The 124619-nt window shown below is 49.5% G+C and overlaps 3 protein-coding genes and 6 long non-coding RNA genes across 10 annotated transcripts; 6 read left to right on the top strand and 3 right to left on the bottom strand.

Moving 5' to 3' along the window:
• Positions 1 to 15637: 15637 nt before the first annotated feature.
• LOC125323496 (TOG array regulator of axonemal microtubules protein 2-like) lies at positions 15638 to 23967 on the bottom strand. The gene is made up of 5 exons (XM_048298517.1): positions 23935 to 23967; positions 22876 to 22979; positions 19952 to 20156; positions 18552 to 18768; positions 15638 to 15953 (listed from the first exon to the last, which is right to left on the bottom strand). Exons 1-5 carry the CDS (start codon positions 23944 to 23946, stop codon positions 15718 to 15720), a joined length of 774 nt encoding a protein of 257 aa, XP_048154474.1. The 5' UTR covers positions 23947 to 23967; the 3' UTR covers positions 15638 to 15717.
• Positions 23968 to 24012: 45 nt separating this feature from the next.
• LOC125322559 lies at positions 24013 to 26936 on the bottom strand. Its single transcript, XR_007202077.1, has 3 exons — positions 26895 to 26936; positions 25241 to 25393; positions 24013 to 24052 (listed from the first exon to the last, which is right to left on the bottom strand). It is a non-coding gene; the product is annotated as an uncharacterized LOC125322559 (long non-coding RNA).
• A 153-nt stretch (positions 26937 to 27089) lies between these two features.
• On the bottom strand, positions 27090 to 29828 carry LOC125322576. The gene is made up of 3 exons (XR_007202100.1): positions 29685 to 29828; positions 27891 to 27996; positions 27090 to 27130 (listed from the first exon to the last, which is right to left on the bottom strand). It is a non-coding gene; the product is annotated as an uncharacterized LOC125322576 (long non-coding RNA).
• Positions 29829 to 61785: 31957 nt separating this feature from the next.
• Positions 61786 to 67801, top strand: LOC125324008. The gene is made up of 5 exons (XR_007202752.1): positions 61786 to 61813; positions 62899 to 63060; positions 65067 to 65199; positions 66895 to 67000; positions 67761 to 67801. It is a non-coding gene; the product is annotated as an uncharacterized LOC125324008 (long non-coding RNA).
• A 153-nt stretch (positions 67802 to 67954) lies between these two features.
• LOC125322561 lies at positions 67955 to 70887 on the top strand. The gene is made up of 3 exons (XR_007202079.1): positions 67955 to 67996; positions 69495 to 69647; positions 70848 to 70887. It is a non-coding gene; the product is annotated as an uncharacterized LOC125322561 (long non-coding RNA).
• A 46-nt stretch (positions 70888 to 70933) lies between these two features.
• On the top strand, positions 70934 to 79335 carry LOC125323445 (TOG array regulator of axonemal microtubules protein 2-like). 2 transcript variants are annotated; one of them, XM_048298401.1, is made up of 5 exons: positions 70934 to 70965; positions 71922 to 72025; positions 74746 to 74950; positions 76133 to 76349; positions 78952 to 79335. In XM_048298401.1, the coding sequence occupies exons 1-5, from the start codon at positions 70954 to 70956 to the stop codon at positions 79185 to 79187; spliced, it is 774 nt and encodes a 257-aa protein (XP_048154358.1). In that variant the 5' UTR covers positions 70934 to 70953; the 3' UTR covers positions 79188 to 79335. The 2 variants fall into 2 exon arrangements, with proteins under 2 accessions (XP_048154358.1, XP_048154356.1); XM_048298399.1 differs by lacking the exon at positions 78952 to 79335 and having other exon boundaries at positions 76133 to 76732.
• A 5644-nt stretch (positions 79336 to 84979) lies between these two features.
• Positions 84980 to 87549, top strand: LOC125324172. The gene is made up of 3 exons (XR_007202846.1): positions 84980 to 85010; positions 86402 to 86490; positions 87441 to 87549. It is a non-coding gene; the product is annotated as an uncharacterized LOC125324172 (long non-coding RNA).
• A 6176-nt stretch (positions 87550 to 93725) lies between these two features.
• LOC125322549 lies at positions 93726 to 96640 on the top strand. The gene is made up of 3 exons (XR_007202070.1): positions 93726 to 93767; positions 95268 to 95420; positions 96601 to 96640. It is a non-coding gene; the product is annotated as an uncharacterized LOC125322549 (long non-coding RNA).
• A 3830-nt stretch (positions 96641 to 100470) lies between these two features.
• LOC125322422 (TOG array regulator of axonemal microtubules protein 2-like) lies at positions 100471 to 105085 on the top strand. The gene is made up of 4 exons (XM_048296116.1): positions 100471 to 100703; positions 101887 to 102103; positions 103437 to 103523; positions 104702 to 105085. Exons 1-4 carry the CDS (start codon positions 100632 to 100634, stop codon positions 104935 to 104937), a joined length of 612 nt encoding a protein of 203 aa, XP_048152073.1. The 5' UTR covers positions 100471 to 100631; the 3' UTR covers positions 104938 to 105085.
• The last annotated feature ends 19534 nt before the right edge of the window (positions 105086 to 124619 follow it).

Below are 124619 nucleotides of genomic sequence, written 5' to 3'. Positions count from 1 at the left end.
GGGGCAGTTTCTGCGCTGAACCCTTTGAGATCTGAAGGAGATTCATGGACATTGCCTGGTTTTGCATGGGGAGAAATAGGGAAACCTCCTTAGACAGAAAGGCCTTGTGAATGTTCCAGTTAAGGGGAAGGAGACTTCCAAATGGATGCAGCCTATGCAGGATCAGAGTTTGTCATCCTCTGACAGCACAAGCCTAAAGCCACCTATGGCAGGTTCACGATAGCAAATCTCTTCCCCGACTCTCTCTGCCCGTGTCAGTATTGCAGGCTGAGGCTGGGGGAGGAGATGCCTTCTGCCTTGTCCCCCGTCCCTGCCTTGCCTGATCCCTGACAAGAAGAGTTGTGCCAGACCAAATGAGGTGTCTGGTGCATGTGTGTCAGTCCCTGCTTTCAAGTTCAAAGCCTCAATGCCAGGGTTGTTGTTCCTTTGCCATCTCTGGGCATGGAATGATAGGAGAGATGAGATTTGAAGAAACAATTTTGCTGATGCAGAAAAACGATTTATCATTGATGGAGGCCTGTACAGAATGATTAGTTCTCTGAGTTTCAAAAGCTCCATTGGAGAGCATTTCAGATTAACCTGCACCATGCCGTTTCCATTAAGAAAATTTTGAATTGTCAGGATTAGCGAAGATCAGAAATGTTTTGAGGCAGGTCATGTTTATGTTGGGTTTGGGTGTCTCTGCAGGAAGGAAAGCAGGGAATAAACTCCTGGAGCAACAAAGCAGAGAAAGCTGGGACGTTTGCATGACCAATGTGTTCCCTACAGATATGGGCTGCTTGAATAGTGGGGACATGTAATGGGGATTGCAAATCTTCTTTTGCTTCTAACACGTGGTGCCATTGTTTGTGTCCCAGCACTGCCTTTGTTGTAAAGAGAAATAAAAACCACCAAGAAAACCCAACCAAGAACTGAGGGGGAGTTACAGAAACAAAGGCCTTGAAAACTGGCTTTGGAAAGCAATTACTTCCTAGGTGGAATTGTCAAATTCTAGAGACCCCTGTGGGTTGCCAACTGTTTGGAAGGAAAGGGATCCCCAAGTAGTGGATGAGCCATGAGCAGCACAGAAGCAAAGTAGTGGAATCTCTCTCTCCCTTCCTGCCAGCTCCATACAGTTCAGAGCAATTATAGTGATGCTAGTTTCATGAAAAATAAAAACAAAGTGATCTTCTCAATAATAAATAACCCCTCGAGTGCCTCACCCATTAGTTGTGGTGATTGTAAAGGTGGGAGTTCAACTAACTCACTTCTTCCCTTGTACCTGATCTACAGCTTCTTCTGAGTCTACAACAAAAACCCAGAGGAAGAAGGGAAAGAGTTCATGGTGTGTGATAGGACCTGGGATGCCTCTGTTCCCAAGGGAACTGGCTGAACTTTTTGGCTTGAAGACTGACGTGCGGAAGCCCGGCCTTGGCAGTGCAGGTCTCCGCTCGCAGCCTGCTCAGGGGGCCTTGGCCCAGGAGCCCCGGCAGGGGCAGCTGAGCAGCGCTGCCCCCGGGGTCACTGCCAGGGAGCACAAGGTGAAGGCTGAGCATGGCTCAGCCTCACAAAGAGGTAAGGCGGGAGCTGGGCCGCTCTCTGGCGGGAGGAAGGCTCTTGTGCCAGCCTAGAGAGCCTGGGCACATTGCCAGGGAACAGTTCTGCCCTGCATGTGCCCCCTGCACTGAGCTGTGCTGCTCCCAGTGCCCCGTGGAGCTGTAGGGCTGCTCAGCTGTGGGGCCGGGAGAGGAGCAGGAGGGTGCGTGTGCAGCTGAGCCATTCCTGGAAAGCACAGGCCTCTGGGCTCCCTGCTGTCCCAGGGCAGCCCAGAGGCCAGGCTGTTCCTGTGCTGGCTCTGTGCAAGTGGGTCAGGGTGTCTCCCTGGTCTGCCTCAAGTGGCTGCTAGCAGGAGAGTGTTTCCCTGTGCAGCTCTTTAGAAGTTTCCAGGTGGTCTGTCCCATTAAATACGTAGCTTCCGATGCTTTAGGTTTGCATTGCGGCCTCTGTTATATTTTGTGTCTCCACTTTGCAGGCGTGACTGGCTACAGTCTTATCAAGAAGTTTTCCTTGGACATTTCCTATGTTCCCTAACCGACAAAGCCCTTGCCCCCTGTCCAGAAGAGCTCTCTTTCCTCGAGCTCAGGAAGAAGGTGCTGCCTGTCCGAAGAATGTTTGAAGATTTGGATTTATACGTTAGGCTTTGTAGTTACAGATGTACATATGTTCTGACATGTAGATGTAGTTTGAATAAATGTGTTGTCATTTTATCTTTTAAATTTTGAAACTAGATTTTCAACAGTATATATTTTATTTTGATTGGTTTTGTTTGTTTTAAATAAAATAATTTTTAAAAAAAACAAGCCGAGAATGTGAGACCTGCTAGCCTAGAGGTTGTCAGAGTGCAGCTGACTCAACGTGCCACTGTCTCACGGTATTCTTTCCTCACAGCGCCTCTCCTCTTCCTCTTTTGCCATGTTTTCTTCATGTCATTTGTGCTGCTGTTTGTTATTTAGCATTACAATGGGGCCACCTATTACCATGTTTGGGGGACAATGGACCCAGAAGATCCTGTGTAGTCTCCAGTTTTCTGCCTCGATCTATTCTGTGCTCACAAAAGGCCTGAGCAAAGCAACAAAGAGAATGTGCCCAAATCCCAAAGCTTTGCTCCTTTGCAATGTCAGACGGATCTGGCTCAGAGGTGTCTTCAATCACAATTCCATAGGTAAGAAGAGGACGTGTATTTCACTGGGAAAAGAGGCACTGCTTTGGAAAAGGCATCTGTATGTATATTTACCCAGGACAGCAGTCCAACGGCGTTGTTTGCAACTTGTTTGCAGAAGGATGAGCGGACTGTGAGGTTATTGAACAGGTGACAAGGGTTCCTCAAATCTGTACCCTAGCCTGGGTGCCATTCAGCCCAGAGTTATGGGGTTATGGCGTAGTACATCCCACACATATTCTGCCTCCAAGAAAAGCTTGGCTTGGCTTAATCGAGTGAAATAAATAGAAGAGCAATGAAATGGACATTTAAACTCGTCACTTTAGAGTGATTCTCCTGCTTTCCAATGTCAGCCCTGTACCTCATGCTCCCAAGGCTTGTTACGAACGAGTGTTTGAGATTGCTTAAAAATTCACTGTCAAGGTTATCAGTAAAACCAGATTGAATATGTCCTAGGTTACAGTGTAAGATGCAACCAAGAGTATGTATTCTATTGTCACCTTCACAAGCTGTTAAAACAGATGGGGCTGTGTTTGTTATCTCCTACCATGACTCATCCTGGATAAATCCCTCTGGGGGCTATCTCTGTTTAATGGGCAATCAATGACCCACCCCATGACTCACAGAATTACATCAGCCCATTGGGAGATGCTCCACCCAGGGGGAGGAGCCAAGCATTCCCACCTGGATATAATCAGGTAGGATTGAAGCACAAGCAGCTCTTCTCTACTGGATTCCCAGAGGATAAGAGCTACTACTGGACCCTCTTCTGAAAACCAGAGTCTTCTACAGGATCACTGCTTCAATAGGACCACTTCATCTGGGCTCCTACCACCACCCTGACTAACAGGGTGTCAGGTTGTATCCTGACTCTGTCAGTGTTCTTGTACTATTGCAATTATTTTAATTTTCCTATTAAATTACAGTTCTGTCTTGTGATCTCTCACTGGTTTGTTTTCAAACTAGTACAGAATGTTAAGTAACAGCTCAACAAAATTTGTTGGCAACATTCACACTATTACTTACTAGTCCTTTAAGGCACAACAAGGAAAAAAAGCAACAAACAAAATGCAGTCAATCAAACCAGACATGAACTGAGAACTCTCTCTCTCTCTGTGTGTGTGTTTAGACGGGTTTGACAAAGGGAGAGAAAGGACAAGGATGAAAAGGAATGTGGCCTAAAAGCTTAACAGCACTCAAGCTTAACAGTAGTTAAACTGGAGCCGTGAGGAGTGGGGGTATTGGCCCAGGATCCATTGTTGATCGACGATCCTTGAGCTCGCTGGCTCTGAGAGGCCCCACTGGAGGTTGCCAGTGGCAGCCGCTGTGGTCCAGGAGAGCTTCCAGGGCTTCCTTTTGGACCGCTGTTTATGGGCCACAAGACAGTGGGCTTCAGTCATAAAATGCTTCATCATGGCCGCACTTTGGGTCAGCACCCTGTCTTTGGAAGTGCGAGAAGAAGGATGTTATGGCCTTCAGGCAAGAAAAGTAGTTTCCAAGACTGTTCATAGAAAACCCCAGGAGCTGGTTAGACAGCACAAGTTCCTGGGAGCACTCAGTGTTTTGGGCAAGCTCAAGAGGAGCTGAGTCCAGGGGCTGTTCATCAAGGCTGGGGCCTAACAAGCATTTCTGAGATCACAGTGTGGCCTGACAAGGCCAGGGAAGATTCACCACCACAGTGTGAAGCATGAAGTTTTGATGTGGAGTGAAAAGCCGCTGCATGAAGTTTTGATGTGGAGTAAAAAGCCATGGCCCAGTGGAAGCCCGGGGCAGTTTCCTCAGGCCTGCGGGAGAATCCCACTGCAGATCCTTGTGCCACTGATTCCATCTCTCCCCACCTTTCTCAGTTCTTGGTGGCAAGGTCACTTAGGTTAGACACACAGCTCCCAAGAAGTGCTCCTGTATTTCTCTATACAATGAATTAAAGTGAGATTACACATCCCAAATCTGTGTTTTCTTTCTGGCAATCTGACTGATTGCAGGAATTTCTGGAACAACAAACTTGCTTCCTCAAATATTTCCTGTGCATGGTAATGAGCACAGAGGAAAGATTTAATGTTAAAAGCTTTGCCCAGGCAATGCTCTTTTGACAAGTTCCCTCCTTAGCTCTCCTTGGGAAGATCTGAAAGGTTCAATTGATGCCATGAAGATTTTTGCCTTTTCTTCTATACCCCGTTATACTTTTTTACAGCTTCTGTATTCCTAGTGCTTTTTGCCTACATTCTTGGACTTGTTTGTCAAGCTAAGAGACTAAACATTTTAGAAGCTTCGTAGCTAGGGATCAGTGTGCCCCAGACCCCAAGGTCCTCTCCAGAACACATTCTGTAAACCAAGATAGAACCATCCAGGGGAAGGTTCCTTGGGGAGGGGGGCTCACTTGAGCCTCTCATTGGGGAATCTTTGATAGATATGCTAATTAGTAAAACCTATAATGTTATACCCAATGTTGAGAGGGGAGACACAGAGAGATAGACTCGGCAGGGTGCATCTTGATGCCTATGACCTGGACGTGTACACCTAAGGATCCTTAAAATAAATACCAAGGTAAAATCCCTTTTCCCCTTCTAACCATGCATGACTCTTGATTTTAAGACCAAGAAAAGGCATCACAATGACCCCAGCAAAAGCTCCTGCAATGGCTGCCCGCCAGCAGAGCAGGGCTGTCAGCTGTGAACCAAGTGTTGCCACAGGCAGCAGCTTACCCAGGGCAGCAAATCAGGAGCTAGGAAGGAGCTGATCTGAAGGCCAAACCTCCTTAGCTCCTTCCAAGAGCACTGCAACAATTCCTCATTCCAAGGAGGTGCAGTGCTGGACACCAGAGCTCTGTGTGAGGACTGGACACAAGTTTGCTCCCACTGAGTGCTGTGATGGTTTCTGCAGGAGCTCTGGGCTCCTGTGCCTGCCGGACACCATGAGGAGAGAAGGAGCCGAGTACTCTGACACACCTTTGCCTCGAGCATAGCCTGGCCTTGACCAAACACACTGAAAGGTTTCCCCTTTGGCCCATGTCTCGAAACGTCCGGTCAGCTGTTTGACGACTCCAGTTGGTTTGGTGTAAAAGAACTTCCCTCAGAAATACTAGTGTCTTGGGGTAACTTTATGATGTGTATCCCATATTGCTGCCCTATGCCCAGAAATTAATTTTTGTGCCTTTTTATGCCTTTAAACTGAGCCTGAGAGGGGGAAGGGAAAACTGAGCAAAACTTTTTCAAAGCAGTTTGCAGCTTGTTCAAGGTCACACACAGATAGTGACATTTTCTCCAGCTGCGGCAGGGGAGGGAGGAGGCACCTGGCTTGCGGCTGCCCGGTCAGCTTTTGGCCAGTTGTTCAGTTTCTTTTTCTCCAGAGAGAGACTGAGAGTTGAACTTTTTTTCCTTCCCTGGAATTTCAGATTTTCTCCCTTTTCTACTGCACTGCTTCAATTATCAGAGCATAGTGGGAGGACTTTCCATCAAGCACAGAGGGCCTGGCCCTGGGCCAAGTCCCAGCTCCAAGGAGACCAAAGGGAGGACTCTTAACACTTTGCCAGGTTTTTTCTCCACAGCGAGAGATTTTTATTAGTTAGCATTATTTTCCTTTTCCCGTGTGTTTGTTAAAGAAATCGTTTTTATCTCTTTCACTTTCCTTTGAGGAAAATTTATTTTTTCCCAAACCTGGTGGGGGAGGGGTGGTGATGGTCCTTCTCTCAGGGGATATATTTCTAAATTTGGCCAAACTGGTACAACTAGGTTTGTCTTCCTCCATGCCTTCCTCTCAGCAGCCTTGGGGATGTTCCTATGTGAAGCCATCTGTCTCAGTTTGAGAAAACTTAGGGCAGTCTGGAATTAGTTGTCTCCTCTAAACTGTTCCAACAATCCCTTTCCAGCAATAGGAAATGAATACTAATAGATGAAAGTGGAAAAAACCCAACATTTTATTAACAAACAGAATGCCCACAAGGCAAGGAAAAATAAGTAAGTAACTTGTAGATATCAAACTGTCAGACCTCACCGTCCTCCCACTGGAACAAAGACCCAAAATGCCAGAGGAAAACCCGCCCAGGACACGCGTTACAAGATGGCGCTGGCTTCTCTCTCGGGAAAAACAGGAGCTATCACGGAGTAGTTCTAGCAGCAGATGAAAGCTCGGTGGCTCGCCCAGCGTCGACTTCCACCCCACGGCAGAGCTCCGCAGAACGGTCATGGCAGGTGAGGCGGCTGGGCTGGTGCCCCTCGGGGTCTTTTCTCCCCGGCGTGGCTCAGCTCACAGACTCTTGGGCTGGGAGCGGGGCCACTCCACTTCTGCAGGCACGATGTCCCCGGTCTTGGACAAACAGTTTTCTCCTAGGAGAGCCCTGCATACTGTTCCACACATCTTTCCTAAAGGCCCAAACCAACTCCAGACACTGTACCTACAGCAGGTTTCCACAAAGGGCTGCAGAAATCCAGGACAGCTGCAAGTGAGTGTCGGAAGGATTTTATCCGGGTCCTGACAACAGAAATCTTAATAATCTGAAGGAATTTCATTCAGATGTAGCATAGGATCTGAGTTTTTTCTATTGATATGTTTCATGATGACGAACAAGCCGGTACAAGGCTGACATGTGAAAGCATGAGCATGTCCTCCAAAGTGACCAGATTAATTGTCCATTTTATTATTCTTCTGATTTTTCCCCTCATATAAGCCAAGGCAAGCTTTTCCTGGAGACAGAACATGTGTGGGATGAACTGTGGTCCCTCACAGGGTCACAGGGCTGGCAGTGACAAAGCAGGCAATCTGCTTCATTGGGAACCACTACAGAGCTACACCCCAGTGTGGGTTTCAGTAGCAGGGTATTATTAAGAGCTCCTTTCCTGCATGAGGTACAAAAAGGAGGTCCCTGACGATCATCTTGCAGCCATGCATAAAGAAGTGATCCTGCTCCCCTAATTAAGCTTTGGCTGTGGCAATGACACTCTTCCCACTCATCTTTTTACACAGACACTTCAGGTTTTCCCCACACTCTTGCAATACTGGCAGTCGCTGTTTCCTATTTACTGTTCTTCCCCAGAGAGTGATGGTATAGCTGCAGCTTGGAAACAAAATGCCCTGAGATCTGGGGATCTTGAAGGAGCATGAAATGCTAATTAAATGTTAATCTGGGTAGCTACCCAGATCTGCACTTACCAGTATTCTGAGGCACCAGCAGGAGGATCATGCATCATTCCCGTTTGTTGGTGTTCCTGTTTCTGGTGTGCAAGAGCAATGACTTAGCGGAGAGACAGAAATGCCCCTATTCAAACAGTGGGTGTGCAAGTAGACATGAAGTTTCACTGCCTTTTCTAGGATATTTTAGAAAGATCTAAGAGAATATTGCAGGAGGGAGCAGGTGCCTAATTTTGTCTCCAGAGGAATCCCCAAAGGACACATCCACTCTGCTGGTGATGGCAACCCCATAAGCTCACGGACTAGTTTTCCCTGACACATGCCAGCCTTCCCAGGCTTTACTAGTCCGGGATTTGACCCATAGCTAAGCAAACACACGCAGCCACGTGACACAGAGTTTTTCCTCCAGAAAACCTAAGTAACACATTCACATGCATTTTCTTCTCTAACATCCGAGCCTGGAAACCATGAAGACTTTGGTGTCAAAAGGTTACAGTTTGCGCAGGGCTCAGAAGTGTTTTTCCCTAAGGCAGAGCAAATTGACATGTGAGGTTTAAAAGCTTCAAATGACTATGAAAGGCAACTGAGAAATAAATTCTGGAAAGGCAGCATTGTCAGTGATCATGCAGCCCACCAAGAGCTGGAGCTGAACCCAGAATTGCTTCTTCCAGCTAGGCAGGAATTCAATATGCTGGCAAGCACTGGTCCATGGTACCAAATGATCCCATACCCGTGGGCTGAATGGCACCCAGGCTAGGGTACAGATTTGAGGAACCCTTGTCACCTGTTCAATAACCTCACAGTCCGCTCATCCTTCTGCAAACAAGTTGCAAACAACGCCGTTGGACTGCTGTCCTGGGTAAATATACATACAGATGCCTTTTCCAAAGCAGTGCCTCTTTTCCCAGTGAAATACACGTCCTCTTCTTACCTATGGAATTGTGATTGAAGACACCTCTGAGCCAGATCCGTCTGACATTGCAAAGGAGCAAAGCTTTGGGATTTGGGCACATTCTCTTTGTTGCTTTGCTCAGGCCTTTTGTGAGCACAGAATAGATCGAGGCAGAAAACTGGAGACTACACAGGATCTTCTGGGTCCATTGTCCCCCAAACATGGTAATAGGTGGCCCCATTGTAATGCTAAATAACAAACAGCAGCACAAATGACATGAAGAAAACATGGCAAAAGAGGAAGAGGAGAGGCGCTGTGAGGAAAGAATACCGTGAGACAGTGGCACGTTGAGTCAGCTGCACTCTGACAGCCTCTAGGCTAGCAGGTCTCACATTCTCGGCTTGTTTTTTTTAAAAATTATTTTATTTAAAACAAACAAAACCAATCAAAATAAAATATATACTGTTGAAAATCTAGTTTCAAAATTTAAAAGATAAAATGACAACACATTTATTCAAACTACATCTACATGTCAGAACATATGTACATCTGTAACTACAAAGCCTAACGTATAAATCCAAATCTTCAAACATTCTTCGGACAGGCAGCACCTTCTTCCTGAGCTCGAGGAAAGAGAGCTCTTCTGGACAGGAGGCAAGGGCTTTGTCGGTTAGGGAACATAGGAAATGTCCAAGGAAAACTTCTTGATAAGACTGTAGCCAGTCACGCCTGCAAAGTGGAGACACAAAATATAACAGAGGCCGCAATGCAAACCTAAAGCATCGGAAGCTACGTATTTAATGGGACAGACCACCTGGAAACTTCTAAAGAGCTGCACAGGGAAACATGCTCCTGCCAGCAGCCACTTGAGGCAGGCCAGGGAGACACCCTGACCCACTTGCACAGAGCCAGCACAGGAACAGCCTGGCCTCTGGGCTGCCCTGGGACAGCAGGGAGCCCAGAGGCCTGTGCTTTCCAGGAATGGCTCAGCTGCACACGCACCCTCCTGCTCCTCTCCCGGCCCCACAGCTGAGCAGCCCTACAGCTCCACGGGGCACTGGGAGCAGCACAGCTCAGTGCAGGGGGCACATGCAGGGCAGAACTGTTCCCTGGCAATGTGCCCAGGCTCTCTAGGCTGGCACAAGAGCCTTCCTCCCGCCAGAGAGCGGCCCAGCTCCCGCCTTACCTCTTTGTGAGGCTGAGCCATGCTCAGCCTTCACCTTGTGCTCCCTGGCAGTGACCCCGGGGGCAGCGCTGCTCAGCTGCCCCTGCCGGGGCTCCTGGGCCAAGGCCCCCTGAGCAGGCTGCGAGCGGAGACCTGCACTGCCAAGGCCGGGCTTCCGCACGTCAGTCTTCAAGCCAAAAAGTTCAGCCAGTTCCCTTGGGAACAGAGGCATCCCAGGTCCTATCACACACCATGAACTCTTCTTCCTCTGGGTTTTTGTTGTAGACTCAGAAGAAGCTGTAGATCAGGTACAAGGGAAGAAGTGAGTTAGTTGAACTCCCACCTTTACAATCACCACAACTAATGGGTGAGGCACTCGAGGGGTTATTTATTATTGAGAAGATCACTTTGTTTTTATTTTTCATGAAACTAGCATCACTATAATTGCTCTGAGCTGTATGGAGCTGGCAGGAAGGGAGAGAGAGATTCCACTACTTTGCTTCTGTGCTGCTCATGGCTCATCCACTACTTGGGGATCCCTTTCCTTCCAAACAGTTGGCAACCCACAGGGGTCTCTAGAATTTGACAATTCCACCTAGGAATTAATTGCTTTCCCAAGCCAGTTTTCAAGGCCTTTGTTTCTGTAACTCCCCCTCAGTTCTTGGTTGGGTTTTCTTGGTGGTTTTTATTTCTCTTTACAACAAAGGCAGTGCTGGGACACAAACAATGGCACCATGTGTTAGAAGCAAAAGAAGATTTGCACTCCTCATGAGATGTCCCCACTATTCAAGCAGCCCATATCTGTAGGGAACACATTGTTCATGCAAACGCCCCAGCTTTCTCTGCTTTGTTGCTCCAGGAGTTTATTCCCTGCTTTCCTTCCTGCAGAGACACCCAAACCCAACATAAACATGACCTGCCTCAAAACATTTCTGATCTTCGCTAATCCTGACAATTCAAAATTTTCTTAATGGAAATGGCATGGTGCAGGTTAATCTGAAATGCTCTCCAATGGAGCTTTTGAAACTCAGAGAACTAATCATTCTGTACAGGCCTCCACCAATGATAAATCGTTTTTCTGCATCAGCAAAATTGTTTCTTCAAATCTCATCTCTCCTATCATTCCATGCCCAGAGATGGCAAAGGAACAACAACCCTGGCATTGAGGCTTTGAACTTGAAAGCAGGCGCTGACACACATGCACCAGACACCTCATTTGGTCTGGCACAACTCTTCTTGTCAGGGATCAGGCAAGGCAGGGAGGGGGGACAAGGCAGAAGGCATCTCCTCCCCCAGCCTCAGCCTGCAATACTGACATGGGCAGAGAGAGTTGGGGAAGGGATTTGCCATCGTGAACCTGCCATAGGTGGCTTTAGGCTTGTGCTGTCAGAGGATGACAAACTCTGATCCTGCATAGGCTGCATCCATTTGGAAGTCTCCTTCCCCTTAACTGGAACATTCACAAGGCCTTTCTGTCTAAGGAGGTTTCCCTATTTCTCCCCATGCAAAACCAGGCAATGTCCATGAATCTCCTTCAGATCTCAAAGGGTTCAGCGCAGAAACTGCCCCAAGGGAAGGTGTTCTCCTTCTTCCTTCAAAGGCAGGAGGAAGGAGTGGGAACATTTCTCCTTTCATGCTAAATGTCTTTTTTTCTCTACTAATTATGACCTTAGAAAGGGTGCAGGGAGATGAAAGGCATGTGCAGGATGGAGAGGAATGTTTTCTTTTCCTGTGGCGCATTTCCCGAGCCCCAAGGTACCAGTGCAGCTCCTGGAGTAATTTTCACTGCACCACCGGAGCATACTCCCAGTGACCAAGCTCTGGGAGAATCCACTGAGCCCATCAAGGAATTGAAAGGAATTTGAAGACATTTAAACCAGGATGGTTTTCAACCAAACTGCCACAATGCCACCCCTGGGTCAGCATTCCAATGGTCATTTTAGGACAGACATGCCCTGTACCTACTTGCATGTTCAGAGTTCTTCTCTTTGCTTCGGCTGCTGGATCTTGGCCTTGAGAAAAGGGAGGACAAAAGAACATATGAGCAGGTAGAAAGAGAAGGGCATGGAATGTGTGTAGCATCAAAGGAGGCAAACCTTCTTAGCATGGTCCCCCTGATGAAGGAGGAAATGCAACACATAAACCCAACACGATGCAAAGCTGAGGAATTGTCCTTAAGCTTTCAGGTGCTGGAGTCCCACAGAGCTTGCCAAGCTCCGGCTGAAACACAGCAGTCATTCTTCAACTTGCATCAGACCTGCCCAGTTCTCTCCTTTTGCAGCCAAGTGGCTCCTACAGCCTCTGTGAAGCAGCAAGAGCTGCTGAGCTGAGACACAAGTCTGTATGGAGGGCAGCTACTTTTGTTCTCCTGCCCAAGCTTGACTTTGCCTGCTCATGCCTTACACTGGTGACAGTCTCGGGCTACATGGGGCCATAGCACTGCTCTCTCCTGAGAATGACAGTACACCTCCTTGATCTTTCAAGGACAAAAAGGCCTTTTCCAACTCAGCTGCTAGGTAAGGATATTCCGATTGCACTTTAAAAGCCCTACGGACGCTTTTCAATTGGAATGATACTTCTGGGACTCCTGCTTTATCCTTGTCACTAGGATAAGCTTGACAGCTACATTTTCTCACACATATATCCAAGCCAATATCTTTGCATCAGGTACAGTCCTATAACTCTTCTCTAGCACCTTGCCCTCTTTGATCTTAAGCCCAGATCGAAATACTAAACATCGATCAGATGATACATCTGTACCCCAAGTTTTATCTGGGCTCTGGTTTCACGGTGGAGGCCCAGGCACAGAGAAGTCACACCTGACATTTACAGGAGCAGCACCTGAATTTGCAGACACCTCCTCAGTAGCCAATATTTGCCCTGACATATCCTCATGGCTGCAGAAGTTGACAGGCAAGGATCACAGTATTCAAAGAACCGCAGTATCCACATCCATGCAATACAGTTCCCAAATGACAGCACAAACACCACAGAGGGAATCAGTAGCCAAGTCCAGCAGAGGACCTGTTCTGAGGTGCTCTTAAGCCCTGCCTCCTCTTCCCCACAACCACCTCTGCTCTTAGGGCATATGGTGTTGGCTTTGCCATTGTGCTGGATCACCACAGATGGGCAAAATGGGGAATACACTGAGGTTTGCCTAAATACAAGGGAGAGATGACTGTGGAAAATAACCTCATGAGACGGGAAGCGTGAGGGGAACAGCACACTGGAGCAGCAGACACCTTGGCTTACCTCATCTCCTGGGACTCCTGGAAATCCAGCTGCGGAGAGCTTGGGACAGACGCTGCCGCACTGCTCACAGGGGGACTCACTGCCTTGCGTATTGGGGGGATCAAAGGTGGTCCCAATGATCCCTTCTTCATATCCCCAACACTGGAACACAGCAAGGAAGCCTGCAAAGAGTAGAACACAGTACTCCTCAGATCAAGCATCCAGCCTTGCCCCCATTCATGCCTGAAGACATTTAGCCATGCTCTTAGCTGAGACCTGGCAGAGATGTCAATGGAGCAGCTTGGTCTAGGACAGGGAATGGAAAGGGAAGTGGTGAGGGAGAGGCCATGTCCCACATTTGCCATCACTATCCCTGTGCTCACTTCTCTGGAAATGTGGCTACATTCCCAGATGGCATCCACATGTTTGGCACCAAGATGTTCTGCGGTGCCACTGCCTCCACTGGCCTTTTGGATCGTATGGGAATGGCCTTGGATCCCTAGTCTCTCCCTGTCCCTAAAGCACCTAACAGCCAGTGCGGATCTCCAGCCAAGTCCCCACAAAGCCATCCTGCAGGATGTCTAAACCTGCTTTTCTCAAGCCCCTCATTTCTGCTGCTGCTTCCCTTCCCTCGTACAGTTCCCCAGCAGCCTTTGAGCCCCAATGCTGCTGAGCTCTGGGCATGCTCGGTGCTCTCCAGCTCCCACACATCCATCATCTCAGGCTCACTGGCATTTAGGAAGTTCTGCTGAGCTCCCTGCCCTGCTGCTCTCTGGAAGGCCTCTGCCTGCCCAAGTTGCTCCAGGGCCCCCATGCCATGTCCAGCAAGCGGGGTGGAGGCAGCGGGGGCAGATGCACACCCTTCCTTAGTATCCCATTGTCCCTGGCACAGCTAAAGAGCCAAATCAGGCCCTGTTCAAACTTCAGTGGAAGGATCGGTTCCTCTCAGGGATACGCTGGGCCCTTTCTCAGCAAGGCTGGAATCAAGTACACAAGCTTTGGGTTGGACATTCTGTTTACCAAAGCTGTTGTTCATCTGCCTCCTCCTGCACCCCACGACAAACCCAAAACAACTGCAGGTCCTGGCCCTGCTGCAAAGGCAATCGTGGGGGTGGGCTCTGGGCTGCTCTCCCCATGGCCACCTGCCATCCCTTCCCTCTGGACAAAGCCATGACAGAATGCACAAAGCTGCCCAGAAGCTGATGAAGTCTAGAAATAGCATCAGAGACAACTGGGCACAAGGGCATGGCTGTACAACTCAAAAGCTGACACAACCTGGAACTGACTTTGCAGGACTGCCTGTTCCAGCAAACACCTTTCTCCGTCCAAACCGGACACAGCTGACAGAAAACACCACCAAGACACAGAGATGGTTCACACATACCCGTAGTTTACTAAATGTAGAAGGACTGGTTCACAAGATTGGCCAACTTCAGCTGCTCTGACTGCCTGTTGGTGTTTTCTCAGCCATAAGACAGAGCAGGAGCCACAAGAGAGCCAGAAACCATTCAAAGACCTCCCCTGCTATTGATACCCGCTGAGGACATGAAGCCTTCACTACACACCCACTGCAAAGACAGCCTGAAGTGCAGTGTCCTGCTGAGCTCTCCCTTTGCTCAGCTGCTTCCCTGGCCTCACACCACAGCAAAAGGTCTCCGAGCTCTGCCTACAGCACATAAACTGGAAATCCACCAGACAGGACTTAGGTTGGTGTCCTTACCATATGTCCTTTTCTCTCTGAACTCAGCTCCTGCTTTTTTCTCCTGTCATCATCATTGCCGGTGACATTTTTCCCATTCTCCTGCTCTCTGCTCCTTATTTTGTTTGTGTTAGAAGAAGGAGAGCTCTTCTGGATGGGAGGCAATGGCTTGGAGGGAAGGAGCATAGAGGGAGATTCCACGGTAAACTTCTTCGCAAGAGTGTAGCCAGTCAGTCCTGCAAAATGGAAACACAAAATATAACAGAGGCCACAATGCCAACAGAAAGCATCAGAAGCTACAGTATTTCATGTGAGAGATTCCCTGGAAACTTCTAAAGAGCTGCACAGGGAAACATGCTCCTGCCAGCAGCCACTTGAGGCAGGCCAGGGAGACACCCTGACCCACTTGCACAGAGCCAGCACAGGAACAGCCTGGCCTCTGGGCTGCCCTGGGACAGCAGGGAGCCCAGAGGCCTGTGCTTTCCAGGAATGGCTCAGCTGCACACGCACCCTCCTGCTCCTCTCCCGGCCCCACAGCTGAGCAGCCCTACAGCTCCACGGGGCACTGGGAGCAGCACAGCTCAGTGCAGGGGGCACATGCAGGGCAGCACTGTTCCCTGGCAATGTGCCCAGGCTCTCTAGGCTGGCACAAGAGCCTTCCTCCCGCCAGAGAGCGGCCCAGCTCCCGCCTTACCTCTTTGTGAGGCTGAGCCATGCTCAGCCTTCACCTTGTCCTCAATTGGAAGTTGCTTCAGGCACCCCATGCCACGACTAGGAAGGGGGGTGGAGAGAGCAGGGGCAGGTGCACACCCTTCCTTTGCATTCTGTCCTTTTTGGCACAGCTAAGAAGTCACGTCCGGAGGTGTCCAACTCAGCACTTTGTCATCTTCCTGCAGGTCATCGAGCCTTCACCAGCCCAAAATGTCGGAGAGGTTTTCCCGCACATGCGGAGGCTGGCTGGCAGCATGCTTCCTCAGCTTGGCGCCCATCACCTTGTAGAGGGCGCAGGCAAGCTTGGTGACCACAGTGCGGACATTGGCGCTTCGGACAGGCAGCGCCTTGTTCCCCAGGAAGGACCAGAGCACGGGCAGGGCGTAGCGCTGGACGACTTCGGGGCTCCTGGGATAAACCCATGCCACAAGCGCTGCCGGAAGAGAGACACAAACTTCTTAACCACCAGCCTTAATGCAAACAAGGATCTACCTCTAGTTGTGATTTTGGGAGTCTCTCTGGCTAAGATCAGTGAAATAACAGTGAGAGCCCCATGATCCAGAAATGGGCAAAGCAGCTGAACATCCCCAAAACAGAACCACCAAGCCCTCAGGACTAATTTCTCCAGATCCGAGCCTTGTACCTGTGGCAGACTTCACAGCTTTACTAAATCATTCCACAATCTGTTTCTGGCATGATGAATGACCAAAATGTCAAATTGCTGTTTATTTCCATTTAGAAGTTGTCTAAACCCACTGCTGAAGGTTTGAAAGGCACTTTAGAGAGGAAATTGAGAGATTTCTAATAAAAAGGATGACTCCGTTTTTGTGACCTGGCTTAATTAGCAGTGGATTTAGACCCCGCTAAAGCAAGGCTATAAATAAAGCAAGGCTATACACTGTCTTCTCTAGTATATATTGAGGTTATCATTTTTCCATCCCTTGGCTATTGCTGACATAGCAAGCTCCTCTGAGCAATCAATTATCAGCTGCATTTGGAGCATTTTGGGCAGCGCTGACATAGGAAGACCCTGACTGCACACCCTGAAATGCTCAGTCCAATGGCACTTCCACAGCACAGGCAGGGAGCCTCAGCACTCTGCTTCTGCCCCTCTGCCCCCAAAGGCTGCCTTGCACAAAATCCGTGCCTCTAACACGTGTGCTGAGTTTTGACCTAAGCTGTGACCCCCAGGCACTGCAGGCTTCCGCCTCAAAACTTTCCAAGAGCAAAGCAAGAATTCTGTGAGGACAAAACAAACCGATCCCCTGAAACAGCATTTGCCACCATTTTCCCTAAAGGATCAGAGCTGTCCCTGAGCTTCCAAGAGAGGAGCCAGCTTGGGAATTTTTAGCCCCTCCCTTTCCTGGAGGCAGCTTCTGAGATGCCCCAGTGAGAGCTCAGCCCCGAGGCCGAGTGCCGCCCCCATCTCAGATGCTGCACACCTCTGCAGCAGCCAGGGAAAACCTGCCCAATACACCTTCCATGGGTATTGGGCAGGAGAGACAAGCTCAGCACCTCCTGATTTGGAGGAGCCACTCTAGTGTCTATTCACTGGCATTCCCTGTAAATTCTGCCTCGGAAGACCTCTTGCCTTAGAAGGGGAGGCCATACCTGAGAGATGCTCCGTGACATCCAGCAGAGCTTGGCCCTTCAGTTCACTCCTGCGGTGGCTGAACTCTTTCATCAGGGATACTTTATCTACAAGGGAAACACACATTTCTGCTCTCTCTTCTGAGGTCATAAGAGAAAGGACAGTGGGGAGGGAAAGGGCAGGGGCAACTACATTTTGTAAAAGAAAGGAAATTCCTGCCGATTTTTGAATCCTTTTCTTCTTTCCTTCCAGCCTACTTGGGAAGATTTTAAATTCCAAAAGAAAAGCTCTCCTGTCACTTTTTAAATCCAAAGTTCTCTGCTGTACCAGGAGCTATGTTAAACATTTCACATCAGGGACCTCAAGACTTCAATCACACGTAAGCAGTGAAAAGGTTTTGCATCCCAGAGCTTTGCAGAGGTGATCTTCTCCCTCCCCTATGGAAAAGGGTGAGAAGGCTCCAAAATGCACACCTCCGTTCCCACCTGAAGGATAAGCTGTTTTTAAATTGTCAGGTTACCTGTGTGGATCTAGGGACAAGACTCCAAGTTACTCATACAAGAGCTATTAGTGCTCAGTGCCTCAGTAGCCTGTGGGGTTCTGTAACATCTGTGAAATCAGATCTTGGCAGAGAGACTGGAAAATGAACTGATTTCCCAATACTTGACCGGCGTATGTATTTTGGTTTTCCTTGTGCCTATCTGTCGCGGTTTTGGGGGTCATGTTTGAATTTACTGTTGCCTGCATTGGCCTGCAAGCCTCGAGTCCTACCACTCTAATAAGCCAAGGCAAGCTTTTCCTGGAGACAGAACGTGTGTGGGATGAAGTTTGGTCCCTCACAGGGTCACCAGGGCTGGCAGTGACAAAGCAGGCAATCTGCTTCATTGGGAACCACTACAGAGCTACACCCCAGTGTGGGTTTCAGTAGCAGGGTATTATTAAGAGCTCCTTTCCTGCATGAGATACAAAAAGGAGGTCCCAAATGATCTTCATGCAAGCATGCAGTAAAGAACTGATCCTGCTGTCCTAATGAAGCTAATGCCTATGATGTGGAGCCTTCCAGGAGGCTGCTCTGCAGAGGTTCTGATGCGCCGCTGTCCCTTCATGCCAACAGCAAAGCTATTCGTTTGGGAAGTCAACTGGGGCCCAGGCAAACTCCAAAAATCCCTTTGGCCCTGAATTCCAGCAAAGCTGTAGTCCAGCACTTCCTCTTCAGACAAGCAGCACAGAGCCAAGGGCTCCTGGGACTTTTGGGAAATGCTGATGCACATTCAAGCCTGGTGGGGGACTGGTGCGTAAAGACTGCACCTGCACAGCTTCTGGTGGATGTCAGCTGGAGGTTTCCACAGACAACAACAGCTGTCAAGGCACTCAGCGTTCTCTTGACTCGCAGAGGCAGAGACACACTTGAGGAGAGTCCATGCCAGGGCTCAGCCTTACCTAAGTGAGCCATGGATTCTTCCAGCGCTTTCACAGCTGCGGCATAAACCCCGGGGTCCTTTGAGTTTAGGTTGTTTGTTATTCCTTCAACCAGACAGATGATCACCGGGTTTAAGCCATCTTTCAGGATGCCTACGATTTCAGCCAGCACGTCCAGCGCCTTCTGCTTCACTTTCTTGTGCGTATCACCAAGTCTCGGGACAAAATAATCAAAAATCTGTGAAGAGAACAAACAACATGAAAGCTGGATTAAAATGTCCTTGTTTGAGGAAGGGACGCAGAAGTGAGCACTCAGCAATGTAAAAGATGAAAGTGATCCTTCCTGTCAGGTCAGCACTTGCTTGCACAATTTCCCTGTTTTCCTGTGGGCCGCTCACTGGAATGGTTGCGCAACCTCATGCTGGTTGAAAGATTTTCATATATTTTGAAGAGCTTTGGGTGGGGACAGAATAGTTCCTATGGTGTTTCTCTCCACATTTCAGTCATTAAATTCATCCCATTTATTGATGCAAAACGGTATCTTTGCTTTCGAAGTATGGAACCAGATATTTACAATGCCCCTTTTTCTACGCAGTTGTCTCAAGTTCTGAGGACAGTTACGATTTTGCCAAAACTATGGCTGGAGGAGATCCAGGTTTTGTTCCATCTGTCTCAGAACCTGTGTCTGGAGAAGTGCAGGGCTCTGATCAACTCTTCCAGGATCCAGACCAATTGTCTACCCAGCAGGTAGACTTCTGAAATTTAATGTGCTGGACCACTCTCATTAGAGCAGGTTCAGTCCCTTGACAGCCACATTATCAGGCACCATTTTCTGGACAAAGGGAAAAAGCAGCTACTGGGAGGAGAAGGAAGAGATCTGTCCCTAGCCATTTCCCTCCTTTTCCAAAGAGAAAAAAGACCCCCCCAAGAAGGGTGAGCACCGTCTTTACCAAGAGGACTAGGGATGCCGATGGAAACGAGTAACCAGAGTTGTGCCTGTGCAAGACAAGTCGGAGTTTACAGAAGTATCCTTTTAAAAAAAATTGGTTTAAACCTGCCCAGCCTGATACTTCTCTTCCCCATCCAAACCCATTTTTTTGTCTGGAGAATAATTGCCACGCTTTCAGTGGCTGGATTCCCTTCACTTAACCCAAGTGGGAGTAGGAGACAGCAGAAGTTACACCAGCAGAAAACTCTGTCCTCCTCTGATGAACAGCATCAATAGGCACCTGCCAGACAAATACATCTGGACCGAAAGAACTTGTCCTGAAGCGTGGACCTGAATTAAATATTTCAGGGTAAGAGGCACCAGCCTGTCCCACACAGCCAGGATGTAGTGCCAAGACACACTGAATTAACTTGCCTGCTACAGGCTTGGGAAAGGAGCTAAAGGAAAGGAACAATGAAGACACCCTACATACTTGGACAGTGTTAGTGGAGACGAGCTGGGGGCTGCTTTTGCACAGGTCTAGGAGGAGTGCCACTCCTTCCATCCGTGTCTTAAACTCCTTGGCTTCCAGGAGATTGTACAGCTTCTGGAGCGGCTCCGTTTCTTCCACAGCCGGAGGTAACGTGACCTGGGCTTTTGGGCGGCGTAGGAGGCGTCCATCAGAGGTAGACTTCACCCTGGAGAATAAAACCAAATGCGGACCTGTTGGTGATCATACCTTCAGTTAATTGTGAGCAGAACATCTTGGGGAGGTTTCCTAATGATGTGATTTCAAGCTAGAAAATCCTGATCTGAAAAACAACGGGAGACCTCATGACAATCTGTCATGGGTTAGCAAGCATAGTCCCGGAAGTGATGTTCTTGCAAAGGAGTGCTTACAGCTCCTTCTGTGACCTGACAGAACCTATCAGCTGGCCACTTTGAATATGGACAATTCTTTAAGCCACTTAAAGTTGTGACCACCTCTGTGATCCACACTTAAGAACAGGAAACCCCGAGGCAGACTCTCTCTGTCTTGTTTCCGGTGCTGGGACAGGTGGCTGCGGGCCCCGTGTGGGGGCCAGCGGGCCCGGCCCAGGCCCTGCTCAGGCCAGGCCGGGTCGGGCCACGGCCATCCTGGAGCCGACGGGCCCTGTTCCACCCGCGGAACCCCCCCCACAGCAGGGCTGTGGGCAGCCGGAGCGGCTCGGCTCCCCCTCTCCAGAGCTGCCAAGATTCAGCTAAAGCTGCACGGCTGTCTGGCAGAGGTCATGTGACCAACAGCGATAAGCCACATTCCAGCTGCAAGGCCTAGGTGAGATTAACCCTTTTAGTGCTATGAAGAGCTGAAAACCGGAGGGAAGTGAAAGAGGAGATGCTTAAAGCTGAAATTCTGTTGTGAAGCTATGATAGATCAGAGTACCTGCTGTAATTTCATGAAGGCATGGGGGGTGGAGCATTCAACTTGTACTTGTGAGCAAAAGCACCTGCGCTGAGATAAGCAGATGCTGACGCAGCTGTAATTTCATGAGAAGTTTGAACAGGGAGAGATGGAAGTGATGAGGACTTTTGCTCCAAATGGAAAAGGAGAAAACCTCAGGTCCTAGAGATGCTCCCAGAGATAGTTCTAAAGAGGAAGATGAGGAAGACCCTTTGCTTCCAGGGAAGGAGAAGGGCCTCTATTCTTAGAAATGAAATACTCCCAGAGATGGGTGAAGAGAACTTTTGTTTCTGAACGGCTCAACCTTAAAATTTTACCCCAGCAATTCAAGAGTGGACCCTCGAAAGCAGTTGTGGGAAAAGCTGCAAGACGGGGGAAGGGACTCACATGCAAGCAGAGAACCAACCCGGGTGGCTGGCTCCTTGCGATAATGTTTTCATAGCATGGGCAAGAGACTCCTCTTCCTAAATGGACTGAACAAGGTTATTATGGAAGTGGTAAACAGACTGAACATCTCAAGGGCTGTCTTTTTACATTATCACTGCAAGAAGGGAGAAAGGCAGGGGGGAGGAGAAGTGTTCTGAAGGCGTGGTATGACTTTTTTTTCTTCTTTTAGGTCTGTTAATAAACTTCTTTCTATTCTTTCAAGTTTGGTGACTGCTTTGCGTTTCTCCTAATTCTTATCTCACAGAAGGTAAATAGTAATGAGTATTTTGGACCAAACCACTACACTAAATTGGTGTTTCTGCCTGGTTACAAACCAAACCCGCTACACAATCATTACAAGAGACAATCTGCAAGCAACATTCTCACCAGTGCTTACTCAGGAAAACCAAGGATGAGATGCATCTCACTTATCTCCAGACGGCTTCCCAGGTACACATGTCGCACTGCTTTGTGAAGAAAGAGAGACGCTACTTCCATGTTTAAATGCCTCATCATGAGGGAGGTGTGCGTCTTATAATAAGGAAACTCATCCCTCTGGAGAAGTGTCTCTACAGCAGGCATGACAATCTGGAAAAGTAGCTCAGATGCATCTGAACAGATGGATAGGGGCATATCTGAAGGATCCAGAAAATCCGTAACAGGGATAAAAACAGAAGCCAGACATCCCAGCACTACGCTCACATGATTGCTTCCCTAGAGACTAGATCCACAGCTTAACAAACCCACTGGGAACAACTCTCTTGAGCATGGGAAGATCCTGACTACGCTACTGAGGCATGTGGTCACTCTCCTGCCAGCGCTGAGCATGACAGAGCTAAATAAATCCCCTCTGTTATCAGAGGACAACAGGTACAAGTAGCTCTCCCACTGGCAGGAAGAGACAGCAAGGACCAAATTCCTGTCTCAAATGCTGATTGCAGCACAGGGGGAAATAAACCAAACATGCTGTCCATCAAGCAAACAGTATGAAGGACAGGAATGTCAAGACAAAACGTCCACATTGAGACACCTGTTGACCAAAGTTGCTCAGGAACTGGCTTGCTACTTACTACTCATCTTGGTACTGTCTGAGGGTAAGAAAACCATGACTCAGGAAGGCCAAACCACATGCATGAGAAGTGCTATTTTGGGGAACAGCATCTTGCTTCTAGACTGGGACTTCTCATCAAAACACCCATCTGAAAAAGACTGCTCTCAGAGGAAAAAAACCCTGCTTGAATTTACTTGTCCCAAGTGAGGCAGCGGAGACATGGCCCTCTCACAGCCTCCACAGCACTGTCCTTGCCAGTGCACTGGATCTTCTGAGCTGCAACCAATGGGTGTCTTTTTGTCGCCTATTTTTTGTGGAAACCCTTCCAGAGAAGTTGTGTTCAGCGTAATGCAGAAGGAGACATTTTTTATGATAGAGCATTTGTAGGGAAAGGAAACAATCTCTGGCACAGGTCATCTCCACCAGAAAGATTTTCCTGAGGAAGAGACATGTAAAGCTTGCCACGTGCTTTGTCACATCTAACTAAAGTGCTCAGTACCGTTTACTAGAAGGCAATGTGGCCTGGGGCTTCTTCGAGCCATCGCTCCTCTTCTTCACAGGCTTCTCGACAGATGGGTGTTCACCCTTCTGCGTTTCCATCCCCTACAAAGGCATAAAGAAACCCCATGGATCTTTAGAATGTAAAATAGGAAATTACCTGTTTAAAACACAACTTATAACCAGGATCACTGCTACCAAGGCTTGGGCAAACCTTTCCGAACTTACAGAAGGAAACAGGCCAGAGGTTCAGTGATGCCAACTCTTTGTTTTCAATAGCCCAAGGCAGGTTATGGCTGCTACCATACTGAGCAGCAGTCTAAAATCCCAAATGCATTCCTCTTGAGCATAAATGGGAATAATGCAAACTGGTAGGGAACTAATGCTCTTAAAGGAAGCTGCAGAAAAATTTGGACTCTTTGGAGGTTGGCCCATTGTGTTGGAAGTTGATTTGGTTCCACACTCACTCTCCCTGGTGCTGCACAAAGGCACACTCCCTTCTATAACGTAGGTAAAAAGAATAAAAAAATAACCCAGGCAAACAAATGATTTTCCTCTGGATGCTGCTGAATTCACCAAGCTTCTTCCAGCTGCACAGGGCATGACAGCAGGGCAGTATTCCCAGAAGACAGATAGTAATTGTAGGAATTGGGATTGACTGGGACATCTTTTGAATATTTGGAAATTTTCTTGGCACTACTGCTTCCTGTGTCTTTTGCAAAGACTCTGTTATCTCCAGAAGCACTGTTCTCACTTAATTGCGTCACTGGGGGCAGAGTAGGGATAGTGGGGTGGGGGGTTATGCTTAAATGTAAACACATTTCCTCCTCTTTCCCTTCCCTGTTTGTGGCCAATATACAAAATATCCAATACCCCACTTTCCCCCTAATATTATCAGTTCCTTTGTGCTCTGCAGATGAACAGGCTACGGATCAACAGTTCATTCCCAGGAGCAAAATGATTTGGCAGAAAAGGAATGAGATAAGATTAGGTATGTTTGATCTCATATCAGCAGTGGCAATACTTGCACAAAGGAGACATTCTCCTACCAAGCACTTACTTTCTTCTTCATTCTTGTCAGAATATCTTCCAGGTCACGGGTGGAAAGAGATTGTTCCAAAAGCCTTTTAAATTTTTGGTGATTCAGCATCATTTTCACCATCTCCTGTCCATAATGCCTAAAACAAGAAAGAAAGAAAGAAAGAAAGAAAGAAAGAAGGAAAGAAAGAATAGAAGGTGAACAAACAAAGGAGGAGCAGTAACAGAATAAGCTGATACCTTAAACTCAGCAGCTGCCATACCTGCATGAGAAGGCATTACCTACTCAGCAAAGAGAGAGGTTTACCTCCACTTGTCACTGCACAGTGCTGTCAGCTGAACACAAGAGGCAAGAGGAGAACGTGGGGCAACAGAAAAATACAATCTCACTCTGAAACTGTGGGTGCGCTTCTGTGGCATCGAAGGATCCCAGGGAACAAGCAAAACACCTCTGCTTTGAGTCAGAGCTTATTAGCAGTGTCTTGCTGCCATTGCACAGTAATTTGCCTTTCTTTAACTGGCAGGGAAGCCAGGACCAAATGCCTCATGCTTGCTTTTGATTATTCTATACCATATGTATGCACAGGGACAGCTAGTTGCTCATGCGTTCTTGGCAGCTATTAATGGGAATTGAATCCTCAAAGTGAGGGGATTTGGGTGGTTTGGGTTGATTTTGCCACTAGGAAACCACAGTTTTCTTCAGGAAGCAATTTGGAGGTCATTCAGCCACAGATAAGAGCATTATAGAAATCTGCAGAAGAGGTTTAGAAAGACTGAATACATTGGCTAAAGACCCCTGGAATATTTCTAGGAAAGTCTTAAGTTAATGAGAAATAGATGTATGCGATCCTTCAGTGATGAACATTAGACAACATTTTGGCTTTGTCTTGTGCACCTAAGGCCAAGCAAAACTGTTTGACTGGCTCATCTGATGGCTCTTTTGATCTCAGGAAAGAATCATTCAAGTCCCAGGAAGTTGGCAATGCTCCCTCTTGCGGGACAACCTCAGGTTCCCCAGCACAGTCATTTCCCCAGACAAGCCAGGGCAGTGGTCACAGCACCAAGCCTGACAGAGCTCAAGAAGCCTTTGGACAATGCTCTCGGGCACATGGAGTGACTCTTGGGGGGCCCTGCACACAGGCAGGAGCTGGACTCGATGACCCTGATGGGTCCCTTCCAACTCAGCGTATTCCGTGACTCTGTGAACCTCATCCACACAGTGAGGGAACTTAATATTTCCTTTAGCTTCCACTCTTTTGTGGTTTTGCCCTTTACAGCCAGACACCCAACAGTTTTCCTGTTTTAGGAGGTGAAATGAAGATCATTACCTTGTGTCCTTGTGACAGTCCTGAGCAAGCGTCCCTGCCGCGTGCGCCAGCCTCTCAGCCCTGGGCGTTCCTGCGAGCTTCGTGACTCCAGTTTTCTCCATCAAGGACAGGAGGAGTTGGGCCGCGCACTTCCGCACCTGGACGTGGCGGCTCCTGGGAAGAAGAGAGCGGACACTGGGGCACAGGGAGCAGAGGGACACAGCGCAGGCCTTGGCCAGAGCATGCTCCCTGTCATTGCTGGGGGAAGGAGGCCTGGGTTCTCCCTGACACTTGGGACACCTGTAGAAGGTTCTGTCCGCAGAGAAACACAAAGTTGGCACTCTACAGAAGGACTGCCTGCAAGCAAGAGTGAGGAATTCAGTCTCCCTGCACTATCTGATACTCAACGTCTTTCCCCAAATTCACTCTGAGAAAGAGGGAAATTAAAGACAACCCAGGCTGACCCATCAGGAGCCAGCCACTACACAGACAGCCGCAGCAGGATTGAGGATATTTGCACCCATTTACCCCCAAATCTGCAGACCTTGGGAAAGAAACAAATGCAGGGAAAACACGCTGTGGGACATGAAGTTGCAGAATATTCTGCAATGCAGCCAGTTTCTTCTGTGAGGCTTGGCAAGAGATACATCTGAACGTTTCCCCCTTTTCCAAAGCTGAGGAAAGGGTGGCAGTCAGTTTAGCCAGCTTGTCCTGTTCTAGACAGTGTCTCTTGGGGACTATCAGGCCCAGCACCAACACTTAAGGCAGCACCTGCTTCAGCTGTCCCACGGCAGTCGGCCTGTGAAGGTGCCTGTACAGTGATTCATCATCTCAAGGCTAACATGAGACATCAGTTTGAATAGCAAGTGGGGCTCTAAGGCCAGGACAGTCCTACAAGACTCCTCTTGGCAGGAGCTGCACCTGCTGTGCAGGCTGTGCCACACCCAGCACGTTCTCCCCCATGTGCTCCATGCCCCAGCAAGAACCCTCCTTACTTCTCAAGTGAATGGCATAATGAGGATGCATGGTTTTTCCCAAGGCCTCTGTGGTTAGGGCTGTGAAATATCAAAGAGCGCTCACAGCTGCAGTTGCAATTGTCCCTCTTCCCACAAAACCACAGGGCTCTATCCTTAGCCTTTGCAGGCACTTTCACTTGCCCACCATTCACCACATCTAGGCAACTCGGACAGACTGGGAGAACTCCAGGAAGCAGCAGCAAGCTGAGTCAGGGGAGGTTGAGCTTGGATATCAGGAAAAAGTTTTTCACCCAGAGGGTGGCTGGGCACTGGAACAGGCTCCCCAGGGCACTGGTCACAGCACCAAGCCTGAGAAAGTTCAGGAAGCCTTTGGACAACGCTCTCAGGCACATGGTGTGACCCTTGGCGTGTTTGTTCTGTGCAAGGCCAGGAGCTGGACTCGATGAGCCTGATGGGCCCCTTCCAACTCAGCATATTCTACAGCTCTGTGATTCTGTCAACTAAAGGGCTGCATGAGGGCAGAAATAGGTGACAAGAGGAAAGAAGTGAGGTTGATTGGAGAATCAAGTCACTGAGTTCACAGAAGATGCAGGATACAGGACCCTTCCCTCCCACCGTTCCCATTCTCTCTCTCAGCCCTTCTCCCCCCCCACACACAATAGAAGGTGAAGAATATCACTAAGAGAAGAAGAACCTACTGGACTCCACTGTCCATGAGAGCAGTCATTGCTCGTGCAGGAGTCACATGCTCCACCATGACTCCCAGGGTGTGACTGGCTGCTTTCTGAACAAACTCTGGGGAGTTCCACACCATCTGGAGAAGGACCCGAGCAACCTCATCCACCTCCGAGTCCATGTCCTTCTGCAAGGTCACAAAGAGCTCTCCAAGAGTGACGATTGCAGAGTAAGACACCTTTGAGCGAAGGTTGGTCACCTGGGGAAGTCATGCGGGGAAACATAAGAATCACCTTGAAAAGAAAACCAGTTGCCTTAGACAAAAGTCCCAGGAAATGACAACACTTCCCGCTGTGTCCAGGGGAACACAAAAGCACAGGCAGAGCAGAAGAGCACAAGCACAGAAAGGCACTTAACTCTGGCACCTACTTGTGCTAGGCCTCAGGCCTGCTTCCTGCAGGCCTAAAACATATTATTTCACTTAAAGTGTTCTACTTAATTCTTCTGGAATGTCCACTGCTTTGGTTTTAGGCCCTTTTATTCAAAAAACAAAGAAACAAATTAAAGCAAGGGCTGCTCTCAAGCCATAAAGGCACAAGTCATAAAGACAAAAGAGTCATTTGCTCCTGTTTGAAAAAGTAACAGCAGCAGTTGAAGCCCTCAGCCAGGAAACAGAAAACACAGGCTCAAGTCTACAGACTAATTGGCAGTGTTGAATTACAGCTTGGGCAGAGATTTGGACTGCAGCAAATAACATAATTAGTGTCTCCGCTTCTGCATTTGCACGTTGCATTGTAATGGCAGCTCGCTCCAAGAGGAGAGTGTCAGATGCCCGACCTACCAGTAAATAGAGCTACATGTGCACACAGATCCTATAGAGAGCTGACAGACATGAGAAAGATAAGGTCTAGAAACAGAAATGAAGGCAGTTCCTGAGCACACAGGGAGATGAACAAGCACATATCTACTCTACACACCGTGTAAGAAGCACGGAGGACGATTCAGAACAATGTTCTTACCTCGTTGGTAAGTGCCAAGCAAACCTCACGAAGTCTACAAAGAAGGACTTCTGAGTGGGACTCAGCCAGGTGTTTGATGCTGAAGAGTCCCTTCTCCTTCAGCTCCCTGAAAGGCAAGTACCAAAAAGATTGACTTTCTCTCCACCCAAGAACTAGGCAGCACCCTCTGAATTTACCAGGCTGGCGGCTCAGTCAAACAAAGGGAGGTGCTTTTCAAGCAGTACGTGATGAAATCGTGGAACTCGCTGCCACAGGTTGCTGTGGCTGTCAAAAGCATACACAAATCCAAGAGGCAAATAGAGGGCTTTCAGAGTCTTCATTTGTGGCCGTTTAACAAGACAGCCTTTCTGAAGTCTCTGGCACATGAAGTCCCTATGTCAGTGCTTCCTGGAGGCTGTGAGACCGTGCCATGCTGCTGTTTCTTGTCACCTCCCTGTACCTGTCCCTGAGACACAGTCCCATTGGGCTGTGTCTGGGGCATTTTCCTTCTTTGCTAGCCCCAGCAGGCAGTTCAGCAGTGAGAGTCTGCACTGGCACTCTGTAGCTGAGTTTCCACTCTGCAATCTAGGCCTGTCTGTCACCCACTCCACTCCACCTCACACATTCCCCAAGAAAGCAGCAGGATGCCCCAGAAGATTCCACACCCGGGCAAGAACAGCTGAAAGTCTAGCTTTTCCCAAAAGCCCCTACCTAAAACAGCAGCAACATGTTATTTACAAGGTGCAAACAACTCCCTCTCTCAGCACTTGCTTTGGGCAGGACCTGAGCTACAGGAAGGCGCGTGATGCATCGGGGCTGCAGCGCAGGGCTGGCAGCTGATGCCACGGGCATCCCTGAGTGTCACCCGGACCCCCCCACAGCTGCAGAAGCTCTCTGCACCTCACAGGGCACCAAACAGAAATGGGGAAGAGAAAGCAGAAGAGACAGGGCAGAGCAAAGGCGACTGCACAAGGAGATGCATTGCGGCAGATTTTTCATGCTTATCCCAGGGTGAATGGAGTCCTTATCCCAGGGTGAATGAAGCAGTGAGTAGATGATAACCCAGACATCAAAAAGACAACCAGTATCACCTAACATTTGTGGGGTTATCACCTCTGGGCCTCTACAGGCCTCCTTCTGTCAGTGTCTAAGTTTGGGACACATTGTGAGTATTGACAAAACATCTCAGGCCCATATGAAGCAGTGAGAAGGAAACAGTTGACTTGCAAAAGTGCAAGATTCCTAGAGGATTTTATTTCTTTTTCCTTCTCTTCTGCCATGAGCCCCTCAGGACTAATGACAGGCTGAGTGACTCTATAGCACAACTCAGTGCATTTCTCAGAAAGAAGAACTCCCTGTAGCTGCTCCTGGGACTCACATGCAGAAGGTCACAGGCAGACCCTGACTCCTGCATCTGCTGCCAGCAGTGGGGCCAGAGACAAATCTTACTCAGTCCCACTGGGCCCCGAGGCACCCAAATCTCTACACTCCAAACTGCTGCCATCCTGCTTCTGGCTTCAGCCAGCAAATCATCTTGTCCCACAGCTTTCTCTCTTCCCTCAAGATTTCCTTTGCAGCCCCACAGAGCAGCAGGCAAAGCGAGGAAACAGCACGGACCTGCTGCAGCTGGAGCACTGCTGCAGACCAAGGCCAAGAAAAGGCTGCTCTCAAATCTTTATCCTCTCTCTGCTCTGGAGTGGTTTCACTGGTGCCCCTCGGCCCTCTGGGCTGTTGGGGCTCAGAGGCACTAGCAAGATGCTCTCCTAACCTACCTTAACGCTAAGAGGGAGACAGAGTGAACGGGGCCTTTCTTACCAGTCATCGCTGCTGAGCAAGGAGAGTGCCTCGAGCAAGGACTGCTGTGGCTCCAAAGAGGCTCCGTCCTTCTGCCCCTTCCCACGGAGCGGCTCCTCTCGGCGCTCGGCACCAGTGGCCGTCTGCGGGGTCACTGTAAGGAGAGGGTCAGCCATGAGCGCTGCAGCCCCGGGCAAGGCACCCCGCCATGGAGCGGCCTGCAGCCCCATCTCCCAGCCAGGCTTCCATGAGGTACAAACTGGCACTGGCTCAGAGAATTCCCTGCTCTCTGGCTCCTTGCTTTCTCCCAGCCCCCCCAGCTGGGCACAGCTCCTTGGCTCAACCTGACAATTGCCCACACAGCGCCAGCTCCCAAGTGCCACAGGTACCACAGCCAGCGGCACGTTCCTGAGGCCGCAGAGCTCCCACTCCCTGTGAGACAGTGCCCACCAGCAGGACTTGCTCCCCACGAGGGACCCCTCAGCTGCCTCTCCTGTCTCAGCGCCCTGATTTCCCCGAGCCCTGAGGACAGAGGCACTCTGCAACTCCCTGAGGAAAGACCTGCAGCTGCCTCGTGACAGCACCAAGCCGAGCCTGAACAAGCGAGTCCTGCTGGGCCCGGCTGAATCCCCTCAGAGCAGCTACCAGGGAACAGCGATACCTGACCCTTCACACCTCACAGCGCCTCTGTTCCCATTGGCTTCAAATATTCTAGACAGAGGGCAGCTGAGTGCACTTACATTTCAGCCTGCTCTTGGGAAGGGAGTAGTTCATGGATTTTGTTCTTTCCAAGCATCATGAATCTTTACTATTTCAATAAAGTACACACTGGCTGTATTTGAAAGATGCTGAGGTGAAATTTGTTTGTCCTCAAATGGACTTGTGTGCACACTGTGCAAGCCTAAGCTTTCTCTTGTGGAAAAATGGAATCTCTAGCCCAGATGGTTGATAAAAAAGCCTTCCAAATGCAAATTGATGATAAGAATACGTAAATACAGATGCAAATTGTTGGCAGACACAATCTCTTGATAGTCAGTTTACAAGGTATGAGAAAATTCAGATGATAAATGCATTTCTTAAGAAACCCACTTGTCATCCAAAGGACTCTTGATCATCAATTTCATGTCATGCACTCAACAGGTCGTTTTCTAATGTGTACAAGGAAACATCTGAGCTGTCTCAAATGATGGAGTTTAAATATTGCACAGAATCTAGATGAACTGCTCTAGAATCTGTAGAAGTTTTGTGCTACCCTGCATGTTCTCACACAGTATGGAGGAAGTGTAACATCAAAAATATTCAGATGGGAGCTATCTGGCTGTCACTGGTGTACCCCTGTCACTGCCATCAGTGGTGTCACTGCAGAAGGATGTGGATGTACACATCTATATTCAATAGGAATGGGGAGCCACGTCAGGCTAGTTCTGGTCAATTGTGAGCATGGAAGTAGCATCACTAGAAAAGAGCACTCAAAGTATCATTCCTAGCTCCCTTCTTCTTCTCTCACCCTACTCAGGATCATAGCACAGGCAGGCTGCCCTCACAGGAGAGGCAAGAGCCACTAGGGACTATGTGCTGTGTATTCACTGCGGGCAGCAAACAGCCTGGGAGCACCAGGCAGCCCCTCCTGGCTGTCACCTGCTACACAGGCCGCTGTATTTGGGTGGGGTGACACAGGAGGCGCTGCTTGTTCCCTCTTGGCATTGCAGGCCGTGGGATGGCAGCGGCGAGAAGCCATTGGGCACTTCTGGGAGCAGCAGCACGGCTGCACCAAGTGGCTGACTGCCATGCAGAGACAACCCTTGCTGGGAGAGCAGGAAAGCTGGCTGCAGAGGCGGACAGCAGCACAGGCAGAGGGCCAAGATGGAGAGTGGACAATTGATCGTGGTGGTACTCGTAGGTGCACAGTGAGCACACCCTGCCAGACTGCCCCGAGCTCATCCCTGCAGTTACAGCTGCCTCCTGGCACCAGTGCTGTAGTTTGCTCTATCAGGATGGGCAAAAGCCAGAGCTTAGGTCTTTACCACTACTTTATGCAGCTCAGCTTTCCAATGGATCAATAAGAACCAACTGCTCCAGTTCTGCCGAGCTGGAGTAACTCAAGAGTAGATTTGCTGTTCATTCTCAGCACAGGCTATGAACCCAAGATCCCAGCTGTGGTGGCTGAATCAGGAGGCAGTTTGTGCTCCTTGTGCAAGGAAAACCGGTGCAGGAAAAAGCTGCTGTGGAGCAGGCTTACCTGAGGAGTTGCGTGGGAAGCTGCCGTCTCCATGGATGATGGGCTTCTTGGGCAGTAAGGGCACGTTGTCCTGCTTCCTCAAGACCTTCTTCTTCAAGGCACTACCAGGGTGTTTCCTCTGCACACTGGAAGCTGTGCCATTGACAGGCGGTAGGCTAAAGCCTGCAGGGACCAAAGAGGAGCTTGGAAGTGGAGGGTGACAATGGAAAGGCCCAGAAAACTTGCTGGAGCTGGGTAACATCTCTTTGTTATCCCAAAGAACTTCAAGTATAACAGTGGCACAGAAACCAATGGTTTCTGAAGAATGTCTCCTGTCCTCACCTTGGCAATTACACACAGTGAGGTGGAATGCTTTATTGCCATAACCTCCCACTGCTCCAAGGTACTGTTTCTCAGCCTGTGTCAGGAGGCCCTGCTTGAAGCAAGAAAATCACAGGAGTGCTCCAAGACAGATGAAGAGCCTACGTGATCAGTGAGCAGGCAGTTCCCTTCCTACAGGCCATGGCAGGAGAATAAAAACCATGTGCAATACGCAGCAAGGAGGGGTAAGTAGCTGTTGCTTAACACTCATGGCCAGGAATTGCAGCTGTTTCTCACTTCTGGCTACTGAAGGACTCAGCTGCTCTCGGAGACCGTGAGGCCAAAAAGAGGAGTCACGTGAAAACAAGTTGCAGAAACATTGATGGTAATGCATGGAAAAATTGAGAATGAGAGGGCTGTGAGATACAGCAAGAAAGGTAACCAGGAAAAATCAAACTCTCCCATTTTATTTTGCACCCTTGCTTACACTCAGCATGAGAATCCTTGCTTCTGTGCTTCCCAGGATGCACTTTGCCCACATTCACTGATGTGTAGCTTGCTCTGCCATTCAGAACTTCTCTACAAGGGCCTTTGCACATAAAGAATGCTTCTGGCATGACCTTAGCACCATCTCCAAACCAGTGACCTTGCCACCACTGGAAATAGCCAAGCAATTGCTCTGTAGCTGTCAAATATATTCCCAAGAGAATCCCCACCCCCCAAGAGTGGAAGATTATGATTTTCAGGGACAGTTTGGGCCTAGCACTAAACAGTCACTGGAAAGGAAGTCTGCTCATCCCTGTCCTTATCCCTCACCTTTCCAAAGCCATCCTTCAGGGCTTCGGCACTCGTAAGGCCAGCACTGGTGGGGTGATCCGTCTCCTTGGCCTGGCTCACTGGGAGGCCTGTTAATGGAAGCAAAGGTTCCTGTAAATCTCTGGCACACTTCAAGCCCCCAACAGCGCCTTGCTGGGCAACAGGCAAGACAGCTTCCAGATTGCAGAGCTCTGATAAGACCCAGAGATTGTGTCTGAGAGCAGCAAGCTACATATGCCTAGAACCTCTCCCAATGGATGGGCTACTGCCACAGTGCACTGGCAGCAGACATGGCATTGCTCTGTGGCCAGCAGAATGAAACCTCCTGCATGATGGAGGCCTCAGCCCTGGATGCTGGAGAGCCGCTGCGTTTGATAGAGAAGGGCAGAGACGGAGCTTGCTCTTGACAGAGATTCTTATCTGTCTTAATTCATGCTGATTTTAGTAAACATCTTCTTCCTGGTTCCTAAAAGAACTCCTGGGTTTCAATGCCCGTAAGCATTTGGATCAATATTTTCTTGTCTTTGTGGCAATATGTTAGAGGACATGAAAAGAAAAGCTTAGGATTGCAGGAGTGTTAGCAAAACGTGAATTGTGTTCTTGAAACTGGATAATTTGCTTTCCCCAAGGATTTTCATTCTAAACTGTGTGAGATTGGGCCACTTTCAGGCCAGTCTGACTAAAGGCTGATTTTCCTAATGGAAGTGGAACAATGTAGCTCATTCTGAAACACTCTCCAACAGAGCCCTTAAAACTCAGAGGATGAATCACTCTTTACATGGCTTCACAGAGGATAAAAACACGTGGCAGCAAAGTAGCAGAAAACCAATGTCTTAAATCTGGATTTTTTGCCCTGCAAAATGGTCAGCTTAATAATAAAAAAGAGTTAGATATGGGCTTTGAGGAAGGAGGGCTATTCTGGATTGGGAGGCAAGGCCTTGGAAGGTAAGAGCATCTGAGAAGTTGACAGGGAAACTACTGACTCCAGGGTAACCTCCTTGGGACCAGTGCAGTCAGTCCCAAGTGCAAAGTGGAGACACAAAATATAACAGAGGCCACAATGCCAACATAAAGCATCTGAAGCTACAGTATTTCATGTGAGAGATTCCCTGGAAACTTCTAAAGAGCTGCACAGGGAAACACGCTCCTGCCAGCAGCCACTTGAGGCAGGCTGTGTGAATGAAGAGACACTGGCACATCAGAACCTCTGCAGAGCAGCCTCCTGGAAGGCTCCACATCATAGGCATTAGCTTCATTAGGACAGCAGGATCAGTTCTTTACTGCATGCTTGCATGAAGATCATTTGGGACCTCCTTTTTGTATCTCATGCAGGAAAGGAGCTCTTAATAATACCCTGCTACTGAAACCCACACTGGGGTGTAGCTCTGTAGTGGTTCCCAATGAAGCAGATTGCCTGCTTTGTCACTGCCAGCCCTGGTGACCCTGTGAGGGACCAAACTTCATCCCACACACGTTCTGTCTCCAGGAAAAGCTTGCCTTGGCTTATTAGAGTGGAAAAAAATAGAAGAATAATAAAATGGACAATTATACTTGGATACGATCACGCTGTCGATGTCAGCCTTGTACCTCATTCTCCCAAGGCTTGTAAGACATCCTGAAACATATCAATAGAAAAAACTCAGATCCTATGCTACATCTGAATGAAATTGCCTCAGATCATTAAGAATTCTCCTGTCAGGACCAGGACAAAACCCTTCCCACACTCGCTTGTAGCTGTCCTGGATTTCTGCAGCTCTTTGTGGAAACCTGCTGTAGGCAGAGTGTCTGGAGTTGGTTTGGGCCTTTAGGAAAGATTTGTGGAACAGCAGCAGGGCTCTCCTAGGAGAAAAATGCTGGCCAGCGATCATATTTTAGTAGTCCCCTGTGGGGGATGGCTTCACACAGCAAGAGCCCCAAGGCTGCTGAGAGGAAGGCACAGAGGAAGATAACTCTCCTATTTCTGAGGGAAATTCTCTGACAACAAACCAACCTGAGTTGTCAAACAGCTGTGAGAAATATTCACTCAGCCATAAGGCTGAAAGAGGAGAAAGTCATCTAAGCAAAACTCTTTATGAGTATAAACAAGTCAGCTGAGTTGAGTGCATCTCCCTTAACATAAACAGAGTTGCCCAATCAAAATTAATAAAGAAATGACATTTATTATGCGACCGAAATATCGTTTTCAAACACCACGATCGAGAAAAACAGCACCGAGCCCGGGGTCGGAGCTGGGTGAACACGCATAGATCTGATCTCTATCGCATCAGACCTTCCAAGTTCACGAGTGCTGCTTTGGCTGGTCCCTTCTTATACAGTTTTTGGGCAGAGTCTGAATTAATTCTATTCTTCTCGTATTCATGAAGTTTTCTTGTCCCAGAGTAGTTGGGCCGCACAAAGCCTTTCCTGGGTCTGATGAATTGTCCATCCTGGGTGATGAGTGGGCCATTTCTGCTGATGGATGGGCCATCTCTGGTTCCCGGAACAGTTATTTTTAGTTCCCGGAATGTCCGATTCCTTCTCAGATGCGCTGTAGATATCAGAGTGTGGTGATCAAGTCGTCATGGTGCAAATGTCCCGGTGATAAGATCCAACCCCACCTAGGTGGAATCCTCACTTATTGTGAAAGAAATACTTTTAGTGTTGTGAAATTTTTCTCTCAGCCACGCTGGTGCAGGGATTTAGAAACTCGGTCTCTGTAGGGTCTCATTACATTTCAGTTTTAGATAGAATAGCACGAATTACATATTTTATTTATAACATCCCTGATGAGGCACAGCTCTGCCTCAAATGCACAAACCTTTATGCCTTTTCCTGGCCCATGGGGCTGCCTGTCCCCTTTCCCACGTGCCGGCTGCTCAGGAACTTACATTCTTTCCGACTGCCCACCAGGCTCCAAGCAACAGCTCCTTTCCCCTCCCCTTTCTCTGCCGGTAACAAGCGTGGGTTCCCTCCCCTTTTCCTCCCGCCCACACTCAGCAGGCCTGGCCTCCTGCTCGTTACATCTTTGCTTGTGTGACATGAGCACTCCTTCTCATGGCTACCTGCAATGCCTGAACGAAAACATCATTTTATCCCTCACGCAGCTGGCCTGATGTTTCGAGACATGGGCCAAAGGGGAAACCTTTCAGTGTGTTTGGTCAAGGCCGGGCTATGCTCAAGGCAAAGGTGTGTCAGTGTACTCGGCTCCTTCTCTCCTCATGGTGTCCGGCAGGCACAGGAGCCCAGAGCTCCTGCAGAAACCATCACAGCACTCGGTGGGAGCAAACTTGTGTCCAGTCCTCACACAGAGCTCTGGTGTCCAGCACTGCACCTCCTTGGAATGAGGAATTGTTGCAGTGCTCTTGGAAGGAGCTAAGGAGGTTTGGCCTTCAGATCAGCTCCTTCCTAGCTCCTGATTTGCTGCCCTGGGTAAGCTGCTGCCTGTGGCAACACTTGGTTCACAGCTGACAGCCCTGCTCTGCTGGCGGGCAGCCATTGCAGGAGCTTTTGCTGGGGACATTGAACCTTTCAGATCTTCCCAAGGAGAGCTAAGGAGGGAACTTGTCAAAAGAGCATTGCCTGGGCAAAGCTTTTAATATTAAATCTTTCCTCTGTGCTCATTACCATGCACAGGAAATATTTGAGGAAGCAAGCTTCCTGCTCCAGAAATTCCCCAAATCTATCAGTTTTCCAGAAAGAAAGCACAGATTTGGGATGTGTAATCTCACTTTAATTCATTGTGCAGAAAAATACAGGAGCACTTCTTGGGAGCTGTGTGTCTAACCTAAGTGACCTTGCCACCAAGAACTGAGAAAGGTGGGGAGAGATGGAATCAGTGGCACAAGGATCTGCAGTGGGATTCTCCCGCAGGCCTGAGGAAACTGCCCCGTTCCAATGGGCTTGTTGCACTAGATAAAACTCATGCTTCAGGTACATGATCTCTAAGCTGAAATTTCAGGGCTCAGAAAAGCCTCAAAGAACTGACATCACTCAAATTTAATTTTATCCTCCCATCAAGTCTCTGACTGATGATAAACTGTGTTTGACCTCCACAGCAGCTCCAGTCCTGATGGGCTCTGTAGCGTGCTTGCCATGAGCATGTTTCATATAACATTACTGTATGTTTGCTGCACAACAATGGGAGAACATCATGGACCTATTTCCTTGCTATTACTCCTATGAAATGAAACCTTGGAAGATATACCTGACTCCCTGCCTTATGTACTAGCCCCACTCTCAATGGGTCCCACAGAGAGCTTTGGCTGGAACTCAGGGGAACAGGAGAGTTTATCATCTTTGGAGAAAGGGGCAGGCAACTCAGGAGGACTCTACGGATGTCGTGAGGTTATGCAGGGACAAAATTGGAAGGGACAAAGCCCAAGTTTAATCTGACTCCTGCAGGGAAATCGTAGAATCACAGAATGACTTAGATTGGAAAGGACCTGAAAGATTCTCTACTTCCAAAGCTCTGGCTGTGGGCAGGGATACCTTCCACTATACCGGGTTGCTCAGGGCCCCATCTGACCTGGCCTTGAACGCTTCCAGGCTTGGGGCATCCACAGCTTCTCTGGGTAACTTGTTCCCAGTGCCTCAGCAGCCTCACAGTAAAGAATTTCTTCCTAGAAACTTGCAAAAGAGAGTAGAACTATTGCTGTAAATACAACAGCAACAAAAGGAGGGCTGAGGAGAATCTCTGCCTTTTATGTGGGGGGAAACAGAGAACAAAGCCTGAGGAAAAGCCTGAAGTACTTCATGCACTCTTCCTTCCCTGGGTGAAGACTGTCAGGGAGTGGTGGAATGAAATGGAATTAAATGCAGTTGGTGGCTGGTCACAAGTGGTGTTCCCCAGGGCTCAGCACTGGGGCCAGTCGTGTTTCATATCTTTATCAATGATCTGGAGGAGAGGATCAAGGGCATCTCAGCCAGTTTGCAGACGATGCCAAGCTGGGTGGGAGTGTTGATCTGCTGGAGGGTAGGCAGTCTCTACAGAGAGATCTGGCCAGGCTGGATCATGGGCTGAGGTCAGTTGTATGAGGTTCAACAAGGTGAAGTGTCCCGTCCTGCACTTGGGCCACAACAACCCCACGGAAGGCTACAGGCCGGGGGCAGAGTGGCTGGAAAGCTGCCCAGCAGAGAAGGACCTGAGGGTGCTGCTTGGCAGTGGCTGAACGTGAGCCAGCGTGTGCCCAGGTGGCCAAGAAGGCCAATGGCATCCCGTCCTGGGATATGCTTTAGTGGTGGCCTTGGCAGTGTTAGCGGGCTCAGGTTATTGGGGGAACTCTGTGAGCTTAAAGGTCTTTCCCAATGGAAACAGTTCTGTGCTTCTAAACCTCCATTCCTTGTTTTGAAGGATGCAGTCCCAAACAGACCTGCATTTGTGTTTTTAAGGAATTTAGCATCTACTTTTCCGTGCAAGTAAGAGGAATCAGGCTTGAAATGCTCTCGAAACACTTTTATTCCTTGATCTTAAGCTGTGTGTTTGAATTGAGGAGATTTTGTACAGAAAGGTTGGACCAGAAGATAAATGCAGGCAATTTAGCTGCAATGGCACTTGTTTCATCTGCTTTTCTGCTTCCTTTCCCCATGGGGGGCAGATTTGGGAGTATTTGTCTTGTGCTTTGAGTTCTGGCCCAGACTTGCTCATGGATGTGCTGTAAAATCTTATCTACCCCTTTCTACTGACAAAATCTTGCAGACTGGTGGGAATTGCTAGAGACAAGGCTTATAAAGCAGTCCCCAGTATGATTAGCCCAGTGTCCCTGCTTAAATCCAGGCCTGCTTGTATTAAAAAGGAGCAAACTCTTCTAACCACCCCGCCTTTTATTTGTAGCTCTTGGGGCAAGTCCTGTGTGCCATTCCAACTCTTTGTTATCAAATGTGCAAAGTGATGTTGCTGCTGTAGCAGCAGCCTGAGTTCAGTGGGAACAACTCCAAAGCACTGTCCTGGGTCCCACTGCAGTGGGCAAGGTCAGAGACTTGCCTCTGCTGCCATGGGCATCCTGCCATGGGGAGAGCAGCTGCTGGGGCTTCCTCCATTCTGCTGACAGCGGTCTGCCTCCAACATGTGGACTGTATGGCCATGATTTTGACAGCATGTGGAAAATGCATCATTTGAACATTTTTTATGTTGCTCTAACATGACCTGACTCGAGCAGTTTGGTAGGCAGGACGCCCTGTGGGCAGGGCCATGGCAGGGATGGGTGGCTGTCACTCGCACTGGCAGCGTTATTTTTCCATGCAGGCTCCTGATGCTGCGGGGCAACGCACCAGCAGCTGTATCGGGCCCAGCGACCAGCAGCACATCGAGGAGACCCTCATCTGCACAGAGCCCATCACCCCTTTGCTCCCCCCATGGCGGCACAAGACAATTCCGCCCCAGGTGAAGGGCTGCAGCAGACTGGAGACTCCTTCAGCCAGGACTCGTTGCAATCTCCTTCCTGCAGCTGTGCCCGGAGGATGTTGGCCTGCAGCAGCGGTGCCCATGCCCAGGAATGCTGCTCGGCTCAGGGAGGCGGAGTGTGTACAAAAGCTGCGCTCAAAGCGCTGATCGCGAGACCCCGGAGCCGCTGGCAAGTGCAGCAGCTCTTCTTCATTCTGTGCAAGTGAGAGCCCAGCCTTAGAGCCTGTCCCTGGGGACAGGGAAACGCTCTGTGTATAGTTTTGAATTTTCAGGGACAGCCAAGATGAGAATTGTTTTGAGGCAGGTGATGTTAATGTTGGGTTTGGGTGTGTCTGCAGGAAAGAAAGCAGGAATAAACCCCTGCCACAAGGAAGGAGAACATTTGCATGGCCAATTTACACCCTACAGATACACTGATCGTATCGGCCCACTGAATACTGGGAGCATCTAATGCAGGGGGCAAAGCTTCCTTTAATAGATGGGAAAGATGAGATTTGAACAAATAATTTTGCTGATGCAGACAAAGGGATCAGATCCACTGGTCCCTTGCCTCAGGGTTAGTTCTGCCAAATCCTGGCACGGCCCCTTTGGAATGATTCCTTAATTGCTGATATGCAGCTGGAATGCTGAATGCATCTGGGGAGAAGAATTGCTGAGTATGTAAGGTGGCATTTTTGCTGGATTAATTCTGGACTAGGAGTGAGCTATCTCATTAAAGCTTATCTTTCTCTCTTTTATTATTGACTGTAATGTTCTACAGGGGGCAAAAAATCCTGATTTCAGAAAGTTATTCCTTTTTTTTTACCGCTTGGCTGCCACATGATTTTATCATTGGTGGAGGCCTGTACAGAATGATTAGTTCTCTGAGTTTTAGGAGCTCTCTTGGAGAGCATTTCAGAATGACCTGCCCAGTGGTATTTCCATTAGGAAGATTTTCAATTGTTAGGATTAGCCAAGATCAGAAATATTTTGAGGCAGGTCATGTTTATGTTGCGTTTGGGTGTCTCTGCAGGAAGGAAAGCAGGGAATAAACCCCTGGAAAAATGAAGTAGAGCAAAAGTGGATTGTTTGGATAGGCCAGTTTGTTCCCTACAGATATGGGCTGCTTGAATACTGGGGATATCTAATGGAAAGTGCAAAGCTTCTTCAACTTCTAACATGAGGTGCCATTGTTCATGTGCCAGCCCTTCGTTTGTTGTGAACAGAAAAAATCAAATCCAAAAAGTGCAAAACCCAGCCCAGATGTGAGTGGGAGTTACAAAAATAAATGCCTTGAAAAGTAGCTTTGGAAAGTGCCTTTCCTCCTAGACAGTGTCAAACCCACAGGCCTGGCCTGCTGGGGCTTAGGGCTGGCTGCCCTTGGGAAGGGAAGGGGATGGTGTTGGGATGGGGGTTTTGCGGCCATGGAAACGAGAGAACCACGGGCGAGCGCGTCACAAAGGGGCAGCCCCGCGCTGAGGTTGTGAAGGTGGCGGGTGTCACAGACACGGCGGCAGGAGACGCGTCTGGCTCTGCCTCTCTGGGCCGACTGCTGGCGATTGGAGTCCCCTGACCTTGTTCTAAGGCTGGGTACCAAGCTCCCGTTGCTGTCTACGCCGAGAGCGTTCCCAAATTCAAACCCAGATACTTCTGCGAGGCAGAAGCACGGGTTCCAACATGGACTTCAGTGGAAAAGGAAAGACCGCTGAAGAAAAAGGTGAGGATAGAATGGAGATGAAAGGCCTCAGCCAAATGGAAAAAAATCCCAGCAGATTTCAGGGAAAACTGGTCGATGGTGGTCAGTGCTGGCTCTGTGTCAGAGTAGGTGGCTGACAGGTACAGATGATCCTGTTGGGATGCCCAAGGCATCACAACATTCTGTCCTTAGTTTACTCTGCTTTCTCCTTTTTCTGGGTAGCCAAGTCACTCATACTGCCAGCCAGGACAGGGACTGTGGCCACAGCAGACCACAAGTGGACATGGTCATAAGATGCAAGGCCTGTTTCTACCTTTGCCATCAATGTCAGGTCTCACTAAAAATAAATTTCCTGTTCTTCCTCTGCTTGCTGATCAGCTCGAACCCTGAGGATGTTATAAAGGTGCTATTAAAACACCAGCAAGGCCTGCCTGCTTGCTGAGAGGTCTTGCTGCTTTGCAGGAAAAGTAGTCAGGACTGTGTGGGTCTGTACTTGGTAGGCACAGAAGCCCAGTCTCAAGAAGGAATGGGTTTTTTCCCCACTTATCATTGCAGCCTTCCACCTTGCCCTTCAGGCTTGGCAGGTCCATACTGTTAAGAAGAATTACAGCGATGCAAGTTTCATGAAAGATCAAAACAAAGCAAACTTCTCAATATTTAAAAAACCCCTTGAGTGCCTCACCCATTCGATGAGTAGATATCAAAGGCTGGAGTTCGACTAACTCACTTCTTCCCTTGTACCTGATCCACAGCTTCTTCAGTAGACAAAACCTCAAGGAAGAAGTGGATGGAGACCATGCCTAAGGAGGGCCCTGTGCGGCCTCCCCACCCTGGTGCCCTCCCGCCCCTGGCTGGCTGCAAGGATGCTGTGCAGACCCCCAGGCTTGGCAGTGCAGGTCTCCGCTCGCAGCCTGCTCAGGGGGCCTTGGCCCAGGAGCCCCGGCAGGGGCAGCTGAGCAGCGCTGCCCCCGGGGTCACTGCCAGGGAGCACAAGGTGAAGGCTGAGCATGGCTCAGCCTCACAAAGAGGTAAGGCGGGAGCTGGGCCGCTCTCTGGCGGGAGGAAGGCTCTTGTGCCAGCCTAGAGAGCCTGGGCACATTGCCAGGGAACAGTTCTGCCCTGCATGTGCCCCCTGCACTGAGCTGTGCTGCTCCCAGTGCCCCGTGGAGCTGTAGGGCTGCTCAGCTGTGGGGCCGGGAGAGGAGCAGGAGGGTGCGTGTGCAGCTGAGCCATTCCTGGAAAGCACAGGCCTCTGGGCTCCCTGCTGTCCCAGGGCAGCCCAGAGGCCAGGCTGTTCCTGTGCTGGCTCTGTGCAAGTGGGTCAGGGTGTCTCCCTGGCCTGCCTCAAGTGGTTGCTGGCAGGAGCATGTTTCCCTGTGCAGCTCTTTAGAAGTTTCCAGGGAATCTCTCACATGAAATATTGTAGCTTCAGAGGCTTTATGTTGGCATTGTGGCCTCTGTTATATTTTGTGTTTCCATTTTACAGGACTGACTGGCTACACTCTTGCCAAGAAGTTTACCGTGGCAACTCCCTCTATGCTCCTTCCCTCCAAGCAATTGCCTCCCATCCAGAAGAGCTCTCCTTCTTCAAACGCAAAGAAAATAAGTAGCAGAGAGCAGGAGAATGGGAAAAATGGCACTAGCTACGACGAAGACGGTAGAGCAAACCAGGAGTTGAGTACAGAGGGAAAAGGATGGAAGGTAAGGAAATGAAGCTAGAGTCCTGTGTGAAAGGTTTTCAGTTTATGTGCTGTAGGCAGAGCTCGGAGACCTTTTGCTGTGGTGTGAGGCCAGGGAAGCAGCTGAGCAAAGGGAGAGCTCAGCAGGACACTGCACTTCAGGCTGTCTTTGCAGTGGGTGTGTTGTGCAGGCTTCATGTCCTCAGCGGGTATCAATAGCAGGGGAGGTCTTTGAATGGTTTCTGGCTCTCTTGTGGCTCCTGCTCTGTGTTATGGCTGAGAAAACACCAACAGGCAGTCAGAGCAGCTGAAGTTGGCCAATCTTGTGAACCAATCCTTCTACATTTAGTAAACTACGGGTATGTGTGAACCATCTCTGTGTCTTGGTGTTGTTCTCTGTCAGCTGTGTCCGGTTTGGACGGAGAAAGGTGTTTGCTGGAACAGGCAGTCCTGCAAAGTCAGTTCCAGGTTGTGTCAGCTTTTGAGTTGTACAGCCATGCCCTTGTGCCCAGTTGTCTCTGATGCTATTTCTAGACTTCATCAGCTTCTGGGCAGCTTTGTGCATTCTGGCATGGCTTTGTCCAGAGGGAAGGGATGGCAGGTGGCCATGGGGAGAGCAGCCCAGAGCCCACCCCCACGATTGCCTTTGCAGCAGGGCCAGGACCTGCAGTTGTTTTGGGTTTGCCGTGGGGTGCAGGAGGAGGCAGATGAACAACAGCTTTGGTAAACAGAATGTCCAACCCAAGGCTTGTGTACTTGATTCCAGCCTTGCTGAGAAAGGGCCCAGCGTATCCCTGAGAGGAACCGATCCGTCCGCTGAAGTTTGAACAGGGCCTGATTTGGCTCTTTAGCTGTGCCAGGGACAATGGGATGCTAAGGAAGGGTGTGCATCTGCCCCCGCTGCCTCCACCCCGCTTGCTGGACATGGCATGGGGGCCCTGGAGCAACTTGGGCAGGCAGAGGCCTTCCAGAGAGCAGCAGGGCAGGGAGCTCAGCAGAACTTCCTAAATGCCAGTGAGCCTGAGATGATGGATGTGTGGGAGCTGGAGAGCACCGAGCATGCCCAGAGCTCAGCAGCATTGGGGCTCAAAGGCTGCTGGGGAACTGTACGAGGGAAGGGAAGCAGCAGCAGAAATGAGGGGCTTGAGAAAAGCAGGTTTGGACATCCTGCAGGATGGCTTTGTGGGGACTTGGCTGGAGATCCGCACTGGCTGTTAGGTGCTATAGGGACAGGGAGAGAATAGGGATCCAAGGCCATTCCCATACAATCCAAAAGGCCAGTGGAGGCAGTGGCACCGCAGAACATCTTGGTGCCAAACATGTGGATACCATCTGGGAATGTAGATTTCCAGAGAAGTGAGCACAGGGATAGCGGTGGCAAATGTGGGACATGGCCTCTCCCTCACCACTTCCCTTTCCATTCCCGGTCCTAGACCAAGTTGCTCCATCAGTTTGACATTTCTGCCAGGTCTCAGCTAAGAGCATGGCTAAATGTCTTCAGGCATGAATGGGGGCGAGGCTGGATGCTTGATCTGAGGAGTACTGTGTTCTACTCTTTGCAGGCTTCCTTGCTGTGTTCCAGTGGTGGGGATATGAAGAAGGGATCATTGGGACCACCTTTGATCCCCCCAATACGCAAGGCAGTGAGTCCCCCTGTGAGCAGTGCGGCAGCGTCTGTCCCAAGCTCTCCGCAGCTGGATTTCCAGGAGTCCCAGGAGATGAGGTAAGCCAAGGTTTCTGCTGCTCCAGTGTGCTGTTCGCCTCGCTCTTCCCATCTCGTGAGGTTATTTTCCACAGTCATCTCTCCCTTGTATTTAGGCAAACCTCAGTGTATTCCCCATTTTGCCCATCTGTGGTGATCCAGCACAATGGCAAAGCCAACACCATATGCCCTAAGAGCAGAGGTGGTTGTGGGGAAGAGGAGGCAGGGCTTAAGAGCACCTCAGAACAGGTCCTCTGCTGGACTTGGCTACTGATTCCCTCTGTGGTGTTTGTGCTGTCATTTGGGAACTGTATTGCATGGATGTGGATACTGCGGTTCTTTGAATACTGTGATCCTTGCCTGTCAACTTCTGCAGCCATGAGGATATGTCAGGGCAAATATTGGCTACTGAGGAGGTGTCTGCAAATTCAGGTGCTGCTCCTGTAAATGTCAGGTGTGACTTCTCTGTGCCTGGGCCTCCACCGTGAAACCAGAGCCCAGATAAAACTTGGGGTACAGATGTATCATCTGATCGAAGTTTAGTATTTCGATCTGGGCTTACGATCAAAGAGGGCAAGGTGCTAGAGAAGAGTTATAGGACTGTACCTGATGCAAAGACATTGGCTTGGATATATGTGTGAGAAAATGTAGCTGTCAAGCTTATCCTAGTGACAAGGATAAAGCAGGAGTCCCAGAAGTATCATTCCAATTGAAAAGCGTCCGTAGGGCTTTTAAAGTGCAATCGGAATATCCTTACCTAGCAGCTGAGTTGGAAAAGGCCTTTTTGTCCTTGAAAGAGCAAGGAGGTGTACTGTCATTCTCAGGAGAGAGCAGTGCTATGGCCCCATGTAGCCCGAGACTGTCACCAGTGTAAGGCATGAGCAGGCAAAGTCAAGCTTGGGCAGGAGAACAAAAGTAGCTGCCCTCCATACAGACTTGTGTCTCAGCTCAGCAGCTCTTGCTGCTTCACAGAGGCTGTAGGAGCCACTTGGCTCCAAAAGGAGAGAACTGGGCAGGTCTGATGCAAGTTGAAGAATGACTGCTGTGTTTCAGCCGGAGCTTGGCAAGCTCTGTGGGACTCCAGCACCTGAAAGCTTAAGGACAATTCCTCAGCTTTGCATCGTGTTGGGTTTATGTGTTGCATTTCCTCCTTCATCAGGGGGACCATGCTAAGAAGGTTTGCCTCCTTTGATGCTACACACATTCCATGCCCTTCTCTTTCTACCTCCTCATATATTCTTTTGTCCTCCCTTTTCTCAAGGCCAAGATCCAGCGGAAGAAGCAAAGAGAAGAACTCTGAACATGCAGGTAGGTACAGGGCATGTCTGTCCTAAAATGACCATTGGAATGCTGACCCAGGGGTGGCATTGTGACAGTTTGGTTGAAAACCATCCTGGTTTAAATGTCTTCAAATTCCTTTCAATTCCTTGATGGGCTCTCCCAGAGCCTGGTCACTGGGAGTGTGCTCCGGTGGTGCAGTGAAAATTACTCCAGGAGCTGCACTGGTACCTTGGGGCTTGGGAAATGCACCGCAGGAACCGAAAACATTCCTCTCCATCCTGCACATGCCTTTCATCTCCCTGCACCCTTTCTAAGGTCATAATTAGTAGAGAAAAAAAGACATTTAGCATGAAAGGAGAAATGTTCCCACTCCTTCCTCCTGCCTTTGAAGGAAGAAGGAGAACACCTTCCCTTGGGGCAGTTTCTGCGCTGAACCCTTTGAGATCTGAAGGAGATTCATGGACATTGCCTGGTTTTGCATGGGGAGAAATAGGGAAACCTCCTTAGACAGAAAGTCCTTGTGAATGTTCCAGTTAAGGGGAAGGAGACTTCCAAATGGATGCAGCCTATGCAGGATCAGAGTTTGTCATCCTCTGACAGCACAAGCCTAAAGCCACCTATGGCAGGTTCACGATGGCAAATCTCTTCCCCGACTCTCTCTGCCCGTGTCAGTATTGCAGGCTGAGGCTGGGGGAGGAGATGCCTTCTGCCTTGTCCCCCGTCCCTGCCTTGCCTGATCCCTGACAAGAAGAGTTGTGCCAGACCAAATGAGGTGTCTGGTGCATGTGTGTCAGCCCCTGCTTTCAAGTTCAAAGCCTCAATGCCAGGGTTGTTGTTCCCTTGCCATCTCTGGGCATGGAATGATAGGAGAGATGAGATTTGAAGAAACAATTTTGCTGATGCAGAAAAAGGGATCAGATCCACTGGTCCTTTGCCTCAGGGTTAGTTCTGCCAAATCCTGGGCACGGCCCCTTTGGAATGATTCCTTAATTGCTGATATGCAGCTGGAATGCTGAATGCATCTGGGGAGAAGTATTGCTGACTTAGTAAGGTGGCATTTCTGGATTAATTTTGGAGTAGAAATGAGCTATCTCTTTTAATATTGACCTGGCCTTTCTACAGGGGGAAAAAATTCCAGATTTAAGGCAGGTGTTCGTTTTATGATCTACCCCATGCCACTTCCATTAAGAAAATTTTGAATTGTCAGGAACTGCCATGATCAGAAATGTTTTGAGGCAGGTCATGTTTGTGTTGGGTTTCAGTTTCTTTGCAGAGAAGAAAGCAGGCAATAAATCCCTGGAACCATGAATTAGAGCAAAAGTGGGATATTTGGATGACCCATTTGTTCCCTACAGATACAGGCTACTTGAGTATTGGGGACATCTCATGGGGAGTGCAAAGCTTCTGCAGCTTCTAACATGGGGTGCCATTGTTTGTGTCCCAGCACTGCCTTTGTTGTAAAGAGAAATAAAAACCACCAAGAAAACCCAACCCAGAACTGAGGGGGAGTTACAGAAACAAAGGCCTTGAAAACTTGCTTGGGAAAGCAATTACTTCCTAGGTGGAATTGTCAAATTCTAGAGACCCCTGTGGGTTGCCAACTGTTTGGAAGGAAAGGGATCCCCAAGTAGTGGATGAGCCATGAGCAGCACAGAAGCAAAGTAGTGGAATCTCTCTCTCCTGTCCTGCCAGCTCCATACAGTTCAGAGCAATTATAGTGATGCTAGTTTCATGAAAAATAAAAACAAAGCGATCTTCTCAATACTTAAAAATCCCCTTGAGTGCTTCACCCATGATTGTAAAGGTGGGAGTTCGACTAACTCACTTCTTCCCTTGTACCTGATCTACAGCTTCTTCAGTAGACAAAACCTCAAGGAAGAAGTGGATGGAGACCATGCCTAAGGAGGGCCCTGTGCGGCCTCCCCACCCTGGTGCCCTCCCGCCCCTGGCTGGCTGCAAGGATGCTGTGCAGACCCCCAGGCTTGGCAGTGCAGGTCTCCGCTCGCAGCCTGCTCAGGGGGCCTTGGCCCAGGAGCCCCGGCAGGGGCAGCTGAGCAGCGCTGCCCCCGGGGTCACTGCCAGGGAGCACAAGGTGAAGGCTGAGCATGGCTCAGCCTCACAAAGAGGTAAGGCGGGAGCTGGGCCGCTCTCTGGCGGGAGGAAGGCTCTTGTGCCAGCCTAGAGAGCCTGGGCACATTGCCAGGGAACAGTTCTGCCCTGCATGTGCCCCCTGCACTGAGCTGTGCTGCTCCCAGTGCCCCGTGGAGCTGTAGGGCTGCTCAGCTGTGGGGCCGGGAGAGGAGCAGGAGGGTGCGTGTGCAGCTGAGCCATTCCTGGAAAGCACAGGCCTCTGGGCTCCCTGCTGTCCCAGGGCAGCCCAGAGGCCAGGCTGTTCCTGTGCTGGCTCTGTGCAAGTGGGTCAGGGTGTCTCCCTGGCCTGCCTCAAGTGGTTGCTGGCAGGAGCATGTTTCCCTGTGCAGCTCTTTAGAAGTTTCCAGGGAATCTCTCACATGAAATATTGTAGCTTCAGAGGCTTTATGTTGGCATTGTGGCCTCTGTTATATTTTGTGTTTCCATTTTACAGGACTGACTGGCTACACTCTTGCCAAGAAGTTTACCGTGGCAACTCCCTCTATGCTCCTTCCCTCCAAGCAATTGCCTCCCATCCAGAAGAGCTCTCCTTCTTCAAACGCAAAGAAAATAAGTAGCAGAGAGCAGGAGAATGGGAAAAATGGCACTAGCTACGACGAAGACGGTAGAGCAAACCAGGAGTTGAGTACAGAGGGAAAAGGATGGAAGGTAAGGAAATGAAGCTAGAGTCCTGTGTGGAAGGTTTTCAGTTTATGTGCTGTAGGCAGAGCTCGGAGACCTTTTGCTGTGGTGTGAGGCCAGGGAAGCAGCTGAGCAAAGGGAGAGCTCAGCAGGACACTGCACTTCAGGCTGTCTTTGCAGTGGGTGTGTTGTGCAGGCTTCATGTCCTCAGCGGGTATCAATAGCAGGGGAGGTCTTTGAATGGTTTCTGGCTCTCTTGTGGCTCCTGCTCTGTGTTATGGCTGAGAAAACACCAACAGGCAGTCAGAGCAGCTGAAGTTGGCCAATCTTGTGAACCAATCCTTCTACATTTAGTAAACTACGGGTATGTGTGAACCATCTCTGTGTCTTGGTGCTGTTCTCTGTCAGCTGTGTCCGGTTTGGACGGAGAAAGGTGTTTGCTGGAACAGGCAGTCCTGCAAAGTCAGTTCCAGGTTGTGTCAGCTTTTGAGTTGTACAGCCATGCCCTTGTGCCCAGTTGTCTCTGATGCTATTTCTAGACTTCATCAGCTTCTGGGCAGCTTTGTGCATTCTGGCATGGCTTTGTCCAGAGGGAAGGGATGGCAGGTGGCCATGGGGAGAGCAGCCCAGAGCCCACCCCCACGATTGCCTTTGCAGCAGGGCCAGGACCTGCAGTTGTTTTGGGTTTGCCGTGGGGTGCAGGAGGAGGCAGATGAACAACAGCTTTGGTAAACAGAATGTCCAACCCAAGGCTTGTGTACTTGATTCCAGCCTTGCTGAGAAAGGGCCCAGCGTATCCCTGAGAGGAACCGATCCGTCCGCTGAAGTTTGAACAGGGCCTGATTTGGCTCTTTAGCTGTGCCAGGGACAATGGGATGCTAAGGAAGGGTGTGCATCTGCCCCCGCTGCCTCCACCCCGCTTGCTGGACATGGCATGGGGGCCCTGGAGCAACTTGGGCAGGCAGAGGCCTTCCAGAGAGCAGCAGGGCAGGGAGCTCAGCAGAACTTCCTAAATGCCAGTGAGCCTGAGATGATGGATGTGTGGGAGCTGGAGAGCACCGAGCATGCCCAGAGCTCAGCAGCATTGGGGCTCAAAGGCTGCTGGGGAACTGTACGAGGGAAGGGAAGCAGCAGCAGAAATGAAGGGCTTGAGAAAAGCAGGTTTGGACATCCTGCAGGATGGCTTTGTGGGGACTTGGCTGGAGATCCGCACTGGCTGTTAGGTGCTATAGGGACAGGGAGAGAATAGGGATCCAAGGCCATTCCCATACAATCCAAAAGGCCAGTGGAGGCAGTGGCACCGCAGAACATCTTGGTGCCAAACATGTGGATACCATCTGGGAATGTAGATTTCCAGAGAAGTGAGCACAGGGATAGCGGTGGCAAATGTTGGACATGGCCTCTCCCTCACCACTTCCCTTTCCATTCCCGGTCCTAGACCAAGTTGCTCCATCAGTTTGACATTTCTGCCAGGTCTCAGCTAAGAGCATGGCTAAATGTCTTCAGGCATGAATGGGGGCGAGGCTGGATGCTTGATCTGAGGAGTACTGTGTTCTACTCTTTGCAGGCTTCCTTGCTGTGTTCCAGTGGTGGGGATATGAAGAAGGGATCATTGGGACCACCTTTGATCCCCCCAATACGCAAGGCAGTGAGTCCCCCTGTGAGCAGTGCGGCAGCGTCTGTCCCAAGCTCTCCGCAGCTGGATTTCCAGGAGTCCCAGGAGATGAGGTAAGCCAAGGTGTCTGCTGCTCCGGTGTGCTGTTCGCCTCGCTCTTCCCATCTCGTGAGGTTATTTTCCACAGTCATCTCTCCCTTGTATTTAGGCAAACCTCAGTGTATTCCCCATTTTGCCCATCTGTGGTGATCCAGCACAATGGCAAAGCCAACACCATATGCCCTAAGAGCAGAGGTGGTTGTGGGGAAGAGGAGGCAGGGCTTAAGAGCACCTCAGAACAGGTCCTCTGCTGGACTTGGCTACTGATTCCCTCTGTGGTGTTTGTGCTGTCATTTGGGAACTGTATTGCATGGATGTGGATACTGCGGTTCTTTGAATACTGTGATCCTTGCCTGTCAACTTCTGCAGCCATGAGGATATGTCAGGGCAAATATTGGCTACTGAGGAGGTGTCTGCAAATTCAGGTGCTGCTCCTGTAAATGTCAGGTGTGACTTCTCTGTGCCTGGGCCTCCACCGTGAAACCAGAGCCCAGATAAAACTTGGGGTACAGATGTATCATCTGATCGAAGTTTAGTATTTCGATCTGGGCTTACGATCAAAGAGGGCAAGGTGCTAGAGAAGAGTTATAGGACTGTACCTGATGCAAAGACATTGGCTTGGATATATGTGTGAGAAAATGTAGCTGTCAAGCTTATCCTAGTGACAAGGATAAAGCAGGAGTCCCAGAAGTATCATTCCAATTGAAAAGCGTCCGTAGGGCTTTTAAAGTGCAATCGGAATATCCTTACCTAGCAGCTGAGTTGGAAAAGGCCTTTTTGTCCTTGAAAGAGCAAGGAGGTGTACTGTCATTCTCAGGAGAGAGCAGTGCTATGGCCCCATGTAGCCCGAGACTGTCACCAGTGTAAGGCATGAGCAGGCAAAGTCAAGCTTGGGCAGGAGAACAAAAGTAGCTGCCCTCCATACAGACTTGTGTCTCAGCTCAGCAGCTCTTGCTGCTTCACAGAGGCTGTAGGAGCCACTTGGCTGCAAAAGGAGAGAACTGGGCAGGTCTGATGCAAGTTGAAGAATGACTGCTGTGTTTCAGCCGGAGCTTGGCAAGCTCTGTGGGACTCCAGCACCTGAAAGCTTAAGGACAATTCCTCAGCTTTGCATCGTGTTGGGTTTATGTGTTGCATTTCCTCCTTCATCAGGGGGACCATGCTAAGAAGGTTTGCCTCCTTTGATGCTACACACATTCCATGCCCTTCTCTTTCTACCTCCTCATATATTCTTTTGTCCTCCCTTTTCTCAAGGCCAAGATCCAGCGGAAGAAGCAAAGAGAAGAACTCTGAACATGCAGGTAGGTACAGGGCATGTCTGTCCTAAAATGACCATTGGAATGCTGACCCAGGGGTGGCATTGTGACAGTTTGGTTGAAAACCATCCTGGTTTAAATGTCTTCAAATTCCTTTCAATTCCTTGATGGGCTCTCCCAGAGCCTGGTCACTGGGAGTGTGCTCCGGTGGTGCAGTGAAAATTACTCCAGGAGCTGCACTGGTACCTTGGGGCTTGGGAAATGCACCGCAGGAACCGAAAACATTCCTCTCCATCCTGCACATGCCTTTCATCTCCCTGCACCCTTTCTAAGGTCATAATTAGTAGAGAAAAAAAGACATTTAGCATGAAAGGAGAAATGTTCCCACTCCTTCCTCCTGCCTTTGAAGGAAGAAGGAGAACACCTTCCCTTGGGGCAGTTTCTGCGCTGAACCCTTTGAGATCTGAAGGAGATTCATGGACATTGCCTGGTTTTGCATGGGGAGAAATAGGGAAACCTCCTTAGACAGAAAGTCCTTGTTAATGTTCCAGTTAAGGGGAAGGAGACTTCCAAATGGATGCAGCCTATGCAGGATCAGAGTTTGTCATCCTCTGACAGCACAAGCCTAAAGCCACCTATGGCAGGTTCACGATGGCAAATCTCTTCCCCGACTCTCTCTGCCCGTGTCAGTATTGCAGGCTGAGGCTGGGGGAGGAGATGCCTTCTGCCTTGTCCCCCCTCCCTGCCTTGCCTGATCCCTGACAAGAAGAGTTGTGCCAGACCAAATGAGGTGTCTGGTGCATGTGTGTCAGCCCCTGCTTTCAAGTTCAAAGCCTCAATGCCAGGGTTGTTGTTCCCTTGCCATCTCTGGGCATGGAATGATAGGAGAGATGAGATTTGAAGAAACAATTTTGCTGATGCAGAAAAAGGGATCAGATCCACTGGTCCTTTGCCTCAGGGTTAGTTCTGCCAAATCCTGGGCACGGCCCCTTTGGAATGATTCCTTAATTGCTGATATGCAGCTGGAATGCTGAATGCATCTGGGGAGAAGTATTGCTGACTTAGTAAGGTGGCATTTCTGGATTAATTTTGGAGTAGAAATGAGCTATCTCTTTTAATATTGACCTGGCCTTTCTACAGGGGGAAAAAAATCCAGATTTAAGGCAGGTGTTCGTTTTATGATCTACCCCATGCCACTTCCATTGGGAAAATTTTGAATTGTCAGGATTAGCGAAGATCAGAAATGTTTTGAGGCAGGTCATGTTTGTGTTGGGTTTCAGTTTCTTTGCAGAGAAGAAAGCAGGCAATAAATCCCTGGAACCATGAATTAGAGCAAAAGTGGGATATTTGGATGACCCATTTGTTCCCTACAGATACAGGCTACTTGAGTATTGGGGACATCTCATGGGGAGTGCAAAGCTTCTGCAGCTTCTAACATGGGGTGCCATTGTTTGTGTCCCAGCACTGCCTTTGTTGTAAAGAGAAATAAAAACCACCAAGAAAACCCAACCCAGAACTGAGGGGGAGTTACAGAAACAAAGGCCTTGAAAACTTGCTTGGGAAAGCAATTACTTCCTAGGTGGAATTGTCAAATTCTAGAGACCCCTGTGGGTTGCCAACTGTTTGGAAGGAAAGGGATCCCCAAGTAGTGGATGAGCCATGAGCAGCACAGAAGCAAAGTAGTGGAATCTCTCTCTCCTGTCCTGCCAGCTCCATACAGTTCAGAGCAATTATAGTGATGCTAGTTTCATGAAAAATAAAAACAAAGTGATCTTCTCAATACTTAAAAATCCCCTTGAGTGCTTCACCCATGATTGTAAAGGTGGGAGTTCGACTAACTCACTTCTTCCCTTGTACCTGATCTACAGCTTCTTCAGTAGACAAAACCTCAAGGAAGAAGTGGATGGAGACCATGCCTAAGGAGGGCCCTGTGCGGCCTCCCCACCCTGGTGCCCTCCCGCCCCTGGCTGGCTGCAAGGATGCTGTGCAGACCCCCAGGCTTGGCAGTGCAGGTCTCCGCTCGCAGCCTGCTCAGGGGGCCTTGGCCCAGGAGCCCCGGCAGGGGCAGCTGAGCAGCGCTGCCCCCGGGGTCACTGCCAGGGAGCACAAGGTGAAGGCTGAGCATGGCTCAGCCTCACAAAGAGGTAAGGCGGGAGCTGGGCCGCTCTCTGGCGGGAGGAAGGCTCTTGTGCCAGCCTAGAGAGCCTGGGCACATTGCCAGGGAACAGTTCTGCCCTGCATGTGCCCCCTGCACTGAGCTGTGCTGCTCCCAGTGCCCCGTGGAGCTGTAGGGCTGCTCAGCTGTGGGGCCGGGAGAGGAGCAGGAGGGTGCGTGTGCAGCTGAGCCATTCCTGGAAAGCACAGGCCTCTGGGCTCCCTGCTGTCCCAGGGCAGCCCAGAGGCCAGGCTGTTCCTGTGCTGGCTCTGTGCAAGTGGGTCAGGGTGTCTCCCTGGCCTGCCTCAAGTGGTTGCTGGCAGGAGCATGTTTCCCTGTGCAGCTCTTTAGAAGTTTCCAGGGAATCTCTCACATGAAATATTGTAGCTTCAGAGGCTTTATGTTGGCATTGTGGCCTCTGTTATATTTTGTGTCTCCACTTTGCAGGTGTGACTAGGTTCATTTTTGCCAAGTCTTTCCGGCCATCTCCCTTTATGCCCCTTCCCTCCAAGCCATTGCCTCCCATCCAGAAGAGCTCTCCTTCTTCAAACGCAAAGAAAATATGTAGCAGAGAGCAGGAGAATGGGAAAAATGGCACTAGCTACGACGAAGACAGTAGAGCAAACCAGGAGTTGAGTACAGAGGGAAAAGGATGGAAGGTAAGGAAATGAAGCTAGAGTCCTGTGTGGAAGGTTTTCAGTTTATGTGCTGTAGGCAGAGCTCGGAGACCTTTTGCTGTGGTGTGAGGCCAGGGAAGCAGCTGAGCAAAGGGAGAGCTCAGCAGGACACTGCACTTCAGGCTGTCTTTGTAGTGGGTGTGTAGTGCAGGCTTCATGTCCTCAGCGGGTATCAATAGCAGGGGAGGTCTTTGAATGGTTTCTGGCTCTCTTGTGGCTCCTGCTCTGTCTTATGGCTGAGAAAACACCAACAGGCAGTCAGAGCAGCTGAAGTTGGCCAATCTTGTGAACCAATCCTTCTACATTTAGTAAACTACGGGTATGTGTGAACCATCTCTGTGTCTTGGTGGTGTTTTCTGTCAGCTGTGTCCTGTTTGGACAGAGAAAGGTGTTTGCTGGAACAGGCAGTCCTGCAAAGTCAGTTCCAGGTTGTGTCAGCTTTTGAGTTGTACAGCCATGCCCTTGTGCCCAGTTGTCTCTGATGCTATTTCTAGACTTCATCAGCTTCTGGGCAGCTTTGTGCATTCTGGCACGGCTTTGTCCAGAGGGAAGGGATGGCAGGTGGCCATGGGGAGAGCAGCCCAGAGCCCACCCCCACGATTGCCTTTGCAGCAGGGCCAGGACCTGCAGTTGTTTTGGGTTTGCCGTGGGGTGCAGGAGGAGGCAGATGAACAACAGCTTTGGTAAACAGAATGTCCAACCCAAGGCTTGTGTACTTGATTCCAGCCTTGCTGAGAAAGGGCCCAGCGTATCCCTGAGAGGAACTGATCCTTCCACTGAAGATTGAACAGGGCCTGATTTGGCTCTTTAGCTGTGCCAGGGACAATGGGATGCTAAGGAAGGGTGTGCATCTGCCCCCGCTGCCTCCACCCTGCTTGCTGGACATGGCATGGGGGCCCTGGAGCAACTTGGGCAGGCAGAGGCCTTCCAGAGAGCAGCAGGGCAGGGAGCTCAGCAGAACTTCCTAAATGCCAGTGAGCCTGAGATGATGGATGTGTGGGAGCTGGAGAGCACCGAGCATGCCCAGAGCTCAGCAGCATTGGGGCTCAAAGGCTGCTGGGGAACTGTACGAGGGAAGGGAAGCAGCAGCAGAAATGAGGGGCTTGAGAAAAGCAGGTTTGGACATCCTGCAGGATGGCTTTGTGGGGACTTGGCTGGAGATCCGCACTGGCTGTTAGGTGCTTTAGGGAAAGGGAGAGAATAAGGATCCAAGGCCATTCCCATACAATCCAGAAGGCCAGTGGAGGCAGTGGCACCGCAGAACATCTTGGTGCCAAACATGTGGATGCCATCTGGGAATGTAGCCACATTTCCAGAGAAGTGAGCACAGGGATAGCGGTGGCAAATGTGGGACATGGCCTCTCCCTCACCACTTCCCTTTCCATTCCCTGTCCTAGACCAAGTTGCTCCATCAGTTTGACATCTCTGCCAGGTCTCAGCTAAGAGCATGGCTAAATGTCTTCAGGCATGAATGGGGGCAAGGCTGGATGCTTGATCTGAGGAGTACTGTGTTCTACTCTTTGCAGGCTTCCTTGCTGTGTTCCAGTGGTGGGGATATGAAGAAGGGATCATTGGGACCACCTTTGATCCCCCCAATACGCAAGGCAGTGAGTCCCCCTGTGAGCAGTGCGGCAGCGTCTGTCCCAAGCTCTCCGCAGCTGGATTTCCAGGAGTCCCAGGAGATGAGGTAAGCCAAGGTGTCTGCTGCTCCAGTGTGCTGTTCCCCTCACGCTTCCCATCTCATGAGGTTATTTTCCACAGTCATCTCTCCCTTGTATTTAGGCAAACCTCAGTGTATTCCCCATTTTGCCCATCTGTGGTGATCCAGCACAATGGCAAAGCCAACACCATATGCCCTAAGAGCAGAGGTGGTTGTGGGGAAGAGGAGGCAGGGCTTAAGAGCACCTCAGAACAGGTCCTCTGCTGGACTTGGCTACTGATTCCCTCTGTGGTGTTTGTGCTGTCATTTGGGAACTGGATTGCATGGATGTGGATACTGCGGTTCTTTGAATACTGTGATCCTTGCCTGTCAACTTCTGCAGCCATGAGGATATGTCAGGGCAAATATTGGCTACTGAGGAGGTGTCTGCAAATTCAGGTGCTGCTCCTGTAAATGTCAGGTGTGACTTCTCTGTGCCTGGGCCTCCACCGTGAAACCAGAGCCCAGATAAAACTTGGGGTACAGATGTATCATCTGATCGAAGTTTAGTATTTCGATCTGGGCTTAAGATCAAAGAGGGCAAGGTGCTAGAGAAGAGTTATAGGACTGTACCTGATGCAAAGATATTGGCTTGGATATATGTGTGAGAAAATGTAGCTGTCAAGCTTATCCTAGTGACAAGGATAAAGCAGGAGTCCCAGAAGTATCATTCCAATTGAAAAGTGTCCGTAGGGCTTTTAAAGTGCAATCGGAATATCCTTACCTAGCAGCTGAGTTGGAAAAGGCCTTTTTGTCCTTAAAAGAGCAAGGAGGTGTACTGTCATTCTCAGGAGAGAGCAGTGCTATGGCCCCATGTAGCCCGAGACTGTCACCAGTGTAAGGCATGAGCAGGCAAAGTCAAGCTTGGGCAGGAGAACAAAAGTAGCTGCCCTCCATACAGACTTGTGTCTCAGCTCAGCAGCTCTTGCTGCTTCACAGAGGCTGTAGGAGCCACTTGGCTGCAAAAGGAGAGAACTGGGCAGGTGTGATGCAAGTTGAAGAATGACTGCTGTGTTTCAGCCGGAGCTTGGCAAGCTCTCTGGGACTCCAGCACCTGAAAGCTTAAGGACAATTCCTCAGCTTTGCATCGTGTTGGGTTTATGTGTTGCATTTCCTCCTTCATCAGGGGGACCATGCTAAGAAGGTTTGCCTCCTTTGATGCTACACACATTCCATGCCCTTCCCTTTCTACCTGCTCATATGTTCTTTTGTCCTCCCTTTTCTCAAGGCCAAGATCCAGCGGAAGAAGCAAAGAGATGAACTCTGAACATGCAAGTAGGTACAGGGCATGTCTGTCCTAAAATGACCATTGGAATGCTGACCCAGGGGTGGCATTGTGACAGTTTGGTTGAAAACCATCCTGGTTTAAGTGTCTTCAAATTCCTTTCAATTCCCTGATGGGCTCGGTGCACTCTCCCAGAGCCTGGTCACTGGGAGTGTGCTCCAGTGGTGCAGTGAAAATTACTCCAGGAGCTGCACTGGTACCTTGGGGCTCGGGAAATGCGCCACAGGAAAAGAAAACATTCCTCTCCATCCTGCACATGCCTTTCATCTCCCTGCACCCTTTCTAAGGTCATAATTAGTAGAGAAAAAAAGACATTTAGCATGAAAGGAGAAATGTTCCCACTCCTTCCTCCTGCCTTTGAAGGAAGAAGGAGAACACCTTCCCTTGGGGCAGTTTCTGCGCTGAGCACTTTGAGATCTGAAGGAGATTCATGGACATTGCCTGGTTTTGCATGGGGAGAAATAGGGAAACCTCCTTAGACAGAAAGTCCTTGTGAATGTTCCAGTTAAGGGGAAGGAGACTTCCAAATGGATGCAGCCTATGCAGGATCAGAGTTTGTCATCCTCTGACAGCACAAGCCTAAAGCCACCTATGGCAGGTTCACGATGGCAAATCTCTTCCCCGACTCTCTCTGCCCGTGTCAGTATTGCAGGCTGAGGCTGGGGGAGGAGATGCCTTCTGCCTTGTGCCCCGTCCCTGCCTAGCCTGATCCCTGACAAGAAGAGTTGTGCCAGACCAAATGAGGTGTCTGGTGCATGTGTGTCAGCCCCTGCTTTCAAGTTCAAAGCCTCAATGCCAGGGTTGTTGTTCCTTTGCCATCTCTGGGCATGGAATGATAGGAGAGATGAGATTTGAAGAAACAATTTTGCTGATGCAGAAAAATGATTTATCATTGATGGAGGCCTGTACAGAATGATTAGTTCTCTGAGTTTCAAAAGCTCCGTTGGAGAGCATTTCAGATTAACCTGCACCATGCCGTTTCCATTAAGAAAATTTTGAATTGTCAGGATTAGCGAAGATCAGAAATGTTTTGAGGCAGGTCATGTTTATGTTGGGTTTGGGTGTCTCTGCAGGAAGGAAAGCAGGGAATAAACTCCTGGAGCAACAAAGCAGAGAAAGCTGGGACGTTTGCATGAACAATGTGTTCCCTACAGATATGGGCTGCTTGAATAGTGGGGACATCTCATGGGGATTGCAAATCTTCTTTTGCTTCTAACACGTGGTGCCATTGTTTGTGTCCCAGCACTGCCTTTGTTGTAAAGAGAAATAAAAACCACCAAGAAAACCCAACCCAGAACTGAGGGGGAGTTACAGAAACAAAGGCCTTGAAAACTGGCTTGGGAAAGCAATTACTTCCTAGGTGGAATTGTCAAATTCTAGAGACCCCTGTGGGTTGCCAACTGTTTGGAAGGAAAGGGATCCCCAAGTAGTGGATGAGCCATGAGCAGCACAGAAGCAAAGTAGTGGAATCTCTCTCTCCCTTCCTGCCAGCTCCATACAGTTCAGAGCAATTATAGTGATGCTAGTTTCATGAAAAATAAAAACAAAGTGATCTTCTCAATAATAAATAACCCCTCGAGTGCCTCACCCATTAGTTGTGGTGATTGTAAAGGTGGGAGTTCAACTAACTCACTTCTTCCCTTGTACCTGATCTACAGCTTCTTCTGAGTCTACAACAAAAACCCAGAGGAAGAAGGGAAAGAGTTCATGGTGTGTGATAGGACCTGGGATGCCTCTGTTCCCAAGGGAACTGGCTGAACTTTTCGGCTTGAAGACTGACGTACGGAAGCCCGGCCTTGGCAGTGCAGGTCTCCGCTCGCAGCCTGCTCAGGGGGCCTTGGCCCAGGAGCCCCGGCAGGGGCAGCTGAGCAGCGCTGCCCCCGGGGTCACTGCCAGGGAGCACAAGGTGAAGGCTGAGCATGGCTCAGCCTCACAAAGAGGTAAGGCGGGAGCTGGGCCGCTCTCTGGCGGGAGGAAGGCTCTTGTGCCAGCCTAGAGAGCCTGGGCACATTGCCAGGGAACAGTTCTGCCCTGCATGTGCCCCCTGCACTGAGCTGTGCTGCTCCCAGTGCCCCGTGGAGCTGTAGGGCTGCTCAGCTGTGGGGCCGGGAGAGGAGCAGGAGGGTGCGTGTGCAGCTGAGCCATTCCTGGAAAGCACAGGCCTCTGGGCTCCCTGCTGTCCCAGGGCAGCCCAGAGGCCAGGCTGTTCCTGTGCTGGCTCTGTGCAAGTGGGTCAGGGTGTCTCCCTGGTCTGCCTCAAGTGGCTGCTGGCAGGAGCATGTTTCCCTGTGCAGCTCTTTAGAAGTTTCCAGGGAATCTCTCACATGAAATACTGTAGCTTCTGATGCTTTATGTTGGCATTGTGGCCTCTGTTATATTTTGTGTCTCCACTTTGCACTTGGGACTGACTGCACTGGTCCCAAGGAGGTTACCCTGGAATCAGTAGTTTCCCTGTCAACTTCTCAGATGCTCTTACCTTCCAAGGCCTTGCCCCCAATCCAGAATAGCCCTCCTTCCTCAAAGCCCATATCTAACTCTTTTTTATTATTAAGCTGACCATTTTGCAGGGCAAAAAATCCGGATTTAAGACATTGGTTTTCTGCTACTTTGCTGCCACGTGTTTTAATCCTCTGTGAAGCCATGTAAAGAGTGATTCATCCTCTGAGTTTTAACGGCTCTGTTGAAGAGTATTTCAAAACGAGCTACATTGTTCCACTTCCATTAGGAAAATCAGCCTTTAGTCAGACTGGCCTGAAAGTGGCCCAATCTCACACAGTTTAGAATGAAAATCCTCGGGGAAAGCAAATTATCCAATTTCAAGAACACAATTCACGTTTTGCTAACACTCCTGCAATCCTAAGCTTTTCTTTTCATGTCCTCTAAAATATTGCCACAAAGAGAAGAAAATATTGATCTAAATGCTTACGGGTATTAGAACCCGGGAGTTCTTTTAGGAACCAGGGAGAAGATGTTTACTAAAATCAGCATGAATTAGGACAGATAAGAATCTCTGTCAAGAGCAAGCTCCGTCTCTACCCTTCTCTATCAAATGCAGCAGCTCTCCAGCATCCAGGGCTGAGGCCTCCATCATGCAGGAGGTTTCATTCTGCTGGCCACAGAGCAATGCCATGTCTGCTGCCAGTGCACTGTGGCAGTAGCCCATCCATTGGGAGAGGTTCTAGGCATATGTAGCTTGCTGCTCTCAGACACAATCTCTGGGTCTTATCAGAGCTCTGCAATCTGGAAGCTGTCTTGCCTGTTGCCCAGCAAGGCGCTGTTGGGGGCTTGAAGTGTGCCAGAGATTTACAGGAACCTTTGCTTCCATTAACAGGCCTCCCACTGAGCCAGGCCAAGGAGATGGATCACCCCACCAGTGCTGGCCTTACGAGTGCCGAAGCCCTGAAGGATGGCTTTGGAAAGGTGAGGGATAAGGACAGGGATGAGCAGACTTCCTTTCCAGTGACTGTTTAGTGCTAGGCCCAAACTGTCCCTTAAAACCATAATCTTCCACTCTTGGGGGGTGGGGATTCTCTTGGGAATATATTTGACAGCTACAGAGCAATTGCTTGGCTATTTCCAGTGGTGGCAAGGTCACTGGTTTGGAGATGGTGCTAAGGTCATGCCAGAAGCATTCTTTATGTGCAAAGGCCCTTTTAGAGAAGTTCTGAATGGCAGAGCAAGCTACACATCAGTGAATGTGGGCAAAGTGCATCCTGGGAAGCACAGAAGCAAGGATTCTCATGCTGAGTGTAAGCAAGGGTGCAAAATAAAATGGGAGAGTTTGATTTTTCCTGGTTACCTTTCTTGCTGTATCTCACAGCCCTCTCATTCTCAATTTTTCCATGCATTACCATCAATGTTTCTGCAACTTGTTTTCACGTGACTCCTCTTTTTGGCCTCACGGTCTCCGAGAGCAGCTGAGTCCTTCAGAAGCCAGAAGTGAGAAACAGCTGCAATTCCTGGCCATGAGTGTTAAGCAACAGCTACTGACCCCTCCTTGCTGCGTATTGCACATGGTTTTTATTCTCCTGCCATGGCCTGTAGGAAGGGAACTGCCTGCTCACTGATCACGTAGGCTCTTCATCTGTCTTGGAGCACTCCTGTGATTTTCTTGCTTCAAGCAGGGCCTCCTGACACAGGCTGAGAAACAGTACCTTGGAGCAGTGGGAGGTTATGGCAATAAAGCATTCCACCTCACTGTGTGTAATTGCCAAGGTGAGGACAGGAGACATTCTTCAGAAACCATTGGAATGTACATGGAGCTGCATCAAGGACTGTGGAAATCTATGGACTCTGTGCTCCTGATGAGATGTTGTGTCTGGTTTGTGTGTCTCTGCTTACAGTCTGTGATGCATTCCCATTGCATGTAGGTCCGTGCTGCATTGGGCAAGTTGGCTCAAAGGAACTTAGAGCGGATGCCAATGGAGCTTTTGGAGAAAGAGATCAAGACAGAGAGAGAAAAGGAAACGTCCTTGCAGCTGCCTCCACAGAGAGTTGACCCCGGGGATGCAGCTGCGGCAAGTAAGTGGTTGCTACACCTGTGGTCCTTTCTGATCACTTGCTTGCCCTCTGCACAGTGTTGCCCTCAGACTGGGGGGCTGTTACATTTGCATCTGAGTGGGAGTTTGCATAGGATGTATTTCCGGTCCCCAAAGAAAAATGGAGAGGCATGAAGTGTCTTGCCCATGGCCTCACTGAGTCCGTAACAGAATATCAGCTTCCCACCTTCCCCTCTGAAGTCCTTCAGAGTGTAAAATTCTGTCTTGCAAAGTACACTGGGGCTTCAGACTCTCTCCTGGATAGCAGCCTCCAGGAAAAGCGGGTCCAAAAGAATGCTTTTCAACCAAGGTGCAACCTGGAAGAAACAAAATTCAACTCCTTCTAATGAAAACCCCAGAGACCCTTCTCCCACCACTCCCTGCTGAGGAGCTGGTGCTGTAGAGCTGTGCTGAAGCCCCGAGCCAGTGCTTCTGTTGTAGCCCCAGGAGCAAGCAGCGTTGCCGACTGAATCCGGGCTGAGGGGCTCTGACTGCAGTGCTGTGTGCGCTGCCCCAGGGCAGCAGCAGGGACCTCAGGAGGCAGCACTCAGCCCGAGGGCATCACGCAAGGTTATCTGCGCTTTCTTTTGGTAACTTCCCCAGCCAGCCTCTGAAACAGGAAAACAAAAGCAAAGCAATACTGGGGTTTCCTTGTTTCTTCGGGGAAGCATCACTGCAATTTGGTTCTAAACCAGAAGAGGGTAGATTTTGATTAGATATTAGGAAGAATTTCTTTATAATGAAGGGGATGAAACACTGGAAGAGTTTGCCCTGAGAAGCTGTTGTTGATCGATCCTTGAAGGTGTTCAAGGCCATGTTAGATGGGGCCCTGAGGAAGCTGCTCGTGCTGAAGATGTCCCTGCTCATGGGGGCTGGACTAGATGGTGGTTAAAGGTGCCTTCCCACATAAACTCTTCTAGGATTCTGTGATCACTTTCCCATGGTGCTGTGCCACTGTTATACTTGAAGTTCTTTGGGATAACAAAGAGATGTTACCCAGCTCCAGCAAGTTTTCTGGGCCTTTCCATTGCCACCCTCCACTTCCAAGCTCCTCTTTGGTCCCTGCAGGCTTTAGCCTACCGCCTGTCAATGGCACAGCTTCCAGTGTGCAGAGGAAACACCCTGGTAGTGCCTTGAAGAAGAAGGTCTTGAGGAAGCAGGACAACGTGCCCTTACTGTCCAAGAAGCCCATCATCCATGGAGACGGCAGCTTCCCACGCAACTCCTCAGGTAAGCCTGCTCCACAGCAGCTTTTTCCTGCACCGGTTTTCCTTGCACAAGGAGCACAAACTGCCTCCTGATTCAGCCACCACAGCTGGGATCTTGGGTTCATAGCCTGTGCTGAGAATGAACAGCAAATCTACTCTTGAGTTACTCCAGCTCGGCAGTACTGGAGCAGTTGGTTCTTATTGATCCATTGGAAAGCTGAGCTGCATAAAGTAGTGGTAAAGACCTAAGCTCTGGCTTTTGCCCATCCTGATAGAGCAAACTACAGCACTGGTGCCAGGAGGCAGCTGTAACTGCAGGGATGAGCTCGGGGCAGTCTGGCAGGGTGTGCTCACTGTGCACCTACGAGTACCACCACGATCAATTGTCCACTCTCCATCTTGGCCCTCTGCCTGTGCTGCTGTCTGCCTCTGCAGCCAGCTTTCCTGCTCTCCCAGCAAGGGTTGTCTCTGCATGGCAGTCAGCCACTTGGTGCAGCCGTGCTGCTGCTCCCAGAAGTGCCCAATGGCTTCTCGCCGCTGCCATCCCACGGCCTGCAATGCCAAGAGGGAACAAGCAGCGCCTCCTGTGTCACCCCACCCAAATACAGCGGCCTGTGTAGCAGGTGACAGCCAGGAGGGGCTGCCTGGTGCTCCCAGGCTGTTTGCTGCCTGCAGTGAATACACAGCACATAGTCCCTAGTGGCTCTTGCCTCTCCTGTGAGGGCAGCCTGCCTGTGCTATGATCCTGAGTAGGGTGAGAGAAGAAGAAGGGAGCTAGGAATGATACTTTGAGTGCTCTTTTCTAGTCATGCTACTTCCATGCTCACAATTGACCAGAACTAGCCTGACGTGGCTCCCCATTCCTATTGAATATAGATGTGTACATCCACATCCTTCTGCAGTGACACCACTGATGGCAGTGACAGGGGTACATCAGTGACAGCCAGATAGCTCCCATCTGAATATTCTAGATTCTGTGCAATATTTAAACTCCATCATTTGAGACAGCTCAGATGTTTCCTTGTACACATTAGAAAACGACCTGTTGAGTGCATGACATGAAATTGATGATCAAGAGTCCTTTGGATGACAAGTGGGTTTCTTAAGAAATGCATTTATCATCTGAATTTTCTCATACCTTGTAAACTGACTATCAAGAGATTGTGTCTGCCAACAATTTGCATCTGTATTTACGTATTCTTATCATCAATTTGCATTTGGAAGGCTTTTTTATCAACCATCTGGGCTAGAGATTCCATTTTTCCACAAGAGAAAGCTTAGGCTTGCACAGTGTGCACACAAGTCCATTTGAGGACAAACAAATTTCACCTCAGCATCTTTCAAATACAGCCAGTGTGTACTTTATTGAAATAGTAAAGATTCATGATGCTTGGAAAGAACAAAATCCATGAACTACTCCCTTCCCAAGAGCAGGCTGAAATGTAAGTGCACTCAGCTGCCCTCTGTCTAGAATATTTGAAGCCAATGGGAACAGAGGCGCTGTGAGGTGTGAAGGGTCAGGTATCGCTGTTCCCTGGTAGCTGCTCTGAGGGGATTCAGCCGGGCCCAGCAGGACTCGCTTGTTCAGGCTCGGCTTGGTGCTGTCACGAGGCAGCTGCAGGTCTTTCCTCAGGGAGTTGCAGAGTGCCTCTGTCCTCAGGGCTCGGGGAAATCAGGGCGCTGAGACAGGAGAGGCAGCTGAGGGGTCCCTCGTGGGGAGCAAGTCCTGCTGGTGGGCACTGTCTCACAGGGAGTGGGAGCTCTGCGGCCTCAGGAACGTGCCGCTGGCTGTGGTACCTGTGGCACTTGGGAGCTGGCGCTGTGTGGGCAATTGTCAGGTTGAGCCAAGGAGCTGTGCCCAGCTGGGGGGGCTGGGAGAAAGCAAGGAGCCAGAGAGCAGGGAATTCTCTGAGCCAGTGCCAGTTTGTACCTCATGGAAGCCTGGCTGGGAGATGGGGCTGCAGGCCGCTCCATGGCGGGGTGCCTTGCCCGGGGCTGCAGCGCTCATGGCTGACCCTCTCCTTACAGTGACCCCGCAGACGGCCACTGGTGCCGAGCGCCGAGAGGAGCCGCTCCGTGGGAAGGGGCAGAAGGACGGAGCCTCTTTGGAGCCACAGCAGTCCTTGCTCGAGGCACTCTCCTTGCTCAGCAGCGATGACTGGTAAGAAAGGCCCCGTTCACTCTGTCTCCCTCTTAGCGTTAAGGTAGGTTAGGAGAGCATCTTGCTAGTGCCTCTGAGCCCCAACAGCCCAGAGGGCCGAGGGGCACCAGTGAAACCACTCCAGAGCAGAGAGAGGATAAAGATTTGAGAGCAGCCTTTTCTTGGCCTTGGTCTGCAGCAGTGCTCCAGCTGCAGCAGGTCCGTGCTGTTTCCTCGCTTTGCCTGCTGCTCTGTGGGGCTGCAAAGGAAATCTTGAGGGAAGAGAGAAAGCTGTGGGACAAGATGATTTGCTGGCTGAAGCCAGAAGCAGGATGGCAGCAGTTTGGAGTGTAGAGATTTGGGTGCCTCGGGGCCCAGTGGGACTGAGTAAGATTTGTCTCTGGCCCCACTGCTGGCGGCAGTGGCAGGAGTCAGGGTCTGCCTGTGACCTTCCGCATGTGAGTCCCAGGAGCAGCTACAGGGAGTTCTTCTTTCTGAGAAATGCACTGAGTTGTGCTATAGAGTCACTCAGCCTGTCATTAGTCCTGAGGGGCTCATGGCAGAAGAGAAGGAAAAAGAAATAAAATCCTCTAGGAATCTTGCACTTTTGCAAGTCAACTGTTTCCTTCTCACTGCTTCATATGGGCCTGAGATGTTTTGTCAATACTCACAATGTGTCCCAAACTTAGACACAGACAGAAGGAGGCCTGTAGAGGCCCAGAGGTGATAACCCCACAAATGTTAGGTGATACTGGTTGTCTTTTTGATGTCTGGGTTATCATCTACTCACTGCTGGATGCTTCATTCACCCTGGGATAAGGACTCCATTCACCCTGGGATAAGCATGAAAAATCTGCAGCGATGCATCTCCTTGTGCAGTCGCCTTTGCTCTGCCCTTTCTCTTCGGCTTTCTCTTCCCCATTTCTGTTTGGTGCCCTGTGAGGTGCAGAGAGCTTCTGCAGCTGTGGGGGGGTCCGGGTGACACTCAGGGATGCCCGTGGCATCAGCTGCCAGCCCTGCGCTGCAGCCCTGATGCATCACGCGCCTTCCTGTAGCTCAGGTCCTGCCCAAAGCAAGTGCTGAGAGAGGGAGTTGTTTGCACCTTGTAAATAACATGTTGCTGCTGTTTTAGGTAGGGGCTTTTGGGAAAAGCCAGACTTTCAGCTGTTCTTGCCCGGGTGTGGAATCTTCTGGGGCATCCTGCTGCTTTCTTGGGGAATGTGTGAGGTGGAGTGGAGTGGGTGACAGACAGGCCTAGATTGCAGAGTGGAAACTCAGCTACAGAGTGCCAGTGCAGACTCTCACTGCTGAACTGCCTGCTGGGGCTGGCAAAGAAGGAAAATGCCCCAGACACAGCCCAATGGGACTGTGTCTCAGGGACAGGTACAGGGAGGTGACAAGAAACAGCAGCATAGCACGGTCTCACAGCCTCCAGGAAGCACTGACATAGGGACTTCATGTGCCAGAGACTTCAGAAAGGCTGTCTTGTTAAACGGCCACAAATGAAGACTCTGAAAGCCCTCTATTTGCCTCTTGGATTTGTGTATGCTTTTGACAGCCACAGCAACCTGTGGCAGCAAGTTCCACGATTTCATCACGTACTGCTTGAAAAGCACCTCCCTTTGTTTGACTGAGCCGCCAGCCTGGTAAATTCAGAGGGTGCTGCCTAGTTCTTGGGTGGAGAGAAAGTCAATCTTTTTGGTACTTGCCTTTCAGGGAGCTGAAGGAGAAGGGACTCTTCAGCATCAAACACCTGGCTGAGTCCCACTCAGAAGTCCTTCTTTGTAGACTTCGTGAGGTTTGCTTGGCACTTACCAACGAGGTAAGAACATTGTTCTGAATCGTCCTCCGTGCTTCTTACACGGTGTGTAGAGTAGATATGTGCTTGTTCATCTCCCTGTGTGCTCAGGAACTGCCTTCATTTCTGTTTCTAGACCTTATCTTTCTCATGTCTGTCAGCTCTCTATAGGATCTGTGTGCACATGTAGCTCTATTTACTGGTAGGTCGGGCATCTGACACGCTCCTCTTGGAGCGAGCTGCCATTACAATGCAACGTGCAAATGCAGAAGCGGAGACACTAATTATGTTATTTGCTGCAGTCCAAATCTCTGCCCAAGCTGTAATTCAACACTGCCAATTAGTCTGTAGACTTGAGCCTGTGTTTTCTGTTTCCTGGCTGAGGGCTTCAACTGCTGCTGTTGCTTTTTCAAACAGGAGCAAATGACTCTTTTGTCTTTATGACTTGTGCCTTTATGGCTTGAGAGCAGCCCTTGCTTTAATTTGTTTCTTTGTTTTTTGAATAAAAGGGCCTAAAACCAAAGCAGTGGACATTCCAGAAGAATTAAGTAGAACACTTTAAGTGAAATAATATGTTTTAGGCCTGCAGGAAGCAGGCCTGAGGCCTAGCACAAGTAGGTGCCAGAGTTAAGTGCCTTTCTGTGCTTGTGCTCTTCTGCTCTGCCTGTGCTTTTGTGTTCCCCTGGACACAGCGGGAAGTGTTGTCATTTCCTGGGACTTTTGTCTAAGGCAACTGGTTTTCTTTTCAAGGTGATTCTTATGTTTCCCCGCATGACTTCCCCAGGTGACCAACCTTCGCTCAAAGGTGTCTTACTCTGCAATCGTCACTCTTGGAGAGCTCTTTGTGACCTTGCAGAAGGACATGGACTCGGAGGTGGATGAGGTTGCTCGGGTCCTTCTCCAGATGGTGTGGAACTCCCCAGAGTTTGTTCAGAAAGCAGCCAGTCACACCCTGGGAGTCATGGTGGAGCATGTGACTCCTGCACGAGCAATGACTGCTCTCATGGACAGTGGAGTCCAGTAGGTTCTTCTTCTCTTAGTGATATTCTTCACCTTCTATTGTGTGTGGGGGAGAAGGGCTGAGAGAGAGAATGGGAACGGTGGGAGGGAAGGGTCCTGTATCCTGCATCTTCTGTGAACTCAGTGACTTGATTCTCCAATCAACCTCACTTCTTTCCTCTTGTCACCTATTTCTGCCCCCATGCAGCCCTTTAGTTGACAGAATCACAGAGCTGTAGAATATGCTGAGTTGGAAGGGGCCCATCAGGCTCATCGAGTCCAGCTTCTGGCCTTGCACAGAACAAACACGCCAAGGGTCACACCATGTGCCTGAGAGCATTGTCCAAAGGCTTCCTGAACTCTCTCAGGCTTGGTGCTGTGACCAGTACCCTGGGGAGCCTGTTCCAGTGCCCAGCCACCCTCTGGGTGAAAAACTTTTTCCTGATATCCAAGCTCAACCTCCCCTGACTCAGCTTGCTGCTGCTTCCTGGAGTTCTCCCAGTCTGTCCGAGTTGCCTAGATGTGGTGAATGGTGGGCAAGTGAAAGTGCCTGCAAAGGCTAAGGATAGAGCCCTGTGGTTTTGTGGGAAGAGGGACAATTGCAACTGCAGCTGTGAGCGCTCTTTGATATTTCACAGCCCTAACCACAGAGGCCTTGGGAAAAACCATGCATCCTCATTATGCCATTCACTTGAGAAGTAAGGAGGGTTCTTGCTGGGGCATGGAGCACATGGGGGAGAACGTGCTGGGTGTGGCACAGCCTGCACAGCAGGTGCAGCTCCTGCCAAGAGGAGTCTTGTAGGACTGTCCTGGCCTTAGAGGCCCACTTGCTATTCAAACTGATGTCTCATGTTAGCCTTGAGATGATGAATCACTGTACAGGCACCTTCACAGGCCGACTGCCATGGGACAGCTGAAGCAGGTGCTGCCTTAAGTGTTGGTGCTGGGCCTGATAGTCCCCAAGAGACACTGTCTAGAACAGGACAAGCTGGCTAAACTGACTGCCACCCTTTCCTCAGCTTTGGAAAAGGGGGAAACGTTCAGATGTACCTCTTGCCAAGCCTCACAGAAGAAACTGGCTGCATTGCAGAATATTCTGCAACTTCATGTCCCACAGCGTGTTTTCCCTGCATTTGTTTCTTTCCCAAGGTCTGCAGATTTGGGGGTAAATGGGTGCAAATATCCTCAATCCTGCTGCGGCTGTCTGTGTAGTGGCTGGCTCCTGATGGGTCAGCCTGGGTTGTCTTTAATTTCCCCCTTTCTCAGAGTGAATTTGGGGAAAGACATTGAGTATCAGATAGTGCAGGGAGACTGAATTCCTCACTCTTGCTTGCAGGCAGTCCTTCTGTAGAGTGCTAACTTTGTGTTTCTCTGCGGACAGAACCTTCTACAGGTGTCCTAAGTGTCAGGGAGAACCCAGGCCTCCTTCCCCCAGCAATGACAGGGAGCATGCTCTGGCCAAGGCCTGCGCTGTGTCCCTCTGCTCCCTGTGCCCCAGTGTCCGCTCTCTTCTTCCCAGGAGCCGCCACGTCCAGGTGCGGAAGTGCGCGGCCCAACTCCTCCTGTCCTTGATGGAGAAAACTGGAGTCACGAAGCTCGCAGGAACGCCCAGGGCTGAGAGGCTGGCGCACGCGGCAGGGACGCTTGCTCAGGACTGTCACAAGGACACAAGGTAATGATCTTCATTTCACCTCCTAAAACAGGAAAACTGTTGGGTGTCTGGCTGTAAAGGGCAAAACCACAAAAGAGTGGAAGCTAAAGGAAATATTAAGTTCCCTCACTGTGTGGATGAGGTTCACAGAGTCACGGAATACGCTGAGTTGGAAGGGACCCATCAGTGTCATCGAGTCCAGCTCCTGCCCGTGTGCAGGGCCCCCCAAGAGTCACTCCATGTGCCCGAGAGCATTGTCCAAAGGCTTCTTGAGCTCTGTCAGGCTTGGTGCTGTGACCACTGCCCTGGCTTGTCTGGGGAAATGACTGTGCTGGGGAACCTGAGGTTGTCCCGCAAGAGGGAGCATTGCCAACTTCCTGGGACTTGAATGATTCTTTCCTGAGATCAAAAGAGCCATCAGATGAGCCAGTCAAACAGTTTTGCTTGGCCTTAGGTGCACAAGACAAAGCCAAAATGTTGGCTAATGTTCATCACTGAAGGATCGCATACATCTATTTCTCATTAACTTAAGACTTTCCTAGAAATATTCCAGGGGTCTTTAGCCAATGTATTCAGTCTTTCTAAACCTCTTCTGCAGATTTCTATAATGCTCTTATCTGTGGCTGAATGACCTCCAAATTGCTTCCTGAAGAAAACTGTGGTTTCCTAGTGGCAAAATCAACCCAAACCACCCAAATCCCCTCACTTTGAGGATTCAATTCCCATTAATAGCTGCCAAGAACGCATGAGCAACTAGCTGTCCCTGTGCATACATATGGTATAGAATAATCAAAAGCAAGCATGAGGCATTTGGTCCTGGCTTCCCTGCCAGTTAAAGAAAGGCAAATTACTGTGCAATGGCAGCAAGACACTGCTAATAAGCTCTGACTCAAAGCAGAGGTGTTTTGCTTGTTCCCTGGGATCCTTCGATGCCACAGAAGCGCACCCACAGTTTCAGAGTGAGATTGTATTTTTCTGTTGCCCCACGTTCTCCTCTTGCCTCTTGTGTTCAGCTGACAGCACTGTGCAGTGACAAGTGGAGGTAAACCTCTCTCTTTGCTGAGTAGGTAATGCCTTCTCATGCAGGTATGGCAGCTGCTGAGTTTAAGGTATCAGCTTATTCTGTTACTGCTCCTCCTTTGTTTGTTCACCTTCTATTCTTTCTTTCTTTCTTTCTTTCTTTCTTTCTTTCTTTCTTTCTTTCTTTCTTTCTTGTTTTAGGCATTATGGACAGGAGATGGTGAAAATGATGCTGAATCACCAAAAATTTAAAAGGCTTTTGGAACAATCTCTTTCCACCCGTGACCTGGAAGATATTCTGACAAGAATGAAGAAGAAAGTAAGTGCTTGGTAGGAGAAATGTCTCCTTTGTGCAAGTATTGCCACTGCTGATATGAGATCAAACAGACCTAATCTTATCTCATTCCTTTCCTGCCAAATCATTTTGCTCCTGGGAATGAACTGTTGATCCGTAGCCTGTTCATCTGCACAGCACAAAAGAATTGATAATATTAGGGGAAAAGTGGGGTATTGGATATTTTGAATATTGGCCACAAACAGGGAAGGGAAAGAGGAGGAAATGTGTTTACATTTAAGCATAACCCCCCACCCCACTATCCCTACTCTGCCCCCAGTGACGCAATTAAGTGAGAACAGTGCTTCTGGAGATAACAGAGTCTTTGCAAAAGACACAGGAAGCAGTAGTGCCAAGAAAATTTCCAAATATTCAAAAGATGTCCCAGTCAATCCCAATTCCTACAATTACTATCTGTCTTCTGGGAATACTGCCCTGCTGTCATGCCCTGTGCAGCTGGAAGAAGCTTAGTGAATTCAGCAGCATCCAGAGGAAAATCATTTGTTTGCCTGGGTTATTTTTTTATTCTTTTTACCTACGTTATAGAAGGGAGTGTGGCTTTGTGCAGCACCAGGGAGAGTGAGTGTGGAACCAAATCAACTTCCAACACAATGGGCCAACCTCCAAAGAGTCCAAATTTTTCTGCAGCTTCCTTTAAGAGCATTAGTTCCCTACCAGTTTGCATTATTCCCATTTATGCTCAAGAGGAATGAATTGGGGATTTTAGACTGCTGCTCAGTATGGTAGCAGCCATAACCTGCCTTGGGCTATTGAAAACAAAGAGTTGGCATCACTGAACCTCTGGCCTGTTTCCTTCTGTAAGTTCGGAAAGGTTTGCCCAAGCCTTGGTAGCAGTGATCCTGGTTATAAGTTGTGTTTTAAACAGGTAATTTCCTATTTTACATTCTAAAGATCCATGGGGTTTCTTTATGCCTTTGTAGGGGATGGAAACGCAGAAGGATGAACACCCATCTGTCGAGAAGCCTGTGAAGAAGAGGAGCGATGGCTCGAAGAAGCCCCAGGCCACATTGCCTTCTAGTAAACGGTACTGAGCACTTTAGTTAGATGTGACAAAGCACGTGGCAAGCTTTACATGTCTCTTCCTCAGGAAAATCTTTCTGGTGGAGATGACCTGTGCCAGAGATTGTTTCCTTTCCCTACAAATGCTCTATCATAAAAAATGTCTCCTTCTGCATTACGCTGAACACAACTTCTCTGGAAGGGTTTCCACAAAAAATGGGCGACAAAAAGACACCCATTGGTTGCAGCTCAGAAGATCCAGTGCACTGGCAAGGACAGTGCTGTGGAGGCTGTGAGAGGGCCATGTCTCCGCTGCCTCACTTGGGACAAGTAAATTCAAGCAGGGTTTTTTTCCTCTGAGAGCAGTCTTTTTCAGATGGGTGTTTTGATGAGAAGTCCCAGTCTAGAAGCAAGATGCTGTTCCCCAAAATAGCACTTCCCATGCATGTGGTTTGGCCTTCCTGAGTCATGGTTTTCTTACCCTCAGACAGTACCAAGATGAGCAGTAAGTAGCAAGCCAGTTCCTGAGCAACTTTGGTCAACAGGTGTCTCAATGTGGACGTTTTGTCTTGACATTCCTGTCCTTCATACTGTTTGCTTGATGGACAGCATGTTTGGTTTATTTCCCCCTGTGCTGCAATCAGCATTTGAGACAGGAATTTGGTCCTTGCTGTCTCTTCCTGCCAGTGGGAGAGCTACTTGTACCTGTTGTCCTCTGATAACAGAGGGGATTTATTTAGCTCTGTCATGCTCAGCGCTGGCAGGAGAGTGACCACATGCCTCAGTAGCGTAGTCAGGATCTTCCCATGCTCAAGAGAGTTGTTCCCAGTGGGTTTGTTAAGCTGTGGATCTAGTCTCTAGGGAAGCAATCATGTGAGCGTAGTGCTGGGATGTCTGGCTTCTGTTTTTATCCCTCTTACGGATTTTCTGGATCCTTCAGATATGCCCCTATCCATCTGTTCAGATGCATCTGAGCTACTTTTCCAGATTGTCATGCCTGCTGTAGAGACACTTCTCCAGAGGGATGAGTTTCCTTATTATAAGACGCACACCTCCCTCATGATGAGGCATTTAAACATGGAAGTAGCGTCTCTCTTTCCTCACAAAGCAGTGCGACATGTGTACCTGGGAAGCCGTCTGGAGAGAAGTGAGATGCATCTCATCCTTGGTTTTCCTGAGTAAGCACTGGTGAGAATGTTGCTTGCAGATTGTCTCCTGTAATGATTGTGTAGTGGGTTTGGTTTGTAACCAGGCAGAAACACCAATTTAGTGTAGTGGTTTGGTCCAAAATACTCATTACTATTTACCTTCTGTGAGATAAGAATTAGGAGAAACGCAAAGCAGTCACCAAACTTGAAAGAATAGAAAGAAGTTTATTAACAGACCTAAAAGAAGAAAAAAAAAGTCATACCACGCCTTCAGAACACTTCTCCTCCCCCCTGCCTTTCTCCCTTCTTGCAGTGATAATGTAAAAAGACAGCCCTTGAGATGTTCAGTCTGTTTACCACTTCCATAATAACCTTGTTCAGTCCATTTAGGAAGAGGAGTCTCTTGCCCATGCTATGAAAACATTATCGCAAGGAGCCAGCCACCCGGGTTGGTTCTCTGCTTGCATGTGAGTCCCTTCCCCCGTCTTGCAGCTTTTCCCACAACTGCTTTCGAGGGTCCACTCTTGAATTGCTGGGGTAAAATTTTAAGGTTGAGCCGTTCAGAAACAAAAGTTCTCTTCACCCATCTCTGGGAGTATTTCATTTCTAAGAATAGAGGCCCTTCTCCTTCCCTGGAAGCAAAGGGTCTTCCTCATCTTCCTCTTTAGAACTATCTCTGGGAGCATCTCTAGGACCTGAGGTTTTCTCCTTTTCCATTTGGAGCAAAAGTCCTCATCACTTCCATCTCTCCCTGTTCAAACTTCTCATGAAATTACAGCTGCGTCAGCATCTGCTTATCTCAGCGCAAGTGCTTTTGCTCACAAGTACAAGTTGAATGCTCCACCCCCCATGCCTTCATGAAATTACAGCAGGTACTCTGATCTATCATAGCTTCACAACAGAATTTCAGCTTTAAGCATCTCCTCTTTCACTTCCCTCCGGTTTTCAGCTCTTCATAGCACTAAAAGGGTTAATCTCACCTAGGCCTTGCAGCTGGAATGTGGCTTATCGCTGTTGGTCACATGACCTCTGCCAGACAGCCGTGCAGCTTTAGCTGAATCTTGGCAGCTCTGGAGAGGGGGAGCCGAGCCGCTCCGGCTGCCCACAGCCCTGCTGTGGGGGGGGTTCCGCGGGTGGAACAGGGCCCGTCGGCTCCAGGATGGCCGTGGCCCGACCCGGCCTGGCCTGAGCAGGGCCTGGGCCGGGCCCGCTGGCCCCCACACGGGGCCCGCAGCCACCTGTCCCAGCACCGGAAACAAGACAGAGAGAGTCTGCCTCGGGGTTTCCTGTTCTTAAGTGTGGATCACAGAGGCGGTCACAACTTTAAGTGGCTTAAAGAATTGTCCATATTCAAAGTGGCCAGCTGATAGGTTCTGTCAGGTCACAGAAGGAGCTGTAAGCACTCCTTTGCAAGAACATCACTTCCGGGACTATGCTTGCTAACCCATGACAGATTGTCATGAGGTCTCCCGTTGTTTTTCAGATCAGGATTTTCTAGCTTGAAATCACATCATTAGGAAACCTCCCCAAGATGTTCTGCTCACAATTAACTGAAGGTATGATCACCAACAGGTCCGCATTTGGTTTTATTTTCCAGGGTGAAGTCTACCTCTGATGGACGCCTCCTACGCCGCCCAAAAGCCCAGGTCACGTTACCTCCGGCTGTGGAAGAAACGGAGTCGCTCCAGAAGCTGTACAATCTCCTGGAAGCCAAGGAGTTTAAGACACGGATGGAAGGAGTGGCACTCCTCCTAGACCTGTGCAAAAGCAGCCCCCAGCTCGTCTCCACTAACACTGTCCAAGTATGTAGGGTGTCTTCATTGTTCCTTTCCTTTAGCTCCTTTCCCAAGCCTGCAGCAGGCAAGTTAATTCAGTGTGTCTTGGCACTACATCCTGGCTGTGTGGGACAGGCTGCTGCCTCTTACCCTGAAATATTTAATTCAGGTCCACGCTTCAGGACAAGTTCTTTCGGTCCAGATGTATTTGTCTGGCAGGTGCCTATTGATGCTGTTCATCAGATGAGGACAGAGTTTTCTGCTGGTGTAACTTCTGCTGTCTCCTACTCCCACTTGGGTTAAGTGAAGGGAATCCAGCCACTGAAAGCGTGGCAATTATTCTCTAGACAAAAAAATGGGTTTGGATGGGGAAGAGAAGTATCAGGCTGGACAGGTTTAAACCAAGTTTTTTTAAAAGGATACTTCTGTAAACTCCGACTTGTCTTGCACAGGCACAACTCTGGTTACTCGTTTCCATCGGCATCCCTAGTCCTCTTGGTAAAGACGGTGCTCACCCTTCTTGGGGGGTCTTTTTTCTCTTTGGAAAAGGAGGGAAATGGCTAGGGACAGATCTCTTCCTTCTCCTCCCAGTAGCTGCTTTTTCCCTTTGTCCAGAAAATGGTGCCTGATAATGTGGCTGTCAAGGGACTGAACCTGCTCTAATGAGAGCGGTCCAGCACATTAAATTTCAGAAGTCTACCTGCTGGGTAGACAATTGGTCTGGATCCTGCAAGAGTTGATCAGAGCCCTGCACTTCTCCAGACACAGGTTCTGAGACAGATGGAACAAAACCTGGATCTCCTCCAGCCATAGTTTTGGCAAAATCGTAACTGTCCTCAGAACTTGAGACAACTGCGTAGAAAAAGGGGCATTGTAAATATCTGGTTCCATACTTCGAAAGCAAAGATACTGTTTTGCATCAATAAATGGGATGAATTTAATGACTGAAATGTGGAGAGAAACACCATAGGAACTATTCTGTCCCCACCCAAAGCTCTTCAAAATATATGAAAATCTTTCAACCAGCATGAGGTTGCGCAACCATTCCAGTGAGCGGCCCACAGGAAAACAGGGAAATTGTGCAAGCAAGTGGTGACCTGACAGGAAGGATCACTTTCATCTTTTACATTGCTGAGTGCTCACTTCTGCGTCCCTTCCTCAAACAAGGACATTTTAATCCAGCTTTCATGTTGTTTGTTCTCTTCACAGATTTTTGATTATTTTGTCCCGAGACTTGGTGATACGCACAAGAAAGTGAAGCAGAAGGCGCTGGACGTGCTGGCTGAAATCGTAGGCATCCTGAAAGATGGCTTAAACCCGGTGATCATCTGTCTGGTTGAAGGAATAACAAACAACCTAAACTCAAAGGACCCCGGGGTTTATGCCGCAGCTGTGAAAGCGCTGGAAGAATCCATGGCTCACTTAGGTAAGGCTGAGCCCTGGCATGGACTCTCCTCAAGTGTGTCTCTGCCTCTGCGAGTCAAGAGAACGCTGAGTGCCTTGACAGCTGTTGTTGTCTGTGGAAACCTCCAGCTGACATCCACCAGAAGCTGTGCAGGTGCAGTCCTTACGCACCAGTCCCCCACCAGGCTTGAATGTGCATCAGCATTTCCCAAAAGTCCCAGGAGCCCTTGGCTCTGTGCTGCTTGTCTGAAGAGGAAGTGCTGGACTACAGCTTTGCTGGAATTCAGGGCCAAAGGGATTTTTGGAGTTTGCCTGGGCCCCAGTTGACTTCCCAAATGAATAGCTTTGCTGTTGGCATGAAGGGACAGCGGCGCATCAGAACCTCTGCAGAGCAGCCTCCTGGAAGGCTCCACATCATAGGCATTAGCTTCATTAGGACAGCAGGATCAGTTCTTTACTGCATGCTTGCATGAAGATCATTTGGGACCTCCTTTTTGTATCTCATGCAGGAAAGGAGCTCTTAATAATACCCTGCTACTGAAACCCACACTGGGGTGTAGCTCTGTAGTGGTTCCCAATGAAGCAGATTGCCTGCTTTGTCACTGCCAGCCTGGGTGACCCTGTGAGGGACCAAACTTCATCCCACACACGTTCTGTCTCCAGGAAAAGCTTGCCTTGGCTTATTAGAGTGGCAGGACTCGAGGCTTGCAGGCCAATGCAGGCAACAGTGTTTAAATTCAAACGAGACCCCCAAAACCGCGACAGATAGGCACAAGAAAAACCAAAATACATACGCCGGTCAAGTATTGGGAAATCAGTTCATTTTCCAGTCTCTCTGCCAAGATCTGATTTCACAGATGTTACAGAAACCCACAGGCTACTGAGGCACTGAGCACTAATAGCTCTTGTATGAGTAACTTGGAGTCTTGTCCCTAGATCCACACAGGTAACCTGACAATTTAAAAACAGCTTATCCTTCAGGTGGGAATGGAGGTGTGCATTTTGGAGCCTTCTCACCCTTTTCCATAGGGGAGAGAGAAGATCACTTCTGCAAAGCTCTGGGATGCAAAACCTTTTCGCTGCTTACGTGTGATTGAACTCTTGAGGTCCCTGATGTGAAATGTTTAACATAGCTCCTGGTACAGCAGACAACTTTGGATTTAAAATGTGAAAGGAGAGCTTTTCTTTTGGAATTTAAAATCCTCCCAAGTAGGCTGGAAGGAAAGAAGAAAAGGATTCAAAAATCGGCAGGAATTTCCTTTCTTTTACAAAATGTAGTTGCCCCTGCCCTTTCCCTCCCCACTGTCCTTTCTCTTATGACCTCAGAAGAGAGAGCAGAAATGTGTGTTTCCCTTGTAGATAAAGTATCCCTGATGAAAGAGTTCAGCCACCGCAGGAGTGAACTGAAGGGCCAAGCTCTGCTGGATGTCACGGAGCATCTCTCAGGTATGGCCTCCCCTTCTAAGGCAAGAGGTCTTCCGAGGCAGAATTTACAGGGAATGCCAGTGAATAGACACTAGAGTGGCTCCTCCAAATCAGGAGGTGCTGAGCTTGTCCCTCCTGCCCAATACCCATGGAAGGTGTATTGGGCAGGTTTTCCCTGGCTGCTGCAGAGGTGTGCAGCATCTGAGATGGGGGCGGCACTCGGCCTCGGGGCTGAGCTCTCACTGGGGCATCTCAGAAGCTGCCTCCAGGAAAGGGAGGGGTTAAAAATTCCCAAGCTGGCTCCTCTCTTGGAAGCTCAGGGACAGCTCTGATCCTTTAGGGAAAATGGTGGCAAATGCTGTTTCAGGGGATCAGTTTGTTTTGTCCTCACAGAATTCTTGCTTTGCTCTTGGAAAGTTTTGAGGCGGAAGCCTGCAGTGCCTGGGGGTCACAGCTTAGGTCAAAACTCAGCACACATGTTAGAGGCACGGATTTTGTGCAAGGCAGCCTTTGGGGGCAGAGGGGCAGAAGCAGAGTGCTGAGGCTCCCTGCCTGTGCTGTGGAAGTGCCATTGGACTGAGCATTTCAGGGTGTGCAGTCAGGGTCTTCCTATGTCAGCGCTGCCCAAAATGCTCCAAATGCAGCTGATAATTGATTGCTCAGAGGAGCTTGCTATGTCAGCAATAGCCAAGGGATGGAAAAATGATAACCTCAATATATACTAGAGAAGACAGTGTATAGCCTTGCTTTATTTATAGCCTTGCTTTAGCGGGGTCTAAATCCACTGCTAATTAAACCAGGTCACAAAAACGGAGTCATCCTTTTTATTAGAAATCTCTCAATTTCCTCTCTAAAGTGCCTTTCAAACCTTCAGCAGTGGGTTTAGACAACTTCTAAATGGAAATAAACAGCAATTTGACATTTTGGTCATTCATCATGCCGGAAACAGATTGTGGAATGATTTAGTAAAGGTGTGAAGTCTGCCACAGGTACAAGGCTCGGATCTGGAGAAATTAGTCCTGAGGGCTTGGTGGTTCTGTTTTGGGGATGTTCAGCTGCTTTGCTCATTTCTGGATCATGGGGCTCTCACTGTTATTTCACTGATCTTAGCCAGAGAGACTCCCAAAATCACAACTAGAGGTAGATCCTTGTTTGCATTAAGGCTGGTGGTTAAGAAGTTTGTGTCTCTCTTCCGGCAGCGCTTGTGGCATGGGTTTATCCCAGGAGCCCCGAAGTCGTCCAGCGCTACGCCCTGCCCGTGCTCTGGTCCTTCCTGGGGAACAAGGCGCTGCCTGTCCGAAGCGCCAATGTCCGCACTGTGGTCACCAAGCTTGCCTGCGCCCTCTACAAGGTGATGGGCGCCAAGCTGAGGAAGCATGCTGCCAGCCAGCCTCCGCATGTGCGGGAAAACCTCTCCGACATTTTGGGCTGGTGAAGGCTCGATGACCTGCAGGAAGATGACAAAGTGCTGAGTTGGACACCTCCGGACGTGACTTCTTAGCTGTGCCAAAAAGGACAGAATGCAAAGGAAGGGTGTGCACCTGCCCCCGCTCTCTCCACCCCCCTTCCTAGTCGTGGCATGGGGTGCCTGAAGCAACTTCCAGTTGAGGACAAGGTGAAGGCTGAGCATGGCTCAGCCTCACAAAGAGGTAAGGCGGGAGCTGGGCCGCTCTCTGGCGGGAGGAAGGCTCTTGTGCCAGCCTAGAGAGCCTGGGCACATTGCCAGGGAACAGTTCTGCCCTGCATGTGCCCCCTGCACTGAGCTGTGCTGCTCCCAGTGCCCCGTGGAGCTGTAGGGCTGCTCAGCTGTGGGGCCGGGAGAGGAGCAGGAGGGTGCGTGTGCAGCTGAGCCATTCCTGGAAAGCACAGGCCTCTGGGCTCCCTGCTGTCCCAGGGCAGCCCAGAGGCCAGGCTGTTCCTGTGCTGGCTCTGTGCAAGTGGGTCAGGGTGTCTCCCTGGTCTGCCTCAAGTGGCTGCTGGCAGGAGCATGTTTCCCTGTGCAGCTCTTTAGAAGTTTCCAGGGAATCTCTCACATGAAATACTGTAGCTTCTGATGCTTTATGTTGGCATTGTGGCCTCTGTTATATTTTGTGTTTCCATTTTGCAGGACTGACTGGCTACACTCTTGCGAAGAAGTTTACCGTGGAATCTCCCTCTATGCTCCTTCCCTCCAAGCCATTGCCTCCCATCCAGAAGAGCTCTCCTTCTTCTAACACAAACAAAATAAGTAGCAGAGAGCAGGAGAATGGGAAAAATGTCACCGGCAATGATGATGACAGGAGAAAAAAGCAGGAGCTGAGTTCAGAGAGAAAAGGACATATGGTAAGGACACCAACCTAAGTCCTGTCTGGTGGATTTCCAGTTTATGTGCTGTAGGCAGAGCTCGGAGACCTTTTGCTGTGGTGTGAGGCCAGGGAAGCAGCTGAGCAAAGGGAGAGCTCAGCAGGACACTGCACTTCAGGCTGTCTTTGTAGTGGGTGTGTAGTGCAGGCTTCATGTCCTCAGCGGGTATCAATAGCAGGGGAGGTCTTTGAATGGTTTCTGGCTCTCTTGTGGCTCCTGCTCTGTCTTATGGCTGAGAAAACACCAACAGGCAGTCAGAGCAGCTGAAGTTGGCCAATCTTGTGAACCAATCCTTCTACATTTAGTAAACTACGGGTATGTGTGAACCATCTCTGTGTCTTGGTGGTGTTTTCTGTCAGCTGTGTCCGGTTTGGACGGAGAAAGGTGTTTGCTGGAACAGGCAGTCCTGCAAAGTCAGTTCCAGGTTGTGTCAGCTTTTGAGTTGTACAGCCATGCCCTTGTGCCCAGTTGTCTCTGATGCTATTTCTAGACTTCATCAGCTTCTGGGCAGCTTTGTGCATTCTGGCATGGCTTTGTCCAGAGGGAAGGGATGGCAGGTGGCCATGGGGAGAGCAGCCCAGAGCCCACCCCCACGATTGCCTTTGCAGCAGGGCCAGGACCTGCAGTTGTTTTGGGTTTGCCGTGGGGTGCAGGAGGAGGCAGATGAACAACAGCTTTGGTAAACAGAATGTCCAACCCAAAGCTTGTGTACTTGATTCCAACCTTGCTGAGAAAGGGCCCAGCGTATCCCTGAGAGGAACCGATCCGTCCGCTGAAGTTTGAACAGGGCCTGATTTGGCTCTTTAGCTGTGCCAGGGACAATGGGATACTAAGGAAGGGTGTGCATCTGCCCCTGCTGCCTCCACCCCGCTTGCTGGACATGGCATGGGGGCCCTGGAGCAACTTGGGCAGGCAGAGGCCTTCCAGAGAGCAGCAGGGCAGGGAGCTCAGCAGAACTTCCTAAATGCCAGTGAGCCTGAGATGATGGATGTGTGGGAGCTGGAGAGCACCGAGCATGCCCAGAGCTCAGCAGCATCGGGGCTCAAAGGCTGCTGGGGAACTGTACAAGGGAAGGGAAGCAGCAGCAGAAATGAGGGGCTTGAGAAAAGCAGGTTTAGACATCCTGCAGGATGGCTTTGTGGGGACTTGGCTGGAGATCCGCACTGGCTGTTAGGTGCTTTAGGGACAGGGAGAGAATAGGGATCCAAGGCCATTCCCATACGACCCAAAAGGCCAGTGGAGGCAGTGGCACCACAGAACATCCTGGTGCCAAACATGTGGATGCCATCTGGGAATGTAGCCACATTTCCAGAGAAGTGAGCACAGGGATAGCGGTGGCAAATGTGGGACATGGCCTCTCCCTCACCACTTCCCTTTCCATTCCCTGTCCTAGACCAAGCTGCTCCATTGACATCTCTGCCAGGTCTCAGCTAAGAGCATGGCTAAATGTCTTCAGGCATGAATGGGGGCAAGGCTGGATGCTTGATCTGAGGAGTACTGTGTTCTACTCTTTGCAGGCTTCCTTGCTGTGTTCCAGTGGTGGGGATATGAAGAAGGGATCATTGGGACCACCTTTGATCCCCCCAATACGCAAGGCAGTGAGTCCCCCTGTGAGCAGTGCAGCAGCGTCTGTCCCAAGCTCTCCGCAGCTGGATTTCCAGGAGTCCCAGGAGATGAGGTAAGCCAAGGTGTCTGCTGCTCCAGTGTGCTGTTCCCCTCACGCTTCCCATCTCATGAGGTTATTTTCCACAGTCATCTCTCCCTTGTATTTAGGCAAACCTCAGTGTATTCCCCATTTTGCCTATCTGTGGTGATCCAGCACAATGGCAAAGCCAACACCATATGCCCTAAGAGCAGAGGTGGTTGTGGGGAAGAGGAGGCAGGGCTTAAGAGCACCTCAGAACAGGTCCTCTGCTGGACTTGGCTACTGATTCCCTCTGTGGTGTTTGTGCTGTCATTTGGGAACTGTATTGCATGGATCTGGATACTGTGGTTCTTTGAATACTGTGATCCTTGCCTGTCAACTTCTGCAGCCATGAGGATATGTCAGGGCAAATATTGGCTACTGAGGAGGTGTCTGCAAATTCAGGTGCTGCTCCTGTAAATGTCAGGTGTGACTTCTCTGTGCCTGGGCCTCCACCGTGAAACCAGAGCCCAGATAAAACTTGGGGTACAGATGTATCATCTGATCGATGTTTAGTATTTCGATCTGGGCTTAAGATCAAAGAGGGCAAGGTGCTAGAGAAGAGTTATAGGACTGTACCTGATGCAAAGACATTGGCTTGGATACATGTGTGAGAAAATGTAGCTGTCAAGCTTATCCTAGTGACAAGGATAAAGCAGGAGTCCCAGAAGTATCATTCCAATTGAAAAGCGTCCGTAGGGCTTTTAAAGTGCAATCGGAATATCCTTACCTGGCAGCTGAGTTGGAAAAGGCCTTTTTGTCCTTGAAAGAGCAAGGAGGTGTACTGTCATTCTCAGGAGAGAGCAGTGCTATGGCCCCATGTAGCCCGAGACTGTCACCAGTGTAAGGCATGAGCAGGCAAAGTCAAGCTTGGGCCGGAGAACAAAAGTAGCTGCCCTCCATACAGACTTGTGTCTCAGCTCAGCAGCTCTTGCTGCTTCACAGAGGCTGTAGGAGCCACTTGGCTGCAAAAGGAGAGAACTGGGCAGGTCTGATGCAAGTTGAAGAATGACTGCTGTGTTTCAGCCGGAGCTTGGCAAGCTCTGTGGGACTCCAGCACCTGAAAGCTTAAGGACAATTCCTCAGCTTTGCATCGTGTTGGGTTTATGTGTTGCATTTCCTCCTTCATCAGGGGGACCATGCTAAGAAGGTTTGCCTCCTTTGATGCTACACACATTCCATGCCCTTCTCTTTCTACCTGCTCATATGTTCTTTTGTCCTCCCTTTTCTCAAGGCCAAGATCCAGCAGCCGAAGCAAAGAGAAGAACTCTGAACATGCAGGTAGGTACAGGGCATGTCTGTCCTAAAATGACCATTGGAATGCTGACCCAGGGGTGGCATTGTGGCAGTTTGGTTGAAAACCATCCTGGTTTAAATGTCTTCAAATTCCTTTCAATTCCCTGATGGGCTCAGTGGATTCTCCCAGAGCCTGGTCACTGGGAGTGTGCTCCGGTGGTGCAGTGAAAATTACTCCAGGAGCTGCACTGGTACCTTGGGGCTCAGGAAATGCGCCACAGGAAAAGAAAACATTCCTCTCCATCCTGCACATGCCTTTCATCTCCCTGCACCCTTTCTAAGGTCATAATTAGTAGAGAAAAAAAGACATTTAGCATGAAAGGAGAAATGTTCCCACTCCTTCCTCCTGCCTTTGAAGGAAGAAGGAGAACACCTTCCCTTGGGGCAGTTTCTGCGCTGAACCCTTTGAGATCTGAAGGAGATTCATGGACATTGCCTGGTTTTGCATGGGGAGAAATAGGGAAACCTCCTTAGACAGAAAGTCCTTGTGAATGTTCCAGTTAAGGGGAAGGAGACTTCCAAATGGATGCAGCCTATGCAGGATCAGAGTTTGTCATCCTCTGACAGCACAAGCCTAAAGCCACCTATGGCAGGTTCACGATGTCAAATCTCTTCCCCGACTCTCTCTGCCCGTGTCAGTATTGCAGGCTGAGGCTGGGGGAGGAGATGCCTTCTGCCTTGTCCCCCCTCCCTGCCTTGCCTGATCCCTGACAAGAAGAGTTGTGCCAGACCAAATGAGGTGTCTGGTGCATGTGTGTCAGTCCCTGCTTTCAAGTTCAAAGCCTCAATGCCAGGGTTGTTGTTCCTTTGCCATCTCTGGGCATGGAATGATAGGAGAGATGAGATTTGAAGAAACAATTTTGCTGATGCAGAAAAACGATTTATCATTGGTGGAGGCCTGTACAGAATGATTAGTTCTCTGAGTTTCAAAAGCTCCGTTGGAGAGCATTTCAGATTAACCTGCACCATGCCGTTTCCATTAAGAAAATTTTGAATTGTCAGGATTAGCGAAGATCAGAAATGTTTTGAGGCAGGTCATGTTTATGTTGGGTTTGGGTGTCTCTGCAGGAAGGAAAGCAGGGAATAAACTCCTGGAGCAACAAAGCAGAGAAAGCTGGGACGTTTGCATGAACAATGTGTTCCCTACAGATATGGGCTGCTTGAATAGTGGGGACATGTAATGGGGATTGCAAATCTTCTTTTGCTTCTAACACGTGGTGCCGTTGTTTGTGTCCCAGCACTGCCTTTGTTGTAAAGAGAAATAAAAACCACCAAGAAAACCCAACCAAGAACTGAGGGGGAGTTACAGAAACAAAGGCCTAGAAAACTTGCTTGGGAAAGCAATTACTTCCTAGGTGGAATTGTCAAATTCTAGAGACCCCTGTGGGTTGCTAACTGTTTGGAAGGAAAGGGATCCCCAAGTAGTGGATGAGCCATGAGCAGCACAGAAGCAAAGTAGTGGAATCTCTCTCTCCCTTCCTGCCAGCTCCATACAGTTCAGAGCAATTATAGTGATGCTAGTTTCATGAAAAATAAAAACAAAGTGATCTTCTCAATAATAAATAACCCCTCGAGTGCCTCACCCATTAGTTGTGGTGATTGTAAAGGTGGGAGTTCAACTAACTCACTTCTTCCCTTGTACCTGATCTACAGCTTCTTCTGAGTCTACAACAAAAACCCAGAGGAAGAAGGGAAAGAGTTCATGGTGTGTGATAGGACCTGGGATGCCTCTGTTCCCAAGGGAACTGGCTGAACTTTTCGGCTTGAAGACTGATGTGCGGAAGCCCGGCCTTGGCAGTGCAGGTCTCCGCTCGCAGCCTGCTCAGGGGGCCTTGGCCCAGGAGCCCCGGCAGGGGCAGCTGAGCAGCGCTGCCCCCGGGGTCACTGCCAGGGAGCACAAGGTGAAGGCTGAGCATGGCTCAGCCTCACAAAGAGGTAAGGCGGGAGCTGGGCCGCTCTCTGGCGGGAGGAAGGCTCTTGTGCCAGCCTAGAGAGCCTGGGCACATTGCCAGGGAACAGTTCTGCCCTGCATGTGCCCCCTGCACTGAGCTGTGCTGCTCCCAGTGCCCCGTGGAGCTGTAGGGCTGCTCAGCTGTGGGGCCGGGAGAGGAGCAGGAGGGTGCGTGTGCAGCTGAGCCATTCCTGGAAAGCACAGGCCTCTGGGCTCCCTGCTGTCCCAGGGCAGCCCAGAGGCCAGGCTGTTCCTGTGCTGGCTCTGTGCAAGTGGGTCAGGGTGTCTCCCTGGTCTGCCTCAAGTGGCTGCTGGCAGGAGCATGTTTCCCTGTGCAGCTCTTTAGAAGTTTCCAGGGAATCTCTCACATGAAATACTGTAGCTTCTGATGCTTTATGTTGGCATTGTGGCCTCTGTTATATTTTGTGTCTCCACTTTGCACTTGGGACTGACTGCACTGGTCCCAAGGAGGTTACCCTGGAGTCAGTAGTTTCCCTGTCAACTTCTCAGATGCTCTTACATTCCAAGGCCTTGCCCCCAATCCAGAATAGCCCTCCTTCCTCAAAGCCCATATCTAACTCTTTTTTATTATTAAGCTGACCATTTTGCAGGGCAAAAAATCCGGATTTAAGACATTGGTTTTCTGCTACTTTGCTGCCACGTGTTTTAATCCTCTGTGAAGCCATGTAAAGAGTGATTCATCCTCTGAGTTTTAACGGCTCTGTTGAAGAGTATTTCAAAACGAGCTACATTGTTCCACTTCCATTAGGAAAATCAGCCTTTGGTCAGACTGGCCTGAAAGTGGCCCAATCTCACACAGTTTAGAATGAAAATCCTCGGGGAAAGCAAATTATCCAATTTCAAGAACACAATTCACGTTTTGCTAACACTCCTGCAATCCTAAGCTTTTCTTTTCATGTCCTCTAAAATATTGCCACAAAGAGAAGAAAATATTGATCTAAATGCTTACGGGTATTAGAACCCGGGAGTTCTTTTAGGAACCAGGAAGAAGATGTTTACTAAAATCAGCACGAATTAGGGCAGATAAGAATCTCTGTCAAGAGCAAGCTCCGTCTCTGCCCTTCTCTATCAAACACAGCGGCTCTCCAGCATCCAGGGGTGAGGCCTCCATCCTGCAGGAGGTTTCATTCTGCTGGCCACAGAGCAATGCCATGTCTGCTGCCAGTGCACTGTGGCAGTAGCCCATCCATTGGGAGAGGTTCTAGGCATATGTAGCTTGCTGCTCTCAGACACAATCTCTGGGTCTTATCAGAGCTCTGCAATCTGGAAGCTGTCTTGCCTGTTGCCCAGCAAGGCGCTGTTGGGGGCTTGAAGTGTGCCAGAGATTTACAGGAACCTTTGCTTCCATTAACAGGCCTCCCAGTGAGCCAGGCCAAGGAGACGGATCACCCCACCAGTGCTGGCCTTACGAGTGCCGAAGCCCTGAAGGATGGCTTTGGAAAGGTGAGGGATAAGGACAGGGATGAGCAGACTTCCTTTCCAGTGACTGTTTAGTGCTAGGCCCAAACTGTCCCTGAAAATCATAATCTTCCACTCTTGGGGGGTGGGGATTCTCTTGGGAATATATTTGACAGCTACAGAGCAATTGCTTGGCTATTTCCAGTGGTGGCAAGGTCACTGGTTTGGAGATGGTGCTAAGGTCATGCCAGAAGCATTCTTTATGTGCAAAGGCCCTTTTAGAGAAGTTCTGAATGGCAGAGCAAGCTACACATCAGTGAATGTGGGCAAAGTGCATCCTGGGAAGCACAGAAGCAAGGATTCTAATGCTGAGTGTAAGCAAGGGTGCAAAATAAAATGGGAGAGTTTGATTTTTCCTGGTTACCTTTCTTGCTGTATCTCACAGCCCTCTCATTCTCAATTTTTCCATGCATTAGCATCAATGTTTCTGCAACTTGTTTTCACGTGACTCCTCTTTTTGGCCTCACGGTCTCCGAGAGCAGCTGAGTCCTTCAGAAGCCAGAAGTGAGAAACAGCTGCAATTCCTGGCCATGAGTGTTAAGCAACAGCTACTGACCCCTCCTTGCTGCGTATTGCACATGGTTTTTATTCTCCTGCCATGGCCTGTAGGAAGGGAACTGCCTGCTCACTGATCACGTAGGCTCTTCATCTGTCTTGGAGCACTCCTGTGATTTTCTTGCTTCAAGCAGGGCCTCCTGACATAGGCTGAGAAACAGTACCTTGGAGCAGTGGGAGGTTATGGCAATAAAGCGTTCCACCTCACTGTGTGTAATTGCCAAGGTGAGGACAGGAGACATTCTTCAGAAACCATTGGAATGTACATGGAGCTGCATCAAGGACTGTGGAAATCTATGGACTCTGTGCTCCTGATGAGATGTTGTGTCTGGTTTGTGTGTCTCTGCTTACAGTCTGTGATGCATTCCCATTGCATGTAGGTCCGTGCTGCATTGGGCAAGTTGGCTCAAAGGAACTTAGAGCGGATGCCAATGGAGCTTTTGGAGAAAGAGATCAAGACAGAGAGAGAAAAGGAAACGTCCTTGCAGCTGCCTCCACAGAGAGTTGACCCCGGGGATGCAGCTGCGGCAAGTAAGTGGTTGCTACACCTGTGGTCCTTTCTGATCACTTGCTTGCCCTCTGCACAGTGTTGCCCTCAGACTGGGGGGCTGTTACATTTGCATCTGAGTGGGAGTTTGCATAGGATGTATTTCCGGTCCCCAAAGAAAAATGGAGAGGCATGAAGTGTCTTGCCCATGGCCTCACTGAGTCCGTAACAGAATATCAGCTTCCCACCTTCCCCTCTGAAGTCCTTCAGAGTGTAAAATTCTGTCTTGCAAAGTACACTGGGGCTTCAGACTCTCTCCTGGATAGCAGCCTCCAGGAAAAGCGGGTCCAAAAGAATGCTTTTCAACCAAGGTGCAACCTGGAAGAAACAAAATTCAACTCCTTCTAATGAAAACCCCAGAGACCCTTCTCCCACCACTCCCTGCTGAGGAGCTGGTGCTGTAGAGCTGTGCTGAAGCCCCGAGCCAGTGCTTCTGTTGTAGCCCCAGGAGCAAGCAGCGTTGCCGACTGAATCCGGGCTGAGGGGCTCTGACTGCAGTGCTGTGTGCGCTGCCCCAGGGCAGCAGCAGGGACCTCAGGAGGCAGCACTCAGCCCGAGGGCATCACGCAAGGTTATCTGCGCTTTCTTTTGGTAACTTCCCCAGCCAGCCTCTGAAACAGGAAAACAAAAGCAAAGCAATACTGGGGTTTCCTTGTTTCTTCGGGGAAGCATCACTGCAATTTGGTTCTAAACCAGAAGAGGGTAGATTTTGATTAGATATTAGGAAGAATTTCTTTATAATGAAGGGGATGAAACACTGGAAGAGTTTGCCCTGAGAAGCTGTTGTTGATCGATCCTTGAAGGTGTTCAAGGCCATGTTAGATGGGGCCCTGAGGAAGCTGCTCGTGCTGAAGATGTCCCTGCTCATGGGGGCTGGACTAGATGGTGGTTAAAGGTGCCTTCCCACATAAACTCTTCTAGGATTCTGTGATCACTTTCCCATGGTGCTGTGCCACTGTTATACTTGAAGTTCTTTGGGATAACAAAGAGATGTTACCCAGCTCCAGCAAGTTTTCTGGGCCTTTCCATTGCCACCCTCCACTTCCAAGCTCCTCTTTGGTCCCTGCAGGCTTTAGCCTACCGCCTGTCAATGGCACAGCTTCCAGTGTGCAGAGGAAACACCCTGGTAGTGCCTTGAAGAAGAAGGTCTTGAGGAAGCAGGACAACGTGCCCTTACTGTCCAAGAAGCCCATCATCCATGGAGACGGCAGCTTCCCACGCAACTCCTCAGGTAAGCCTGCTCCACAGCAGCTTTTTCCTGCACCGGTTTTCCTTGCACAAGGAGCACAAACTGCCTCCTGATTCAGCCACCACAGCTGGGATCTTGGGTTCATAGCCTGTGCTGAGAATGAACAGCAAATCTACTCTTGAGTTACTCCAGCTCGGCAGTACTGGAGCAGTTGGTTCTTATTGATCCATTGGAAAGCTGAGCTGCATAAAGTAGTGGTAAAGACCTAAGCTCTGGCTTTTGCCCATCCTGATAGAGCAAACTACAGCACTGGTGCCAGGAGGCAGCTGTAACTGCAGGGATGAGCTCGGGGCAGTCTGGCAGGGTGTGCTCACTGTGCACCTACGAGTACCACCACGATCAATTGTCCACTCTCCATCTTGGCCCTCTGCCTGTGCTGCTGTCTGCCTCTGCAGCCAGCTTTCCTGCTCTCCCAGCAAGGGTTGTCTCTGCATGGCAGTCAGCCACTTGGTGCAGCCGTGCTGCTGCTCCCAGAAGTGCCCAATGGCTTCTCGCCGCTGCCATCCCACGGCCTGCAATGCCAAGAGGGAACAAGCAGCACCTCCTGTGTCACCCCACCCAAATACAGCGGCCTGTGTAGCAGGTGACAGCCAGGAGGGGCTGCCTGGTGCTCCCAGGCTGTTTGCTGCCTGCAGTGAATACACAGCACATAGTCCCTAGTGGCTCTTGCCTCTCCTGTGAGGGCAGCCTGCCTGTGCTATGATCCTGAGTAGGGTAAGAGAAGAAGAAGGGAGCTAGGAATGATACTTTGAGTGCTCTTTTCTAGTGATGCTACTTCCATGGTCACAATTGACCAGAACTAGCCTGACGTGGCTCCCCATTCCTATTGAATATAGATGTGTACATCCACATCCTTCTGCAGTGACACCACTGATGGCAGTGACAGGGGTACATCAGTGACAGCCAGATAGCTCCCATCTGAATATTCTAGATTCTGTGCAATATTTAAACTCCATCATTTGAGACAGCTCAGATGTTTCCTTGTACACATTAGAAAACGACCTGTTGAGTGCATGACATGAAATTGATGATCAAGAGTCCTTTGGATGACAAGTGGGTTTCTTAAGAAATGCATTTATCATCTGAATTTTCTCATACCTTGTAAACTGACTATCAAGAGATTGTGTCTGCCAACAATTTGCATCTGTATTTATGTATTCTTATCATCAATTTGCATTTGGAAGGCTTTTTTATCAACCATCTGGGCTAGAGATTCCATTTTTCCACAAGAGAAAGCTTAGGCTTGCACAGTGTGCACACAAGTCCATTTGAGGACAAACAAATTTCACCTCAGCATCTTTCAAATACAGCCAGTGTGTACTTTATTGAAATAGTAAAGATTCATGATGCTTGGAAAGAACAAAATCCATGAACTACTCCCTTCCCAAGAGCAGGCTGAAATGTAAGTGCACTCAGCTGCCCTCTGTCTAGAATATTTGAAGCCAATGGGAACAGAGGCGCTGTGAGGTGTGAAGGGTCAGGTATCGCTGTTCCCTGGTAGCTGCTCTGAGGGGATTCAGCCGGGCCCAGCAGGACTCGCTTGTTCAGGCTCGGCTTGGTGCTGTCACGAGGCAGCTGCAGGTCTTTCCTCAGGGAGTTGCAGAGTGCCTCTGTCCTCAGGGCTCGGGGAAATCAGGGCGCTGAGACAGGAGAGGCAGCTGAGGGGTCCCTCGTGGGGAGCAAGTCCTGCTGGTGGGCACTGTCTCACAGGGAGTGGGAGCTCTGCGGCCTCAGGAACGTGCCGCTGGCTGTGGTACCTGTGGCACTTGGGAGCTGGCGCTGTGTGGGCAATTGTCAGGTTGAGCCAAGGAGCTGTGCCCAGCTGGGGGGGCTGGGAGAAAGCAAGGAGCCAGAGAGCAGGGAATTCTCTGAGCCAGTGCCAGTTTGTACCTCATGGAAGCCTGGCTGGGAGATGGGGCTGCAGGCCGCTCCATGGCGGGGTGCCTTGCCCGGGGCTGCAGCGCTCATGGCTGACCCTCTCCTTACAGTGACCCCGCAGATGGCCACTGGTGCCGAGCGCCGAGAGGAGCCGCTCCGTGGGAAGGGGCAGAAGGACGGAGCCTCTTTGGAGCCACAGCAGTCCTTGCTCGAGGCACTCTCCTTGCTCAGCAGCGATGACTGGTAAGAAAGGCCCCGTTCACTCTGTCTCCCTCTTAGCGTTAAGGTAGGTTAGGAGAGCATCTTGCTAGTGCCTCTGAGCCCCAACAGCCCAGAGGGCCGAGGGGCACCAGTGAAACCACTCCAGAGCAGAGAGAGGATAAAGATTTGAGAGCAGCCTTTTCTTGGCCTTGGTCTGCAGCAGTGCTCCAGCTGCAGCAGGTCCGTGCTGTTTCCTCGCTTTGCCTGCTGCTCTGTGGAGCTGCAAAGGAAATCTTGAGGGAAGAGAGAAAGCTGTGGGACAAGATGATTTGCTGGCTGAAGCCAGAAGCAGGATGGCAGCAGTTTGGAGTGTAGAGATTTGGGTGCCTCGGGGCCCAGTGGGACTGAGTAAGATTTGTCTCTGGCCCCACTGCTGGCAGCAGTGGCAGGAGTCAGGGTCTGCCTGTGACCTTCCGCATGTGAGTCCCAGGAGCAGCTACAGGGAGTTCTTCTTTCTGAGAAATGCACTGAGTTGTGCTATAGAGTCACTCAGCCTGTCATTAGTCCTGAGGGGCTCATGGCAGAAGAGAAGGAAAAAGAAATAAAATCCTCTAGGAATCTTGCACTTTTGCAAGTCAACTGTTTCCTTCTCACTGCTTCATATGGGCCTGAGATGTTTTGTCAATACTCACAATGTGTCCCAAACTTAGACACTGACAGAAGGAGGCCTGTAGAGGCCCAGAGGTGATAACCCCACAAATGTTAGGTGATACTGGTTGTCTTTTTGATGTCTGGGTTATCATCTACTCACTGCTTCATTCACACTGGGATAAGGACACCATTCACCCTGGGATGAGCATGAAAAATCTGCCGCGATGCATCTCCTTGTGCAGTCGCCTTTGCTCTGCCCTGTCTCTTCTGCTTTCTCTTCCCCATTTCTGTTTGGTGCCCTGTGAGGTGCAGAGAGCTTCTGCAGCTGTGGGGGGGTCCGGGTGACACTCAGGGATGCCCGTGGCATCAGCCGCCAGCCCTGCGCTGCAGCCCTGATGCATCACGCGCCTTCCTGTAGCTCAGGTCCTGCACAAAGCAAGTGCTGAGAGAGGGAGTTGTTTGCACCTTGTAAATAACATGTTGCTGCTGTTTTAGGTAGGGGCTTTTGGGAAAAGCTAGACTTTCAGCTGTTCTTGCCCGGGTGTGGAATCTTCTGGGGCATCCTGCTGCTTTCTTGGGGAATGTGTGAGGTGGAGTGGAGTGGGTGACAGACAGGCCTAGATTGCAGAGTGGAAACTCAGCTACAGAGTGCCAGTGCAGACTCTCACTGCTGAACTGCCTGCTGGGGCTGGCAAAGAAGGAAAATGCCCCAGACACAGCCCAGTGGGACTGTGTCTCAGGGACAGGTACAGGGAGGTGACAAGAAACAGCAGCATGGCACGGTCTCACAGCCTCCAGGAAGCACTGACATAGGGACTTCATGTGCCAGAGACTTCAGAAAGGCTGTCTTGTTAAACGGCCACAAATGAAGACTCTGAAAGCCCTCTATTTGCCTCTTGGATTTGTGTATGCTTTTGACAGCCACAGCAACCTGTGGCAGCAAGTTCCACGATTTCATCACGTACTGCTTGAAAAGCACCTCCCTTTGTTTGACTGAGCCGCCAGCCTGGTAAATTCAGAAGGTGCTGCCTAGTTCTTGGGTGGAGAGAAAGTCAATCTTTTTGGTACTTGCCTTTCAGGGAGCTGAAGGAGAAGGGACTCTTCAGCATCAAACACCTGGCTGAGTCCCACTCAGAAGTCCTTCTTTGTAGACTTCGTGAGGTTTGCTTGGTACTTACCAATGAGGTAAGAACATTGTTCTGAATCGTCCTCCGTGCTTCTTACACGGTGTGTAGAGTAGATATGTGCTTGTTCATCTCCCTGTGTGCTCAGGAACTGCCTTCATTTCTGTTTCTAGACCTTATCTTTCTCATGTCTGTCAGCTCTCTATAGGATCTGTGTGCACATGTAGCTCTATTTACTGGTAGGTCGGGCATCTGACACTCTCCTCTTGGAGCGAGCTGCCATTACAATGCAACGTGCAAATGCAGAAGCGGAGACACTAATTATGTTATTTGCTGCAGTCCAAATCTCTGCCCAAGCTGTAATTCAACACTGCCAATTAGTCTGTAGACTTGAGCTTGTGTTTTCTGTTTCCTGGCTGAGGGCTTCAACTGCTGCTGTTACTTTTTCAAACAGGAGCAAATTACTCTTTTGTCTTTATGACTTGTGCCTTTATGGCTTGAGAGCAGCCCTTGCTTTAATTTGTTTCTTTGTTTTTTGAATAAAAGGGCCTAAAACCAAAGCAGTGGACATTCCAGAAGAATTAAGTAGAACACTTTAAGTGAAATAATATGTTTTAGGCCTGCAGGAAGCAGGCCTGAGGCCTAGCACAAGTAGGTGCCAGAGTTAAGTGCCTTTCTGTGCTTGTGCTCTTCTGCTCTGCCTGTGCTTTTGTGTTCCCCTGGACACAGCGGGAAGTGTTGTCATTTCCTGGGACTTTTGTCTAAGGCAACTGGTTTTCTTTTCAAGGTGATTCTTATGTTTCCCCGCATGACTTCCCCAGGTGACCAACCTTCGCTCAAAGGTGTCTTACTCTGCAATCGTCACTCTTGGAGAGCTCTTTGTGACCTTGCAGAAGGACATGGACTCGGAGGTGGATGAGGTTGCTCGGGTCCTTCTCCAGATGGTGTGGAACTCCCCAGAGTTTGTTCAGAAAGCAGCCAGTCACACCCTGGGAGTCATGGTGGAGCATGTGACTCCTGCACGAGCAATGACTGCTCTCATGGACAGTGGAGTCCAGTAGGTTCTTCTTCTCTTAGTGATATTCTTCACCTTCTATTGTGTGTGGGGGGGAGAAGGGCTGAGAGAGTGAATGGGAACGGTGGGAGGGAAGGGTCCTGTATCCTGCATCTTCTGTGAACTCAGTGACTTGATTCTCCAATCAACCTCACTTCTTTCCTCTTGTCACCTATTTCTGCCCTCGTGCAGCCCTTTAGTTGACAGAATCACAGAGCTGTAGAATATGCTGAGTTGGAAGGGGCCCATCAGGCTCATTGAGTCCAGCTCCTGGCCTTGCACAGAACAAACACGCCAAGGGTCACACCATGTGCCTGAGAGCGTTGTCCAAAGGCTTCCTGAACTCTCTCAGGCTTGGTGCTGTGACCAGTGCCCTGGGGAGCCTGTTCCAGTGCCCAGCCACCCTCTGGGTGAAAAACTTTTTCCTGATATCCAAGCTCAACCTCCCCTGACTCAGCTTGCTGCTGCTTCCTGGAGTTCTCCCAGTCTGTCCGAGTTGCCTAGATGTGGTGAATGGTGGGCAAGTGAAAGTGCCTGCAAAGGCTAAGGATAGAGCCCTGTGGTTTTGTGGGAAGAGGGACAATTGCAACTGCAGCTGTGAGCGCTCTTTGATATTTCACAGCCCTAACCACAGAGGCCTTGGGAAAAACCATGCATCCTCATTATGCCATTCACTTGAGAAGTAAGGAGGGTTCTTGCTGGGGCATGGAGCACATGGGGGAGAACGTGCTGGGTGTGGCACAGCCTGCACAGCAGGTGCAGCTCCTGCCAAGAGGAGTCTTGTAGGACTGTCCTGGCCTTAGAGGCCCACTTGCTATTCAAACTGATGTCTCATGTTAGCCTTGAGATGATGAATCACTGTACAGGCACCTTCACAGGCCGACTGCCATGGGACAGCTGAAGCAGGTGCTGCCTTAAGTGTTGGTGCTGGGCCTGATAGTCCCCAAGAGACACTGTCTAGAACAGGACAAGCTGGCTAAACTGACTGCCACCCTTTCCTCAGCTTTGGAAAAGGGGGAAACGTTCAGATGTATCTCTCGCCAAGCCTCACAGAAGAAACTGGCTGCATTGCAGAATATTCTGCAACTTCATGTCCCACAGCGTGTTTTCCCTGCATTTGTTTCTTTCCCAAGGTCTGCAGATTTGGGGGTAAATGGGTGCAAATATCCTCAATCCTGCTGCGGCTGTCTGTGTAGTGGCTGGCCCCTGATGGGTCAGCCTGGGTTGTCTTTAATTTCCCTCTTTCTCAGAGTGAATTTGGGGAAAGACATTGAGTATCAGATAGTGCAGGGAGACTGAATTCCTCACTCTTGCTTGCAGGCAGTCCTTCTGTAGAGTGCTAACTTTGTGTTTCTCTGCGGACAGAACCTTCTACAGGTGTCCCAAGTGTCAGGGAGAACCCAGGCCTCCTTCCCCCAGCAATGACAGGGAGCATGCTCTGGCCAAGGCCTGCGCTGTGTCCCTCTGCTCCCTGTGCCCCAGTGTCCGCTCTCTTCTTCCCAGGAGCCGCCACGTCCAGGTGCGGAAGTGCGCGGCCCAACTCCTCCTGTCCTTGATGGAGAAAACTGGAGTCACGAAGCTCGCAGGAACGCCCAGGGCTGAGAGGCTGGCGCACGCGGCAGGGACGCTTGCTCAGGACTGTCACAAGGACACAAGGTAATGATCTTCATTTCACCTCCTAAAACAGGAAAACTGTTGGGTGTCTGGCTGTAAAGGGCAAAACCACAAAAGAGTGGAAGCTAAAGGAAATATTAAGTTCCCTCACTGTGTGGATGAGGTTCACAGAGTCACGGAATACGCTGAATTGGAAGGGACCCATCAGTGTCATCGAGTCCAGCTCCTGCCTGTGTGCAGGGCCCCCCAAGAGTCACTCCATGTGCCCGAGAGCATTGTCCAAAGGCTTCTTGAGCTCTGTCAGGCTTGGTGCTGTGACCACTGCCCTGGCTTGTCTGGGGAAATGACTGTGCTGGGGAACCTGAGGTTGTCCCGCAAGAGGGAGCATTGCCAACTTCCTGGGACTTGAATGATTCTTTCCTGAGATCAAAAGAGCCATCAGATGAGCCAGTCAAACAGTTTTGCTTGGCCTTAGGTGCACAAGACAAAGCCAAAATGTTGGCTAATGTTCATCACTGAAGGATCGCATACATCTATTTCTCATTAACTTAAGACTTTCCTAGAAATATTCCAGGGGTCTTTAGCCAATGTATTCAGTCTTTCTAAACCTCTTCTGCAGATTTCTATAATGCTCTTATCTGTGGCTGAATGACCTCCAAATTGCTTCCTGAAGAAAACTGTGGTTTCCTAGTGGCAAAATCAACCCAAACCACCCAAATCCCCTCACTTTGAGGATTCAATTCCCATTAATAGCTGCCAAGAACGCATGAGCAACTAGCTGTCCCTGTGCATACATATGGTATAGAATAATCAAAAGCAAGCATGAGGCATTTGGTCCTGGCTTCCCTGCCAGTTAAAGAAAGGCAAATTACTGTGCAATGGCAGCAAGACACTGCTAATAAGCTCTGACTCAAAGCAGAGGTGTTTTGCTTGTTCCCTGGGATCCTTCGATGCCACAGAAGCGCACCCACAGTTTCAGAGTGAGATTGTATTTTTCTGTTGCCCCACGTTCTCCTCTTGCCTCTTGTGTTCAGCTGACAGCACTGTGCAGTGCCAAGTGGAGGTAAATCTCTCTCTTTGCTGAGTAGGTAATGCCTTCTCATGCAGGTATGGCAGCTGCTGAGTTTAAGGTATCAGCTTATTCTGTTAATGCTCCTCCTTTGTTTGTTCACCTTCTATTCTTTCTTTCTTTCTTTCTTTCTTTCTTTCTTTCTTGTTTTAGGCATTATGGACAGGAGATGGTGAAAATGATGCTGAATCACCAAAAATTTAAAAGGCTTTTGGAACAATCTCTTTCCACCCGTGACCTGGAAGATATTCTGACAAGAATGAAGAAGAAAGTAAGTGCTTGGTAGGAGAAATGTCTCCTTTGTGCAAGTATTGCCACTGCTGATATGAGATCAAACAGACCTAATCTTATCTCATTCCTTTCCTGCCAAATCATTTTGCTCCTGGGAATGAACTGTTGATCTGTAGCCTGTTCATCTGCAGAGCACAAAGGAATTGATAATATTAGGGGAAAAGTGGGGTATTGGATATTTTGAATATTGGCCACAAACAGGGAAGGGAAAGAGGAGAAAATGTGTTTACATTTAAGCATAACCCCCCACCCCACTATCCCTACTCTGCCCCCAGTGACGCAATTAAGTGAGAACAGTGCTTCTGGAGATAACAGAGTCTTTACAAAAGACACAGGAAGCAGTAGTGCCAAGAAAATTTCCAAATATTCAAAAGATGTCCCAGTCAATCCCAATTCCTACAATTACTATCTGTCTTCTGGGAATACTGCCTTGCTGTCATGCCCTGTGCAGCTGGAAGAAGCTTGGTGAATTCAGCAGCATCCAGAGGAAAATCATTTGTTTGCCTGGGGTATTTTTTTATTCTTTTTACCTACGTTATAGAAGGGAGTGTGCCTTTGTGCAGCACCAGGGAGAGTGAGTGTGGAACCAAATCAACTTCCAACACAATGGGCCAACCTCCAAAGAGTCCAAATTTTTCTGCAGCTTCCTTTAAGAGCATTAGTTCCCTACCAGTTTGCATTATTCCCATTTATGCTCAAGAGGAATGCATTTGGGATTTTAGACTGCTGCTCAGTATGGTAGCAGCCATAACCTGCCTTGGGCTATTGAAAACAAAGAGTTGGCATCACTGAACCTCTGGCCTGTTTCCTTCTGTAAGTTCGGAAAGGTTTGCCCAAGCCTTGGTAGCAGTGATCCTGGTTATATGTTGTGTTTTAAACAGGTAATTTCCTATTTTACATTCTAAAGATCCATGGGGTTTCTTTATGCCTTTGTAGGGGATGGAAACGCAGAAGGATGAACACCCATCTGTCGAGAAGCCTGTGAAGAAGAGGAGCGATGGCTCGAAGAAGCCCCAGGCCACATTGCCTTCTAGTAAACGGTACTGAGCACTTTAGTTAGATGTGACAAAGCACGTGGCAAGCTTTACATGTCTCTTCCTCAGGAAAATCTTTCTGGTGGAGATGACCTGTGCCAGAGATTGTTTCCTTTCCCTACAAATGCTCTATCATAAAAAATGTCTCCTTCTGCATTACGCTGAACACAACTTCTCTGGAAGGGTTTCCACAAAAAATGGGCGACAAAAAGACACCCATTGGTTGCAGCTCAGAAGATCCAGTGCAGTGGCAAGGACAGTGCTGTGGAGGCTGTGAGAGGGCCATGTCTCCGCTGCCTCACTTGGGACAAGTAAATTCAAGCAGGGTTTTTTTCCTCTGAGAGCAGTCTTTTTCAGATGGGTGTTTTGATGAGAAGTCCCAGTCTAGAAGCAAGATGCTGTTCCCCAAAATAGCACTTCCCATGCATGTGGTTTGGCCTTCCTGAGTCATGGTTTTCTTACCCTCAGACAGTACCAAGATGAGTAGTAAGTAGCAAGCCAGTTCCTGAGCAACTTTGGTCAACAGGTGTCTCAATGTGGACGTTTTGTCTTGACATTCCTGTCCTTCATACTGTTTGCTTGATGGACAGCATGTTTGGTTTATTTCCCCCTGTGCTGCAATCAGCATTTGAGACAGGAATTTGGTCCTTGCTGTCTCTTCCTGCCAGTGGGAGAGCTACTTGTACCTGTTGTCCTCTGATAACAGAGGGGATTTATTTAGCTCTGTCATGCTCAGCGCTGGCAGGAGAGTGACCACATGCCTCAGTAGCGTAGTCAGGATCTTCCCATGCTCAAGAGAGTTGTTCCCAGTGGGTTTGTTAAGCTGTGGATCTAGTCTCTAGGGAAGCAATCATGTGAGCGTAGTGCTGGGATGTCTGGCTTCTGTTTTTATCCCTCTTACGGATTTTCTGGATCCTTCAGATATGCCCCTATCCATCTGTTCAGATGCATCTGAGCTACTTTTCCAGATTGTCATGCCTGCTGTAGAGACACTTCTCCAGAGGGATGAGTTTCCTTATTATAAGACGCACACCTCCCTCATGATGAGGCATTTAAACATGGAAGTAGCGTCTCTCTTTCCTCACAAAGCAGTGCGACATGTGTACCTGGGAAGCCGTCTGGAGAGAAGTGAGATGCATCTCATCCTTGGTTTTCCTGAGTAAGCACTGGTGAGAATGTTGCTTGCAGATTGTCTCCTGTAATGATTGTGTAGTGGGTTTGGTTTGTAACCAGGCAGAAACACCAATTTAGTGTAGTGGTTTGGTCCAAAATACTCATTACTATTTACCTTCTGTGAGATAAGAATTAGGAGAAATGCAAAGCAGTCACCAAACTTGAAAGAATAGAAAGAAGTTTATTAACAGACCTAAAAGAAGAAAAAAAAAGTCATACCACGCCTTCAGAACACTTCTCCTCCCCCCTGCCTTTCTCCCTTCTTGCAGTGATAATGTAAAAAGACAGCCCTTGAGATGTTCAGTCTGTTTACCACTTCCATAATAACCTTGTTCAGTCCATTTAGGAAGAGGAGTCTCTTGCCCATGCTATGAAAACATTATCGCAAGGAGCCAGCCACCCGGGTTGGTTCTCTGCTTGCATGTGAGTCCCTTCCCCCGTCTTGCAGCTTTTCCCACAACTGCTTTCGAGGGTCCACTCTTGAATTGCTGGGGTAAAATTTTAAGGTTGAGCCGTTCAGAAACAAAAGTTCTCTTCACCCATCTCTGGGAGTATTTCATTTCTAAGAATAGAGGCCCTTCTCCTTCCCTGGAAGCAAAGGGTCTTCCTCATCTTCCTCTTTAGAACTATCTCTGGGAGCATCTCTAGGACCTGAGGTTTTCTCCTTTTCCATTTGGAGCAAAAGTCCTCATCACTTCCATCTCTCCCTGTTCAAACTTCTCATGAAATTACAGCTGCGTCAGCATCTGCTTATCTCAGCGCAGGTGCTTTTGCTCACAAGTACAAGTTGAATGCTCCACCCCCCATGCCTTCATGAAATTACAGCAGGTACTCTGATCGATCATAGCTTCACAACAGAATTTCAGCTTTAAGCATCTCCTCTTTCACTTCCCTCTGGTTTTCAGCTCTTCATAGCGCTAAAAGGGTTAATCTCACCTAGGCCTTGCAGCTGGAATGTGGCTTATCGCTGTTGGTCACATGACCTCTGCCAGACAGCCGTGCAGCTTTAGCTGAATCTTGGCAGCTCTGGAGAGGGGGAGCCGAGCCGCTCCGGCTGCCCACAGCCCTGCTGTGGGGGGGGTTCCGCGGGTGGAACAGGGCCCGTCGGCTCCAGGATGGCCGTGGCCCGACCCGGCCTGGCCTGAGCAGGGCCTGGGCCGGGCCCGCTGGCCCCCACACGGGGCCCGCAGCCACCTGTCCCAGCACCGGAAACAAGACAGAGAGAGTCTGCCTCGGGGTTTCCTGTTCTTAAGTGTGGATCACAGAGGCGGTCACAACTTTAAGTGGCTTAAAGAATTGTCCATATTCAAAGTGGCCAGCTGATAGGTTCTGTCAGGTCACAGAAGGAGCTGTAAGCACTCCTTTGCAAGAACATCACTTCCGGGACTATGCTTGCTAGCCCATGACAGATTGTCATGAGGTCTCCCGTTGTTTTTCAGATAAGGATTTTCTAGCTTGAAATCACATCATTAGGAAACCTCCCCAAGATGTTCTGCTCACAATTAACTGAAGGTATGATCACCAACAGGTCCGCATTTGGTTTTATTTTCCAGGGTGAAGTCTACCTCTGATGGATGCCTCCTACGCCGCCCAAAAGCCCAGGTCACGTTACCTCCGGCTGTGGAAGAAACGGAGTCGCTCCAGAAGCTGTACAATCTCCTGGAAGCCAAGGAGTTTAAGACACGGATGGAAGGAGTGGCACTCCTCCTAGACCTGTGCAAAAGCCGCCCCCAGCTCGTCTCCACTAACACTGTCCAAGTATGTAGGGTGTCTTCATTGTTCCTTTCCTTTAGCTCCTTTCCCAAGCCTGTAGCAGGAAAGTTAATTCAGTGTGTCTTGGCACTACATCCTGGCTGTGTGGGACAGGCTGCTGCCTCTTACCCTGAAATATTTAATTCAGGTCCACGCTTCAGGACAAGTTCTTTCGGTCCAGATGTATTTGGCTGGCAGGTGCCTATTGATGCTGTTCATCAGATGAGGACAGAGTTTTCTGCTGGTGTAACTTCTGCTGTCTCCTACTCCCACTTGGGTTAAGTGAAGGGAATCCAGCCACTGAAAGCGTGGCAATTATTCTCCAGACAAAAAAATGGGTTTGGATGGGGAAGAGAAGTATCAGGCTGGGCAGGTTTAAACCAAGTTTTTTTAAAAGGATACTTCTGTAAACTCCGACTTGTCTTGCACAGGCACAACTCTGGTTACTCGTTTCCATCGGCATCCCTAGTCCTCTTGGTAAAGATGGTGCTCACCCTTCTTGGGGGGGTCTTTTTTCTCTTTGGAAAAGGAGGGAAATGGCTAGGGACAGATCTCTTCCTTCTCCTCCCAGTAGCTGCTTTTTCCCTTTGTCCAGAAAATGGTGCCTGATAATGTGGCTGTCAAGGGACTGAACCTGCTCTAATGAGAGCGGTCCAGCACATTAAATTTCAGAAGTCTACCTGCTGGGTAGACAATTGGTCTGGATCCTGGAAGAGTTGATCAGAGCCCTGCACTTCTCCAGACACAGGTTCTGAGACAGATGGAACAAAACCTGGATCTCCTCCAGCCATAGTTTTGGCAAAATCGTAACTGCCCTCAGAACTTGAGACAACTGCGTAGAAAAAGGGGCATTGTAAATATCTGGTTCCATACTTCGAAAGCAAAGATACCGTTTTGCATCAATAAATGGGATGAATTTAATGACTGAAATGTGGAGAGAAACACCATAGGAACTATTCTGTCCCCACCCAAAGCTCTTCAAAATATATGAAAATCTTTCAACCAGCATGAGATTGCGCAACCATTCCAGTGAGCGGCCCACAGGAAAACAGGGAAATTGTGCAAGCAAGTGCTGACCTGACAGGAAGGATCACTTTCATCTTTTACATTGCTGAGTGCTCACTTCTGCGTCCCTTCCTCAAACAAGGACATTTTAATCCAGCTTTCATGTTGTTTGTTCTCTTCACAGATTTTTGATTATTTTGTCCCGAGACTTGGTGATACGCACAAGAAAGTGAAGCAGAAGGCGCTGGACGTGCTGGCTGAAATCGTAGGCATCCTGAAAGATGGCTTAAACCCGGTGATCATCTGTCTGGTTGAAGGAATAACAAACAACCTAAACTCAAAGGACCCCGGGGTTTATGCCGCAGCTGTGAAAGCGCTGGAAGAATCCATGGCTCACTTAGGTAAGGCTGAGCCCTGGCATGGACTCTCCTCAAGTGTGTCTCTGCCTCTGCGAGTCAAGAGAACGCTGAGTGCCTTGACAGCTGTTGTTGTCTGTGGAAACCTCCAGCTGACATCCACCAGAAGCTGTGCAGGTGCAGTCCTTACGCACCAGTCCCCCACCAGGCTTGAATGTGCATCAGCATTTCCCAAAAGTCCCAGGAGCCCTTGGCTCTGTGCTGCTTGTCTGAAGAGGAAGTGCTGGACTACAGCTTTGCTGGAATTCAGGGCCAAAGGGATTTTTGGAGTTTGCCTGGGCCCCAGTTGACTTCCCAAATGAATAGCTTTGCTGTTGGCATGAAGGGACAGCGGCGCATCAGAACCTCTGCAGAGCAGCCTCCTGGAAGGCTCCACATCATAGGCATTAGCTTCATTAGGACAGCAGGATCAGTTCTTTACTGCATGCTTGCATGAAGATCATTTGGGACCTCCTTTTTGTATCTCATGCAGGAAAGGAGCTCTTAATAATACCCTGCTACTGAAACCCACACTGGGGTGTAGCTCTGTAGTGGTTCCCAATGAAGCAGATTGCCTGCTTTGTCACTGCCAGCCCTGGTGACCCTGTGAGGGACCAAACTTCATCCCACACACGTTCTGTCTCCAGGAAAAGCTTGCCTTGGCTTATTAGAGTGGTAGGACTCGAGGCTTGCAGGCCAATGCAGGCAACAGTAAATTCAAACATGACCCCCAAAACCGCGACAGATAGGCACAAGGAAAACCAAAATACATACGCCGGTCAAGTATTGGGAAATCAGTTCATTTTCCAGTCTCTCTGCCAAGATCTGATTTCACAGATGTTACAGAAACCCACAGGCTACTGAGGCACTGAGCACTAATAGCTCTTGTATGAGTAACTTGGAGTCTTGTCCCTAGATCCACACAGGTAACCTGACAATTTAAAAACAGCTTATCCTTCAGGTGGGAACGGAGGTGTGCATTTTGGAGCCTTCTCACCCTTTTCCATAGGGGAGAGAGAAGATCACCTCTGCAAAGCTCTGGGATGCAAAACCTTTTCACTGCTTACGTGTGATTGAAGTCTTGAGGTCCCTGATGTGAAATGTTTAACATAGCTCCTGGTACAGCAGACAACTTTGGATTTAAAAAGTGACAGGAGAGCTTTTCTTTTGGAATTTAAAATCCTCCCAAGTAGGCTGGAAGGAAAGAAGAAAAGGATTCAAAAATCGGCAGGAATTTCCTTTCTTTTACAAAATGTAGTTGCCCCTGCCCTTTCCCTCCCCACTGTCCTTTCTCTTATGACCTCAGAAGAGAGAGCAGAAATGTGTGTTTCCCTTGTAGATAAAGTATCCCTGATGAAAGAGTTCAGCCACCGCAGGAGTGAACTGAAGGGCCAAGCTCTGCTGGTTGTCACGGAGCATCTCTCAGGTATGGCCTCCCCTTCTAAGGCAAGAGGTCTTCCGAGGCAGAATTTACAGGGAACGCCAGTGAATAGACACTAGAGTGGCTCCTCCAAATCAGGAGGTGCTGAGCTTGTCCCTCCTGCCCAATACCCATGGAAGGTGTATTGGGCAGGTTTTCCCTGGCTGCTGCAGAGGTGTGCAGCATCTGAGATGGGGGCGGCACTCGGCCTCGGGGCTGAGCTCTCACTGGGGCATCTCAGAAGCTGCCTCCAGGAAAGAGAGGGGCTAAAAATTCCCAAGCTGGCTCCTCTCTTGGAAGCTCAGGGACAGCTCTGATCCTTTAGGGAAAATGGTGGCAAATGCTGTTTCAGGGGATCGGTTTGTTTTGTCCTCACAGAATTCTTGCTTTGCTCTTGGAAAGTTTTGAGGCGGAAGCCTGCAGTGCCTGGGGGTCACAGCTTAGGTCAAAACTCAGCACACATGTTAGATGCACGGATTTTGTGCAAGGCAGCCTTTGGGGGCAGAGGGGCAGAAGCAGAGTGCTGAGGCTCCCTGCCTGTGCTGTGGAAGTGCCATTGGACTGAGCATTTCAGGGTGTGCAGTCAGGGTCTTCCTATGTCAGCGCTGCCCAAAATGCTCCAAATGCAGCTGATAATTGATTGCTCAGAGGAGCTTGCTATGTCAGCAATAGCCAAGGGATGGAAAAATGATAACCTCAATATATACTAGAGAAGACAGTGTATAGCCTTGCTTTATTTATAGCCTTGCTTTAGCGGGGTCTAAATCCACTGCTAATTAAGCCAGGTCACAAAAACGGAGTCATCCTTTTTATTAGAAATCTCTCAATTTCCTCTCTAAAGTGCCTTTCAAACCTTCAGCAGTGGGTTTAGACAACTTCTAAATGGAAATAAACAGCAATTTGACATTTTGGTCATTCATCATGCCAGAAACAGATTGTGGAATGATTTAGTAAAGCTGTGAAGTCTGCCACAGGTACAAGGCTCGGATCTGGAGAAATTAGTCCTGAGGGCTTGGTGGTTCTGTTTTGGGGATGTTCAGCTGCTTTGCCCATTTCTGGATCATGGGGCTCTCACTGTTATTTCACTGATCTTAGCCAGAGAGACTCCCAAAATCACAACTAGAGGTAGATCCTTGTTTGCATTAAGGCTGGTGGTTAAGAAGTTTGCGTCTCTCTTCCGGCAGCGCTTGTGGCATGGGTTTATCCCAGGAGCCCCGAAGTCGTCCAGCGCTACGCCCTGCCCGTGCTCTGGTCCTTCCTGGGGAACAAGGCGCTGCCTGTCCGAAGCGCCAATGTCCGCACTGTGGTCACCAAGCTTGCCTGCGCCCTCTACAAGGTGATGGGCGCCAAGCTGAGGAAGCATGCTGCCAGCCAGCCTCCGCATGTGCGGGAAAACCTCTCCGACATTTTGGGCTGGTGAAGGCTCGATGACCTGCAGGAAGATGACAAAGTGCTGAGTTGGACACCTCCGGACGTGACTTCTTAGCTGTGCCAAAAAGGACAGAATGCAAAGGAAGGGTGTGCACCTGCCCCCGCTCTCTCCACCCCCCTTCCTAGTCGTGGCATGGGGTGCCTGAAGCAACTTCCAATTGAGGACAAGGTGAAGGCTGAGCATGGCTCAGCCTCACAAAGAGGTAAGGCGGGAGCTGGGCCGCTCTCTGGCGGGAGGAAGGCTCTTGTGCCAGCCTAGAGAGCCTGGGCACATTGCCAGGGAACAGTTCTGCCCTGCATGTGCCCCCTGCACTGAGCTGTGCTGCTCCCAGTGCCCCGTGGAGCTGTAGGGCTGCTCAGCTGTGGGGCCGGGAGAGGAGCAGGAGGGTGCGTGTGCAGCTGAGCCATTCCTGGAAAGCACAGGCCTCTGGGCTCCCTGCTGTCCCAGGGCAGCCCAGAGGCCAGGCTGTTCCTGTGCTGGCTCTGTGCAAGTGGGTCAGGGTGTCTCCCTGGCCTGCCTCAAGTGGCTGCTGGCAGGAGCATGTTTCCCTGTGCAGCTCTTTAGAAGTTTCCAGGGAATCTCTCACATGAAATACTGTAGCTTCTGATGCTTTATGTTGGCATTGTGGCCTCTGTTATATTTTGTGTTTCCATTTTGCAGGACTGACTGGCTACACTCTTGCGAAGAAGTTTACCGTGGAATCTCCCTCTATGCTCCTTCCCTCCAAGCCATTGCCTCCCATCCAGAAGAGCTCTCCTTCTTCTAACACAAACAAAATAAGGAGCAGAGAGCAGGAGAATGGGAAAAATGTCACCGGCAATGATGATGACAGGAGAAAAAAGCAGGAGCTGAGTTCAGAGAGAAAAGGACATATGGTAAGGACACCAACCTAAGTCCTGTCTGGTGGATTTCCAGTTTATGTGCTGTAGGCAGAGCTCGGAGACCTTTTGCTGTGGTGTGAGGCCAGGGAAGCAGCTGAGCAAAGGGAGAGCTCAGCAGGACACTGCACTTCAGGCTGTCTTTGCAGTGGGTGTGTAGTGCAGGCTTCATGTCCTCAGCGGGTATCAATAGCAGGGGAGGTCTTTGAATGGTTTCTGGCTCTCTTGTGGCTCCTGCTCTGTCTTATGGCTGAGAAAACACCAACAGGCAGTCAGAGCAGCTGAAGTTGGCCAATCTTGTGAACCAATCCTTCTACATTTAGTAAACTACGGGTATGTGTGAACCATCTCTGTGTCTTGGTGCTGTTTTCTGTCAGCTGTGTCCGGTTTGGATGGAGAAAGGTGTTTGCTGGAACAGGCAGTCCTGCAAAGTCAGTTCCAGGTTGTGTCAGCTTTTGAGTTGTACAGCCATGCCCTTGTGCCCAGTTGTCTCTGATGCTATTTCTAGACTTCATCAGCTTCTGGGCAGCTTTATGCATTCTGGCATGGCTTTGTCCAGAGGGAAGGGATAGCAGGTGGCCATGGGGAGAGCAGCCCAGAGCCCACCCCCACGATTGCCTTTGCAGCAGGGCCAGGACCTGCAGTTGTTTTGGGTTTGCCGTGGGGTGCAGGAGGAGGCAGATGAACAACAGCTTTGGTAAACAGAATGTCCAACCCAAAGCTTGTGTACTTGATTCCAGCCTTGCTGAGAAAGGGCCCAGCGTATCCCTGAGAGGAACTGATCCTTCCACTGAAGTTTGAACAGGGCCTGATTTGGCTCTTTAGCTGTGCCAGGGACAATGGGATACTAAGGAAGGGTGTGCATCTGCCCCCGCTGCCTCCACCCCGCTTGCTGGACATGGCATGGGGGCCCTGGAGCAACTTGGGCAGGCAGAGGCCTTCCAGAGAGCAGCAGGGCAGGGAGCTCAGCAGAACTTCCTAAATGCCAGTGAGCCTGAGATGATGGATGTGTGGGAGCTGGAGAGCACCGAGCACGCCCAGAACTCAGCAGCATCGGGGCTCAAAGGCTGCTGGGGAACTGTACGAGGGAAGGGAAGCAGCAGCAGAAATGAGGGGCTTGAGAAAAGCAGGTTTGGACATCCTGCAGGATGGCTTTGTGGGGACTTGGCTGGAGATCCGCACTGGCTGTTAGGTGCTTTAGGGACAGGGAGAGAATAGGGATCCAAGGCCATTCCCATACGATCCAAAAGGCCAGTGGAAGCAGTGGCACCGCAGAACATCTTGGTGCCAAACATGTGGATGCCATCTGGGAATGTAGCCACATTTCCAGAGAAGTGAGCACAGGGATAGCGGTGGCAAATGTGGGACATGATCTCTCCCTCACCACTTCCCTTTCCATTCCCTGTCCTAGACCAAGCTGCTCCATTGACATCTCTGCCAGGTCTCAGCTAAGAGCATGGCTAAATGTCTTCAGGCATGAATGGGGGCAAGGCTGGATGCTTGATCTGAGGAGTACTGTGTTCTACTCTTTGCAGGCTTCCTTGCTGTGTTCCAGTGGTGGGGATATGAAGAAGGGATCATTGGGACCACCTTTGATCCCCCCAATACGCAAGGCAGTGAGTCCCCCTGTGAGCAGTGCGGCAGCGTCTGTCCCAAGCTCTCCGCAGCTGGATTTCCAGGAGTCCCAGGAGATGAGGTAAGCCAAGGTGTCTGCTGCTCCAGTGTGCTGTTCCCCTCGCACTTCCCGTCTCATGAGGTTATTTTCCACAGTCATCTCTCCCTTGTATTTAGGCAAACCTCAGTGTATTCCCCATTTTGCCCATCTGTGGTAATCCAGCACAATGGCAAAGCCAACACCATATGCCCTAAGAGCAGAGGTGGTTGTGGGGAAGAGGAGGCAGGGCTTAAGAGCACCTCAGAACAGGTCCTCTGCTGGACTTGGCTACTGATTCCCTCTGTGGTGTTTGTGCTGTCATTTGGGAACTGGATTGCATGGATGTGGATACTGCGGTTCTTTGAATACTGTGATCCTTGCCTGTCAACTTCTGCAGCCATGAGGATATGTCAGGGCAAATATTGGCTACTGAGGAGGTGTCTGCAAATTCAGGTGCTGCTCCTGTAAATGTCAGGTGTGACTTCTCTGTGCCTGGGCCTCCACCGTGAAACCAGAGCCCAGATAAAACTTGGGGTACAGATGTATAATCTGATCGAAGTTTAGTATTTCGATCTGGGCTTAAGATCAAAGAGGGCAAGGTGCTAGAGAAGAGTTATAGGACTGTACCTGATGCAAAGACATTGGCTTGGATACATGTGTGAGAAAATGTAGCTGTCAAGCTTATCCTAGTGACAAGGATAAAGCAGGCGTCCCAGAAGTATCATTCCAATTGAAAAGCGTCCGTAGGGCTTTTAAAGTGCAATCGGAATATCCTTACCTAGCAGCTGAGTTGGAAAAGGCCTTTTTGTCCTTGAAAGAGCAAGGAGGTGTACTGTCATTCTCAGGAGAGAGCAGTGCTATGGCCCCATGTAGCCCGAGACTGTCACCAGTGTAAGGCATGAGCAGGCAAAGTCAAGCTTGGGCAGGAGAACAAAAGTAGCTGCCCTCCATACAGACTTGTGTCTCAGCTCAGCAGCTCTTGCTGCTTCACAGAGGCTGTAGGAGCCACTTGGCTCCAAAAGGAGAGAACTGGGCAGGTCTGATGCAAGTTGAAGAATGACTGCTGTGTTTCAGCCGGAGCTTGGCAAGCTCTGTGGGACTCCAGCACCTGAAAGCTTAAGGACAATTCCTCAGCTTTGCATCGTGTTGGGTTTATGTATTGCATTTCCTCCTTCATCAGGGGGACCATGCTAAGAAGGTTTGCCTCCTTTGATGCTACACACATTCCATGCCCTTCTCTTTCTACCTCCTCATATATTCTTTTGTCCTCCCTTTTCTCAAGGCCAAGATCCAGCAGCCGAAGCAAAGAGAAGAACTCTGAACATGCAAGTAGGTACAGGGCATGTCTGTCCTAAAATGACCATTGGAATGCTGACCCAGGGGTGGCATTGTGGCAGTTTGGTTGAAAACCATCCTGGTTTAAATGTCTTCAAATTCCTTTCAATTCCCTGATGGGCTCAGTGGATTCTCCCAGAGCTTGGTCACTGGGAGTATGCTCCGGTGGTGCAGTGAAAATTACTCCAGGAGCTGCACTGGTACCTTGGGGCTCGGGAAATGCGCCACAGGAAAAGAAAACATTCCTCTCCATCCTGCACATGCCTTTCATCTCCCTGCACCCTTTCTAAGGTCATAATTAGTAGAGAAAAAAAGACATTTAGCATGAAAGGAGAAATGTTCCCACTCCTTCCTCCTGCCTTTGAAGGAAGAAGGAGAACACCTTCCCTTGGGGCAGTTTCTGCGCTGAACCCTTTGAGATCTGAAGGAGATTCATGGACATTGCCTGGTTTTGCACGGGAAGAAATAGGGAAACCTCCTTAGACAGAAAGGCCTTGTGAATGTTCCCGTTAAGGGGAAGGAGACTTCCAAATGGATGCAGCCTATGCAGGATCAGAGTTTGTCATCCTCTGACAGCACAAGCCTAAAGCCACCTATGGCAGGTTCACGATGTCAAATCTCTTCCCCGACTCTCTCTGCCCGTGTCAGTATTGCAGGCTGAGGCTGGGGGAGGAGATGCCTTCTGCCTTGTCCCCCCTCCCTGCCTTGCCTGATCCCTGACAAGAAGAGTTGTGCCAGGTCAAATGAGGTGTCTGATGCATGTGTGTCAGCCCCTGCTTTCAAGTTCAAAGCCTCAATGCCAGGGTTGTTGTTCCTTTGCCATCTCTGGGCATGGAATGATAGGAGAGATGAGATTTGAAGAAACAATTTTGCTGATGCAGAAAAACGATTTATCATTGATGGAGGCCTGTACAGAATGATTAGTTCTCTGAGTTTCAAAAGCTCCGTTGGAGAGCATTTCAGATTAACCTGCACCATGCCATTTCCATTAAGAAAATTTTGAATTGTCAGGATTAGCGAAGATCAGAAATGTTTTGAGGCAGGTCATGTTTATGTTGGGTTTGGGTGTCTCTGCAGGAAGGAAAGCAGGGAATAAACTCCTGGAGCAACAAAGCAGAGAAAGCTGGGACGTTTGCATGAACAATGTGTTCCCTACAGATATGGGCTGCTTGAATAGTGGGGACATCTATATTTGATTGCAAATCTTCTTTTGCTTCTAACACGTGGTGCCATTGTTTGTGTCCCAGCACTGCCTTTGTTGTAAAGAGAAATAAAAACCACCAAGAAAACCCAACCCAGAACTGAGGGGGAGTTACAGAAACAAAGGCCTTGAAAACTGGCTTGAGAAAGCAATTACTTCCTAGGTGGAATTGTCAAATTCTAGAGACCCCTGTGGGTTGCCAACTGTTTGGAAGGAAAGGGATCCCCAAGTAGTGGATGAGCCATGAGCAGCACAGAAGCAAAGTAGTGGAATCTCTCTCTCCCTTCCTGCCAGCTCCATACAGTTCAGAGCAATTATAGTGATGCTAGTTTCATGAAAAATAAAAACAAAGTGATCTTCTCAATAATAAATAACCCCTCGAGTGCCTCACCCATTAGTTGTGGTGATTGTAAAGGTGGGAGTTCAACTAACTCACTTCTTCCCTTGTACCTGATCTACAGCTTCTTCTGAGTCTACAACAAAAACCCAGAGGAAGAAGGGAAAGAGTTCATGGTGTGTGATAGGACCTGGGATGCCTCTGTTCCCAAGGGAACTGGCTGAACTTTTCGGCTTGAAGACTGACGTGCGGAAGCCCGGCCTTGGCAGTGCAGGTCTCCGCTCGCAGCCTGCTCAGGGGGCCTTGGCCCAGGAGCCCCGGCAGGGGCAGCTGAGCAGCGCTGCCCCCGGGGTCACTGCCAGGGAGCACAAGGTGAAGGCTGAGCATGGCTCAGCCTCACAAAGAGGTAAGGCGGGAGCTGGGCCGCTCTCTGGCGGGAGGAAGGCTCTTGTGCCAGCCTAGAGAGCCTGGGCACATTGCCAGGGAACAGTTCTGCCCTGCATGTGCCCCCTGCACTGAGCTGTGCTGCTCCCAGTGCCCCGTGGAGCTGTAGGGCTGCTCAGCTGTGGGGCCGGGAGAGGAGCAGGAGGGTGCGTGTGCAGCTGAGCCATTCCTGGAAAGCACAGGCCTCTGGGCTCCCTGCTGTCCCAGGGCAGCCCAGAGGCCAGGCTGCTCCTGTGCTGGCTCTGTGCAAGTGGGTCAGGGTGTCTCCCTGGCCTGCCTCAAGTGGCTGCTGGCAGGAGAGTGTTTCCCTGTGCAGCTCTTTAGAAGTTTCCAGGTGGTCTGTCCCATTAAATACGTAGCTTCCGATGCTTTAGGTTTGCATTGCGGCCTCTGTTATATTTTGTGTCTCCACTTTGCAGGCGTGACTGGCTACAGTCTTATCAAGAAGTTTTCCTTGGACATTTCCTATGTTCCCTAACCGACAAAGCCCTTGCCTCCTGTCCAGAAGAGCTCTCTTTCCTCGAGCTCAGGAAGAAGGTGCTGCCTGTCCGAAGAATGTTTGAAGATTTGGATTTATACGTTAGGCTTTGTAGTTACAGATGTACATATGTTCTGACATGTAGATGTAGTTTGAATAAATGTGTTGTCATTTTATCTTTTAAATTTTGAAACTAGATTTTCAACAGTATATATTTTATTTTGATTGGTTTTGTTTGTTTTAAATAAAATAATTTTTAAAAAAAACAAGCCGAGAATGTGAGACCTGCTAGCCTAGAGGTTGTCAGAGTGCAGCTGACTCAACGTGCCACTGTCTCACGGTATTCTTTCCTCACAGCGCCTCTCCTCTTCCTCTTTTGCCATGTTTTCTTCATGTCATTTGTGCTGCTGTTTGTTATTTAGCATTACAATGGGGCCACCTATTACCATGTTTGGGGGACAATGGACCCAGAAGATCCTGTGTAGTCTCCAGTTTTCTGCCTCGATCTATTCTGTGCTCACAAAAGGCCTGAGCAAAGCAACAAAGAGAATGTGCCCAAATCCCAAAGCTTTGCTCCTTTGCAATGTCAGACGGATCTGGCTCAGAGGTGTCTTCAATCACAATTCCATAGGTAAGAAGAGGACGTGTATTTCACTGGGAAAAGAGGCACTGCTTTGGAAAAGGCATCTGTATGTATATTTACCCAGGACAGCAGTCCAACGGCGTTGTTTGCAACTTGTTTGCAGAAGGATGAGCGGACTGTGAGGTTATTGAACAGGTGACAAGGGTTCCTCAAATCTGTACCCTAGCCTGGGTGCCATTCAGCCCAGAGTTATGGGGTAATGGCGTAGTACATCCCACACATATTCTGCCTCCAAGAAAAGCTTGGCTTGGCTTAATCGAGTGAAATAAATAGAAGAGCAATGAAATGGACATTTAAACTCGTCACTTTAGAGTGATTCTCCTGCTTTCCAATGTCAGCCCTGTACCTCATGCTCCCAAGGCTTGTTACGAACGAGTGTTTGAGATTGCTTAAAAATTCACTGTCAAGGTTATCAGTAAAACCAGATTGAATATGTCCTAGGTTACAGTGTAAGATGCAACCAAGAGTATGTATTCTATTGTCACCTTCACAAGCTGTTAAAACAGATGGGGCTGTGTTTGTTATCTCCTACCATGACTCATCCTTGATAAATCCCTCTGGGGGCTATCTCTGTTTAATGGGCAATCAATGACCCACCCCATGACTCACAGAATTACATCAGCCCATTGGGAGATGCTCCACCCAGGGGGAGGAGCCAAGCATTCCCACCTGGATATAATCAGGTAGGATTGAAGCACAAGCAGCTCTTCTCTACTGGATTCCCAGAGGATAAGAGCTACTACTGGACCCTCTTCTGAAAACCAGAGTCTTCTACAGGATCACTGCTTCAATAGGACCACTTCATCTGGGCTCCTACCACCACCCTGACTAACAGGGTGTCAGGTTGTATCCTGACTCTGTCAGTGTTCTTGTACTATTGCAATTATTTTAATTTTCCTATTAAATTGCAGTTCTGTCTTGTGATCTCTCACTGGTTTGTTTTCAAACTAGTACAGAATGTTAAGTAACAGCTCAACAAAATTTGTTGGCAACATTCACACTATTACTTACTAGTCCTTTAAGGCACAACAAGGAAAAAAAGCAACAAACAAAATGCAGTCAATCAAACTAGACATGAACTGAGAACTCTCTCTCTCTGTGTGTGTGTTTAGACGGGTTTGACAAAGGGAGAGAAAGGACAAGGATGAAAAGGAATGTGGCCTAAAAGCTTAACAGCACTCAAGCTTAACAGTAGTTAAACTGGAGCCGTGAGGAGTGGGGGTATTGGCCCAGGATCCATTGTTGATCGACGATCCTTGAGCTCGCTGGCTCTGAGAGGCCCCACTGGAGGTTGCCAGTGGCAGCCGCTGTGGTCCAGGAGAGCTTCCAGGGCTTCCTTTTGGACCGCTGTTTATGGGCCACAAGACAGTGGGCTTCAGTCATAAAATGCTTCATCATGGCCGCACTTTGGGTCAGCACCCTGTCTTTGGAAGTGCGAGAAGAAGGATGTTATGGCCTTCAGGCAAGAAAAGTAGTTTCCAAGACTGTTCATAGAAAACCCCAGGAGCTAGTTAGACAGCACAAGTTCCTGGGAGCACTCAGTGTTTTGGGCAAGCTCAAGAGGAGCTGAGTCCAGGGGCTGTTCATCAAGGCTGGGGCCTAACAAGCATTTCTGAGATCACAGTGTGGCCTGACAAGGCCAGGGAAGATTCACCACCACAGTGTGAAGCATGAAGTTTTGATGTGGAGTGAAAAGCCGCTGCATGAAGTTTTGATGTGGAGTAAAAAGCCATGGCCCAGTGGAAGCCCGGGGCAGTTTCCTCAGGCCTGCGGGAGAATCCCACTGCAGATCCTTGTGCCACTGATTCCATCTCTCCCCACCTTTCTCAGTTCTTGGTGGCAAGGTCACTTAGGTTAGACACACAGCTCCCAAGAAGTGCTCCTGTATTTCTCTATACAATGAATTAAAGTGAGATTACACATCCCAAATCTGTGTTTTCTTTCTGGCAATCTGACTGATTGCAGGAATTTCTGGAACATCAAACTTGCTTCCTCAAATATTTCCTGTGCATGGTAATGAGCACAGAGGAAAGATTTAATGTTAAAAGCTTTGCCCAGGCAATGCTCTTTTGACAAGTTCCCTCCTTAGCTCTCCTTGGGAAGATCTGAAAGGTTCAATTGATGCCATGAAGATTTTTGCCTTTTCTTTTATACCCCGTTATACTTTTTTACAGCTTCTGTATTCCTAGTGCTTTTTGCCTACATTCTTGGACTTGTTTGTCAAGCTAAGAGACTAAACATTTTAGAAGCTTCGTAGCTAGGGATCAGTGTGCCCCAGACCCCAAGGTCCTCTCCAGAACACATTCTGTAAACCAAGATAGAACCATCCAGGGGAAGGTTCCTTGGGGAGGGGGGCTCACTTGAGCCTCTCATTGGGGAATCTTTGATAGATATGCTAATTAGTAAAACCTATAATGTTATACCCAATGTTGAGAGGGGAGACACAGAGAGATAGACTCGGCAGGGTGCATCTTGATGCCTATGACCTGGACGTGTACACCTAAGGATCCTTAAAATAAATACCAAGGTAAAATCCCTTTTCCCCTTCTAACCGTGCATGACTCTTGATTTTAAGACCAAGAAAAGGCATCACAATGACCCCAGCAAAAGCTCCTGCAATGGCTGCCCGCCAGCAGAGCAGGGCTGTCAGCTGTGAACCAAGTGTTGCCACAGGCAGCAGCTTACCCAGGGCAGCAAATCAGGAGCTAGGAAGGAGCTGATCTGAAGGCCAAACCTCCTTAGCTCCTTCCAAGAGCACTGCAACAATTCCTCATTCCAAGGAGGTGCAGTGCTGGACACCAGAGCTCTGTGTGAGGACTGGACACAAGTTTGCTCCCACCGAGTGCTGTGATGGTTTCTGCAGGAGCTCTGGGCTCCTGTGCCTGCCGGACACCATGAGGAGAGAAGGAGCCGAGTACACTGACACACCTTTGCCTCGAGCATAGCCTGGCCTTGACCAAACACACTGAAAGGTTTCCCCTTTGGCCCATGTCTCGAAACGTCCGGTCAGCTGTTTGACGACTCCAGTTGGTTTGGTGTAAAAGAACTTCCCTCAGAAATACTAGTGTCTTGGGGTAACTTTATGATGTGTATCCCATATTGCTGCCCTATGCCCAGAAATTAATTTTTGTGCCTTTTTATGCCTTTAAACTGAGCCTGAGAGGGGGAAGGGAAAACTGAGCAAAACTTTTTCAAAGCAGTTTGCAGCTTGTTCAAGGTCACACACAGATAGTGACATTTTCTCCAGCTGCGGCAGGGGAGGGAGGAGGCACCTGGCTTGCGGCTGCCCGGTCAGCTTTTGGCCAGTTGTTCAGTTTCTTTTTCTCCAGAGAGAGACTGAGAGTTGAACTTTTTTTCCTTCCCAGGAATTTCAGATTTTCTCCCTTTTCTACTGCACTGCTTCAATTATCAGAGCATAGTGGGAGGACTTTCCATCAAGCACAGAGGGCCTGGCCCTGGGCCAAGTCCCAGCTCCAAGGAGACCAAAGGGAGGACTCTTAACACTTTGCCAGGTTTTTTCTCCACAGCGAGAGATTTTTATTAGTTAGCATTATTTTCCTTTTCCCGTGTGTTTGTTAAAGAAATCGTTTTTATCTCTTTCACTTTCCTTTGAGGAAAATTTATTTTTTCCCAAACCTGGTGGGGGAGGGGTGGTGATGGTCCTTCTCTCAGGGGATATATTTCTAAATTTGGCCAAACCGGTACAACTAGGTTTGTCTTCCTCCATGCCTTCCTCTCAGCAGCCTTGGGGATGTTCCTATGTGAAGCCATCTGTCTCAGTTTGAGAAAACTTAGGGCAGTCTGGAATAAGTTGTCTCCTCTAAACTGTTCCAACAATCCCTTTCCAGCAATAGGAAATGAATACTAATAGATGAAAGTGGAAAAAACCCAACATTTTATTAACAAACAGAATGCCCACAAGGCAAGGAAAAATAAGTAAGTAACTTGTAGATATCAAACTGTCAGACCTCACCGTCCTCCCACTGGAACAAAGACCCAAAATGCCAGAGGAAAACCCGCCCAGGACAAGCGTTACAAGATGGCGCTGGCTTCTCTCTCGGGAAAAACAGGAGCTATCACGGAGTAGTTCTAGCAGCAGATGAAAGCTCGGTGGCTCGCCCAGCGTCGACTTCCACCCCACGGCAGAGCTCCGCAGAACGGTCATGGCAGGTGAGGCGGCTGGGCTGGTGCCCCTCGAGGTCTTTTCTCCCCGGCGTGGCTCAGCTCACAGACTCTTGGGCTGGGAGCGGGGCCACTCCACTTCTGCAGGCACGATGTCCCCGGTCTTGGACAAACAGTTTTCTCCTAGGAGAGCCCTGCATACTGTTCCACACATCTTTCCTAAAGGCCCAAACCAACTCCAGACACTGTACCTACAGCAGGTTTCCACAAAGGGCTGCAGAAATCCAGGACAGCTGCAAGTGAGTGTCGGAAGGATTTTATCCGGGTCTTGACAACAGAAATCTTAATAATCTGAAGGAATTTCATTCAGATGTAGCATAGGATCTGAGTTTTTTCTATTGATATGTTTCATGATGACGAACAAGCCGGTACAAGGCTGACATGTGAAAGCATGAGCATGTCCTCCAAAGTGACCAGATTAATTGTCCATTTTATTATTCTTCTGGTTTTTCCCCTCATATAAGCCAAGGCAAGCTTTTCCTGGAGACAGAACATGTGTGGGATGAACTGTGGTCCCTCACAGGGTCACAGGGCTGGCAGTGACAAAGCAGGCAATCTGCTTCATTGGGAACCACTACAGAGCTACACCCCAGTGTGGGTTTCAGTAGCAGGGTATTATTAAGAGCTCCTTTCCTGCATGAGGTACAAAAAGGAGGTCCCTGACGATCATCTTGCAGCCATGCAGTAAAGAACTGATCCTGCTCCCCTAATTAAGCTTTGGCTGTGGCAATGACACTCTTCCCACTCATCTTTTTACACAGACACTTCAGGTTTTCCCCACACTCTTGCAATACTGGCAGTCGCTGTTTCCTATTTACTGTTCTTCCCCAGAGAGTGATGGTATAGCTGCAGCTTGGAAACAAAATGCCCTGAGATCTGGGGATCTTGAAGGATCCTAATTAAATGTTAATCTGGGTAGCTACCCAGATCTGCACTTACCAGTATTCTGAGGCACCAGCAGGAGGATCATGCATCATTCCCGTTTGTTGGTGTTCCTGTTTCTGGTGTGCAAGAGCAATGACTTAGCGGAGAGACAGAAATGCCCCTATTCAAACAGTGGGTGTGCAAGTAGACATGAAGTTTCACTGCCTTTTCTAGGATATTTTAGAAAGATCTAAGAGAATATTGCAGGAGGGAGCAGGTGCCTAATTTTGTCTCCAGAGGAATCCCCAAAGGACACATCCACTCTGCTGGTGATGGCAACCCCATAAGCTCACGGACTAGTTTTCCCTGACGCATGCCAGCCTTCCCAGGCTTTACTAGTCCGGGATTTGACCCATAGCTAAGCAAACACACGCAGCCACGTGACACAGAGTTTTTCCTCCAGAAAACCTAAGTAACACATTCACATGCATTTTCTTCTCTAACATCCAAGCCTGGAAACCATGAAGACTTTGGTGTCAAAAGGTTACAGTTTGCACAGGGCTCAGAAGTGTTTTTCCCTAAGGCAGAGCAAATTGACATGTGAGGTTTAAAAGCTTCAAATGACTATGAAAGGCAACTGAGAAATAAATTCTGGAAAGGCAGCATTGTCAGTGATCATGCAGCCCACCAAGAGCTGGAGCTGAACCCAGAATTGCTTCTTCCAGCTAGGCAGGAATTCAATATGCTGGCAAGCACTGGTCCATGGTACCAAATGATCCCATACCCGTGGGCTGAATGGCACCCAGGCTAGGGTACAGATTTGAGGAACCCTTGTCACCTGTTCAATAACCTCACAGTCCGCTCATCCTTCTGCAAACAAGTTGCAAACAACGCCGTTGGACTGCTGTCCTGGGTAAATATACATACAGATGCCTTTTCCAAAGCAGTGCCTCTTTTCCCAGTGAAATACACGTCCTCTTCTTACCTATGGAATTGTGATTGAAGACACCTCTGAGCCAGATCCGTCTGACATTGCAAAGGAGCAAAGCTTTGGGATTTGGGCACATTCTCTTTGTTGCTTTGCTCAGGCCTTTTGTGAGCACAGAATAGATCGAGGCAGAAAACTGGAGACTACACAGGATCTTCTGGGTCCATTGTCCCCCAAACATGGTAATAGGTGGCCCCATTGTAATGCTAAATAACAAACAGCAGCACAAATGACATGAAGAAAACATGGCAAAAGAGGAAGAGGAGAGGCGCTGTGAGGAAAGAATACCGTGAGACAGTGGCACGTTGAGTCAGCTGCACTCTGACAGCCTCTAGGCTAGCAGGTCTCACATTCTCGGCTTGTTTTTTTTAAAAATTATTTTATTTAAAACAAACAAAACCAATCAAAATAAAATATATACTGTTGAAAATCTAGTTTCAAAATTTAAAAGATAAAATGACAACACATTTATTCAAACTACATCTACATGTCAGAACATATGTACATCTGTAACTACAAAGCCTAACGTATAAATCCAAATCTTCAAACATTCTTCGGACAGGCAGCACCTTCTTCCTGAGCTCGAGGAAAGAGAGCTCTTCTGGACAGGAGGCAAGGGCTTTGTCGGTTAGGGAACATAGGAAATGTCCAAGGAAAACTTCTTGATAAGACTGTAGCCAGTCACGCCTGCAAAGTGGAGACACAAAATATAACAGAGGCCGCAATGCAAACCTAAAGCATCGGAAGCTACGTATTTAATGGGACAGACCACCTGGAAACTTCTAAAGAGCTGCACAGGGAAACACTCTCCTGCCAGCAGCCACTTGAGGCAGACCAGGGAGACACCCTGACCCACTTGCACAGAGCCAGCACAGGAACAGCCTGGCCTCTGGGCTGCCCTGGGACAGCAGGGAGCCCAGAGGCCTGTGCTTTCCAGGAATGGCTCAGCTGCACACGCACCCTCCTGCTCCTCTCCCGGCCCCACAGCTGAGCAGCCCTACAGCTCCACGGGGCACTGGGAGCAGCACAGCTCAGTGCAGGGGGCACATGCAGGGCAGAACTGTTCCCTGGCAATGTGCCCAGGCTCTCTAGGCTGGCACAAGAGCCTTCCTCCCGCCAGAGAGCGGCCCAGCTCCCGCCTTACCTCTTTGTGAGGCTGAGCCATGCTCAGCCTTCACCTTGTGCTCCCTGGCAGTGACCCCGGGGGCAGCGCTGCTCAGCTGCCCCTGCCGGGGCTCCTGGGCCAAGGCCCCCTGAGCAGGCTGCGAGCGGAGACCTGCACTGCCAAGCCTGGGGGTCTGCACAGCATCCTTGCAGCCAGCCAGGGGCGGGAGGGCACCAGGGTGGGGAGGCCGCACAGGGCCCTCCTTAGGCATGGTCTCCATCCACTTCTTCCTTGAGGTTTTGTCTACTGAAGAAGCTGTGGATCAGGTACAAGGGAAGAAGTGAGTTAGTTGAACTCCCACCTTTACAATCACCACAACTAATGGGTGAGGCACTCGAGGGGTTATTTATTATTGAGAAGATCACTTTGTTTTTATTTTTCATGAAACTAGCATCACTATAATTGCTCTGAACTGTATGGAGCTGGCAGGAAGGGAGAGAGAGATTCCACTACTTTGCTTCTGTGCTGCTCATGGCTCATCCACTACTTGGGGATCCCTTTCCTTCCAAACAGTTGGCAACCCACAGGGGTCTCTAGAATTTGACAATTCCACCTAGGAAGTAATTGCTTTCCCAAGCAAGTTTTCAAGGCCTTTGTTTCTGTAACTCCCCCTCAGTTCTGGGTTGGGTTTTCTTGGTGGTTTTTATTTCTCTTTACAACAAAGGCAGTGCTGGGACACAAACAATGGCACCCCATGTTAGAAGCTGCAGAAGCTTTGCACTCCCCATGAGATGTCCCCAATACTCAAGTAGCCTGTATCTGTAGGGAACAAATGGGTCATCCAAATATCCCACTTTTGCTCTAATTCATGGTTCCAGGGATTTATTGCCTGCTTTCTTCTCTGCAAAGAAACTGAAACCCAACACAAACATGACCTGCCTCAAAACATTTCTGATCATGGCAGTTCCTGACAATTCAAAATTTTCCCAATGGAAGTGGCATGGGGCAGATCATAAAACGAAGACCTGTCTTAAATCTGGATTTTTTTCCCCCTGTAGAAAGGCCAGGTCAATATTAAAAGAGATAGCTCATTTCTACTCCAAAATTAATCCAGAAATGCCACCTTACTTAGTCAGCAATATTTCTCCACAGATGCATTCAGCATTCCAGCTGCATATCAGCAATTAAGGAATCATTCCAAAGGGGCCGTGCCCAGGATTTGGCAGAACTAACCCTGAGGCAAGGGACCAGTGGATCTGATCCCTTTTTCTGCATCAGCAAAATTGTTTCTTCAAATCTCATCTCTCCTATCATTCCATGCCCAGAGATGGCAAAGGAACAACAACGCTGGCATTGAGGCTTTGAACTTGAAAGCAGGGACTGACACACATGCACCAGACACCTCATTTGGTCTGGCACAACTCTTCTTGTCAGGGATCAGGCAAGGCAGGGAGGGGGGACAAGGCAGAAGGCATCTCCTCCCCCAGCCTCAGCCTGCAATACTGACACGGGCAGAGAGAGTCGGGGAAGAGATTTGCCATCGTGAACCTGCCATAGGTGGCTTTAGGCTTGTGCTGTCAGAGGATGACAAACTCTGATCCTGCATAGGCTGCATCCATTTGGAAGTCTCCTTCCCCTTAACTGGAACATTCACAAGGCCTTTCTGTCTAAGGAGGTTTCCCTATTTCTTCCTGTGCAAAACCAGGCAATGTCCATGAATCTCCTTCAGATCTCAAAGGGTTCAGCACAGGAACTGCCCCAAGGGAAGGTGTTCTCCTTCTTCCTTCAAAGGCAGGAGGAAGGAGTGGGAACATTTCTCCTTTCATGCTAAATGTCTTTTTTTCTCTACTAATTATGACCTTAGAAAGGGTGCAGGGAGATGAAAGGCATGTGCAGGATGGAGAGGAATGTTTTCTTTTCCTGTGGCGCATTTCCCGAGCCCCAAGGTACCAGTGCAGCTCCTGGAGTAATTTTCACTGCACCACCGGAGCACACTCCCAGTGACCAGGCTCTGGGAGAGCCCATCAAGGAATTGAAAGGAATTTGAAGACATTTAAACCAAGATGGTTTTCAACCAAACTGCCACAATGCCACCCCTGGGTCAGCATTCCAATGGTCATTTTAGGACAGACATGCCCTGTACCTACTTGCATGTTCAGAGTTCTTCTCTTTGCTTCTTCCGCTGGATCTTGGCCTTGAGAAAAGGGAGGACAAAAGAACATATGAGCAGGTAGAAAGAGAAGGGCATGGAATGTGTGTAGCATCAAAGGAGGCAAACCTTCTTAGCATGGTCCCCCTGATGAAGGAGGAAATGCAACACATAAACCCAGCACGATGCAAAGCTGAGGAATTGTCCTTAAGCTTTCAGGTGCTGGAGTCCCACAGAGCTTGCCAAGCTCCGGCTGAAACACAGCAGTCATTCTTCAACTTGCATCAGACCTGCCCAGTTCTCTCCTTTTGCAGCCAAGTGGCTCCTACAGCCTCTGTGAAGCAGCAAGAGCTGCTGAGCTGAGACACAAGTCTGTATGGAGGGCAGCTACTTTTGTTCTCCTGCCCAAGCTTGACTTTGCCTGCTCATGCCTTACATTGGTGACAGTCTCGGGCTACATGGCGTCATAGCACTGCTCTCTCCTGAGAATGACAGTACACCTCCTTGCTCTTTCAAGGACAAAAAGGCCTTTTCCAACTCAGCTGCCAGGTAAGGATATTCCGATTGCACTTTAAAAGCCCTACGGACGCTTTTCAATTGGAATGATACTTCTGGGACTCCTGCTTTATCCTTGTCACTAGGATAAGCTTGACAGCTACATTTTCTCACACATGTATCCAAGCCAATATCTTTGCATCAGGTACAGTCCTATAACTCTTCTCTAGCACCTTGCCCTCTTTGATCTTAAGCCCAGATCGAAATACTAAACATCGATCAGATGATACATCTGTACCCCAAGTTTTATCTGGGCTCTGGTTTCACGGTGGAGGCCCAGGCACAGAGAAGTCACACCTGACATTTACAGGAGCAGCACCTGAATTTGCAGACACCTCCTCAGTAGCCAATATTTGCCCTGACATATCCTCATGGCTGCAGAAGTTGACAGGCAAGGATCACAGTATTCAAAGAACCGCAGTATCCACATCCATGCAATCCAGTTCCCAAATGACAGCACAAACACCACAGAGGGAATCAGTAGCCAAGTCCAGCAGAGGACCTGTTCTGAGGTGCTCTTAAGCCCTGCCTCCTCTTCCCCACAACCACCTCTGCTCTTAGGGCATATGGTGTTGGCTTTGCCATTGTGCTGGATCACCACAGATGGGCAAAATGGGGAATACACTGAGGTTTGCCTAAATACAAGGGAGAGATGACTGTGGAAAATAACCTCATGAGACGGGAAGAGCGAGGGGAACAGCACACTGGAGCAGCAGAAACCTTGGCTTACCTCATCTCCTGGGACTCCTGGAAATCCAGCTGCGGAGAGCTTGGGACAGACGCTGCCGCACTGCTCACAGGGGGACTCACTGCCTTGCGTATTGGGGGGATCAAAGGTGGTCCCAATGACCCCTTCTTCATATCCCCACCTCTGGAACACAGCAAGGAAGCCTGCAAAGAGTAGAACACAGTACTCCTCAGATCAAGCATCCAGCCTTGCCCCCATTCATGCCTGAAGACATTTAGCCATGCTCTTAGCTGAGACCTGGCAGAGATGTCAATGGAGCAGCTTGGTCTAGGACAGGGAATGGAAAGGGAAGTGGTGAGGGAGAGGCCATGTCCCACATTTGCCATCGCTATCCCTGTGCTCACTTCTCTGGAAATGTGGCTACATTCCCAGATGGCATCCACATGTTTGGCACCAAGATGTTCTGCGGTGCCACTGCCTCCACTGGCCTTTTGGATCGTATGGGAATGGCCTTGGATCCCTATTCTCTCCCTGTCCCTAAAGCACCTAACAGCCAGTGCGGATCTCCAGCCAAGTCCCCACAAAGCCATTCTGCAGGATGTCCAAACCTGCTTTTCTCAAGCCCCTCATTTCTGCTGCTGCTTCCCTTCCCTCGTACAGTTCCCCAGCAGCCTTTGAGCCCCGATGCTGCTGAGTTCTGGGCGTGCTCAGTGCTCTCCAGCTCCCACACATCCATCATCTCAGGCTCACTGGCATTTAGGAAGTTCTGCTGAGCTCCCTGCCCTGCTGCTCTCTGGAAGGCCTCTGCCTGCCCAAGTTGCTCCAGGGCCCCCATGCCATGTCCAGCAAGGGGGGTGGAGGCAGCGGGGGCAGATGCACACCCTTCCTTAGTATCCCATTGTCCCTGGCACAGCTAAAGAGCCAGATCAGGCCCTGTTCAAACTTCAGTGGAAGGATCAGTTCCTCTCAGGGATACGCTGGGCCCTTTCTCAGCAAGGCTGGAATCAAGTACACAAGCCTTGGGTTGGACATTCTGTTTACCAAAGCTGTTGTTCATCTGCCTCCTCCTGCACCCCACGGCAAACCCAAAACAACTGCAGGTCCTGGCCCTGCTGCAAAGGCAATCGTGGGGGTGGGCTCTGGGCTGCTCTCCCCATGGCCACCTGCCATCCCTTCCCTCTGGACAAAGCCATGCCAGAATGCACAAAGCTGCCCAGAAGCTGATGAAGTCTAGAAATAGCATCAGAGACAACTGGGCACAAGGGCATGGCTGTACAACTCAAAAGCTGACACAACAAACACCTTTCTCCGTCCAAACCGGACACAGCTGACAGAAAACAGCACCAAGACACAGAGATGGTTCACACATACCTGTAGTTTACTAAATGTAGAAGGATTGGTTCACAAGATTGGCCAACTTCAGCTGCTCTGACTGCCTGTTGGTGTTTTCTCAGCCATAAGACAGAGCAGGAGCCACAAGAGAGCCAGAAACCATTCAAAGACCTCCCCTGCTATTGATACCCGCTGAGGACATGAAGCCTGCACTACACACCCACTGCAAAGACAGCCTGAAGTGCAGTGTCCTGCTGAGCTCTCCCTTTGCTCAGCTGCTTCCCTGGCCTCACACCACAGCAAAAGGTCTCCGAGCTCTGCCTACAGCACATAAACTGGAAATCCACCAGACAGGACTTAGGTTGGTGTCCTTACCATATGTCCTTTTCTCTCTGAACTCAGCTCCTGCTTTTTTCTCCTGTCATCATCATTGCCGGTGACATTTTTCCCATTCTCCTGCTCTCTGCTACTTATTTTGTTTGTGTTAGAAGAAGGAGAGCTCTTCTGGATGGGAGGCAATGGCTTGGAGGGAAGGAGCATAGAGGGAGATTCCACGGTAAACTTCTTCGCAAGAGTGTAGCCAGTCAGTCCTGCAAAATGGAAACACAAAATATAACAGAGGCCACAATGCCAACATAAAGCATCTGAAGCTACAGTACTTCATGTGAGAGATTCCCTGGAAACTTCTAAAGAGCTGCACAGGGAAACATGCTCCTGCCAGCAGCCACTTGAGGCAGACCAGGGAGACACCCTGACCCACTTGCACAGAGCCAGCACAGGAACAGCCTGGCCTCTGGGCTGCCCTGGGACAGCAGGGAGCCCAGAGGCCTGTGCTTT

Source organism: Corvus hawaiiensis, chromosome 3 (genome assembly GCF_020740725.1).
Source record: "Corvus hawaiiensis isolate bCorHaw1 chromosome 3, bCorHaw1.pri.cur, whole genome shotgun sequence".
Lineage (NCBI taxonomy): Eukaryota > Metazoa > Chordata > Aves > Passeriformes > Corvidae > Corvus > Corvus hawaiiensis.
The sequence above is the reverse complement of the archived record's forward strand: the minus strand, read 5'-3'. Positions and strand labels throughout refer to the sequence as shown.

What these genes read in the sequence shown, in the direction of transcription:
- LOC125323445 (XM_048298399.1), top strand. An exon ending in ACATTGCCTTCTAGTAAACG is followed by an intron (nt 72,026 to 74,745) that starts GTACTGAGCACT and finishes TTTATTTTCCAG; the next exon opens with GGTGAAGTCTACCTCTGATG. An exon ending in TCTCCACTAACACTGTCCAA is followed by an intron (nt 74,951 to 76,132) that starts GTATGTAGGGTG and finishes TTCTCTTCACAG; the next exon opens with ATTTTTGATTATTTTGTCCC.
- LOC125322422 (XM_048296116.1), top strand. Translation starts at nt 100,632, where the DNA reads ATGGAAGGAGTGGCACTCCTCCTAGACCTGTGCAAAAGCCGCCCCCAG. An exon ending in TCTCCACTAACACTGTCCAA is followed by an intron (nt 100,704 to 101,886) that starts GTATGTAGGGTG and finishes TTCTCTTCACAG; the next exon opens with ATTTTTGATTATTTTGTCCC. An exon ending in AGAATCCATGGCTCACTTAG is followed by an intron (nt 102,104 to 103,436) that starts GTAAGGCTGAGC and finishes TTTCCCTTGTAG; the next exon opens with ATAAAGTATCCCTGATGAAA.
- LOC125323496 (XM_048298517.1), bottom strand. An exon ending in ACATTGCCTTCTAGTAAACG is followed by an intron (nt 20,157 to 22,875) that starts GTACTGAGCACT and finishes TTTATTCTCCAG; the next exon opens with GGTGAAGTCTACCTCTGATG. An exon ending in AGAATCCATGGCTCACTTAG is followed by an intron (nt 15,954 to 18,551) that starts GTAAGGCTGAGC and finishes CTCTTCCGGCAG; the next exon opens with CGCTTGTGGCATGGGTTTAT.